At 38.6% G+C, this 124,026-nt stretch overlaps 17 protein-coding genes and 2 pseudogenes across 22 annotated transcripts; 10 read left to right on the top strand and 9 right to left on the bottom strand.

The window, feature by feature from the left end:
* Positions 1–846: 846 nt before the first annotated feature.
* On the bottom strand, positions 847–3,279 carry LOC121805486 (ribonuclease 3-like protein 3). Its single transcript, XM_042205358.1, has 5 exons — positions 3,023–3,279; positions 2,395–2,792; positions 1,667–1,813; positions 1,424–1,595; positions 847–1,289 (listed from the first exon to the last, which is right to left on the bottom strand). The coding sequence occupies exons 1-5, from the start codon at positions 3,075–3,077 to the stop codon at positions 1,105–1,107; spliced, it is 957 nt and encodes a 318-aa protein (XP_042061292.1). The 5' UTR covers positions 3,078–3,279; the 3' UTR covers positions 847–1,104.
* Positions 3,280–6,699: 3,420 nt separating this feature from the next.
* Positions 6,700–11,137, bottom strand: LOC121805198. The gene is made up of 18 exons (XM_042204988.1): positions 10,852–11,137; positions 10,534–10,651; positions 10,238–10,425; positions 10,028–10,135; positions 9,807–9,871; positions 9,539–9,644; positions 9,378–9,461; positions 8,929–9,075; positions 8,729–8,857; positions 8,574–8,641; positions 8,424–8,457; positions 8,094–8,178; positions 7,860–7,927; positions 7,676–7,789; positions 7,555–7,590; positions 7,376–7,462; positions 7,212–7,303; positions 6,700–6,908 (listed from the first exon to the last, which is right to left on the bottom strand). The coding sequence occupies exons 1-18, from the start codon at positions 10,963–10,965 to the stop codon at positions 6,812–6,814; spliced, it is 1,740 nt and encodes a 579-aa protein (XP_042060922.1). The 5' UTR covers positions 10,966–11,137; the 3' UTR covers positions 6,700–6,811.
* Positions 11,138–13,726: 2,589 nt separating this feature from the next.
* Positions 13,727–16,917, bottom strand: LOC121803342 (chromatin remodeling protein EBS-like). The gene is made up of 5 exons (XM_042203022.1): positions 16,674–16,917; positions 15,547–15,889; positions 15,388–15,456; positions 14,480–14,618; positions 13,727–14,089 (listed from the first exon to the last, which is right to left on the bottom strand). The coding sequence occupies exons 1-5, from the start codon at positions 16,744–16,746 to the stop codon at positions 14,063–14,065; spliced, it is 651 nt and encodes a 216-aa protein (XP_042058956.1). The 5' UTR covers positions 16,747–16,917; the 3' UTR covers positions 13,727–14,062.
* Positions 16,918–18,288: 1,371 nt separating this feature from the next.
* Positions 18,289–19,298, top strand: LOC121803708 (uncharacterized protein At4g08330, chloroplastic-like). Its single transcript, XM_042203337.1, has 2 exons — positions 18,289–18,380; positions 18,920–19,298. Exons 1-2 carry the CDS (start codon positions 18,289–18,291, stop codon positions 19,296–19,298), a joined length of 471 nt encoding a protein of 156 aa, XP_042059271.1.
* Positions 19,299–19,571: 273 nt separating this feature from the next.
* LOC121805187 (plant UBX domain-containing protein 4-like) lies at positions 19,572–22,124 on the bottom strand. The gene is made up of 4 exons (XM_042204977.1): positions 21,576–22,124; positions 20,953–21,247; positions 20,194–20,289; positions 19,572–20,086 (listed from the first exon to the last, which is right to left on the bottom strand). Exons 1-4 carry the CDS (start codon positions 22,082–22,084, stop codon positions 19,703–19,705), a joined length of 1,284 nt encoding a protein of 427 aa, XP_042060911.1. The 5' UTR covers positions 22,085–22,124; the 3' UTR covers positions 19,572–19,702.
* Positions 22,125–24,691: 2,567 nt separating this feature from the next.
* Positions 24,692–28,512, bottom strand: LOC121803709. The gene is made up of 3 exons (XM_042203338.1): positions 28,498–28,512; positions 25,907–27,767; positions 24,692–25,115 (listed from the first exon to the last, which is right to left on the bottom strand). Exons 1-2 carry the CDS (start codon positions 28,510–28,512, stop codon positions 25,950–25,952), a joined length of 1,833 nt encoding a protein of 610 aa, XP_042059272.1. The 3' UTR covers positions 24,692–25,115; positions 25,907–25,949.
* Positions 28,513–34,292: 5,780 nt separating this feature from the next.
* On the bottom strand, positions 34,293–39,214 carry LOC121804476 (nucleobase-ascorbate transporter 1-like). Of its 2 annotated transcripts, none has more exons than XM_042204032.1 (14): positions 38,853–39,206; positions 37,619–37,716; positions 36,676–36,852; positions 36,494–36,594; positions 36,325–36,400; positions 36,180–36,239; positions 35,908–36,095; positions 35,729–35,825; positions 35,530–35,616; positions 35,371–35,429; positions 35,192–35,283; positions 35,028–35,105; positions 34,790–34,950; positions 34,293–34,715 (listed from the first exon to the last, which is right to left on the bottom strand). In XM_042204032.1, the coding sequence occupies exons 1-14, from the start codon at positions 38,926–38,928 to the stop codon at positions 34,503–34,505; spliced, it is 1,563 nt and encodes a 520-aa protein (XP_042059966.1). In that variant the 5' UTR covers positions 38,929–39,206; the 3' UTR covers positions 34,293–34,502. The 2 variants fall into 2 exon arrangements, 1 of the variants encoding a protein (XP_042059966.1); XR_006051159.1 differs by having other exon boundaries at positions 34,574–34,715; positions 35,032–35,105; positions 38,853–39,214.
* A 921-nt stretch (positions 39,215–40,135) lies between these two features.
* Positions 40,136–41,519, top strand: LOC121804478. The gene is made up of 5 exons (XM_042204033.1): positions 40,136–40,339; positions 40,432–40,675; positions 40,744–40,817; positions 41,113–41,221; positions 41,417–41,519. Exons 1-5 carry the CDS (start codon positions 40,329–40,331, stop codon positions 41,468–41,470), a joined length of 492 nt encoding a protein of 163 aa, XP_042059967.1. The 5' UTR covers positions 40,136–40,328; the 3' UTR covers positions 41,471–41,519.
* A 92-nt stretch (positions 41,520–41,611) lies between these two features.
* LOC121804475 (E3 ubiquitin-protein ligase COP1-like) lies at positions 41,612–50,513 on the bottom strand. 3 transcript variants are annotated; one of them, XM_042204029.1, is made up of 13 exons: positions 50,093–50,513; positions 46,693–46,770; positions 45,937–46,092; positions 45,298–45,663; positions 44,678–44,835; positions 44,515–44,580; positions 43,910–43,988; positions 43,659–43,814; positions 43,459–43,557; positions 43,181–43,285; positions 42,715–42,894; positions 42,526–42,636; positions 41,612–42,408 (listed from the first exon to the last, which is right to left on the bottom strand). In XM_042204029.1, the coding sequence occupies exons 1-13, from the start codon at positions 50,342–50,344 to the stop codon at positions 42,238–42,240; spliced, it is 1,977 nt and encodes a 658-aa protein (XP_042059963.1). In that variant the 5' UTR covers positions 50,345–50,513; the 3' UTR covers positions 41,612–42,237. The 3 variants fall into 3 exon arrangements, with proteins under 3 accessions (XP_042059963.1, XP_042059965.1, XP_042059964.1); XM_042204031.1 differs by having other exon boundaries at positions 45,298–45,742; positions 46,693–46,807; positions 50,093–50,228; XM_042204030.1 differs by having other exon boundaries at positions 45,298–45,742; positions 45,937–46,096; positions 46,693–46,807; positions 50,093–50,228.
* An 8,454-nt stretch (positions 50,514–58,967) lies between these two features.
* Positions 58,968–62,190, top strand: LOC121805117 (zinc finger CCCH domain-containing protein 66-like). Its single transcript, XM_042204907.1, has 7 exons — positions 58,968–59,345; positions 59,618–59,790; positions 59,908–59,967; positions 60,734–60,844; positions 60,931–61,218; positions 61,299–61,526; positions 61,605–62,190. The coding sequence occupies exons 1-7, from the start codon at positions 59,291–59,293 to the stop codon at positions 61,956–61,958; spliced, it is 1,269 nt and encodes a 422-aa protein (XP_042060841.1). The 5' UTR covers positions 58,968–59,290; the 3' UTR covers positions 61,959–62,190.
* Positions 62,191–70,321: 8,131 nt separating this feature from the next.
* LOC121805520 (protein disulfide isomerase-like 2-3) lies at positions 70,322–74,527 on the top strand. Its single transcript, XM_042205407.1, has 9 exons — positions 70,322–70,479; positions 70,821–70,979; positions 71,522–71,635; positions 72,048–72,205; positions 72,858–72,957; positions 73,325–73,501; positions 73,622–73,767; positions 73,856–74,002; positions 74,086–74,527. Exons 1-9 carry the CDS (start codon positions 70,357–70,359, stop codon positions 74,258–74,260), a joined length of 1,299 nt encoding a protein of 432 aa, XP_042061341.1. The 5' UTR covers positions 70,322–70,356; the 3' UTR covers positions 74,261–74,527.
* Positions 74,528–74,584: 57 nt separating this feature from the next.
* On the bottom strand, positions 74,585–76,112 carry LOC121805521 (GDSL esterase/lipase At2g04570-like). The gene is made up of 3 exons (XM_042205408.1): positions 75,733–76,112; positions 75,138–75,630; positions 74,585–74,956 (listed from the first exon to the last, which is right to left on the bottom strand). Exons 1-3 carry the CDS (start codon positions 76,093–76,095, stop codon positions 74,766–74,768), a joined length of 1,047 nt encoding a protein of 348 aa, XP_042061342.1. The 5' UTR covers positions 76,096–76,112; the 3' UTR covers positions 74,585–74,765.
* A 2,820-nt stretch (positions 76,113–78,932) lies between these two features.
* Positions 78,933–80,282, bottom strand: LOC121803429 (cytochrome P450 71AP13-like). The gene has a single exon (XM_042203095.1). It carries the CDS (start codon positions 80,201–80,203, stop codon positions 79,430–79,432), a length of 774 nt encoding a protein of 257 aa, XP_042059029.1. The 5' UTR covers positions 80,204–80,282; the 3' UTR covers positions 78,933–79,429.
* A 1,127-nt stretch (positions 80,283–81,409) lies between these two features.
* Positions 81,410–84,260, top strand: LOC121802297. 2 transcript variants are annotated; one of them, XM_042201935.1, is made up of 3 exons: positions 81,410–81,922; positions 83,062–83,715; positions 83,904–84,260. In XM_042201935.1, exons 2-3 carry the CDS (start codon positions 83,387–83,389, stop codon positions 84,052–84,054), a joined length of 480 nt encoding a protein of 159 aa, XP_042057869.1. In that variant the 5' UTR covers positions 81,410–81,922; positions 83,062–83,386; the 3' UTR covers positions 84,055–84,260. The 2 variants fall into 2 exon arrangements, with proteins under 2 accessions (XP_042057869.1, XP_042057868.1); XM_042201934.1 differs by lacking the exon at positions 81,410–81,922 and having other exon boundaries at positions 82,622–83,715.
* Positions 84,261–85,265: 1,005 nt separating this feature from the next.
* On the top strand, positions 85,266–95,954 carry LOC121803710 (annotated as a pseudogene).
* Positions 95,955–104,351: 8,397 nt separating this feature from the next.
* LOC121803711 lies at positions 104,352–104,820 on the top strand (annotated as a pseudogene).
* A 1,252-nt stretch (positions 104,821–106,072) lies between these two features.
* Positions 106,073–107,062, top strand: LOC121803713 (glycine-rich cell wall structural protein 1-like). Its single transcript, XM_042203339.1, has one exon. It carries the CDS (start codon positions 106,073–106,075, stop codon positions 107,060–107,062), a length of 990 nt encoding a protein of 329 aa, XP_042059273.1.
* Positions 107,063–109,585: 2,523 nt separating this feature from the next.
* On the top strand, positions 109,586–113,614 carry LOC121802915 (septum-promoting GTP-binding protein 1-like). The gene is made up of 6 exons (XM_042202606.1): positions 109,586–110,142; positions 112,182–112,302; positions 112,522–112,618; positions 112,778–112,817; positions 112,999–113,082; positions 113,185–113,614. Exons 1-6 carry the CDS (start codon positions 109,807–109,809, stop codon positions 113,347–113,349), a joined length of 843 nt encoding a protein of 280 aa, XP_042058540.1. The 5' UTR covers positions 109,586–109,806; the 3' UTR covers positions 113,350–113,614.
* Positions 113,615–116,420: 2,806 nt separating this feature from the next.
* LOC121803457 (vascular-related unknown protein 1-like) lies at positions 116,421–117,747 on the top strand. 2 transcript variants are annotated; one of them, XM_042203120.1, is made up of 3 exons: positions 116,421–116,710; positions 117,190–117,252; positions 117,379–117,747. In XM_042203120.1, exons 1-3 carry the CDS (start codon positions 116,468–116,470, stop codon positions 117,538–117,540), a joined length of 468 nt encoding a protein of 155 aa, XP_042059054.1. In that variant the 5' UTR covers positions 116,421–116,467; the 3' UTR covers positions 117,541–117,747. The 2 variants fall into 2 exon arrangements, with proteins under 2 accessions (XP_042059054.1, XP_042059055.1); XM_042203121.1 differs by having other exon boundaries at positions 117,190–117,259; positions 117,379–117,530.
* Positions 117,748–124,026: the final 6,279 nt, after the last annotated feature.

Raw genomic sequence — 124,026 nt, forward strand, 5'->3', positions numbered from 1 at the left:
GTAAACCGATTTTATCATTAAATCATAAGATATTCATTGGACAAATTTACAAAACAACAAATAAGTCATCAATAATGATATCAAATACAACTTAGAACTATATCCCAATCATCCTAACTAAAGAGGTTGAATATATACCAATTATCCGAGGACCGAAAGGGGAGACGCCTACTAGTTCTTCGGATGGAGTGCGATTTGGTGGATATCCATGTCCTTGAGCATGACGGATCGGCCACATGAATCGCACGGTGCAGTTCTTGATCCACAAATACTCTCATGTTCTGATAATCCTCTAATACGGTCTCGGGCATCAGCAGCTGACCTCCCAGCTTGAACCATGTCTCCACAAAACCGGCATGTAATGAGGCGCAATCGGCAATTCGAGGACTGGTGTTGCACACTCACATCAGTCGAGTGGGAAAAGGAAATATCTGCTACGTATATAGATTGTATCCAAAGCAGGGTTGGACAACTGTATCCTCCACCCTTTAAATTAAAGCAAAATAAACAACTTAAAGATGACTACAAAATTGTGGTGCCATGATTTTTTTCAAGATCCAACTGATCGTTGCCTTCGGATTTCTTGGAAGGGAAAAAATCGTGAATCATGGCAGTCGTCGATAAATAGTATGGCCATGCCATTATTGAAACATTTTACAAGCCATGTAAAACTAAAATCAGGTGCAAGTTGGTGAACCAAACGAAGGCATTAAATATACAGCTTCAACAAACGACAAAGCACAGTTCCATTGGTACAACACTTTCCTTCCAACCAACAGATCGGGACTTCAAGTCAGTAAGTGTGTGTGTGTGTGTGTGAGTTGTAACTCTAACACACTATACAGCTTCAACAAAAAGATAACTAAGCCATATACTAGCATTTTACATAAACATAGATAGTACAACGATTTATCTCATAAACAAGTACATGATAACAACAAACATTTTAAGTCAATTTTGGTCATATAACTCCAAGATAGATAAGTTATATACCCTATCGACTGCTATTAGAAAACTGAGCATTATTCATCGACTTGAACTAGCTAGAAACAACCCTCCATGGGCCATGTCAAATGTTCTTTGTTCTGACGAGTGATGATGGATTCAATAAAACCTCCTCTGGGACCAGGTCACACAAAACCTGTGGTCGAGGGCTAAGCAAGACACGTGACAGGTGAGAGCAAGTCTGGTGCGCCAATAAATTGTGAAGCGTCTCAGAAACAACTCGATGAAGTCGTCCCCTTGGGCCGTGAAAATCCAAGAATGGAATCCATAGCTTAATACAAAAACTGATACGCATTGTTGAAAAACAAGTCATTAGCAGGCTTCATTTAAGTTTTTGGGCTCAGATTGAGTAAAACTTCTTTATAAGCAGCATTTGCTGCTCTGCTCAGCGCTACTTCCTTCTTTGCGTGGGACGTACCTGTCCCTCTAAGTTTACCGTCGACATAAACTTTGTAAGTTCCATCTCTCGACCATAGATCCACTAGTTTCACTTCAAGCTTGTGTTGTTGGCATATCTCGTAGAGCTTCTTCACGGGGTGTTTTTCAAGCATTCTCGGGGTTATTATGGGTTGTATTAGATCGCTGGCTACCTGCACGAAACCAAAACCGCCGTTACACAGTTTTACGAGCAGCTAAATGAGTTGGTTAAAAATCACCTTACCTCCCATGTAGTATCAATTGAATAACTGCTGTCAACGTAAACAGCTCCAATAGTTGATTCAACAACATCAGCAAGCACTTTCGGGGTATGAATCAAGCCATGTGAATGTAATGGATATTTAGGAAGAGCATTGATAAATGTCTGAATCTGCAAAAGATCTAAAATAATTGAGTTTGAAAATCTAAGAAAACAAATTTTAGAGCAACATGGTTGGCAAGAAAGAAGCCAGAAGAAAAAGTTAGCAGAAAATGACCTATCTTGAAATCCCGGTTTGTAATCACCAAATTCACAGTTTCCTCATCATTCCCAACAAATATACTACTACAGTTAAACTATGTTAGCAATGTAACAAGCTGAGATTGTTGATTGGAAATGAAATTTCCCCTGTCATTGCTCTAAGACTCAGTGATTCTAACTATGCATATAGTTAAACTATGTACATTTAAAGATGGTACATCAGTATGTATGTTCAAAGATGGTGCATCAGTTCTCCTCACACGGTATCAGAACAACTACGAAATCATTCCTTAGTCCACACCAACTAGTGTATCTCAGTATAACTCCAACTATGAACAACTTGATCCTGCCTGTGTAGAATCATGTCAGACTTACATAGATTCAGTAAAATGGCTAATCACTAACGTAAAAATTGCTCATTCAATCCACAAGACAGAATTAAAGCATATGATCAAGTCACTAATACTACAATCTGAAGCTAATCAACATACCCTTTTGGTGTAGATTTTAGCGCCAAAACGGATGTATCTGTGAAAGTTACGCTGGACAGCCACCCGTGCAAGCTTCTCCGTATCAACATTGGCAGCTCGAAGTGGGGACAACAACCCCGGTGCTAGATCCGGGTACTTGGAAAACTGTTCCTTTGTTATCAAAAAATTAAGCACCGAGTCACCAATATACTCGAGCCTTTCATATGAAACGCAACCCTGCTGGTAGGATTGATGTGTAAACGCTTCGTATAGTAAGCTACGGTTATTAAATCTATATCCTATTATTCTCTCAACTTCTTTAAGATTCTGTAGTGACTTATTTTCTGCTTCAACTTGAACCAGTGATAGATCTAATTTCCTGCCATTGATGCTCTTCAGATAATTACATAAAATATTTCCTGGCAGAGAAGAAGCAATCATGCTACATTTAGATACTAAAAACACTAATAGCATCAGCATCAGAAATTTCACAAAATTTACCATTAAAATAATTCAGAAATTTCAATTAGGTTTACGAACTAGAGTACATCACAAATCAGCAAATGATAACCCAGCAGTTATTTCGAATGAATTTAAAGAGAGTGGGGGAAATCCCCAAAAAGACACAGAGAGAAAGCAGGGAACATACCGTATATACGGAGGCGCTTGGCAGGAAGAAATAGAGATTCCCACAACGAAGTCATTTCAGCTTAAACGACCAATTCCTGCTGATACTCCGCCATTCTCAATCCCGATTTCGGCCAAATGCAGTCTCAATCCCACTGGAATTCAAAAGTTCGAAACTATATGCGGCCTTCAGCACCGCGCAATGCCGCCGATGGCGACAAGGTAGATGAACGGCAGCTCATGAGTAGTGTATCAGTATACGACACCGTTTGAGCAGTTCAGCGCTAATCGTTTCATTTACTCTATATTTTACAAAATTACTTATCTATATTACACCTCTGTTCCATAGCGGTAAAGCCGTTTCTTTTCGGCACGCAATTTTAAAAAAAATATGTTAAGTTAGTAAGGTAAATGAAGAATAAAGTAGAAAATGAAAAAGGTTAAGAGATGAAGAGAAAAGAGAGAGTAAAATAAGTAAAAGAAATGAGTTGATTTTTACTAAAAAATAAAATGACTCCACTGCTATGAAACGTACTAAAATGGTAAAATGACTCCACTACTATGGAACGAATGGAGTATTAGCAAAAATTTCATCAACTTTAATCAATATTAGTGGGTTGTGGCGACAATCCAACAACATAGAGTAACAAATAGAGATGAAATATGAGCAACGGCATGAATACCCTTAAGGATCACCTATAACTTCTCTTACTATATCTCCTACTACACACACAAACATGATAAAACATAGTAATAAGTTTTTCATGTTTGTGCGTAGTACGAGATTATGTTTTCCTCCACTGCCCCACTATAGGCGGACACTTCCAATAACCCCGAAATTTTAATAACCAAATTTAATTTTAATTTTAATTCAATTATAAGTACTAAAATTTACCGGACTATACGTAATTATAAAAAACCGGCTATAAGTGAAGAAATTAAAATTAATCGCACGAGGGATCGGGCCATCTGCCACTTCCGTTGTGCTTTCCGCGCTCGCGCCGCTTTCTCCTCCTCGACCTCGTACTGCACCTCTTGGATCAGATAATTCCACGCGTCGTTCCACAAATCGTTCATTTCAATTTACAAATTCCAGTGAGAGAAAATATATATGTGAAGAGGTGGAATGATGTGAAAATAATGAGAGATGGAGGAGTGGTATTTATAGGTGTAATTTTCGAAAAAAATAAATAAATAAAGCAAATGGGGCGGACGTCCATCGCCCGTCGCCCCACTATACGTCGCCTGCAATCACCCCGGACTCGCCCCGCCCCCTCCACCATCGCCCCGTCCTCGCCCCCTTGTCGCCGACCCCTCTACCGCCCCACCCTCGCCTCCTTTTTTCTGTCCGCCCCGGGGCGGACGTCCCCCCACTATAGACCGCCCCGTCGTCGCCCCCTTTTTCCGTCCGCCCCCTTTCCCCCTATAGTGGATGCTCTTAGTGTATGGATTTCTTTTTTCTTTTTCTTCAATGTAGATAGTGAGGTTGTGTATAGATATATGTTATACATTTCCTTTTCCTTGTATATATTTTGATGTTATAAAGAATATTTTAGCTACAGATCAAATATTCAAATTGAGCGAGAGCTTAATTGCAACAATTTTCAGATTCACGTAAAGATATATACTTCTTCCTTTAAAATAAATAGAATAAATGTATTGAAATGGAAGGTTTAGTTAACAAACTGTACTTATTTCCTCCTGCCATGAGAAAATGTCTGTTAATTTGGTAGACGTATTAGAATGAAAATTTGAATTAGTTTTCATAGACGAGTATGGAGTAGTATCTATTCTCTAACATTTGAATTATTTGTTGATATAAATTTTGCAGAATTTAATTAAGAATATGTATGTGTATTTGTGTCTTGGGATTTCCAGTTTCCTACCCTGGGGTAAAAATCCATCTTTTAAACAAATGCAAATACAGTATGACAATATTTCACATTTATACCTTTCAAAGAAGTTATTATAATTAATTATCAGTATTATATGAGGCAGGAATTCATTTATGCATTTATACTTTGTCCAATCATACATTTCGAAGACTCGAACAGATCGTGAATGTAATAATTAGCACATCTCATTGTATGGGACCCATATTTAAAATAGACATTATTTTATACAACCATCTACCAAATTCATAATTACTCTAGCACACATACAAGATCTATTTGATGTCACACTAGCTGCGAAAATGCTAAAGCATGTATGCATTTGCAAATATACTAGAAATTCACTCAATAGTCAACAATATCACTTTTTTAAAGCTTTTGCAAATAACCCATATACCATTGATCACACTATATGCTATTATTGGTCTACATAGTCTAATATAGACATCATTAGTCTAATTGTCTAAAGAGCCATCTTTAGAAAAATGATAGTACTTCCCTTTTCCAAGAAAAAAAGGTTTCTTTTTTAGTATTTTTCTTTCAATCATGACTTATTAGGGCATCATTAACCCCGTCCCGGATTCAGGCCTCAAGTCCCCTCCATGTCATCATTCCCCTAAATTTGAGTCCCGGCCCACAACTGCTCTAACACGACAAGCCCCAACCCGGGCCGCAACTAATAAATGACATTATTCACAACTCTAACTTATTTTACTCGTAAAATAGAATACGTTGAGCAATTATAACACGAGAAATTCATTTTTAATACAAAAATAATAAATTATAAACTAAAAATTATAAAAAATTAGAAAATTAAAAAAAGTGCAAAAAAAATTTTAAAAATTTTAAAAAATACACATAGGATCTCGCCCCTCTCCCTCTCCATCTTCTTCCTCTCCCCCTCCCTCTTCTTCCTCTTCCAGAAATCTGCAAATCCGTGAACAGTAGCAGTCCGGCCTGTTCAAACAGGAAGCTCCATCGCCTGCCAGGCCGGGCCGCGGGACCGTCACCGAGCCGCAAATGCGGCCCCGGGACAGGCCTGGGCCGTGACTCCACCTCCTCCAATGCTTGGGACGGGCCGGGACTCGCGATTTGCGGCCCTGCCCAGCGCGTTAACGATGCTCTTATTTGACTAATCGAATAATGGAGATTCAAATGTCACCCTTTTTCCCAGGTGTTCATCAACAATACGAATATATAGATAAGATCTAAGTAAATGAGCCTAATTGGCAAAAACTTAACTTGATCAATGATCATGTATGTTTATATACATGTAAATAAAAGAATAAAGTATACTTGATGAGATTAGAGAATATATGGAAGATTTGAAATGTAACGATTAGACTAATTTGCCTTTTTTTTTGGTTTACTGAATTGTATTGACATTTTGGACAAAAAAAATAATTACATGATTGACTAAAAACCATACTTTATCAACCACTTAATTTGTATTTGTATTATTTAAAAGAACTACATTGCATAGATATTTTCAAAGTTGATTATGGATTGGCCTCACCTCCCTTTGTAGTTCTATAAAATTAGAGATAATATAAAAAAAATACTACGTACCTCATTATAACAAAATCATACTAGTATTTTATTTTATAAATCTCCCACACTTCTCACTTACAAAAATTTACACTAACATATCCATCCATCCATCAAGATATTTTTTGGCTCAGTAATGCAAGTTTTTAAAAATTGTTTAGTTTTGTAGTAAAAGAAAAACGTGAAAAAAGTTAGATTCCATATTTATAATTAGTTTTTAATGGTATATGAATTTAATGATTTAGTGGAAACAGTAAGATGAGAATGCAATATAATTTCCAAATCGAAAAAACACCATTTCTTGACATTAGCTCCAAATTACACTATATATAATCTACTAAAAATATGCTTAAAATGTGATCATTTTTTTGTTAATTTTCATAATCTAGACCAGATCCATACTTCCAAGCCTCAAGCTTCTGATTCCATTCATATCCCATTCTTGCTGGAAATCTCTTCAACAATGGCCTGCAAAAAACCTCAAAATGAATTCTCAAAACATATACTACCAGAACGAAGAAACAACTTCAAGAAAATAGTTTGGGGGAGCTAAAATCGAAAATCTCTTGCAATAAACAACAAATATAAGGTTTTTTTAAAAAATATATAAATATACAACAACAAAAAATTTAAAATCTGGTTACGGGTGCTGAAGCCCCCTAAATCTGCCCCCGGCCTATACATGCCAGCACGTCTCGGCAGAAAGAGAGCAGACTCTAGCTACGTTTCATGGAAATCGGGAGGGTTAAAAAGCCACATGTTTTTCATTACCTAATCAAAGGGTCGACGTAACAAGAGAGGAATGTGTAGGATCCAAGCATCACAAAGTGTCCCAACCAGTCAAGAAGCACTGGTATTCCAACCTACATTGCAAGAATCATAAGCACTCTGTCAACCCAAATCTCTCTCTCTCTCTCAAGAAAAATGAGATATACCTGCTCAAAAATCGATGGCAAGATTTGAGGTCGAGATAGCATCACTAGGCCTAATGTCTTAACAAGAGGGCCAAATTGTATGACATCCTGCAAAATTGTGAAGTCCAATTTTAGTAGTAGTATTTTGGGCTCGAACCAGATTGTAGAGTATAACGAGACAGACATATATACTTACTGACCTGAAGAAACGGTCTAAGCACCGGATCTCCTAGCTTCTGGTGGAGAAACACGAAGATCAATAATGTGAGACGATGAAGAACACTATTTATCAAGAAACAAAAATCAGATTAGTGTTAGCACCTCCATGCTCGCGAAATTGGCATATAGAAGCTCGTTTATGAAAGTAGGCGAAACATTGGAGTGTCTTTTCGCGGACATGGCTCTTTGAAACAGCCACGACGAGCTCAAGTTTGGCTGCAGGAACAAAAGATTTTATCAACACGAGCCGTTTTAGGTTTTCTAGGGAGAGAAGAAGTTAACTAACCATGTATGGATTTAGCAACGATAAGCTCTTGGAATCAAGAAGATCATTGTTGATTGCTTCATGTATACCTTAAACCTCAATAAAAAAAAACACATAAAAACTAGTTGATAAACAGGCATCTTAAACTACATTTTTCTAAAATACGGTGAAAATGCTGATCATTTGTTTTATCCGAAGCTGTCTAAAACCATTGTGTACATAAGAAAAATGCCGATAAATTCAGTAGCGAACAACCTGCTGATAATCTTCCGAGGTGCCTTGTCAAGCTCCCGAAGCCTCCAAACGAAACGGGGGACTGTATGCCGCTTGCATCCCCGAACTGTAGAGATCACACTCAGTCGCAAGGATTAGTTGCACCAAAAATCAATTGCAAATTCGACAGGAGAATTAAAATGTAGGCGCCAAAACCAGAAGGTGGTGTAAAATTTGTGAGGTTTAAAAGTCATGTCGGATTAGGAATTATGTGAAAACACTAGTGATTTTTGCGGCAATGAACCCCGGGGGCAATCAACGAACAACAAGCATAATTTACTGACTTTTAAACAAAAATGGCGGGTAAAAGACCTGTAGAACGCGATCAAAAGCAGCTGGCAACGGGCTGTTGGTTCAGTAAAAAATAATTAGGCAGAAAACAGCAACAAAATTAGTCAGATTCACATAGTTGTGTACTAAGGCTTGTATTTTGATAGTTTATAATCAGCTGCAGACAGTTACCTGTCACGATAAGTAGGAAAAATGCCATATATCACCCTCAAGACCTCTAGATCATCAAGAGATACATTCTGCAAAGTTCAAACAAACGAATTAAGAGAGTCGAGCTATTAAGACATAAAAGTCAGGCATCTAATTGAGAATATGAGGAGCATTACTTGATACTTTGGCATCAGTTCCCAGTAATCTTCGAGCAGTTCTTCCAGTAGGGGAGATCCGGGTTCTGGGTTGAGGTAGGTGAACATATACGTGGTTCGATCAAGAGGCCCCGAGCCAGCAGGAAACGCCTAGAAACGACTAAATATTACACAAAACAGTCAGCTAGAAAAAAAATGTTCATGTAGGAAGCTCATTTCACCTCCCAGAAATACTGTGCTACTGACTTTCCAACATTCTTCGCTGAAGCACTGCTGAATATGACATCACTCGTGGTGTTCTCTTTGATACCACGGCAACAAGAGCCGACCACTAGGCAGACGCCATCCGGTTTCCTTCCTCGTCTAATCTGTAAAACTCAAATGCATCAGAATGAAGCTTTACACAATTTTATCAACAAATGAACTTATAGCTTTATGAATTTCATTTCGGATGAATGAATAATGTTATTATATACTCTGTATTGCGAGAATGTGAGAACACTTCACTGAATTTTTAATGTATCTGCACCGTGAGAACACTAAAATAACTTTTAGGATTATCACAGTTCAGATACTCTATACGTTCAGTTGAGTTATTTTACACGTTCGGTGCAACTGGTTCTCATATTCTCATTTGAACCTTCCCCTATGTATATATAGTATGCTCAACTTGTCTAACAACAGGAGAAAAATTTCCCATTGCATCGATAATGAGACGTGAAGATAAAATCCTTCCATCCGATAGTTGTAACACCTGTGAAAAAACAGAGAAATTAGTCAGATTTTTTTCAATTTCAAGGCTTCAAATTGTAGGTATATGTATATGCTCACAGCTGCATCCTCGTAGATTGATATGTTAGATACACTGCAACCCTCCAATACGACACCACCAAGGAATTCAAACCGTTTTCTTGCGATTTCTATGAGCTTGGAAGGCCTACAAATTATATGAAAAAATATAAACTATACAAATATACGGCTTAATAGAACTGGACGGTTTCAATACATAAGGACTTCTATGTTCTTTGCATAAGAGATGCCTATGTTCACTTATGTATAAAGAGTTAAACGCAGTTAATGTAACTCATACTAAACTTACGAAATACCAAGATTGAGAATGTCATCAACCCAAATCTCGCCTTTCCCTTCGAATCCACACCTGTTCTGCCAAAGTCATAGAAACGATAGGCATCAATCACGTCATATTAAAACAAGAAACCTCTTCCCAGCGAGATGAATCCAACTTTATTCTTAGATTTCTCATGCTCATTCTAAGGAAAGTCATAGATACAAACTAACAAATGAGATGAAGCAACATACGGGATTGAAACTAGCTGCAACAACACAATCAATGTCGTCTTCTGTTAGAACACCGACTTCAGCAAGTTCCAAAAGCTCTTTTCTGGATATATTCCATTCTTGCTCTCTCTGGCCATCACAAAAGGGAAATGGTCAAGAGTTAGCTACCATTTTTGAAGCTCGTTCGTCCCTCCAAAGATCCAACGACAAAGCCAGCAGAAACCACAATACCCCTTTGAGTACACCCTTCTCGACAATCCCAACACGAAGGCTTCTAGAGCTCAAAGCAGCAGCAATGAAAACCCCCAATGTACCACCACAAACTACCACATCAAACACATCACCACACTTCTCAGGCATCTCCGATTCTCGAAACAGACCAGGAACATTGGAAACTACTTGCTGAGGTTCTTGCACAACTGAAATTCAAATTTTGGGACATTTATCCTCTCTCTTCAATTTAAAACCCTAAACTGAAATCAAGGAAACACAGGAACTATAGAAGTTGAGATATAACTCAAGTAAACCTGATGAAGCAGAGCAAATGCTAGTCCACAAATTATCCAATCTTTTTAAAGCATTGTATGAATATGCACCACCAGCACCACCAACTTCCCCACTCATTGGCAATTTCTCCATTATCCTCTAAAATTAACAAAAATAAACCCAAATTCAGATTAGGGCACTCTTCAGAAACACAAAAAGAATCAAAATTAGCCTGGTTTAAGGTGTAAATGCAATTCCCAGAATCCCCAATTACTACTACAATTGGCTTTGTGTATTGAATAATGAGAAATGAGAAGGGAACAAATTTGAAGTACATAATAAAAAAAAGATGAAAATACTTGGGTTCTTGAAGGAATAGAAGCTTGGGCTAGTAGCTGAAATCTCCCAGGTTTTGGGAGCGGAGAAGGAGCTGAAAAAGGCCAGCCTCCATTTTTCACCTGCACCACCATCATTTTCCCAGTTTGAAATCTCGGTTTTCAGCTACAAAGATTCTAGTATCTTATTTGCAGCAAAGCCATTAATGGAAATTTGGAGCTTATCACATTTACTATAAGAAAACGTGCCCAAATCTCCCCTTCTCCTTGTGGAGTGATCTCGACCTCTGGTATAGTCTATGGTAGGAAATTGATGATGACGATATAGTTTATTTACATGCAGTAATGAATTCAATTTTATACTCTTAGACCATCCACAACGTTGTTCCTATACCGTTCCTTAAACCACTATTTGAGGGCCCCACTGTACTTTTTACTTCATTCCTTAACTAAGGTACTTTTTTACTCCATTCCTTAACTAAGGAACGGAACCTGCAACCCTCCGTTCCTTAACCGTTCCTTAAATTACTATTCATTCAATTTCATTTTTTTTATTTCCAACCCAATTCAATTTAAATAAACACACTTTAATAAAAAACAAACACACTTTATTAAAAAACACACAACATTAAAAAAAAAAATCAACTTAAACTTAAAAAAAATAAAAAAAGCACACAATTAAAATCCTAAAAAAATAAAAAAAACACAAAATAAAAAACACACAATTAAACCGGATATCCGTCGCCGCCACTGCCGTAATTCCCGTCGCCGGACATTTTGTGAAGGAGATTGAAATAGAAAATTGGAGAGGAATTGATGTTGATTTAGGAAGAGTAGATGTGTAGTTGTGTGTGAAATGTAATAAATTAGGTGTATTTATAGAATAAGAAAATAAAAATAAAAATAAAAAAAATTTAAAAAAAGTTTAAAAAACGGTAATATTACAGTTAAAAAAAAATTTAAAACAAAAATCAATTTTTTTAAAAAAATTAATTATTGCGTCATCTGCTGACGTGTCCCACTCGCGGGCCGGCGAGTGGGAAGCACGCACGAAGCGGGGAGCGCCACGTCGCCCCAGCGCGTGGCGGCACAAGCCGTGCCGCGTTACGTGCCGTCGGCACCCGGCACGGAATGGGAACGGAATGGTGCGCCGCAACGCGTTCCGCGGCGAAACCGTTCCGGCGGAAAGGCACGCGGAACGCCGGCGGCACGCGTTGCGGGTGCTCTTACAACGTGAAATCTACCTCCAAAATTCTTGAAATAGGCTCATGTGAAAACTGTATTCAAGATTGGTTTAGTAGCAAAAAAAATGGACTTGAGCTGAATACAAAAAACTTAAGTATACTATAAAGTAAATTATTTTTTGACCGAGATTATTTAACTGATTAAAAAGAAAAAATAGTAGGAGTATATTATTTTGTGTTTCACAGAATAAAAAAAATATAATCTCTGTTTTGTATATTTACAGTAAATTAGTCTGACTAAATAAATGGAGTATGTCATTGTAATCCTATATTCCTATAATTGAGGAGCCCATTTTTAGCATTTATGGTCAAGATTGAAGTGATCTGCATATGAGAGAAAACTAGAGGAATTTTCTGCAACTCGAAGCTCAAATAATAGATTTCTCACCTCTTTGTGGATAAACTGCATAATTTTTCTGTAAAATGAAGTTTTTTTTAGCGTTTATAGTTTCGTGTTAATAAAAACAATCTGGGAAATGATCTCTCGTATCAAAGTTGCTTTTGAATTACTCCTAAAATGTGATATCCAATCAACACATTAATTTGGTCTATGATATATGCACAATAGAATGGTTTCCAATGCAAGATTGCATAATTACATGAACTATATTCTATTTCCATACATGTATGATATTGGTGATAGTTCGTAGTGCATCCCTTGTTTAACCCCGGTGTATGCTTTGAAAGAACAAAATAACCTCAATCCTCGTGTTTTCGTGCAGTTTCTGCACGTCACTGAATTAGCGAGTGGTTATACGATCATCAAATATGGCTAGTAGTATCATCGCTCCAATGCTAACACCCTCGTCTTTTGCCAAAAAGCACAAAGGGTTGGCTCCTAGCCCGAGGCAATACCAGCCCGCACGAGCAATGAAGGTGGAGACTTCATTGGAGGAGCTCTACTACATGAAGGTGTCAGAGGAGCGCCTGACAAGGATCTGTGTCTCAAGATGGTCTGCATGGAAGACGGGCAAGTGCACGAGTAATGAAGGTGGAGACACCATTGGAGGAGCTCTACTACATGAAGGGGTCGAGGAGCGCAAGACATGGATCGGTGTCTTGAGATGGTCTGCATGGAGGAAGGGAAAGTGCCAGCTTGCATGGGACTGGCAGGTCGACCAGCTCTTTATATCGAGGAAGGAAAAGTGAGATTGGTGCCAGAAGGGAGCAAAAGCTACACAAGCTTCGTTGCGGGTGACCTCGTTCGTTACCCGAAGTGGTTCGAAGCTGACCTCCTCCATGTTGTGATTACCTTATCTGGTTCAAACAGTGATCAAGTTTAATGGTAATATTCCTGAAACTACCCCTTTCACAAACCCAGTCGCCTTCGCTTCCAATTTCCGTCTTTGACAATGGCCGCACATTCACGACTGCGAAGGAGATGTGGCAGGAAGTTGTAGGGACAACGATCACCTAAACCCTAAATCAGTTTCACAAGTTTCTTTCGTGTTAGGGGTATTAATTGATTCGAGTTGAAGCCCAAGTCTATAAGCATGAATAGAGCTCGAGCCTTACTAAAAAACAAAAAACACAAAATACTGAGTCAGAGCTTGAGCTTGTCAATGTTCAACCAGACAAGATAAAACAAGCAATCCACCCTTACATGCCCCTCTGCAGGAACACATGGAGATTGAAAATTAGAAACACTAGATACACATCAGAAAACACAACAAATTATACGTCACAATTCCAAAATATTTTACATTTTTTGGAAAACTAGGTTTAGCGACAGGTTTCAATCAACAATTTCAATGTTTTTAAGGGAAATTGGACACGCACATAACAACAATAATGAGTAGTAGTAGTAGTAGTACTAATTTACTAATCTGCACAATAAATAGATAATGAAAACTAGGTTAGCATAAATTAGGAAAAAGCCTCAGGCCTTGTCTTATACTTTTCCCTCTCTTTGCCCTGTACAATTCCACGGTACTACAACAAATAGCGCACTACTATGCAAGAAAACTCGTACATACTCATGCACTACTCATTCACCTCTTTCTTCGCTTCGCCTCCACCTAACAATTCATTATCATCAAGGGGTTAAACATACTTATTTGAACAAGTATTTTGTGTCACAAAATAGAAACAAAATCATCCCTCGTCCTCGCAGCTACTGCACAGAGGAAACGAAGTAAAAAGAGTTCCAAACTTTATCTTAATCCCACTAAGAGTGTGTGTGTGTGTGTGTGTGTGTGTGTGTGTGATGTGTGTATATCTAATACACGAGTATAGTGTGATTCACCTGAACACAAAAGTTTGATAAACACGATTTTTGTTTCTCCTATTACCATCTTCTCAAGAGAAGCCATCATTTTTAACAGCCATGGACCAAAATTTCTGGGTAGAGACATCTACTGCTACAGGTAAGAAGAAAAATGAACTCAAAGAGAAGAAAACGTCTTCACCTTTGTCTCAGCAGCTGGCAATACAGGAAATGAGTTCAAAGACCTTTTGGTATCATCGTCGGATGAACAATCCAAGCACATGAACTGATCCAGCTTCTTTGCCTCTTCAATAGTCATGCCCATACAAGAAGGATGAAACCTTCAATCAGAAAGAAGCATCAGAAACATATCCTCCAAAGGGATGTAAGGAAATGACGTCCACATGAAAATAATCTTCAGTCCAACACCACACAAGTTCTAAGTTGGCTGAAGAAAGAGAAAACATCAAATAGTATGAAAAACGTGTGTCATGAGAATCAGAAAGTACTCACCAATTTGGCTCTCTTTAGTCTACAATATACCTACTACTAACTAACCAGAATTAGCATTATTAAAAATAAAATCGCTCAAACCACACATCTGTAGTGATATCTCAGTAAATATTTCTGATTTTTTCTAGCATGAGATCTTTGCCTCTGATGGTAGAAAATATACCAAAATTTTCCAAACTGGACTGCCTTTCCCCGAGTACAGGCATGTTCCTCTCTGTTGTAAACTCAAAATATTTCTTGAATAGGGGAAAAGACATAACAATATACCCAGGGAAGAAGCCCATTAATGGTTTAGACACAGAGGATTCATGGACTAAGGAGGTCATCTGGATGATCTTTTATGGAAAAACACCCTTTTTTTTCGATTCTCTCTTTATAAATGTAAAATTAGTGAAATACAGCTAGTTGGACTAGTCAAAGTGGCAAACATGATGAACCTCGACTTGGCTGCATAAATGGATAGTTATGAATTTGCGAGGGAGGGGGAAGAGTTGAAAATTCCGAATTTGTGAAGAAGACAAATTATTCTCAGAGACCCTCATATACACAGACGAATATTATATTATAAGAAAAATAACTGTAGGATATATATCATACCAGTCTTTACATCCTTCACATTGCACCATGAGATCGTCTGGATTATAAGGCATCTCACACTTGCAATATCTTGAGAAACAAAGTCCACAAATAAATAAACAAATAAACAAATAGAATAAAAAATAACTGATCATCAAAGCTTTAATAGCTAAGACTCACACAGCAACACGGTCGGGAGTGAAGCTTCCAGTAGCAGCCTTATACTCAAATCTGCAAAAGTAATCGTCCGTTCCCACATTCTCTAGTTTGGTGTAGTTCTTAAACGTATGCACAATGCACTTTCCTTCAATGGTGTGAGCACTTTGTACATCATAGTGGTCCGACAAGAATAGCTCCTTGGAACTGTGGAACTGCCTCCGACCTCCAATTGATTCCTCGGGGCGGTAGTACCACCTCACCCGCACTTTCATGTTACTCCTGTGGTCAGCCTCAATCTTTTCGACTCGTGCCACATATGGTGGCCTGTCCGAATCAGGAGGTCTCATCAACACACAATCTCCAGCTGACAAACACCAGTTTATTTCAGTTCACATCAACTAAACTATACTAAATGAATGTATCAAGGCACAGCATATATAAGCCATCAAGTTCAAAATTTCAAAACTAGACTTAAAGTGGCCGAGGTGGATGAAAACACGCATATTTAAAACTAAAACAGTTCAAGCAGCACATATCCTAGGACAATAAAACAAGTTAGAAACAGCACCAAAACCTTGTTTCCGTTCGAATTGGGATCATTCAGCTGCCAGGTTACACGTGTACAAACAACGGGCTCCAAACCAAGTTAAAATGACAGCATTTAGGCATTTCAAACTTGCAAGTAACCAAGCAGAAATCGGATAAAGAAGCATAAAACGACAGCAAACAGCTGCCCGGTGACACGTGTACAAATCAACGGGCTTCAAAACAAGTTAAAAAACGACAGCACTTAGGCATTTGAAACTTGCAAATAACCAACCAGAAACCTGATAACGAAGCTTAAAACAGAGTTGTTTAACCAAAGCTAGTTAACGAAATCATAAACAAAATCCAAATTCTAATCAACCTCAAACAAACATTCCCTGGCTTCAGGAATAGAAAAAAAAAACCATTTATATTAACACAAAACATGAGCCACAAACATTAAAACAAACAGCCGCAAAAACACGGCTCAAACCCCCACATTTGATACCTCAACATACAAAAAGTACAAAATCATGTTAATTAACCACCAACACGACGATTTAAAACACAAGAGAAATAAAAACGAATCAAAAATAGAGCAAAGTGGATGGAAATGGGAATACGTCTAACAACTTTGTTGGTGCCTTTTATAGTGTAGGAATCAACGTCTTTTTTCCCCGGCTTCGTCTTCGCCATCGCGATCGAAGGAAGTGCAGTAGATACTGGGTCCAATTTTGAGCTGGGAAGTGAGAAACAGAAACCCTAATTGCAGGGTTGAAGAGAGAAATTCAGTGGGTCGGGTGAAATTTTGTCGGACGACAAGGGTTCAGTCCTGCCCGCGGGCAGCTTTGCCTAAACTGATCAATGGATCTTTCAATTTAACTCTACCACTTCAAATGATAAATGTTCTTTTTCTATATTAGGCTCATTTTACTAAAAAAATTTAATAAATCAATGACATGAGTATTTTTCTAAAAAATTTAACATATTATTGTTATTTATCAAGAGTAAATCTTCAAAATATACAGCATATTCAAGGTTAAATGTTCATAGTGCAATTATATAGATTTTTTTCACCTATTAAACTCTTTTTTCATACCAACATCAAAACTATTTTTGGTGGACGAAAGTAGTATTTGTATTTTGCTAAAACAAATATTGAAACTATAAAGCAAATAAACTTTAATTTAATTTTAGGCTATAATAACTCTTCTAACATTTTTTTGGTGTTGTACTTAAGATTATTTTTCGATTTATACTTAGACCTCACAGGTGATTATTTGAACATATTGATGTCTGATTTGCTAAAAATAATTTAAAAATAAATAACGGTCTATTCTTAAAAAATAAATCCCCAATTTCGTGGTGCAGCTACACCAGCGTAGGAAAGTGTTTTAAAAATCGGACCGGACTGGTCGGTTTGACCAGTTCGGCTGCGGATCGGTGCTGTATCCGGTCCGATTCAGTGATAAAAACCGTTGTCTAGTTAGACCGTTTTGAGCCGGAAAAACCGGCCGGTTGAACCATTTTAGGAGAATTTTTGGTTTGAAAATGGCTATTTCTCTTTCGTAGACCCTTGCCCTCACTGCTCTCTTGCACACAACAATCCAACTCGAAGTTTAGAACACATTTTCCTAATCTAATCTCCAGGGCTGAAGATGGCTGGAGATGTTTCTGAAAATGAGGAATTGTTTAGAAATAGGTTTAAGGAGGAAGATTGAGGAGAACTAGTGAATGCGGCGGAATTGTGTTAAGAATTAGAGCCTGACATTCAAGAACAGAGAAATGGAGGAGGAGGCGGCGGCGTTGTTTAGATTTTAGAATTAGGGTTAAGAGAGAAAGAGTGGAGTAGAGTCACTAGACTGCCAAATAAAATGAATCTCACGACTCCCTACATTATTAAATCTAAACATAAAATATTCTATAAAATAAATAAACCATTCAACTTCCACAAAATCACTTGACTACCTTATCATTTATTCCTAATTATTATGCATATTATATATATATATATATACCTATAATAAATATTAATATTTATTAATTTAAGTATACCGGTTCGACCAGTAATTCAATCGGTTGGACTAGTTAAACTGTGAACCAATAGCTTCACCGGTTCAGTCACCGGACCGGTTTTTAAAACATTGTTTTTGATGCTGTCCGCTCCCAGCTCGTTAATTACTTATTCTATTCTTCTCACACACTCACAATCACTGCACACACAAACACAACACAGTAATGAGCTTCGGCAGCGACGGCGGCGGCGATCTTGAGGCTGTTCCGCCACTGCAACTGTCATCATCTGATTCCTACTCTCATGTATCTTACAGGTTTTACTCTCTTTCCCACCCATCGTCTTCATCAATTCCTTTCCTTTTCATATTTTCTGCTCATTCACATAGTATATAAATGTATTCTGTAGTTTTACATGAAGGCCATGAATTAAAAGTTGTAAAGAGGAGTATGTTTTAGAGCTGTTTTAGCTACATGGACTAAAGATATTTGTGATATTTTGTCTTACTTTGATTTCAAAAACTAAAGTTGTAAACTTAGTTTGAATTAATACAAGTAAGAGGAGTATGTAATGAAATTCTCTATATAGATTATCAGATGAAGGGAAGCCATGCTATAATTTTCAATTGATATGTAGAAAGAGTTGACCAAAGTCATATATGACCAAAAACGTTGAGTTTGTGATGAAAATGAATTCAAATGGTCATATATGTATATGTTCTCGTTGAATATAGTACTATATAAAATTAATTTCTTGAAAGCAATTTTAATTAATATTGATGTTGATGATCCAGTTCTCATGCTCAATCCTAGTTCGTTAATTGTTAATTCCCTTTTTTTTTTGTTCTTGTGGCAGTTGTGGCTCGTGTGGGTACGAACTGAACCTCAGCTCTTGCAACCGCAACATACCAATGATCAATTCAGAGTACGGCAAGTCGATGAAACGAGGGGTCATATCCTTCTTCTCCGTTGATGAGAGCCGATTCACGCAGATAAACAAGCACCGATGGCTACCCTACTTCCCTTCGTGGAGGCTATTTCAACGACAAACCAAGCTGTTATGTAGGGGTTGCCGGAGCTACATTGGCACAGCGTGGAATGTGGAGGATGGCATTTCGACCTCTCCGTATCAACTGGTAAAGCAAGGCTCAATGACTTGGGATGGGATCTCTGCTCGTATGATGTACGAGATCAAGATACGTTCTCTGAGACCCGTGGCATTTACTCTTAAGTGATGAATTGGACTCAAAATTTGAAGAATTCCATGATCAAACAAGCTCAACTGTTCAATTGGTTGATTAAGTAAGTATCAAAAAGGTTTTGTAACCTCTGCTTTTCCCAATCAACAACCAAATACAGATGCAGATGTAGCTTCTATTTTATCCAATTCAGACTGTCTAAATATGTACTACTAGTAGTATATTATACTAACAAAGTTGTGTAGCAAACATTTTATGCATCACATGGGAAGTGTAGAAGATCCAAATATGCAAAGAAGAAGTCCCAAATAAAACTGAAACCAGTGGGAATATAGAGGGCTAATCAAGATGTAGAGTAATTGGTTTTCAACAAAATATAAGACTTCATTAGTTTCTTAAACCATAGTCATGGCAATATAATATACCCAAATAATTACCGGCTATAGTTTCTGGATCACGACTGAATTTGCAATTCCGGTTTCTTCTATAGTCTGGTCCAGATCAATGAGCTGTTTGGGAGGGAAGCCCATGGATTGCAGCTGATAAGTCCTTGGTCCATCAGGCCGCGATGCATCAATGAAGCCTCGGATATCTCTGATCGTGTGGTGGTTGTTGAAGCGTGAAACCATGCGTGTCCCATCTGCTAGCCTCAGCTGGATAGACGTGGAAGGCTGCGCCTGATCAACAACCAGACCGGGGGATGGTGTGGGAGCAGCAGTCAGCACAGTATGAATGCTGCTCGCTTCCATTGGCGCAGCTGTGTCACTGGTGCCACCTAGAGTTCTTCCAACTCCTTGGAAGGGAAGACTCTTTTTTGGTGGCTCCTGCATTTCAAAAGCATGAGCAACTCTAAGAAAACGAAAGTCTGCAATATTGAAGTAGTTGCAGGTAAAATGACACTGGTATTAGATCGTTAGAAGTGAGCATAAACCTTGTAGTCTTCCTCCCTCCTTGTAAGATTAGCATGAACAGCATTCCTCTTATCTGCCGGTGCAAGCTCCCTTGGGCACTCGGACTTTGCAACGCTCTGCATCACGATATATATTTACAAATACCACCATGGTTTCGTTAGGAAGCTAACAAAGAAAAGTGTCAATGAACTAGTGCTAAAACGACACAAGGAATCCTAAGCCTAACATATACGAGAATATAATACAACTGAATATTTCTGGTGATCAACTGATCATCAAAAGAAAGTAGAAACAATCTTCAAGCAGAGGCTGATGATAAATATGGCATCTTAATCAAGAAAAATGCCAAAGTTTTGACCTGGATTTTAAGGCATAATAGCTACTAGAAAAAAACAGAAATCAAGTTTCTTTTGAAGCTATAAACAGATTGTGAATCATATCAAGATTAATTAACTTGGAGCAATGCCACGATATGGTATCTCAATGAAGAAAATACGAATACCAAACTTTTGAGATGGATTTAAAAGCATATTAGCTACTAGAGAATTAAAAGAAATTAAGTTTCTTTGGAAGCTAGAAACAGAGTGTGACGTGACCACATCAAGATTAATCGATCTAGTTCGGAGCTAATAACAAAACACGATAAAACCACTCATCTCATCCAATGATCCATACAGCCTTGGCATTACTAGCCATCACAAGAAGGTTACGATGAGCATGACAACAGTTTCTACAAACAAATTTTTTGGATCAAATGAACAAAAAGTGCAACAATATACCTCTAAGAATGAGGCGTTTGCAGGGTCATCAAACCTTCTCAGAGGCCCATCATCAATTGTGAATCCATTTCTCCAAAAAGTGATGTTGTGAGTAACAACACTTTGAGGCAGGCTAGGCTCAGGGGTAGCAGACGAAACCTCCCCGGAGAGTAGTCTTCCCGTCCCAGCAAAGCTTCTTGAGCTCGAAGAAGGCAAGATATGTTCAGCTGCTGCTTCTACACCTCCTGACTGTCTTGCTTGATTGAATATGGCATCCACATCATTCGGCTTAGGTGGACCACGAACAAGCATTCCACTAATTGCAAACAATAGCATTAGCTAAATCGAACAGAGTAGTATTTTTTTTCTTCATTACATAACAAGCTTGGGTTTGATCGTAATCGAATTTATAGACACAATTTATTCACTACATAATGATCTAGTATTTGATCAGTAAAATTGTAAACTAGATAGCAAATAATCACATGGCTAGGGTATGATCATGATAGTAATAGAGCTTATCATGCATAACAAAATTTCTTTACTGCAAAATGAAACTGGTTGATCATTTAAATTGTAAACTACGACATGACAAATACCATATGAAAATTAAGCTAAACTCATCGCAAGGAGTAATATTTTACCTCTTTTCTCCGCCAGTGTAGTATTCCTGAGGATCAAAATCAGGATCACTATCAGACTCCTCATTTGTAGGATTCTTATTGAGATCAGCGAGAGTCCTAATTCGGCCGCCAGCGCCACCGCCTCCACGCCTCGCGCCTCCAGCAGCGGAACCACTAACTCCAGCGCCACTTTTAGCGGCGGAGCGGAGACTGTACGGTCGGGAAGCAGGCGGCGGAGATGGGGATCGCGACCGGGAAGGAGACGGTGACAGCGACTCCGAAGGTGAATAATGAGAATTCGACTGCGCAGCCGGGGAAGCCGGACCGGCTGCGTAAGGCTCGATGGGGTTGGCGTCGTCTAGGTAGGTGGAGACCGCGGCGTCCGTATCGAAATTGTGCGATTCGAGGAAAAATAGGGCTTCGGATTTGGAAGGGCAGGCGGTGATCTCGCAGAAGGTGTTGATTAGGGAAATATGAGGGTGGCCGTCGAGAGTTGCATCTCCGGCGAATTCCGGCGACTGATTCGCCATTGTTGGAGCGCTCTTTTTTTGCTTGATTCTTTTCTTGTTGAGGAATTTTTGGTTCGGATTTATATGGACTGTAACTGTCAGTAGCTGCGAGTTGGAATTTTAACTTTTTTAACTCCTGGGGTAAAATTGGAGAAAATACATTTAACCTAAATTTCGAAGTCAAATGTGACGTCATTTTACTTATAAGTGTGTGTATATTGTGTTTTTTGAGAATAGTCAAAAGAGAATTGCAATTATTTGTCCTTATATTTTCTTTTCAAAATAAAATTCTAGATAAATAGTACCCCCGCTGGTCACAAGTGGACTCCTAATCGCGAACGAATCAAATGACTAATTAGAACTCTTAATCACGGAGTATTTTAATTTCTAATTTCTTTTATTAAAAAATAGTACGGTATATTAAAGTTAAATTGGTTATGTCATTATATCAATATAATGATATACGAAAACTATTATGACATGTTTTAAAAAAAAATACTATATGAACATGATACAAAATTATCAAATTTCATAAAATAATTTTGTTGTGTAAGTAATGGTTATTAACTGAATACTAATCCAATAATTTTTATATTCTATCTTAATATATAGTGCTATGTACACATAAATTGTGCCCGAGTGTAGTCGACTTGCGTAGGGAGTAATCTTTCTTAAAGATTCTAATTGGCTAGATAATTAAATCAATCCAATGTCTAACTATTGTAATTGCTTCAAAGATTAAACAACGACAATAGGATTTGGTTCGATTTTATCCAAATCGTATTCACCCCTATGAATATCCCATAAGTTTTTTTGAGTATGTTATATATATGAAGTCAGAAACAATAATACAAGAGATGGTTGTTTAAAGAAGGCACAGTATCATGATTGTTACTTTGTATGACCAAAATTATTAGCGCAACCATAACTAGAATGATTGGCAAGACCAAAATTATTAGTCCAACCATAACTAGATCGAAAATATATTTGCTCCATTGATTAAAATAAATTGGGCCTGGCGTTGGAGTGCCCAGATATATACACAACTTACTTAGCAATATGAGTACTAAATAGTAAACCCCACAAGAATATGTACTCTTTCCTTTTTTAATCCGTCTCATAAGAAAATGTAATTTCTAATTTTAGAAAGTATTTTCTCTCTAAGGGCATCCGCAATGGGCGGACGATGGCACGCCCGATGGCGCGCATCGTCCGCGCCATCCATCGTCCGCACCCATTGCGGGTGCGCGCCATAGGGCGCGGACGATAGTCGCGCCCTATACTTCGGTCGCGGAGGATAGCGTGGACGATGGCCATCGTCCGCCCCATTGCGGCTGTCGCGGACGATGGCCATCGTCCGCGCCATCATCCGCCCCATTGTGGAGGTCGCGGATGATCAACCGCGAACGATGGCACGCGGTTTCATTTTTTTATAAATACTGTTTTTTTATAAATACCGCGGAAGATCCGATATTCGCGAACAACCAGCGACAGATCGCGTACTGGGAACGCATCGCGGACCTCTACAATTCGGTCAAGCCGCCGACCGCGTACAAGCGCAAGCGTGAGCAACTCCGCAAGCACTGGGATCAAGTCAAGAAGCAAGTGAACTTGTACGCGGCGGAGTTCGAGAAGTTCACTCGGTCACAGGGGAAGGCGACCGCGACCTCATCGTCGACCGCTGTAACCCAAGCTCCGGTCCCGGTAGAGCTCCCGACCCAGACGGCCACCGCGTTTGAGTCGTTAGCAACAGCGTCGATGGCAAGGACGATGTTGCAGACGCACAGGGCCCTCAAGAAGTGTACCGACCCCGACGAAGCCGAATATCTCCGGGCGTTACTCGATGAGCTGTGTCGGAAGTTGGGAATTGATCCGACTTAGTTTTTTTTTTTTTTAGTTCAATGATGTAACTTTTTTTTATTAAAACTTCGCTGTTTGTTATTTAGACCATTTTTTATTTATTCGTTACTTGTTATTTGAAAACAGTTAAATTAATTAAACAAAACAATAAAATGATGATGTGGCGCGCCTTAGGGCGCCCCACTGCAGGTGGGGAGGTAGGAGGATAAAACTGCTGACGTGGCGCGCCTTAGGGCGCCCCATTGCTAATGCTCTAATAAGGTTAGACTCATTCTCCACTAACAATACTTTAATAGTCAAATCCAAAATGCATATTCTTTGTGGACGGAGTGAGTATAATTTGACATTATTTCAACCAAATCTCCTCATCTAATGATTAGGTGTTGGTCTTAATTTAAATTGTAAATTAATTAGCAATTGATTACTACTCTAAACGGTAAACCCCAATTTTGTTTGTTACTATACATTATCCAAATTCTAATAAATAATAAATAATAATTGAAAAAAAAATAGTCAATTGTTCAACCACTTTATCGATAAAGAACTGGAGAATATCAAAAGAATATAATCTCAATAAAGATTCATATATTCCATCGATAACAGATTATAAGAAGAAATAAGAAAAATATCAAGTCTACTTTTCCCCTACATCACGCCGCTGCTTCCTCCCTCGTGATGAACCTATTTCCCTTTCTCCAAGTCTCAATAAAAGGGAAGAAAAAAATCCGGCTCAAATCTCGTATTTTAATTTAAAAATAATACCTAAAATTATTGCAAAATTGGAGTCATCACCAAAATAAAATATAACAAAAGATTAAAGTTACAGGCGTGAAGAAGAAATGTACAATAACAAACAGAGTAACAAAGGAATTACAGAGGTGAAAACCATTGAAAACAGGACACTCTGCTTCACTCAAATACACATACCAAATTAATAAAATGATAATTTAGAAAGTAAAAAGAAATTAAAACAAGGATACTCCCTAATAACCGCATCCATGCCAAAGTAAAAAAAATTAGAAACAACCCTTCTTCATTTTTTGTTTTTTTTGTCCAAATGTTCAATTTCTTCCATATATTACAGTATGTAACTACCATCAGTTAAGCTTTCAGACGTACTCCGATTACGTTTGTTGCCTACGGAGACTTTCTTCGTCTCCGACTGTTAGGTAAATCTTACTCCATCAGCAATCTGTAGAAATGATGAAACATAACCGAAACAGCAGTGATGAGAGTGTTGGGGAAAATGAGAGCTTATAATCATAGCATTTGTATATGATGAGGAAAATCAAATGTGTCACACTTTTAATGTAGTGTGTCTAGATATGAGAAACACCCACAGCCACGATCCGTCGACCACCACCACCACCACTACAACAACGTCTCAATCATGTTCGTCTTCTAGAAATCGAGCAAAATCACTACAAACAGTTGGGGATTGGGATGATCAAAGGGGCCCTCACTATGGCATTGATATCACATTTTTGGCTGGCCCCCAACTTACAAGTATCATGTGAACTTACTTGTTTTTTATCTCCTATGTATTCAATGGTTATGACCACCAACTACTTTCTTGCCTGTTTTAATGAAACAATCATCCAAGTTCTGTTCTAGGATGTAAATTAATGTAGCACAAGAAAAAAAAATTCTTGAAATGAAAATGTCCATGAAATGGATAATGTGGGAATCCTATATTACAGTTGTCAGAGTATTTTATCACAAGAATAAGCTCATGATCTAGTTTTTGCTTCAATCAATTCTTTCCCAATTCTTTATTCACGTCGGATCTCAATTCTTATATCATTCCAAATTTCCAATCTACCAAACTATCCCCAAATTTAGTACAAACAAACAATGAACACCTCTAAACCAATCAAATCAAATTCACAACTCAAACATAAACTACAGCAAGAACGTAACATAAAACAAAAAAACAAAAATTACTCAAACAAAAACAAAATTCATGAAGAATTATTAGTATACCTTTCAATGGCTTAAAATCGGTTAGATTTCTCGATCGATCCATTCAGTCCCGCCAAGCCCTAGTAAAGATACTGGTTAGCCTATTCGCAGAGAGCCTCTGCAGTGCCTTCTTTGCCCCGGGAACGTCCATCTCCGCGAGCCTCTGCACAAGCCCATGAGCCCCTGCAGCCACAAGCCTCCTCCGGCACCCCTGGCTCCCACCAGCCACAAGGGCCGCCACCACTGCGACAGGAAACTTCTTCGACACAACCTCATTTCTTGGATCCAACATCTGCACCAGCCTCATCAAGCTCGTCTCATCCCTCACGAACTCCTTCTTATTCGAATTCACCGTCAGCAACGAGAGCAGCGCCTTCGCCCCGACCTCTTGCATCCCGTCCGGCTTCACCGACTCCATCAATTTCACGAGTGATCCCATGCTTCCGGCGATTGCCCTCTTGTTGCCGTCGCTGATCGCCAAATTCGCGAGCAACGAGGCTGAGATGTGCTGCAGCATCACATTGCCTTGCTTCACGAGCTCCGCGATCTGTATGATGAACGCCGTCGAACCGGAGAGCATTCTGTAGCCGGAATCGGAGACGGAGAGGGAGTAAATCGAGCGTAAAACGTGCTCCATTGTTTCAGAGTTGGAGCAATCGCAGAACAATTGCAGTAATCGATGCAACCCTTTCTCCTCCAACAAAAGCCCTCGGAATTTCTCATCGGTAGAGGCGAGGATTGAAATGCAATTAGCAACTTTCCCCTGCGTCGATTGGCTACCGGAAATGAGCAATTGCATTAAAATAGGGATTGCGCCTTCTTCAGCTAAAGCAATTCGGATATCCTCAACGCCGGAAATGTTCCGAATTGCACCCGCGGCGTGTGATTGAGCTATAATCGAGCCGGATTTCAACAATTCAACGAGAATCGCGACACCGCCGTAGGCGGAAACCGCCCACGCGTTGTCAGGGTCGTCGGTGATGAATTCGACCGCCATAGCAGCGCTTTCCTTCATCGGCATTGTGCCGCATTCGATTATCCTCAGGAGAGGACCTAAAGCCCCTTCCTCGAACACGCACTTCCTCGGCAAATCGCCGGCGGAAACGATGAGGGAGACGGCGAGGACGGCGAGCTCTCGAATCGAGAAATGAGCGTTCAAATCGAGGAGAGAAATCAAGCAGGAGATGTTCCCCTCTTTAGCGACGACGGCGGCGGCGGACTTGTCGTCGTCGGAGAGGAGGTGAATGAGCGAATCGAGAGCCTTGAGTTTAAACTGGAGGCCGCCGATCTGGAGCCTGGTGAAGAGGTCTCTGACGAAGAAGGCGAGGTCGTCGTTGGGGGATGAGGGGTCGGGGCGGGAGAGGACGATGGCGGTGGACTGGTGGAGGACGCCGGAGCGGAGGAGGAGGTCGAGGTCGTTGGTGTGGCGGGAGAGCCAGGCAGCGGCCATGTCGAGGTCGGACTGCATGAGGAGCTTGCCGCCGGAGAAGGAGGGCAGGGAGCAGTGGTGGGAGAGGGTTTCGGTGCGGCGGAGGGTGGAGAGGAGGGAGGGGAGGAGGGTGAGGAGGAGGGGGTTGTCGGACCAGTGGGGGGAGTCGGAGATTTCGGAGAGGAGGGATTTGGCGGAGGCGAGTTTGGAGCGGATGATTTGCCAGCGGGAGGAGAAGGAGGAGACGGAGAGGGCGGCGGGGAGGAGGCGGTCGAGGAGGAGGGAGATGGAGAGGAGGGTTTCGGCGGCGGAGGAGGGCATCTGTGTTTTGCTTTTGTGGCGGAGGGAATTGTGAAAAGGAGATAATGGGATTGGGAAATGGTGAAGACTGGTAAAAAAAAGGAGGGAAGAAGAGGGGGAGTATTTCTCTGTCTGATGCCAAGCTGTCAAAATCTATTTGTGCAATTAGTTGGGCCCCACTTCTTGTAAACATAGTCTGTATATTTAACGAAAATTGTAATATGAATGTTTCTTACTAACTTTTTAAAGTACGAGTCACATTTAGTTGGATTCATATTTATTGCCAACGGCCCAACGTCATTCCTCAGAATCGATCAAGGTTTATACTACTCCCTCCGTCCCGTACTACTCGCACATTTCCTTTTGTGCACGGAGATTAAGGAATAAGTGATAGACAAAGTCAACAATTACGGCTGTAGGTATAAATTGTTACTAAAAATGGAAAGAGTGCAAATAACTTGGGACGCCCAGAAAGGAAATAAGTGCAAGTAGTGCGGGACGGAGGGAGTACTATATTACTGTATATGGAGTAGTATTTTTAAAATAATAAGTACTACTAATATTATCAGTTTTACAAATTTTTGATATACGGAGTAATAATTAAAGTTTAATTTATTCGCCTAAAGAATATGAGGTCTATAGATTTGGGAATATCAGATTCATCTTGAATTTCAACTATGTGGAGTACTTTTTATTTGGCATAAAATTATAATATTATTTGTCAAATACATTAACATCGTTGATATTATAAAACATACAGTATCAATAACTTTATGAAGTTAACTAATATTAATATATCAAGGAGATTTTTATTTCCGTTTGATACTAAAACTTCTTTTGAAAAATATTGTATAAGTTAGAAAATCGGTCGATTTTTGCATACCAAAAAGATATTCATGTTTACAAACGCCTTCAATAAGTCTTAGGAGCTTTTTTGTATAATGGAATGAAATGAGGAGGGAATTTCATTTCATTCTTTGCACAAAGAATGCAAAGGGAATGGAATTGTTATTCCTTGATTGATTCCGTTCATATGTTTGGTAACTACAAATTAATATAGAAATGGAATGGAATGAAATATGAATAATTAATATGTTGATTCTACCAAAAAAAGCACTACACACATTTCACATACTACACACAATTCACACATTACAAACACTACTCACATTTCACACATTTCAAGCATCCTATTTTTGAATTTGTGTAGTGTATAGTGTTTGAAATGTTATTAGTGCGTGTAGTGTGTGAAATGTGTAGTATGTGCGTGTGAAATTTTCAATTATTAAAAAATTTTAAATTTTAATTTTATTATAAAATTGTGATGATATTAAATTTAAATATAATATAAAATAATATTTATATAATTTTGTTAAAATTTAAAATAAGAAGAAAGGAAAATGGAATGGTCATTCCTTAGCTAAATGGATGGAATGGGTATTCTCATGTGGAATGGAATGGCCATTCCAAAAGGAATGGTGATTTCTAATAAAAATATTAACCAAGCAAAGGAATGAAATAGAGCTAGGAATGTCATTCCATTCCACCATACCAAGAAGGGCCTTAGTAGTTGGATTTTTGCATAATACGGAGCAAATGTTTTTATTTCCGTTTGATTGCTTTACATTCGGGCTTTGCCCACTTTCTTTAGACACTGAATCACATTAGTATTATTTATAATGTACTCCATTCGTCCCACAATAGGAGTCACTCTCATTGTGAGCACGAGTTTTAAGAAATGTAAAAAATAGTGAATTGGAAAGTTAATGGAATATGAGATGCAATTTTATATTTGTTTTATAATAAAATGTGAGTAAATTGAGTTAGTATAATATGTGATCTACTTATCAATTATTGTAAAAATGAGGTGTGACTCTTAATGTGGGACAGACCAAAATGATAAAGTGTGGCTCTTATCGTGGAACTGAGGGAGTAATTAAGAACTAAAAGAATTTTTTCCACTTTAATTTAATACTAGTACAATTCTATTTGAACATGCTATGACTGATCATAAAGTTCCTAATTACTTAATAAATTAAATTAGTAACATTACGATAAATATTTTATTAATTATATCACTCTCTAGCTAGTCTTATACAATCTCACTCCTAGAGTTGGATTATGCTATGTGATTTACTTTCGACCAATTATATATGAATATCATTATAAATTGTTAACATTTGCATGCACGAGACGAGACTGTATTTAAAATTATGGCTAATAATGTTCATGTGAATTGTGATATAGTACTATATAGACACACACGCATTATATATGAATATACTTCATTCATGTTCGTTGACTTGTAAATTACTCAACTTAATCAATAAGATTGAGAAACGCACTCTTTGGATGCCCTACATCGATAAAGAGAGTTATATCTAATTTGGTACACATCCAAATAAAGTCTTGCATCTAGATAAGTACTACAATAGGGAATTACCATATGTTCTTCTAATGTTTGTTTTCTTTTGACGTCATATTTAAAATCAATGCGTTTGAAAATAATGCCAGCTGACTCTAAGAGCATCCGCAATGGTGTGGATGGCCCGGCGGACTTCCCAAAAACACCTTCTGTCACGTTATAAGGACCTCCCACTGCACTGCTACATCATAAGGACATCTCACTGCACAATGGCGGACATCCTCAAGGACATCCCGACGAACATCCACAATAAAAAAAAATCACAAATTCACCAAATTAAACAATTTACGGAATTAAAATTTCGACACTAATACGGGAAAATGCAATGATTTTATTTAAATAGTAAAAAACATACATAATTATTTTTAAAAAACACATAGTTAAAAAAAATTACACCGCAAAGCTTCGACAAACGCGGCCCCCGTCTCACTCCTCGTTGTCCCCGGTGCCAGTCCCGGCATCACTCCCGGGCAGGGATGGCATCCCCAAATCGCTCCTCAAACTGTCGATGGTATCCTTCAACATCATCTTGTATAAGGGATCAGTCGATGCATGCCACTTGTCCATGGTGTCTAGCATGCTCTGCGTTTGCTGCATGCGGACGAGATGGGAGAACCCGAGATTGAGCTGGGAAGGAGCTTCCGATTGGACCTCATGGGACCCGCTGGCGCTTCCCCTAGCCATCCGCATCGTGGTCTTTTTCCCAACCGAGCGACGGCGGCGGGAAGACGATTGAGGGGTCGAGAACTCTGCCTCGGCGTCGGAGAGGTCGTGGGAACCGGCACTGCTGTTGTACTCACCGGAGGCGTTGATCTTCGTCCGCTTCGGCCAGCCAGCTTCAACACCTGCACTAAACTTAGCGGAAGTCTGCACCACAAGATAGACCTCCCAATATTTGAACTCGTCGAACTTCAAAGACCTGTCGGGGTACTGCTGCATGGACATATTCTTCACATCCTCGGCGGACATGCCGCTGGTTGCCGTGCGGAGGTTGTTTTGGTAGATGCCGGCAAATCGGCTGAGCTGCCTCCTCAGCCGCTCCCACTGTTTCCGGCATTGCTCTCCATCGTGAGGCTTCCCACCTGGCGGTTTGAATTGGAGGTAGCTTTGGCTAATGCGCCGCCACATTCTGTCGATATGCTGGTTAGCCCCGATGTAGGGATCCTCGACTACACCGACCCATGACTAAGCCAGCGCGACGCACTCCGGCACGCTCCAGATGGTCCTCTTTTCCTCGTCGGCCTCCTCCCCCCGACCCCTGCCCCACCCTCGTCCCCCGCACGCGAGGACGAGGTAGTGCCCTTGCCCTTCTTCTTCGACCTCCCTCCCGCCGTTTGCATCTCGGTGGGAGACTCCCTGGCCGGAGATAGCCCTAACTCTTCAAAAGAGAAAGTCTCAATGCCGGTGAACTGAGTCTCCAGAGGAGTACTCTGGGGGGAATCGCTAGACAATAAATTCATGTAGGGGCGATGGACATTGTCCCCAGGTGATTGGGAGGGGCCCAGCCTGCTACCCCCCGCAGCGACAGGCGTGCCCTGCATCATACCGGGCATCATTCCCCCCCACCCCCGATGTCATTCCGGGTATCATTCCCCCCATCATCCTTGGCGCCATCCCCGTCATCCCTCCACTCACCCCGGGCATTTAGGGCATCATCCCACCCATCCCTGCACACCAAGGGTACATATTGTAGTACCCGGGCATCATCCCCTCCATTTGGGGTTGGGGCATCATCGGCGCCATTCCAGGCATCATCCCGGACATCCCTGCAGTTCCGCCAGAGTTCCCCCCACCTCTAACGGGAAACGTCGGCGTTTGTGACTCGCTCATGGCGGGAGAATCACTATCGTGCTCCATTTATCTTCAAAACAAATGAAAGTAGAGAGAGAGACTCGTTAAAACAAGTGGTGCGAATGAAATGATGTTCAACAAGCCATATATATAGAGTTTTTTTTATTTAAAAAAAATCAAATTTCGGGACGTCCGTCGTGGCATTGCAATGGCGGACGTCGCCGGAAAATCGCGGATGTGAGGTGTCCGCAGCGGACGTCCGCATCCGTCCCTCCAACGCCTAATGGCGGACGTCCCGTGCGGACATCTGGCACGCCGGTCGGACGTCCGTCGGAAAATCCGTCATTGCGGATGGTCTAATTACGGTACTGAACTTGCTCCGGCATGTTACCAATATTTTTCGTAGTTCGCAATTTGAAACTAGTGATATCGCAAGGGTGAAATTGAAATTAAAAATGACAGATTATCACTATTGACAAATTAGGTCAAATATTGTGATAAAATATGACCTTGACATATTAGGGTCAAGTGCACTGTTTTAAAGTAGGGCCCGAAAGTCGATTCCGTCGTGAATCAGTGTTTAAGTCTGGTTTGATTCACTCATTCAAATCAATAAAAAAAATAGTCACTGAACTAAAAAATCAACCAGTTCGACTGCGAATTGCCGACCGATTTTCTAACTTTTACAATATTTTTCAAAAAATTATTTAGTTTGTATGTAATGAAATATGATCTCTTGGCTCAGACAAGGTATAAAACACATTAGACAATAATAATTATTTGAAATAGTATTAACTTGAAATATTTTTTTATAGTATAAAACATTTACCTTTTTTTATAGTACTACTAGACAATAATCCATGTTTAGTTATATATTTAACTAATTATTTAATATTTAATAGTATATAAATATTATATTATATTTATCATCGAATAAATTTTAATTATATTTATCTTCCATTAAATTTAATTATATTTTATCATTTACTTTGTTGTAATATATATTTCATAACATATGGAGTAGTATTTAATTCTATTTGATCATTTACTAAGTATTTTCCATTTATCCTAAATTTAATCGGAGTGTTTTTTTATTGGCAAGTGAATTAAAAAAGGTGATACTATTTTTTATTAAGTTAAATAAAATTAAAATAAAATATATGTGAAAATATAATAAAATAGAAAAAAAAGAATAAAATAAGATAGATTAAAAATAATAATTTTTTCAAAATAATAAAATAACTAATTTAACTTGGAACATCCTGTAAAGATATACAAATAACTTAATTTTAGAGGAAAGAATGATATTTTTTTAATTACACTTTATATTTCGACCATATCCATTAGTACCGTAAAACTTAAAATGCAGTAGAATAATACTTTCAATAGTATTGTAAAACCAATCCTACTATAGGTTTTTGAAGAAAAAAATACATATCTCTAGGTTCGCACTAAAACTATACCAAAGACATTTTTTAGATTTTGGTTTATTGCATTCAAGTCCAAATCAATTTATATTTGTCAAAATAAGGAAAGGGGAGGAAGAGAAATTAAAATACATAGACAGAAAAACTTACAGGAAGAAGTCATGGGCGTGAAAAAGAAGAAGATCTGAAATAATAACATAATTTAATTATATTATTTGTTAGTTATTAATTAGTGGATTGGCCCATATTAGTATAAATTAATATTATTCAACATAATTGGATAAAGATAATCTATTATTTAAATTAAACAAAGAGACGGTAACTCTGTTTTGTTTTGTTCCCAAATAGATAATTTAGTTTTGCTTTGATGATTAATACTCTCTTTTTTGTCCCACAATAAAAGTCATGTTTTGTCATTTTTATCCACCTCATAATAATAGTCATATTTTACCTTTATCATATATGTTAAGTATATCTCACATTCCTCTAACTTATTTTACTCACTTTTTATTATAAAATTAATAGTATACGGAGTACTATATAAGTGGGACCTACATTATAATAACTAATTCAACCCACGTTTATTTACATTTTTTAAAACCCATGTTGAAACCAAGTAGAACTTCTAATATGGGACGAATGAAGCACTATAAATATGTGGAAAACAATTGTTTTACGTATTAGTTAAGTTAATACTACACATACATAATTGATTAGTTAAATTAATACTAAATGTACATTGATATTAACATTATTCATAATACTACACGTACATAAATTTCAATATCAAGAATTGTTTATTTTAGTTTAAGATTTTAACAAAGTGTCATAGAGTTAGTGTGTAATTCAGACAATCGGAGTGCTATTTAGTTTTATCCTTGAGATGGTCTAATATTAGTATTCTGGCCGTCAAAATAGTGACAAATTGAATAAATCGACGGCCAAAGATAATTCGTGTTAGAAATGTTACAATTACAGGTCGGAAGAATGTGTTGAGATTAAACTACTACTTGTAATACATTATTACAAGTCAAATTAAATTAAATTAAATGTACTACTAATACAAGCTTAAATAAATGTAATAATACAAGCAGAATGCGCATCTAATTTCTTATTCATCGCTAGACTTTGATGCCCTTAGCAACCCTTTGGCCCCAAAAAAAATTGAATCATAGAGAAACAAGATTAGCCTTCACTAAGTGTCTCAATCTCAATCTAACCAATAATACTACAACTCTTCAACTACTATGTAGGAGGGAAGAATCTATTGAGATTAAACGGCAGCGTATAGAACTCTTCGTTGCGACTATCGCCTCGAAAGGTCCGGAACTTGGCCCACCACGGCATCCCCCGGTCCTTCTTAGACTTATCCACCTCGATCGTGTTGTCGAGGAAGACCGCGATGATCAGCCCCACCATGGGCGGGGACATGAACACCGTGTTCAAGAACGCGTTGAACTGAAAGAGATGGAAAATTCATGAACACCGTGTTCAATCTCGTATTTTATTTCATAAATAAAGGCCGGGCTTACCCATCCTGCATTTGTCTGGACTAGGCCACGACGATGCGGGGTCCAGTATCCGTCGAAGAATTGGGGTATGGAGATCCCAAGGAAGAGTGAGATGCCAGTTATAAAAAGACTCCTCATGGAATTCATATTAGTGAACTGCAGAAATGATAAGCCAACTGAACCTGCAAAATTTGGAGGGAAATATGGTTACAAACGAGGATGAAATTTGTTTTAACTATTTGGTGTCCAACTATTGTACCTACGAGGCCGAATACGACACAGTACAATGCAGCGTATATCGGAAACGGGATTGAAGCAAAAACAGCTCCGAATTTCCCTGCACCCTCATCATTTTCAAAATTTCAGTTGAAACGCAAACAAGGATATGTGCTTCGACTACATAGAGCTGAGAATGAGATTGACCTAAGATGGAAAAGAATATCATGAAACCAGCCGAGATCTGGACCACTCTCCTGCTTCCCACCCGAGTAAGCCCAAGCAGCCCGACGTTCTCCCTAGAAACGCGCCACCATGTTCAGAAATGTCAAAATTTTATTTTAGCAGTCAGCCTACTAAGCAAACAATTTGTAGTTGATACATACACGGATACAGTGGAGCCAGTCCCCGTGCCAAAGAGGCCGTCTAGTAGGACACCTATTCCCTGCACGTGAAAAGAGAAAAACGAGTCACATTACGCGATGAAAAATAGGAAAACGAACCACATCACGTAGTGATAATGCTAACAGAATCCGTGGCTCCACCTGCCAACCAATGCCCCGGCTGAGCACATATGCTGGAGGCGGAGTGGCTATAGCCAGACGAGACGCTGCCTTGTATGCTCCGGTCGACTGCAGCAATCAACCAATGAAGCCCTTGATCAGACACTTGAAAACAAACACACAAACAAACTCCATTGTAGCGTCATCAAGTTACTAAAGAGAGCGTTCGTGTTGCATGTACCTCAACCATTGAGACGAGCACAGCTGACATCATCGCGAAGCAGTGGCCAGCAGCAAACGTGGGCGGGCCCCACTGGAGAGGATAAGGGAACATGAACCTTGACATCAGAAAAAAAAACACATCAATTACCCTAAAATTTGTGACTTTTTTGTGTGAGGAGTGATGTAGGCAACACGAACCACGGTGCTGTAGATATGAGATTGGCTCTGTCCGTCCGACAGTTGATCTGAGTGGTGTTTGATCTGCCCCGGTAAGCACCACTAGCCGTCAGCACAATGGAGTATATCCAGATAATGGCGACAGAGATCAACACAGGGAACCGTTCGAAGATGGGGAAGTCCCTCATTGGTTTGATGTGCTTAAGATACTGCAGTTGGGGAAGGGAACAAACAGGGTGTTACTTGCAAGAATTTCATGATCAAGAATGCGCTTTCTTGCATGATTTACTCACTTGAGACAAGCCGATGACCAAAATAAGCATCGGCCAACCAATCTCTACACAGTTTCCTAGCTGCACAGCATCTGACAGATTAGTGAACATATAGTCAAAGAGTGTACGAGATCATTGCAAGAAACTAGCAAGTGTATGCACTTACGGAGGGGAATCCTCGTTGAAACAGCCCTAAACCAACTAATCCAACGACAGGTGCCATTCCAAGGGGGCTAAAGAAGCTGTCAAGAAACAGAAAATGATTCAAGAACATGTCAAAAATGGAAGTTCTGTTGGCCTAATTGGTGAAATCGAGAGTAGAAACAAAACTATACCGCGAAAAAAGGCCCCAAACTTGGCTGTAGCCTAGAATTATCTGTATACTAGCAGCAACAATTAGGGCTCCTTGGATAGCTCTCATAGAGTGCGTAAATCTCTGCAAAACAGAAAGAGAAAAAGGTGTAAGCTCCCCTCTTTTCATCTCTCACCATGTTTATTTAGATCAATGGGTACTCACCACGTGAGGATCCTGAATTCGTAGCAGCGATGAGTCATTGATGATGTATGCTATGGGAACAACATACGCGAATGAGCCCCCGACCACAGCAGGTAACCTGGTTCCGAAGAGTGTCTGAAAGAGCGTGTTGAGGCCAGCAACGAATAACAATGTCTGAATAACTTTCGCCTTATCTCCCTGCGTTGATCAGAAAACAAGAAAAAACTGAAAACTGAATTCATATATGTTCACATTATACATAGATGGATTGTCACAAGCCTTACAGAATGCTAGAATTCATGGTGTGTGTGAAATTACAGTGTTGAAACACACGAATTTCTTTTGATAAGCAAGTGGAATAAGTCCTTGCTAATGACAAGAAAGGGGGTTTCGAGGTGGACTCCTATGCTTCGACTTGGAAAGAATTGGTTTACCATAAAAGACAAATGTGATTGAAGAATATGCATGACGATCTGCAGCTTCAAAATTAGACAATGCAAATGACTGCTTGCATTTCTTATGATAAGCAAGCGAAATAAGTCCTCGTTGATGGCAAGAAGGGGGATTTGGAAGCGGATTCCTAAGGTTCGGCTTGAAATGAATTGGTTTACTATGAAAGGCAAAACATGAATAAAGAACAAAAAAATCTTGAAAAACACAGCAGATGTATGAATCAAGATTTGCAGCTTTATAATTAGGAAATGAGGATAAACAAGAAAACAAACTGAAGGTTCAGGTCGTATCCACATTATACATAGATAGATGCATCTCAAATGCCTTGAAAAAATGCTAGAATTGATGGTTTGTCTGAAATTTCAATGAGGAAAAACAAGTAGTACTACTTCATGATACTGTGTTTGAAGCAGCTGCTCAAATTTCTTGTGATATGCAAGCGAAATAAGTCCTATGGTTTGCAGCTTGATAATTAGACAATGCAGATAAACAAGAAAGAGCAGCGTCTTACATCGCTTCCTCCCATCATAGGAACAAGCATTGTCGGGATCATCACACTTGTACCAAGTACTAAGATGTAATTCTGAAATGCTAACAAAACGGTTTCAGCTGCAGATAGAAGAATAAACATCAGAGAATTAAGACACAAAATAGTAAGAAAAATCAAATTCTGCTGCTTTCATGCCCGCACATCATGTATCAACAGGATTTCCCCGTTGAACCCTTCGCCTCTTACCGGATAATGTGCTTTTTAACTTTAAAAGGAAAGTCTACGTCACTATAGTAGCAAAATTGGAATTAAGATCAAACATGGATGAAAATCATGGCCTTCATTATCCTATAATTACTGATAATTTTTAGTTTTTTTATGTTTGCACTGTTTTGAACATTAAATAGAGCATGTTATCACCTTACACAACACTGCTTCATCACTAAATGAGCATAAAAAAGCAGATTTTTCAGCTTCCAAATTTGTAAGAAAAATTCAATTCTCACCAAACCAAGTAGTACTACATTAAACAATAAAGACCACACAGAGATCATATATAAAAGGAAGGGGGAAAAGGCACAAAAATCCAGAAAATCTGATTCACTCTTCAAAATTTGAACTTTGATTACTTCAAGCACAATGCAATCATGATTCCAGCACAAACAATTAGTAATGAACATTTTTGTTACACAATTTTTTAATGAAAAAGAAAAAATTCCCATAAAATTTGAATTGTAGGGGGGACCATAACCATTGATTCATGACTCGCAACAAACCTATTTACAGTTCTGAAAACCAACCAAATAGTCATGTACCAAAAACTCATTAATCCCAACAACATAGCTTCCCACCTTAAATGTGGCTAAGCCCCACAAAAACTCCAATATTTCTACACATTTGTAATTATTAAGAGGAGCAGAGGATCTGGTGTGATATAAAAATCGTGTCTTGATTAAATTATGAGACACACTTATAACAAGAATTTCAAGAAATGTCATTTTATAGTCAGCCAAATAATGCACAGAAAAGGATTTATAATTACATTGATCTGAATATGTGACGTGATATAAAAATCGTTTCTTGATTGAAATTGAAAGCCCCCTACACCCCACCCCTCACTTCACAGATATGCGGAATATGCTAACTTTAAATACAAGAAAAAAAACATATAGAAAACAAATAGACATCAGTAACCACAATAAGTAAGTGTGTGTTGTGTGTGAAAAAAAGAGAGGAAAGGAGAGTGGAAACATACGCCATGGAGGATTGGAATCAATGCAGTATTCGAGGTCTTGGAGCTGCTCCATGGGAGGGTGTAGAATGTCACCCATTACTGCGTGTTTCTAAGCTTGAGAGAGAGAGAGAGAGAGAGAGAGAGAGAGAGAGAGAGAGTAAGGAATAAGGAAGGAGAAAAGTAAAGCGGCAGATACAAGAGATAGAAAAGTAGGAAAAAGCGCAGCCGGGAAGAATATATAAAAGGAGAGAACAAATATGCTGCCACTCACAAACAGTAGAAAAGTGGAGAATGGGAATATAACAAAGATTTTACACACACACACACACACTCGGAGGAGGCGAAGCTAAATAGTATCAATGTGTGTGTGTTTCGGTTTCCTCATATCATGGGACGAAAGGCTCTGCCTTTTGAATTTATGCCGAATCTGTGAATTTGTTTTGCATTTCACTCTTCTTTTATTTACCGTTGAGGCTGCTTCAATTCAAATTAATGAGGACAATAGTAGTAAATAGATTTGTTTTAGTATGTAATTTAGTTTTGGCTTTTCCGGATACTAACAATTATCACATCACTATTTATGACATTTTTTTATTAGGGATATTTGCGTCTAAATTCCTAAACTTGCTTAAATTCTGATTTTACATACCAACTTTAAAATCCGCCTATAAATTATTGAATTACTGATTTGTTCTGATTTTGCAACCAATTAAAATCTTGACACTAATATGCTTGATATAATTCACAATTCAACTAACGACATTATTTAATTTCGTATAATACGATGTTGTCATGCCGCGTAAAATGTGTCTTCGTTTTGGTTTTTTTCGACTTTGATTTTTTCGATATTGTGTCACACACCAGATACAAGTGACTGTGAAGACACACTCCAGCCTTCCATGTACCGTGATGTTCTGATTTTGTTCCGGTTTGATGATCGCGACCTTCCTTACAAATTAAGGTACATAATTATGTCTGATCTGCGGTTACTCACTCTACTTGAAGCTGGGCTTCCATCATGGGTTATTTTCCTTCAGTCTTATCCAGTATTCTTCCATCTCTATCGTCCCTGGATGTGTCCGTTGGCCAGGGCTTGCTACGTGCTTATATCGATCATCACGGTCCTCATTGGGTTTTACGATTTGTATAAAAACGTACCACTCACAGCATCTAGGTTGTTCGGGCCCCTGTTCGACTGGATAGAATCGTTGGAAATGATTTCAAGAATCAAGTATTTAGGGACCATGTTATTCCTTCATAATTTTCAAAAGGCGATTAAGTGGTTTCTTTCTGCAACTAGAACCATTCGTTCATTTTTTACAGTAGTTATAGAGCCAATGGCTGGACCATTTGCTGAGTTTCTGGAATTCTTACTTCCTCTTTGGAGTGTGTTCGGCTGTTTTCAGTCGTGTGGATGGTGACCGAGACTTGTTTCGCAATGGTAGGAGACCTAATAGAGATTTTAGTGCTGCCATTGTGGTTTATCTTGTCTCTTGTATGGAATATTGGTGAGTTTACATATTTCTCTTGTTTTTTTTTCTTTGGATTTCTAAGCTGTTTTGACTTAAATAATTTGTATGTATATTGTGTTTTATTGCAGCAATATCGGTTATATGTCCCATGGCATATTCTGGATACTGTTTGAGTTCCTTTATGCTCCAATTCGACTCGTCCTAGGATTCTGTAGCCTCGTGGCGTACTCATGCACACTTGTGTATGAAATGGTTGGAGATTTATTGCTGTTCGCTGGCAGCCTAGTTAGTTTTACCAGGGATGTCGAATCAACAGTGAGCTCGTATGAGGTTTCAATCTGGCGCTCTCTGTGGAACGACCTTTTCTCTCAGGTACTTTGGTTATATCATTCTACCCTTGTTTACATTTTCTTAGCTCATCTCCGGCCTTTATTTTTCAGATTTTCCGTGCTCTCCGAAGTATCCTCAACGGTCTTGTGGCTTTCTTCATGGCATGCAATAGACACCGGCTGAGGTATTTTCCGTACATTTTGGCCATGTTGTCATCTCAATAAGATACATTGCGCATAGTTAATGTGAAACTTAGTTTAAATGGGGAAAATGTTATGAAATACTCTGTAATGAGAATCACATGTTCTATAAATTCTTCAGTACATACACTCCTCCAAAAAGGAAAAAGAGGTTTATTCTAATGAGCATATATTAGTTGGTAATTTGACAATTTCTTTAAACATTTTAAGTTAATAAAAAAACACATGAAAGCACTGTTCTCATATTCAGATTGATGATCGCACGTGTTTTTCCTGCAGCACGTATAATCATATGAAGGAGTTATACCACAGATCGTCTCATAAACCCAGGAGAGCGAGTGCTCAAAAAGTCGATCAAGATACGCATACTTCTGCAACACGTTTATCTGTAAGTATATCTCCAGCATTTTGTAGCTGATCAGGTCCATATACCTACACAAAATATGGTGGTCGTGAAATTCTCATTTCTTACTTGAATTCACTATTGAGATTCGAGTTCGTTTATCAGTTTCATTCACATAGTAGCTTGGATGCAAGTTTGCCATAGTATGGATTCACTCAGTAATTCTTTAACTTGTTGCAGCCAAGAGTTGGGAAGAGTCCCATCACCAGTTCATGCCCCGGAATGGTTAGATGATGTTGACCCGTACCATATACAGCAACATTCAATGTGTAATATACTAATATCATCGTGTACATGTGAGAGCTTGTCCATAGTGATCGTTGCATCTACTGTATTTTAAGAATCTATGCTAACGTTGTAATTTAAAGATCTTAATTTACATGCTTTAATTTAATGTAAGGCTGTATGGCTGTCTGTATCTAAACAAAATTACAATGCCAAGAATTGGTTTTTAGTTTTTATTATAGTAATCTGCAACGAACAAATTCAAACAAAATCACACTGTTTCTGTTGCGATTTTATGGATACACGATGAATACGCAGTAATGCAACCCACTGCGAAATACTCCTTCCGTCCCGCTACAAGTGAGGCGCTCCAAATCGGACGTTGTTTTGCAAAAATGATAATAATTAATTAAAGTAGAGATAAAATAAAGTAAGATAATAATGTACATATTATTATTATATATATATCTCTCTTCTATATTATTATCTCTCTTACTTTATTTTTTCTTCACTTTAACTATCTAGTATCATCTTCATAAAACAACGGCAAAAAAGAAATGCCTCACTTATAGTGGGATAGAGGGAGTAATCAGAAGCCGAATCGTCTATTACATTATTGTGCAACATCTCTTGTTTCTATTTTCAAAATTCTTGTGGAAATCGACGGAGATATGGTGAAATAATTAAGAATTTCGATGTTGCACAATGTTGCAATAGAGAATCCGACTTGAAACAATCGTAGTCCAAACTCCGGAGTTACCGCTTGCTTCCATAGCTCAAGCAGTGAGGGCCAACACCTTGATTGTTCCTCTACTGTTGGCAGCTAATATGGTGGGACTTCCAACTTTCCAGCATACTGCGCTTATGAAGTAAGATCCTGCATCTTCCTCGACGTCCTCGACATCTGGGGATCCAAATTTATGCCATGTCACGGGTTTCGTGATAGCCTGAGTTTCATTCGTCTCGTGGTGAGATGAAAGAGGCGGGCTTAAAAAGATAAACCAGATGAAAAAGAAACAGCTTTAAATTCTAAAGCAGTTAAGGCCTACTGTATATCTACTGACCTTGTGATAGACAGAAACTTCATTTGTTTCGCTGCCACAAGCTAGGAAATCATTGTTGACAGTTAGGCCTACGAAATTCTTCTCGTTGGTGTGCCCTCTAAATGTACGGACCTGAAAATACAACTACATATATGTAACATGTCGCGTTTATTGGTTAGGCGAATGTTAACAAGCATTTGTGTCACTTACGAGCAGATTGTCCTTCACGTCCCATAGCCGGAGAGTGCTATCTGTTGAAGCAGAAGCAAGCTCGTTGCTGGAGAGGAATTTCACATATGAAACCGCCTTATTATGACCACTGAACACAGAGACTGGATGGCAGGGGTTTCTCAAGTCATAGTAGTGAATATGGTGATCAGCAGAGCCAACCTGTAGAATACATTGCACTTCAAATACACAAAGGTGAAGAACTGTAAATATCAACGAAATATCATGCTGAATGTTTAAGTCGATAATGCACACTCCTTGAGTCTGCTATGTGTACTGTTTTTTGTTCCTGAAAGGTATTTTGATAAAGTCGTTATTATATCCAGAAATCAGTAGTAGACTAGGATATACTTCATCTAGAAGAAGTAATGTGATTCTTCCAGTATTTCATACCGAATGCAACAAGTTCAAAAGAATACGTGAAATAGGGATAGCAGAGATTATGTACCGCAACATATTTGCTGGACTCGGGATTGTACTTCACACAGCATATATTAGTCTTCATATCGATGTTGAGAACGCTACCTTCTTGCTTTGTGCACCAAATTTTGACCTGAAAGTTAGATGGGTCGTCATTATGGAGCTTAGACATGTAGTCGAACAAAGGCAATTTCATTGATGAAAGACAAACTTCAATAAGCGCCTGTAGCTAAGAACCGAACATATACTGCAGGCCGAGTTTAATATATCGGGCTTGAAGGACTTGGGATGGACTAAAAGGTTCACCTTGCAGTCATCACTACCAGAAACAAGCATTGAAGGCTCTGTTGGGGAGAAATCAACACTCCATGCCCGTTTCTCGTGCTCCTCATATTCCATGATACTCTGCCCGAGTCCAAAAATAGAAGCAACCATTTTTAGTGTGTGCACACTAAAAGAAAGGAAGATAGGAAATAAGGAGACATTTGATGCAGTCTAGATCCTACTTGTTGAGTACCAGCATCCCAGACAGTTACTATGCCCTCATAATCACTACTAGCTATGTGATTTTTCGTGAACTTGTTCCAGCTCAAGCAGCTAAGCTTAGATCGAGTAGTCATCTCAACAACAGGGCAATGCACATCTGTAGGTTCGTTCACAACCTGTAAACATAATGTTGTCAGATGCAAGGCGTGAAAAAAAGAGTTTGGCTTTACAAAAGTTAGGAAAGGAAGTAGCTGAGGGAAAAGAAGCCTACTGATGAGAAATCAAAAACTTTTATCCGCCGTGAAACTCCAGCAGTAGCAAACAGCTCATCATCCCGATCAAACTCTATACTGCACAGGAAAAAATAAAAAATGTCTATGCTTAACATCAAAATACTAACAAAATATAACTGTGGGGGAAATATATAACATTATAAAATGCTTCCACATAGTATCATGATTGCATCAAACAAATAATTTCAGAAGAATTCTGTCGCTAAATATTTTGTGGGGACATGAGAGGAAAGCTAGTTACTTATCCAAAGTATATAATCTTAGAACATAATCTTATTGTTGATCATCTATCCTCATTATCACTCTTCACTTTATATGTGATAGTCATCTGGATATATGTTTCCAAAGTATTACTCTCACAATGAGTAAGCACCCATACCCTGTTTTCTCCCTCATCAATCTCTCTTTTTGAACGGATTTTAATCAAGTGGATGAATTGTAAGAACTTCAGGCCTTCCTTCCTATGTTCTCAATTTCTAATTCAGACTTCTAGCAATGTAGGTTGTGATAGTTCCCATTTTCAATTTTGACATTGTGAGATTACTAAATGAAATTGCAACTTATCCTCTGGACTTCCACTTACCTTGAAACGATATTGGGTGAGTGGAATAGGTCACCGTGTCTAAGTTCAGCAATTACTCGTAATCGACTGTTCCAAAACAAGGTTGCAAATGCTCATGAAAATATGTGATTAGACATGTGTAAATGCGAGTAAACCAGAGTGTAACTGATGCATATGAACCTACCTGAACCGAGTAAACGTACTTAGAACTGACTGGAAATCTGCTAAACCAGAACTATAACCTTCTCTTCTAATGATGGTGTTATCTTTATTTCCTTGCTTCTCTATTTGGTTGACCAATTGACGTCTCTTTTGTAAGTAAAATTCCTGAAGTTCGTTAAACTGCAGGATGACATAAATTTCAGTGAGAGTGTTTAAGAAATGGATTTGTTAATCTTTTTTGAAACTCAAGCAAAGTTTTTATGACACTTTTTTATCTTTTAAATGATGGAGTACTATATAGCTTTAGATGTAACATGCATGGCATTTCATATTTGGTATTACTCCAAAAACCATTGATTCTCAAAATCAAGTACTACTAAAAGTAAACCTTATTTATTCTTAATTACTTCTAAAATATGTGAAAATTTCCAAAACTGATTTCACCAAAAAAAAAAGAACTGCATTCCTGTTACTAGGATTTCAAGGTCAGATGTAATCAAATCATCAAACAAGGAGGACTATTTAAAAATAAGGAGAGGCTAAAACTTTTGCTAATCTAGTTTTTCCAAAAAAATCCAGGCACTGCAATTACGTGAAGATTTTTCCAAGATAAAAGCATGTCAAGCATGCCTGATCACTAACCTGTGCATGGACTCGCTTTTTCCGCATAACTGCCAAACCGGATTGGCTCTTATGTTGTGATGTTGGTTCGCTCGGAGCAGCTTCCTTGCTCTGGGTTCGAGGGATATTATTAACTTGAGCCTTCGCTTCGTCTTTAGTGTACTGGAAGTTCATAGAAGTAATTCCTCTTATGTTGTAAGAGTTGGACACAGGGCCTGACATGTTTCTATCCATTGGCCTAGAGGAAGTGCGGGATCTAATTCCAAGAGGATCACTAGAGAGAATCTTCAGTTTAACTGAACACCTTTCTCTTGCTTGGTACAGCTCTATCCTATGTCTTTCCACAGAATTTAAGTCTTCCTTGATGTATTGCAGATCACTTTGCACCTTACAAATATGAAGAATAAGAAGAAACATCATAGGTAATATGCCCTTGATGTATTGCAGATCACTTTCGCATTTGCACCTTACAAATCCAGATATGAAGAATAAGAAGAAACATCATCGGTAATATGCCCTTCTATGGTAAAGTAAGTTAATAACAGAGTAACACATAATGAATGGTCAAGTATAAATGACAAATAACTATTTTATAATCAAACATTCTGACATAAATGATGTAAATCGTTTCTCTCTCATTTAATGCTATACTAGACAAACCTCGCTGAGTTCATTAACTTTTTGCTTCCTTAAGCAGTGTAAGAAGTCCAGCAGAATCTGCATGTTTCTCTCTGCTTCTTCTTGTTCCAATTTTCTCTTTTTCTCTGTAACCAGAGACACTAGAGAGTCTAACTCCTTCACTGAAACTTGACAGCCCTGTCTACGAATAGAACATATCAATCCTCTGTAAGAAAAGCAGATAGAGAATATGCTTGGCAATTGGCATTGGCGGCTATACTCTGGTGCATGAGCGGAGTAAAATTACTAAAGTAGAATATATGGGAATCAGATTAATGATGAGATATTATACTAATTATAGTGAGGCAAGTGGTAACACAGCCAATATCACCATGTATGGTTTTAACATTAAAGCAGTCTCAGCAAGATAAGAAAAGTCCAAACCTAATATCAGGAGAATATTTACAGGAAAAGATCTTCACCACGATATGTGGTTGGTAAATTAGTAATTAAGGGTCACACCAATTTACAAATTGAAATAATTATATTATTAAAGAATCTGATAGTTTGCAACATTACGAGATAGGTTCAGGCAATTGATTATGAATCAGTGCAGGATCTAATATAGGTGCATAGAATCTACCTGCAAGAAATGACTGAGTCAAAAAAGGCTAAAGAGGGATTAATAGCATCCAGATATGTCAAAGAAAAAAAAGCACATTGATAAAGATTCATTTACTAAAAACCTATTGTCTCGTAACATCAAAATCACGTACGCAATACCTAAATCATAATTACCTGTTCCAGTGAATGACGAAATTGTTCTACAGGAGATGCTAATTTTGATAGTTGATGGGTAGATGCCTTCTTCAATAGCTACAAATGTGGTACATAGAAACCTTATCACAATAAGCTGCATTGTCAATTGAACTATTTCAAGATGCAAACTAGGTAGGAAACGAATCATAAAAATACAATAAAGTAACCAAGAAAAGCTGTAAAATCAAGGAGAAAAGGCAACAACACATACGACAGCTCCTATGGCCATTTACAGCACCCACATTAACCAAGTATGAACACAATCAGTTTTTATTCTTTTTCCAAACTGACATATCCAGCCTCTCCTGTCACTCCTGTGACTATCTCATGTCATCTCCAATAACAACCACCACCTCCTCTTTGTCCCTCCCAAAGCCACACATCTCCGCTACATTAGATATATACACTCCACAATATTATAGAAAATCTAGTGGATCAAAGGCACTTGTTAGTGTGCGATGGTAGTATCAATCGCTTCATCTTCAGCATCCCAACAACAATATAATTAAATCGAGTTGAACAGCTTGCCAAATGGTGCACGAAACTGTGCACGATATGTTTTTTATTTCCTTTTTTGTTGGCTATTTAGATGTTCAACATTGTGAGTCTCCTTTATCTTAAAGAGGGGTGCGAATTTATAAAAAGCCAATGCCTCTCCTATTTATTTCTTCTCCTAATATTATCTTCTTCCGAGCTAATCACTAAGAGCGTCCACTATAATTTGGACGCGGCTATAGCCGCGTTTGGGGCGGAAGCGGGGCGGCTTATAGTGGGAAGGGTGTCCGCCGCGGGGGTGGACGCGGCGGGTGGGGGGAGGGGCGGCGGACGCGCGATCGCTAACTCCGGGGCGAGGACGCGGCTGAGGGTGGCTGGAGAGAGAAGGAGTGGGGCTATAGCCGCGGCTGACGCGGCGGTTCGATTCGGGGGGCGGCGGTGAGAGGGGGCTGTCCGCCCCTATAGTGAGCATCCACAATGGGGCGCCCTAAGGGCATGAATAACCTCGTCCCCATTTCCGACCCCAAGTCCCCTCCACGTCATCATTCTTCTACAGTTGTGGCTCAGGCCCCAACTGCTCTAACACTGCAGGCCACAACCCGGGCCGCAACTAATAAATGACACTATTCACAACCTATTTTACACGTAAAATAAAAAACGCCGAAAATTTATAACACGAAAAATTTCATTTATAACGCGAGAATTTCATTTTTAATACAAATACAATAAATTATAACCTAAAAAATATAAAAAAATTAGAATATTAAAAAAATGCAAAAAAAAAAAATAAAAAATGCAAATCTGCCCACGTCGCCCCTCTCCCTCTCTTCCTCCTTCTTCTTCCTCCTCCTTCTTCCTCTCCCCCTCCCTCTTCTTCCTCTTCCAAAATGTAAAAATTCAGAAATTGCGGCCCGAACCCCCTCGCCCCGGAAGCTCCAACGCCGGCCAAGGCCGGGACGCGGGACCGTCCTCCTCCAACGCTTGGGACGGGTCGGGACTTGCGAGATGCGGTGCTCTAAGGCGCGCCCGATGGCGCGCCACGTCAGCAGTTTTATCCTCCTACCCTCCCACCTGCAATGAGGCGCCCTAAGGCGCGCCCTATATGTTTTAATATTGTTCAATTAATTAATTTAAAAACACAACGAGTAACCAAAAACCGGCGAATATTGCATTAATAATTACACAAAAGTTACACGATTCAAGTTGGCTAATCTACGCAATTCCCAACTTCCGGCGCAACTCATCGATCAACCCCCGGAGAATTTCGGCTTCGGCAGGGTCCGTACAATTCTTGAGGGCCTTGTGCGTCTGCAACAACGTCTTCGCCATTAAGGCTGCTGCCAACGACTCATACGCGGCGGCCGTCGCGCTTGGGGCCGGGATCGGCGATGGCGCGGCGGCGGTCGAGGATGATGTCGTCGCCGACTTCCCCTTGGCCTTCGCAGCCTTGACGTCTATGGGACGCAGGGAGGACATCGGTGTGCAGAACTCTCAATGTCCTCGTACGTCCAGTTGAGGTCCACCGGACGAGTTCCGCTTTCGCTGCTCGTGTAACCACCAGCTTCGGTGGTCTTCGGCCTCTTTGTCGCCTCGGTGTGCAGAATCCCGCCTTCGGTGGTCTTCGTGCTTGAATTCTCCGTACAGGGACTGGTACGACAACAGCGCTTTAGCGCGCACAAGCTCTCGCCGCTCCCCTGCGCCCTCGCGCACTTCTCGTACTCCGATGAGAACAGGTTGATTTGCCTCTTCACCTGGTCCCAGTGCTTGCGGAGCTGCTCTCGTTGGCACTTATACGCGCTCGGCGGCTTCGCCGCATTGTAGCGCTCGACAATGCGCTCCCAGTACGGCTGCTGCCTCTGGTTGTTCGTGAATATCGGGTCCTCCGATATATCCACCCAACACTTCGCTAATACGAGGGGTGTACTATTCACAAGTTCCCGGAGGTGGCAACTTGTACGCGCGTTGCCGGTTCCGCTTCTTTTTTGCGGGGCGGAAGCCGCGGCGGCGGCCGATGGGGTGGCGTCGGCGGCGGCGGCGGGAGGGGGCGACGGGTCGGTTTGGAGACGGCTCCATGTCATCCAAACCGTACGATTCCGTACTGAATTCGGGATCGTATTGTGTGTTGGCGTCGAACGGCCTATATTCGTCGGGTACTGTACCCAGCCAACGAAATATAGGCCGTTGGCTGGGTACAGTACCCGACGAATATAGGCCGTTCGACGCCAACATCGGACTGTTGGGACTTGCATCCATTTCGTCGAAATAATAAAAATGTGAGTTTCGAGAGTGAAATCGTGAAAATTAAACGTTACAAATGAATGTGGGGTAGGGGTATTTATACAAAAATTAAAAAACGCGTGGCATCGTCCACGACCATCGTCCGGCGATCCCGCAATGGGGCACCCGATGGCGCGGACGATAGCCCATCGTCCGCCGAGCCCACAATGGCGCGGACGATACATCGTGTGTGGGCGTAGGGCGCGGACGATGGCGGGCACCCACAATGGGGGCGGGCGATGGCGCCCGCGAACGATGGCACGCATCGGGCGTGCCATCGGGCGTCCCATTGTGGATGCTCTAAACACTAGCAACTTCAGTGTCACACTAAACAAACCACACGCCAGTAAACTTTTTCAAAAAAGAGAAGGAAAAAATAATCCAACAGAAGATAAAAAACCACATACAAATGGAAATCTATAATACATTACGAAAGTAAAATCTACACATCGGTAAATGCGACATAAAAAATCACACACAGGCAGCGAGGAAACCTTGTTGAGGATGAAACTGAGGGATCTATAACACATTACGAAATAAAATCCACATGAGGAAAATGTAAGATAAGAAATCACACAAACACGCACAGCAGAGGCAGCGAGGAAACCTTGTTGAGGAGAAAATTGGGGAAGAGCTGAGAGGGAGTGAGAAACTGAGCGCAGCAGGGGCAATCGCTCTTGTTGTGGAGATGAGTGACGATGCACATGTAGCAGAAGCTATGGCCGCACGAGGTTAGGAAGACGTCCTTCATAATCTGCATACAAATTGGGCACGACAACTCCTTATCCTCCGCCTCCGGAGCTGGATCTCGAGTGTGATCCGCCGCCGGCACAGTGAAAGTCGTCGAGCAATCCTCCATTCCTCGGGTGATCCTAGATCGAATAAATTGTGAAGAGAGAGGGGATTAGGAGATAGGAAGAGTGAATCGCGTCGATTTTGAGTGGGAGTGGTGGTGGGGACGAAGATATTTCAATTTTATAATCATATCCGCCGTGGAGATGGATAATTGGATAATTCTATGCACAGACAGTACTTATAAAATACACAGAAAAGAAGGTGATTTTCTTTTCATGGCGACCTTCATAAATTACACACAAAGGATGTGACTGGTCTATAGTTCTTGCTACCAGTACTCCCTCCGTCCCGGGCTACTCGCTCATTTCCTTTTCGGCTCGGAGATTAAGGAATGAGTGTATAGGAAAGTCAAAAATGACGGCTGTAGGTGAATTTTTTTACTAAAAATGGAAAGAGTGCAAGTAACTTGAGACGCCCAAAAAGGAAATAAGTGCGAGTAGTGCGGGACGGAGGGAGTACTATATTTCTTTTTTGAATTTATTGCTAGGATCCTGTTAAATTAACACCTACGGCTACTCCCTCCGTCCCACTTTAGGAGGTTCGGTTTGCTATTTATGGGTATTTCACTTTAAGAGTCTCCGTTTGAATATTTTATAATAAATGGTAATATGCCACACATTTCACTAACTTTTTGTCACTCACATTTTATTATAAAACAGAAAAATATATAAAAGTAGGTTTCACATTCCACTAACTTTTTTTCATTCACATTTTATTATAAAAGTAGAACTCACATTCCACTATCTTTTTCACCAACATTCCTTTATATTTCTTAAAACTTGTGCCGAACTAAAATGAGACTCCTAAAGTGGGACCAAAGGAGTATTACGAAGACATTTGTTTTTTTATGGGTAAATGAACTCGTGCCGAACTCAAATGAGACTCCTAAAGTGGGACGAATGGAGTATTACGAAGACATTTGTTTTTTCATGGGTAAATAAACCCGTGCGAACTCAAATGAGACGCCTAAAGTGGGACAAAGTGCGTATTACAAAGACATTTGTTTTTTTATGGGTAAATGAATTTTAAAATTTGAAAGGTCGCGCTACGGAGGACTCGAACCTGAAACCTTTGGTCTCAGACATTAACCTCTTTACTTCTTGGTCAACTCACACACGCAGAAACTTTGGTCTCAGGCAGTGGCGGACGCAGGATTTCAACTATGGAGGGTCCAATTTACTATTAACAGTAATAGAGTATTTTTCGATATTTATCCTCACCCAGTGGCGGATCCAGGATTAAAAACGGAGGAGGCGGAATAAAATAATAAAAATAATAAATAATAAAATATTAAATATTATACTTCAATATGTTTTTTTTAGCAAAATGAAAGTCTATTACAATTCAAGTAGCTCTAGCATCTGTTAACCGAGACAACTGATTTCTACGGGAATCCATATCTTGAAAACGTTTCAAGATTCTTTCATTAGAAACACTAGCAAAGATGGATCTTTCATTGTATACTACCAAACTGTCATTCAACCACTCATCTCCCATCCTATTCCGCAAGTCAGTCTTGACAAATTTCATTGCTGAAAATACTCTTTCAACAGATGCAGTCGCTAGATCAATACCAACTCAATCAGACGATAAACCAACGGAAAAACTTTATCTTTCTTGGTTTCAACAATCTTCTGAGATAGGCTAGCCAAATCTTCAATACCACTCAGTCGTGCATTTCAATTGTTTAAACAATTCAGTATGTTGAGTCGATGTGAAGTCCTTTGGGTAAAGAGTAGCAAGATGAACAAGCTTATGAACATTAAAAGCAGCGAAATCATTTTTTGGATCGAGGCATGCCATACAACTTAGCAAGTCTGTGGATGCCTCAGAGAAACGATTTTCCATCTCTTGTGTAAGTAAGTCGACGACCTAATTGACACACAAGAAAGATTATCAAGATGAATATAATTTAGTAAATGAATAAGATATTAAATTTCAAATTAACCTTGGGAGATAATGGTTATTTTTTTCGGTCAACGGGGCGACGTCGGAGACAACGGAGGGGCGGATATGGAAAATATATATCCGAGATAAGGGGAAATTAGTCGCATGGAGGGGGCGACCACCCCCTCCTGCCCCCTGGATCCGCCACTGCCCTCACCATAAGTAGTTGTATACGGGTAGCAGAAAGTTACGAGATATATAGATGAATAATGAGTACGAATAATAAAAGGTTGGTGACAATAACTCCCTCTGTTCCACTAAATATGAAACACTTGTTTTTCTGCACGAGATTTTGTATAGTGTTTTATTTTTTTAGTTAAGTAAAAAAATGATAAAGAGAGAAAAAATATAGAGATGATTGTATTTCAATTTTATGGAGAGTAATAAATAATGAGATTTTTTTGTTGCAAATTATGTGCGAAATAAAAAAATAAAGTGAGTGTAAGTTAAAACTAAAAGCTTGTGTATGTTTGATAAAATGAGAAGTATTCCCCACAATATTTTATATAAGTGACATTTTCTAAGTTAAATAAAAAAATGATAAATTAAGAGAGAGGGAAAAAATAGAGATGATGTTGTTTTTATTTTAATGAGAAGATAAATAAGAAGATTTTTATTGCAAGAAGTTAAATCTAAAACCTTGTGTATTGGTAAAGATGAGATGTATTAGTAAAAAATAAATTTCAGAGACTAAAACACCACTTTGGGCATGTGAAAACGAAAGGACAAACTAAGCATATATACGGTCTGAGGAGGTTTCGCCTGGACCTCTCCTAACAAAGTCCAAGAAGTCAGCCACTTGCGCTGATGGAGAATTATATTCATGAAACTATTAGTATATATATAGTACTCTCTCCGTCCCGGACTACTCGCACATTTCCTTTTCGGCACGGAGATTAAGGAATGAGTGTATAGCAAAGTCAATAATTGCGGCTGTATGTGATAATTTTTACAAAAAATGGAAAGAGTGCAAATAACTTGGGACGCCCAGAAAAGAAATAAGTGCAAGTAGTCCGGGATGGAGGGAGTAATAGTTACGAGTTGTAGGTCCGCCACTGGTCTCAGACATTAACCTCTCTATCGCTTGACCAACTCACACTCAAAAACTGTGAATTGATTGAGCGAGTCAAGACTCCCCTCTTCTAAACCTAGTGGAAAACTCGAGACCTCTGTCAAAGATGTCTAAGCTCATTGCTGCTAGTTGACATATGTATGTCTTCTTCTGTTGACTTCTGTAACGTATGTTGTTGTCATAGTTGTCAGTTATCAATTTTTAAGACAGTTATCAACTGATCGTATCCCTCTAAGGGGGTGTTCGGTTGGCAAAATTAAATCTCATGATTAAATATATATCATGTTTGGTTCATAAGATTGAACCATTCAACTTAATCCTAGATGGATAGTCTCATGATAATTAGTCATAGCCTCCCCCTTCAACTAAAATAATCTCACAACTTAATCCTATATGGATAGTCTCATGATATTAGTCATGACAACCGAACGCCACCTAATTGTATTGATTTATATTTTCTCTGTCCCATAAAAATAAGTCTTAGTATTTCGTTTTTCATTCGCCCATAGAAATAGTAAATATCTATTTATACAAATATTTGCTCATCCTCTCATACTTTATTATTATGGGTTTCATCATCAAATAATACTAGTATTTCACATTTTTTTCTTCTCTCTTACTTTATCAATTACACATTAAACTCGTGCCAACCTCAAATGAAATATCTACTCACTAAAGTAATAGAAGTTGGTGTATTGATATGTGTGTGAAGTAATAGAAGTTGGTGCATTGATGTGTGTGTGAATTTGTCTATTGATAGAGTAGTTAATGTGATTTTTTAAGCAAATTTGTATTTTTAATCATATTTAACTTATTCAGATATAAGTATATAAGACCCATGAATAATGCAAAGGAAGGAATGTTTATGTAAGGTTTTGTGTGTGGACTCTTAGTGATGATGTAAAAATATGTGGTGGTAAAATTACGATAGTGAATATTGTGGATGCATTGAGTTAATGACAAAATATAAAATGCAACAAGTTATTTTTTTTCATCACCGGTAAACAAACTAGTACTCTAAATTGTCTTATTTAGTTCACTCCATATAGTAAAATGACCTCGAATTTGCTAATTCTCCTAATACATTGTAGTACATTCTTTCTTTTACTTCTGTCAAAATTTACATTTTTGTACTCCATCACACACAATTGGTGGAGGATCCCCTGCTGTGGGAAAAACACAGCACCAAATGCTGTGGAATTAAACGACGTAGTTTTCCAATAAATCACATCAATTTCTGTAGCTTATAATCACAGCAACAATGTTGTAATCAATGCGATTTTATTACTATTATTAATCCCTTTCCTCTCGTTTCCTTTCCTTCCTCAGTTTCTTGTGCATATTATAGTACAATGTAGCATCTTCTTTTAAGCCTTTTCTACTGCTTAATATTGACTTTAGAATTTCTTCCACCATATTTACTTTCTTAGTTTCTTAAATAGAAACTCAATTTCTTGTGCATATTATACAATGTAACATCCCTTTTTAGCCTTTTTTACTGCTTAATATTGACTTTAGAATTTCTCCACCATATTTACTTTCTTATATAGAAACTAGTCTAGCAAATCTTATTAAAATTAATTTAATTAATTGGGATTAATTGTTATATATATTTATTTAAGTAATTAAATCTTATACTGTAGTGATGTAACATATTTCATGGAAACGTGTTTAATTAGGTGTGGGTAGATATGATATACCTTACCGAAACCACCATATCATATACCTTATCGAAAATTAAGTATAAGGAAAAAACATACCTATACCTTACCAAAAATTTTGGTATACCGAACTTTGGTATACCTTATTTTCGGTATAACGAATTTCAATACCGATATTGTACCTCATTTTCGGTATATACCGTACTTTGAGGTATCCCAAACTTTCAACATCAATGGAAATAGAATAATTGAATTTTAAAATATTATTTATATTTTATAATACATAAAATATAGTATTGAACATATTTTATTATTATTATTATTATATTTATGTTTCATAATGAATTTATAATATATAAAATATATTTTATATATAAATATGTTTAAATTTTACGGTATGTTGCGGTATACCGTGGCATATGAAAATTTATATCGTTACCTTACCAAAATATTTCGGTAATGTATTATATTGTATCGAAAATTACGGTATACCTAAAATTTGTATTATCGAAATTAGAATGCATTTTTTATTAAAAAAAATCTTGACACCTCATGTGACTTCAATTGTGTTTTTATTTATGCATTCATTTAATTATTGTATCACTATATAATTTTATATGTGATGTCAGCTATTAATTGGGTGTAATTATTTTTTAACTTCAATTTTTAAAATTATTTTGTGTTTATGAAAGTAAATTTGGTGGAATTAAGTTTTGAGTTGGCAGTGACAAGCAAATATGTACGGAGCAAGAAAGGGGAGGAAAAAAGATTAATAAAATACACTATCGAATTAACTAAGTTGCTGAGATAATTAGTGAAAAAAATTGATGTGATTTATGGGAATACTACGTCGTTTAATGCCACAGCATTTGGTGCTGTGTTTATTCCCACAGCAGGGGATCCTCCTCCCACAATTGGAGGTGCCGTTGACAGTTTTCCATCGAGCTCTGGAAAATCGAATTATTGGCCAATAAAGTTTTCACTTTCAACTGTCAACTTTCAACTTTCAACTCATGCCAAATTTCAAGCAATTAAATACAGCAGGTATATTTTAAAATGATAGGTGTGGATAGTTTATTTATATACAAGTAATCATTTTTTTTCTCATTTTCCATATAAATTAACCATCGTCATTTTATACCCGCATTGAATAAACTCATGTTTCTTATAAATTGCTATACAAGAGTCAGGAGCTGATCGAACTCGAGCTGTTTGGGAACTAGATGGCCATTCTATCTTTGTTACCACGTATTTCAAAAATAGAAATTTTTGTAACGAGATAGAAAAAATGATAAAAAAATTATTAATTGAGAATGTGACAAAATTTGAGTCTCTTTACGAATATACGTTATCAATACCAGTACCACTTAATTTCCATTATCTAGTAGTAAAGCAATTGTAACATATTTTTAGCATCATAGGTAATAGGTTATCCTAAAATCGTTCACCGTTCACCGTACCAAAATTATTAAGAATAAAAATTCATATGCTCCACTACATTACATTACATATGTGAATAAGGGAATAATCAATTACAAACTCATTATTTAATTACTAACTATAATTAATTTAAGATCATCGGATTTTAGAAATCTTGTTGTCTACAATTTATCATGCGTAATTTCGTTTTTTATTTTTTAATATTAAAAAGATAATAACAACTATCAAATTTAGGGTTTAGAAACACAATGTCAATGCAGTGTATGAAATACATCAATACAAAAACGTGGTTATGTCAATACAATTTCATATTGACATTGTACAAGCATTGTATTGACATATTATGTGTCGTGTATTGATATAAAGTTGTTAACGAAATTTATGAAAATTTTCAATTTTTTAAAAATTTTGACATTGGAACATATGCAAGTGAGATCTCGTTAGAATCCTTATGAAATTATCTTTAATTTGATATATGTTATGCGAAAAAATAATTTAAATCGAGAAAGTTATATGCATTTTAAAGTAGGATATTTTTCAAAAGTTAGTTACAACTAATTTGTTGTAAATTGACTTTAATACCTTTATTAACGTTTTTTTATCGTATTGATATTTCAGAGCTGATGATCTAGGCCATTGATTTGAATATTTAATAACTATTATTTAATTATAATTATTAATTAAGTATTAAATTAATACTATAACATCTAGATGTGAGAATATGTGTATTTTTTTCATTCCCAAGCCTATTTCCTTATTACATGCAGCGTGGTCGGAATCCTTTATTCAAAAGGAGAACAAATTCCAATATGTGGGCCCATCCGAGAAGATCCAAGAAACCGATTTGATCAACGGCTGACAGCTTCCTGCTTCTAGCCCACGCTGCTACTTTTGCCCCGGTCAACGGCGACGATTTTTCACAGTTAGATAAAATACAAATTTAGTAAATTCTATGTATCTTACGCCCAATTCCTATTTCCTAGAACCATGCCTGTAGTAATACTAGTATAAACTATGATGTTAAATGACAGAAAATTCCCCCACGTAGCATGCTAATTTCTTTGTCTACTAGTATCTGAAAATATAAAAAGACAAATATTTTGAGCTAATGCATTTAGCACGCCTGGAAACACCATAAATAAGTTACTCCTGAAATTAAAACTAGGGAGTATAAAAAAATGTCTTTACAATTTTATGAATTTATGTCCTAAGTCCTAACCGTGAAAAATGAGTATAAACACATGACGAAGGAAATACTATTAATTGCTTAGAGCATCAGTAATGGTGGACGTCCATGCGGAATTTCCACCGGCGTGTGGGAATTCTGTGGCGGACGTCCGCCATTGTGCGTCCCTTCCACGGATACGGAATTCTGCAAAGGAATTCGCAGTTTTGCGGCGTTCCGCGGAATTCCGTGTGGACGTCCGCCATTGCGTTGACGCCCGCGGAATTCCGCGCTGAATTCCCGTTTAATGCATTAAATGTTATTTTTCGGTTCCTATATATACATCCCGTTGAACTTCATTTCATTCGCATCACTTGAATTTTTTTTATTGTGGGAATTCCTTCGGGAATTCTGCGGGGAATTCCGCCACTGTGCAGTGGAAATTCCGTATGACGTGGCAGTGCAGTGAGAAGTCCGTATGAAGTGGCAGAAGGTGTTTTTGGGAATTCCACCGGGAATTCCGCACCACTGCTGATGCTCTTAAAAGGAAAATCTCTTTATTACCAAGTCATTGAAAGAGGCCTCTCTATCTCCATACATATTTTAACTAGATTTGTTGTATTTGACTTTTAGTACATTGATCCTTCTGTAGCTTTTGTTTAGTAATCGTAGTTCGGATTCGACAAATTCGTATAGATTTTTGCCAAATATTCACGTGTAGATCCTATGATGGACGTCCAATGGTCTACAAGTTTGATATGAATTGACTGAATTTATATCATGATTATAAATTTTAATGCTATAAGTTTGTACCATGCGTAAAAAAAATGCACTATTAATATGCATGATATGATATCATTTCATACCTTGTATATCAAACTTGAAGTGTGCATGTCTAAGTAAGATATGATTGTATGGAATCAAACCAAGAATACTAGGTCCACATATTTGGTAAGCCCCTGACATGAATTAAGTGATATAATACCAACATTACTAAGTTCATATCATTTATTAGATGTAGCAAAGTCTGGTATAAATTGATCAAATTCATACCAAGTTAATTAGGTTTAGAAATAGGCTCAACAACATTTTCCAACAAAACTGTAAAAATCGGATATATTTTTCATAGGGGGACTTTTGAAACCAAATTTTGTCCTCTATATTTGTTCGGTTAGAAGTGAATAAGTAGTTATATTCAAAGAGAGAAAAAAAGATAAATTAGGATATTTTTACACTGCCAGGGGCAAATATGTCTTATCGCCACATGCCACGACACGAGAACATTTTGTTCTTGTATACAAGAATTATTTGGTGAATTAAATTTAACACATTCGTACACGAGTGCAGGAAAATTTTCACAAGGATACGCAGTTCAGTTTTAGGGACTTTTTCGAAGATCTGAAGCCTCTGTGCTAGAGAGAGAGAGAGAAATCGAATAATTTTTAGGCGAGTGATGATCGAATCCGACTGATATTAGTTTTTTTTATTCTTCTCCTAATTTATTCGCCATTAAAAGTTGGCGTGATTTCTGAATTTTGATCATAATCACACGCATGTGCATTCAGTGGAGCTGCTAATTTATAATCAAAATCAAAATCAAAATCAAAATCGTAATTCCAAACCACAAATTCAGCACAGTGTCGGTAAAAAATTTTCGAGAAATCGATGCCGGGAAATCGGAAATTTTCGAGGAATGGCTCAACCTCCGACAGAGTTGAAGGTGCGAATTTTGATCAGAAAATTCTCTGCTGATTTTTTCGATTCAATCTTTGTTTTTGTTTCTATTTTCCGCTTTATTAATGTTGATTTTCGGTTGATCTCTCGTATTGTTTGATGATCGGTGTTTTTGATAATGGGGTTTGATTGAATCATTATTTTTTTCCTTCGACATCAGTTTTTTATTGTTAATAGAGCTTGAATTTTGAGTATCATCTTAGCTCTAAGCTCGCTTGTGTATTTTGGTTTTAATGCTTAACTAGTTATTTTCGGCAGAGGCAATGAGACGGCTTAAGGTAGAAGAGAGTGGTGAAAATGGGGGAGCTGGTGATGAGCTAGGATCCTACCCGGATCGACCGGGTGAACCCGATTGCATATACTATTTACGGACGGGGTCTTGTGGCTATGGGAGCGATTGCCGTTTTAATCATCCCTCTAGTGCAGGACAGGTACATACATATCCACATATAGAAATATCATGTTTTTTTGCCTTTCTTTGTTTTGCATTTGTTGTTTTGGCTGCTTTTCATTCTGATTAGGTTCTTTCTTGTTGTTCTTTGTTCTAGGTTTATGGTGTTAAAACGAGCAATGAACTTCCCGAAAGGGTTGGACAACCAGATTGTGGGGTAGTTCTTCTGTTGGATTCTATTACGTTTCAACCTATTTTGGTTATATTCTTGCTTTCAGTTTTATGTACTTTTATTGCATAGTGGATGGAAGCTTATATTTTTATAGAATGGATGTTCCTCGAATATCACTTATTGTTTTGCTTTAAGCAAACAAGCCATTAGTTCCTAGCTCGAATACACTTAGCAGCAACATTGATGTACGATATTGAGCTGTGAAGTAAATTCAGTTCAGATACATTTTTTGCCTTTACTTGTAGTAATTGGCTTGTTGTTTAGGCGAGTGTTAAATTTGCAGGGTATTCTTATTAGGTGTCGTTCGGTTGCCATGTCTAATTATCCTATGGTAATCCATTTAGGATTAAGTTGCGGGATTATTTTAGTTGGAGGGGTGGCTATGACTAATTATCACATGATTATCCATCTAGGATTAAGTTGTGAGATTCAATCTCATGAACCAAACACAATACATATTTAATCCCGAGATCAAATCTTGCAAACCGAACAACCCTTAATGTATTTCATTATTTAAGTTCATTAATGAACTCTGCTTTTTGGCATGTTTTGCATTTCCTGCACGAATCTTTAAGTAACTTGGTTTGTTGGCCACTTGTCGATCAAATGGTGTTGAAGTATTTCCTGATATGGGCTGATTAGGTTTCAATGACTTTTTAGTTTTCTGTTCATGCTTTGAATGAGGTTGCAATATGTGAAGAGAAATGTTTGATCGTTTGTACTGATTTTTATTGATTATGTCGTCTTTCAGCACTATCTAAAGACAGGCACCTGTAAGTATGGGTCAACCTGTAGATATCATCATCCGAAGGATCGACAAGCTGATTTCGTGTTGAATATGTTGGGCTTACCAATGCGTCAGGTGCTATATCTTCTATAATCCGGTTGTTCCATTTAGCCACGGGCATTAATTTTGATAGACCTCACTGAATTGGCTGTGATGTACAGGACGCAAAGCCCTGTCCTTTTTATATGCGTACAGGATTATGTAAATATGGATATGCTTGCAAGTTCCATCATCCCCAGCCTACATTAGCTGCTGCAAATGTCTTACCTGTAGCAGGACCCGTCTATGGTTCAGGCGGCTCTACAGGTGTTTCTTCACTTGGTGCATCATCTGAAAGTGTTTCAGCCGCATCCTTATCGAAGGCAACTTATTTTGCTAGCTCTCTCCAAGTTCCACATAGCTACATGCCCTTATTTATACCTCAGTCGCAAGGATGGAACACATATATGGTATGCCATTTTCGTTGAAAGCATTTTTGGTTAATTATTTTGGGATCATCTTATTATGCATTCCATTTTCCGATTGCTAGGGAAACGCCAGCCAGTTGTCTGTCACTAGTGTCCTAACTGGGCCAGTACCGAGCGGGCATCTATCTGTCTCGTTTCTCCCGGAAAGACCAGATCAACCTGAATGCCGGTATTTCATGGAACACGGTAATTGTAAATACGGATCAGAGTGCAAATATCACCATCCTAGAGAAAAGCTCACACAATTAGTTTCAACTTCTCTCGGTCCACTCGGTCTTCCTCTAAGAGCCGTAAGTTTGTCATTGTATATACGTTACTAGGTTTTGTTGGTTCGTAATTGTGATGGTTCAACATCTGTTTAAATGCAGGGCCAGCCCGTGTGTTCGTATTATAGCATGTATGGACTTTGCAAATATGGCCCTACCTGCCGATTTGACCACCCCATGGACGGGCACAACTACGCATACAGCCTCAGTGTCCCTCCTCCGGCCTTCGCTTACTTGTCTCCGACCCCATATCAGAGTACATCGTTGCCCGTAGCCGACATCTCCCCAACCAAATCATCCAGGTTGAGTGACTGGATCAAAAAGGAAGCAACTGCTAACAACAAGCATCATCAGAACTCAAACACCAAGAGCCCTGGGGAGTCACTCGACCAGTCTGATTCGCTCCCACACTCGTCGAAGGCCTCATCCGAGGTTCATCATGGCGAGTCTGACTGACGCTCTGTCGCCAGTAACCCCGCCATCACCCTCTCAGTAATGGTCTATTTTTGGCTGATCTTTTTTCTTGAACTCTCTCATACTGTTACTATGAAATTTTATTTTGAAAGACTCGGATGGTTCTATATTTTATGTCAGAAATCTTTGTTTTTTTTCTTAAATCTTTTTGGGAGGATCGTATTTCTTAAACTCTCCTATGGAGTATTACTATGAAATTTTTTTTGAAGACTTATGCAGATGTTTTTATATTTTTATAAATATTTCTCTCCTCTTAGAGCATCAGCAGTGGCGCGGAATTCCCAAAAACACCTACTGCCACGTCATAAGGATTTCTTACTGCATTGTCACGTCATAAGGACTTCCCACTGCAAAGTGGCGGACATCCTCAAGGACTTCCCGAAGGACTTCCCACAATTAAAAAACCACAAATTCACAAATTAAACAATTTTTTCGGAATTAAACAATTTACGGAATTAAAATTTCGACACAAATAGGGGAAAAAATCCATTAAATAAAAAAAAAACAAAAGTACATTTCACCAAATTAAAAAAATTATTTCAATAATTAAAAACTACATCAACGACGACCTCTCCGCTCCATAATTCTTCAATAATATCGTTCTGGAGCCGAACATAGGCTTGTCTTTGGCGCATGTCGGCAAATGCACGGACTCGATCGACATCGTCATGGGGTATCCCCATGCGTACATTGCTAGTGGTCACGCCGTGGCTTGGACCCGCAGCACCAGCATCATCATTGGTCCAATCAGTCAGTGCTGGACCTTCATCTTCGACAATCATGTTGTGCGTGATAATACATGTCGGCGATGCTGTCAACATACCACAGCCGTGTTGGACCCTTCACTGCCGCCCATCGAGCCTGGAGCACACCAAATGCCCGCTCCACATCTTTGCGCGCTGCCTCCTGGCGAGCCGCAAAATATATCTTCTTTTCATCCGCTGGGCATCTGATCGTCTTTACAAAGATTAGCCACATAGGGTATATCTCATCCGCCAAATAATAGCCCATATTGTGCTGGTTGCCGTTGGCGACGAAGTTGACGGCCGGACCAACGCCCATGCACTGCTCGTTGAAAAGGGGCGACGACTGGAGGACGTTGATATTGTTGTTAGACCCGGCTACTCCAAAATTGGCATGCCAAATCCACAGCCGGTAGTCAGCTACCGCTTCAAGGATCATCGTGGGATTCTTGGCCTTGAAACCAGTAGTGTACATCCCTTTCCAGGCAGCGGGGCAGTTCTTCCATTCCCAGTGCATACAATCTATGCTGCCTAACATCCCCGGAAACCCGTGCTGATTCCCGTGCATATCCAGCAGAGCCTGACAATCTTCGGGGGTAGGCCTTCGAAGATACCTATCCCCGAATATCTCCCTAACGCCCTGACAAAAATACTTCAGGCAATCGCGGGCAGTCGTCTCGCCGATGTGGAGGTACTCGTCGAACATGTCGGCCGGGCCTCCGTATGCCAGCTGCCTGATTGCGACAGTGCACTTCTGAATCGGCGTGTGGCCGGGTTTACCAGCCGCACCCTCCCGCAGCCTGAAATACCCGTATCGATGCTCCAAAGCGCCCACGATACACAGAAAGAGCGGACGATGCATCCTAAACCATCGCCGAAATAGGTTCTCCCCAAACCGTGGCTCCGGCGCAAAGTAATCCTCATACAACCGAGCGTGGGCAGCGAGGTGGTCCCGGGGTATTATAGTTCGACGATGGATGGGTCGAGGTACTGCCGGCGCCAAGGCCGCTTGTTCCTCCCTCTCCGCTGATTCCCGCACACGTGCATGAATCAGATGTAGCATGTGTTCATAATGCCCACCACTATCACTACCACTATCACTACCAGTCATTCCGGATATATAAAAGAAATGTAGAGAGAGAAAGTTGTTAAAACACGTGGTGCGAATGAAATGCAGTTCAACGAGCCGTATATATAGAAATTAAAAAAAATTAATGCAATAAACGGGAATTCCACGCGGACGTCCGTGGGAGTCAACGCAATGGCGGACGTCGCACGCCCGTCGCGACGGAATTCCGCGTAACTCCGCGGAACTGCGGTGTCCTTGGCGGAATTCCGTATCCGTGCATACCATGCACAATGGCGGACGTCCGCCGCAAAATTCTGGCACGTCGGTCGGAATTCCGCCGGGACGAACGTCATTGCTGATGCTCTTAATTTTTTGGGCGGGTGAGTTGAAAGCGAAAGGAAAGAGTTAATCAAATGGTTAATGCGCGCAAATTTCGTACTTACTATTCTTTTAATGATTAGTAATTTAATTTTCATTTTGTTGGTTCTGTTTAACCGAAAAATTGAAAAATTTATAATACTAGAAAAAGCAATTATATTCATTAAATACGTGCATATAGGATGAACACGTAGCGGAGAGTGTTATATTGCTAACTCAATACTTCATTACTAATAACAATTAAATAATAACCATTAGATATTCAAATCAGAGCATCCGCAGCGGTGGCAGTCGTCGCCACCGCCGTCCGTGCCAGCGGTAAGGAGAAGGGTCGCCGCCGCTGCGCTCGCGCCGCTGGCACGGCGCTGCTTGATGTATCGAGCACGTCCGTGCCAGCGGACGCACACGTGGCGGCACGGGATTGGGCAACGGCGTAGCCGTTGCATTCAAAATTTTTTTTTTTTAAAAAAAATCGGTATTTAATTATAAATAATGCTAAAAAATAAAAAAATATATTTTCCAAATCCCAAAAATATGGTCGTTTTTTTCCCGTTTTTTCTGAATTTTTTTGATTTTTTTTTATTTTTTTTTTCCCAAAATCATCTATAAATACACACATTCATCACTCATTTATCACATCAATTCATCTCTCATTCATCTCTCATTCATAATTCTTATACAAACTATCAACACATTCAACCTTCACTCAAAACATCAAATAGATTTCACTCATCTCATGGTGGAAGCGGAGCGCGAAGAACAAGAATACTACGAACAACATCGTGCCGCTTACGAAACATATGTCGCGGCGAATACCCCCGCTCATCCTCCTCAACGCACTAGATCAAATCGCCGCTACATCAATCGTGACCGGGAGGGAGCCCACGAAAGGCTCGTTGCCGACTACTTTGCCGACTAATTATGTAATGTTTAATTTTATTTATCATTTGTAATATTTATTGTGGTTTTTAAATGAATTTTAATATTATGGAAATGTTATTGTTTAATTGAATTTTAAATTAATTGTGCTCGTCCTTGCGGAAGAGCACAGTTGTGGGTGTTGTGCTCTTGCCAGAGAGCAAGCATGAATAGTACCGCCCGGGCCCACAACCGTGCCGCTGGCAAGAGCATGGTTGTGGATGCTCTCAAGGACCTGGATCATCAGTCCCTGAATGTCAATGCGATCAACAAAACACGTCAATAAGGGTATTAAGGTCAGTTTACCATAAATTAGTTGTAATTAACTTTTGAAAAATATCTCATAACTTTAAAACGCATATAACTTTCTCGATTTAAATTATTTTTTCGCACAACATATATCAAATTAAAGATAATTTCATAAGGATTCTAACGAGATCCCACTTGCATATATTCCTATATCAAAATTTGAAAAAAATAAAAAAATTTCATAAATTTCGTTAACAACTTTATATCAATACACAACACATAATATGTCAATACAATGATTGTACAATATCAATATGAAATTGTATTGACATTGTCATATCTTTGTGTTGATGTATTTCATATAATGTATTGACATCGTGTTTCTAAACCCTAAATTTGATAGTTGCTATTATCTTTTTAATATTAAAAAAAATGAAAAAACGAAATTACACATGGCAAATTGTAGACAACAAGATTTATAAAATCCTATGGTCTTAAATTAGTTGTAGTTAGCAATTAAATGATGAGTTAAAAATTGATCATTCCCCATGATGATGATCCATCCGACTTAGGCCTGTCAAATTGGGTACCCGCGGATACCCGATCCTGAAATTCCCAAAATCAAACACCCGATACCCGACCCGAATTTGATTTCGGGTACCCGGATATCCGACTCGGGTATCCAGTCCCGATTGTGAATTTGATTTTTTTTTTTAAATTAACTATAAACTTTTAGAATTTATTTAATATTATTTAATTCGAATTTAATACAAAGCTGAAGTAGTATTCAAGAGAAAATAACTACAAACTTTTAGAAATACAAAATTCTTGTAGTAGTTCAAATTTAAGAGAAAATAACTACAAACTTTTAGAAATACAAAATTCTTGAAGTAGTTCAAATTTCAAAAAAATAACTACAAACTTTGAAAAATACAAAATTCATAAGTTATTACTAACATCTTTCATCCATCCACAATAAGTCAACAACCATCAAAATTCATAAGTTCCAACATCCACCCCTTATAAACATCACAATTCAAAAATTCATAACAATCAAGATCTAACAATAACATCATCAAAAATTCAAAATTCAAAATATCACAAGTTAATGAAATTAAAATATAATTAAAAAATTAAATTACATATCTTATGCGCTAAATATTAAGTATTAATTAAAATGTAGTTAAGAAATTAAATTACATTTAATTATAATAAAACATAATTTATTAATTTTAGAAAACAAATCGGATAATTCGGGTATACCCGATCGGATATCGGGTAACCCGATACCCGATAATCCAAAATTCTCACTACCCGATCCCGATCCAATATTCGGGTATACCCGAATTTATTAATTCGGGTATACCCGATCCAATATTCGGGTATACCCGAATTTATTAATTCGGGTATACCCGAATTTTTTAATTAAAATATAATTAAAAAATTAAATTACATATCTTATGCGCTAAATATTAAGTATTAATTAAAATGTAGTTAAGAAATTAAATTACATTTAATTATAATAAAACATAATTTATTAATTTTAGAAAACAAATCGGATAATTCGGGTATACCCAATCGGATATCGGGTAACCCGATACCCGATAATCCAAAATTCTCACTACCCGATCCCGATCCAATATTCGAAAAATCAGGTTTCGGGTATTCAATTATCCGACTTTTTCGGGTTTGGATATCGGGTATCCAATACCCGACATCCATTTTGACGGCCTAATCCGACTCTTTTCAAAATTAATATCTTGCTTTTCTATTTTATGAAATTCGTATTTTTGTTGAGTTGACGTTCATTTTTCATTAATAAGACTCGAATTATTACATTATCAGTTTATCACAATTTGCAACACTTGCCACAACTTTCATATCCACAATAATTAATTTCACTTTATTTTATTTGAAGTTATATATATATAGAGGATTGCTCTGCTGAGCGCTCAAAATGAGCGCCAGCATGAGCAACCGTTTCTTTAATAATTTTTTTTTTCATTTTCTCTTTTGATTTTTAGTTTTAAATTAATTTAAATTCCTTTAACATTATCAAATAATTTTATATTTCTTCACATATCTGATTCTCCAGGATATTGAGTCATAAAGCCATACACACAATTTTTTTATCCCCTACAATTTCATCTGCTCAATTCACTTTTTCTATCAATAATTTCTCCAAATGAGATTCCATAACATTTTTTTTTCAAAATTGAATTCCACAACACATCTTACATTGTAATTTCTCACTTCTAATATATCCACAATCTCATATTTGCAGACAAATGTAAATCACACACAGAGAAATTGAAATTCCCCAACGTTTTTCTCTCCAAACACAAATCTATGTCTAATATCAAATTCAGATTTGGGGATAATGATTTAAAACTGGAGATTCAAAATTTGAGAACAAATCTGACAGCCATGCACATTCTAAGTTGTCTGTAGTTGGCAATTGAAAGTAGCATCACTGAAAGAAAATAAGAATTGAGCAAGATAATTTAGGCACAAAATTGGAAGAGGGAATTGCAGAAAGAGAAAAAAATTAGAGAATTGATTGTAGAAGAAAAAAAAAGCGAGGGGAGGCGTTGATAATTAAAGAGGGAATGCATAGAGAATTGTAGAAGAAAAAGAAGGGTAGCGTAGAGGAATCGAAGAGGAAAGCGAGAATTGACTAAATTATAAAATGAAAAAAATAGAAAAAAAAGAGTATTGAAGAGGGGCGCTCATGCTATCGCTCATTTTGAGCGCCCAATAGAGAGAGGTGATCTGCTGGGCAACAAAAATGAGCGCCTTATTTGGGCGACACACACGTGTCAGCAACAACAGTAATTATTTATTTATTTATTTATATTTATGCTTCGTCTTCTTATTTATGAACCCATATCCTAGAAAAATCAAGTCTATAGATCTATAACCTCTTTCACTTCTGTATACGTAGCTTCCCTTGTTTTTCTGTCACAAAAAAAAGGAAATTGATATATATCTTTTTCTAATTCTGAAAATCTTGTATCAGGTTCTTCGTCTCCCCTCTGCAACTTCAATTGCAAGCGTAAAATACACCAAAAGGAACAATTGAAATATGTTCAAAAGACAATCTAAAGATTTTAATTTTTATATATGAGTGCCGAAAGGCCAAAGGAATTAAACAAATGCATTGCAACTTTAGTGATCTAAAAAATGTAATTGTCGATCTTTCACAGCTATTCTATTGAAACTCCACAAAAAATTGCTTCATTACATTGATTCCTCACTTTCATAAATTGTAAAATTATCATTGAATTGCTCACAAAAATATATGCAATAAGGTATATTACATTGATCCACATATCTCCAATTCTGGATTAAATTTGGGCGATGCCCCAAAATACCCTCAACTCAAATTCCTCCTTATTCCTTCATCTAATCTACGATAATTACCATCACAATTCTTCCCCAAAAAAACTCGAATAACACAAACATTGTCAGTGTGGAGAAAGATGAATTGACACTCACTCATAATGAGCGAACCAGACAAGGTGCTTTATAGATCCCACCGAGCTAAAATTATTTTACAGAGTTGGGCGTCTATTTTCAATTGAGAAGATAATGTGTAGAGAGATAAAAAGCTTAATTTGGCAAGAGAAAGAAGGTATTAAAATATATTTAAAAAAGCTGACGTTTTTGACACGTGTATGTCGCGCAAATAAGGCGCTCATATTAGAGTGTCCACCATGGGGGAGCCGCGGCCCCCCATTGCAGAGAGCCGAGAGGCGGGGCGCAGGGCCGAGAGCCGAGGGTGAGCCGCGGCCGCGGCCTTCACGCGGCTCAGCCGTGTGAGCCGCGACCCTCCACTACAGCGGGCCGCGGAATTTTTTTTTTTTTTAATTTTCGAAAATTATTTTATAAAACACTACACTTCCATTCCATTTTTCCAACTCCATTTTACTTCCATTTTCCTCCAATCTTTCCTTCCAATTTCAATTCAACATTGGAACTACGGATTCCGACGATGAACAATTCCAACGAGCGGTAGATCTGGAGTTCCAAAACCTTGTTGAAGAGGTTTGGAACCGTAGAAGGAGCGCCGCAGAGTGATTTGGGTTTTGGGTTTCCGGGTTGTTGTTTTTAAACTAGGTCACTTTCGTTGTATAATTTTCCTACTTTAATATAATACAACGAAATTATTGTTACATTTTTTTTAGGTTGTGAATTTTTTTTGTTTACAATCCAAATTATTTTATTTTAATTAAATTTATAAATATCATAAATTTAAAGACTAATAAAATTTATTAGACATAAATTAAAAAATATTATTAAAAAAGCAAATAAATTAATTTTGTTTTTTGGAGAGGGCCACATTTCGTGGCCCTATTGTTTTTATTTATTTTACCATTGTAAAGGCCACAAGAGAGCCACAAATGGTGGTCGGGCCACATTTGGTGGCCTTCAAGGGCCACCATTGTGGACACTCTTAGTCGCCTAGGAGATCACTTCTATATTTATAGCTTTGTTGTAAATTAACCTTAATACTCTTATCAACGTTTTTTGTTAATCGTATTGACATTCTAGGGCTGATGATCTAGGCCCTTGATTTAAATATCCAATGACTATTATTTAATTGTAATTATCAATTAAGTATTGAGTTAGCAATATCACACTCCAGAGTCGTCGTATTAATATTTAATCTAAGATGTTATATACCGTAGTATTTTATACCGTGAGGCATTGGTAGTACTGCTACATATAAAAATTTATGGAAAGATAAGATTTACGAGATTATATCATCAAAATAAATTAAATAATTTTAAAAACATAATTTTTCATAGTTTGAAAGATTATTGAAATATACTATTTAAATAATTAAACTCAAAGTGTAGAAGACATTTAAATATTGAACGAAAACAAAATGAATATAATCAAGATGACGTGGATCGCCTCCATTGGCCGGAGCTACGTAGCACCAGAAGTAGCTGGTGATTTGTTCTCTGTAAATAAACGAAATATATGCGCCACTTCGAAAAAGGAAAAAGGTCCAAAAATGGAGAAATCACCGCTGATCGCACTACTACTCCTCTCATTGGTCGGAAATCTCGGCGTTTATGCTCTGTACGGACCTTCCTCCCCCGTTGTTCAGCTAAACCCTAACAATTTCAAGTCCAAGGTACGCGAATTTGCTTCCGTTTCTGAGATTCTCAGAGTTTTTAGGTGTAATGTTATTGAAGACTAATTTTAGCTTATTTTACTTGTTTGTTTTGGTGAAAGTGATTTGGTTAACATTGTCCCTGCTTCTTTAGCCTATATTTCATGGTGTGAGTGTGTGATTGGGTAGAGTTGATGAAGTTTTCAATTACACTGAGGAGGTGGATTTGCCTTGGTTTTGTAAATTCGTAGCCGACTAAGAGAAAAAATTGATAAAATTTGGCGTGACTGCTCCATCTCTTCATATTGAGTCTTAGTCGACGGCGTAGTATTTCTGAAGTTTTGTTTATTTATGTCGCACAGGTGCTCAATTCGAATGGTATAGTTTTGGTTGAGTTCTTCGCGCCATGGTGTGGTCATTGTAAAGCTCTGACACCTGCGTGGGAGAAGGCGGCTACTGTCTTGAAAGGTGTGGCAACTGTGGCGGCTTTAGATGCCGATGCTCACCAGTCACTAGCTCAGGTAACTTTTTGTTGAACAATTTGGTGGTATTCGTATGGAGTATCATTTATTTATATATAGAGCTTAATATCACGAATTATTTACCACTGTGCTGATGCTACTTCATTGCTTTCAACCTGATATACTATCGCATTAATGCTTTTTCTGCAAGATGTTGCATTCTTAGTTGCTGTTAATCTATTGATTGGTCACTTTATGGACTAGGAGCATCTAGAGATGCTTCTCTGGAAATATTGTGTGGTCTTTTGACATTGATGGAAAATATGCTGCAAGGATGGTCATTGGTTGTGCCATTAGGTCTATAGCTAACACAAGTTTAATCCACTCTTTGACTTTCTGTTTCTAACTTATTACTGTACATCTCTGGATATAGTAGATAATAAATCTTGATATCTGATCTTCAATCTTATTTAATATTCATTTATAAAAAATTCTATGAAAGCATTCACTACCTAGGATTCTGACGTGTGATTTAGTACTCCCATAAACAAGGCTTTCTTTGTCCATTATTTTGAAGAATCTCTGGTCCTTGTGTTATGTAGGAATATGGTATTAGAGGATTTCCTACCATTAAGGTCTTTGCACCAGGAAAACCCCCTGCAGATTATCAAGGAGCTAGAGATGTCAAGCCTATTGTCGAATTTACACTGCAACAGGTGAATTATGTTTCTTTTAAGCTTTAAATTTATTACTTGCAAGTTGCTTCTCATTTTCCATTTTCTATATTGTTATCTTATTTATGGTTGTGTGATTTCCTATCACCACCTTCTATCTTGACAGGCAATAAAGTTTTCGTTTGAAATGGATTTTAGGTCCTTACTGAAAAAGTTATAGTCATCTTTCTGCACTTAAAGTTGTTTATCATCCTTTTGATAAAAGATTGTTTTATGTATTAGTGCATACAACTTTGTGGGGTATTCATTTAGTCTATGTAAATATGTACCAAGTCTAGTTGCATAAGGTTCTTACTTCTTAGTCAGGCACTTTGCACTATATCTGCTTTGTCACCGAGTCATTATTGTTGAGCAGGGATAACTAGATTCTTTTTTCTCTTTTCATTTTCATAAGGTCAAAGCACTCCTGAAAGAACGCCTGGATGGAAAATCGGGAGGAGGATCAAGTCAGAAATCGGAACCAAGTGCATCTGTAGAACTGAACTCTCGCAATTTTGATGAATTGGTACTCAAAAGCAAGGAACTGTGGGTTGTGGAGTTCTTTGCTCCTTGGTGAGTTGTGTGCTTGTTATGTGGGTTAATCCTTGAGTTAAACCTGTGATTTTGGGTGAATTTTATCCCGCATTTCTATCTGATAGTATAATGATGTAGTGAATGAGTAGTTGTGTTGGAGAGACAGTTTTCTATTAGTATATTTTTGGCAGGGTGAGGGGTCATTGAGGTTAGGGCGAAACTGGGAGAAATATTCTTGAGGTCTGTGGAGTATTACCCACGGGACAGGTGGAGAAGAAGTGGAATCTGGGTTTGGCAAGCTTGAAGCAGATAAGGATATCTAAGGTAGTACTGGTTCACAATTAGAGCAGGCTTTGAGCTTATGTGATCTGGTAAATATAGTTTGGGTTGTAGTGCAAGTGCAACCATGGAAGTGTCTGTTGTCGAGGATGAAGAAGGGTGGTAGCAGGAGTGTAGATTTGCAAGTCTTGCAGCCAAAAGCTGAAGCGATGTGAATTGTTCCATTGATGTCAAATTTAGTTCGACTGGAAAAGGGATTTTGTGAACAGTAGGAAATTAAAGTTGGTGAACTATTAATTGGTTTGAAATCTTTGCACTTCTTCTGATATATGATATTGTGATTTTATGGTTAGCTATTATGAAATTTTGTTTTTTCATATAGTCAATAGTCATTCAATATGCTGTTGTGAAGGTGTGGTCACTGCAAGAAGCTTGCTCCTGAGTGGAAGAAGGCAGCTAACAGTCTCAAGGGTCAGGTGAAGTTGGGTCATGTTGACTGTGATGCTGATAAGGTAAGCCACATGCCATTAAGCACTGGTCACATTGGTTCTTACTATGTTTTATTCTAAAGAGTGATCATAAGTTCAGCGCTGTACTTCACAAAGCCTAATTTTAGCAATGTTCTTTATGAATCATGTCTCATGTCATTGTCATATGCGTTAGAGATCTGTATCACTTTTCAGACTATACTAGGAAGTGCTATTGTGCTAAAACTTGAGAAGTGTGAGCTGTGCAGAGTGACATTAATGTATATATGCGTACATATATATTCCTGTATTCAAAAGTAGTATTAGATAAATGTTGTAGCTCCATCCTTTCTTTCTTGCCATTGATACAAGATGAAGGTTTTTTCCATTTCTAACCAATCAGAGTTGCCAGTCTTTGATGAGCAGGTATAATGTGCAAGGTTTTCCCACTATCATGGTGTTTGGTGCTGACAAAGACAGCCCATTCCCATATGAAGGTGCAAGAACTGCATCAGCAATTGAATCTTTCGCTCTGGAGCAGCTGGAAGCTAATGCTGCCCCTCCCGAAGTGACTGAATTGACTAGCCCAGTATGATCCATCACCTCTTCTGGTTTCCCGTCTCCCCTGACCCATAATCTCACTTTCCTATGACAATTTAATCAAGTTGTATTACCTCTGAAACTGTAATGCTGTTGTATTTTCGTATAGGATGTCGTGGAAGAGAAGTGTGGCTCAGCTGCCATCTGCTTTGTAGCCTTCCTCCCCGACATATTGGACTCGAAGACAGAGGGTAGAAATAAGTACCTCGAGATTCTGCTATCGGTTGCAGAGAAGTTCAGAAAGAGCCCTTACAGGCAAGATAAAAGCTCCTTAAAAATCTCATATTCTCATTCTATACCCCTATCTTTGACATGATTGACTTGAGTTTCAAAAATGCTACAGTTTCCTCTGGGCCGCTGCTGGGAAGCAGGCGGATCTCGAGCAGCACGTTGGAGTCGGGGGCTACGGATATCCAGCACTGGTGGCACTCAACTTAAAGAAGAAAGCCTACGCCCCACTCAAGAGTGCGTTCGAGCATGACCAGATATCGTGAGCTCCTTTCTCTGTTTCTCTTTTCTTCTCTCATTTGATCCCTCACTGCAAACGAAGTAAAACCCCATTTGCTTTCTCAGAGAGTTTGTGATAGAAGCCGGACGTGGCGGGAAGGGCACTCTGCCATTGGCTGTTGACCCCGAGATCGTGAAGACCGAACCGTGGGACGGCAAAGACGGAGAGATAATCGAGGAAGACGAGTTCTCCCTCGAAGAACTCATGGGAGATGACACTGCCACCAAAGATGAGCTCTAGTTCTATTCTTTTTAGCTTTCGAGAGAAACAAGTTTCTGCTTAATTAAAAAACAGTTTTGATGTAACAGAGTAGTGTTATTTGTTGATGAATGAATGTTCAAAAGGGACTTCGTCATTTGCTGAAATTGGAATTAGTACTTTTTTAGCAGCGATTGCGATTATAGCTAAAATGAACAAACATTTAAGTGTAGACATCATTTTGTTGAACTAAAATATTCAGACTTGCAACATTAATTTGGTTTCGACAGTATCGCCTGTCTTTCCTTATTTTATTTATTTTGATGTGAGAATGTATTTAAATTCTTAATATTCAATTATAATTTATAAGTAATAAACTTTATCCATTATATGTGCATATATAAATTCATAATGTTTACACGCATCGCACTGTAGGTAAACTACAGAAGCGAGAAAAGTAGCAAAATTTGTAATTCTCTTCAGTCAGAGATAACTCACAGACACAAAGCTCGACAAACACATGAATGATTCTGTCTATGTTCATATGTCAAAGGAACTTGTACAAGGCAGTCTTGACAACATGATCCGCGATCATTTTATTCGTATGCTCAGACGGGTGGAACGCATCCCAGAATACGTATTTATTAGCATCAGTGCACGTGAGGAGACTGCGCTGGCAGGCATACCCCATCTCGAACATCCCCGTGGCACAACACGCCCTCTGTGATTCTTGAAACCCTGTACAAAAACCACAGGCATATAAGTAGGGCCAGACACAAAAATTTCCTGATCAAGGCTTCATTTTTTATTTTTCTTTGGGGGGGGGGGGAGGTATACGGACACATCGGACAGTGAACAAGCCCGATCGATCACGTGGTATAATCATAAAATGTGAGTAATTAATAATAAGAACTCTTACCGTAAGAGGATGGCTTTTGGATTATTTGTAGGAGAACGTAGTAGGGATTGGAGAAGACCAATTTGAGGCCAGGTATATCCTTATTTAACACTCTTGTTAAATTGTAGAGTTTATCGTTGAAGCTCCTGGCCACTATGTTATAAGTCTCCATGCATCCATTCCCATTTTGTAGGTTTTGGGCCCTCTCTAAGGGCATGCAGCCCATCGGGGGAAGGCCCCCGATGCTGATTTTGCGGGCCCCAAGGCCGTGTAGGTTAACTACGAAATTTCGGGCTAGTCCAATGAGAAAATGCTGATATGCATCGATCGAATATTGAGTCCGTCGCTGCGAATTAAAGGCGAAATAGTTTTCCAAAAAATCATTTGTTCCCATACTTATTATGTACAATGAATTAGAGAGAGTATATATGGCCTTCCCATCACCAAGATAGGATCTTAATCTCTTTTGGTAGTCTTTGTAGTATTGCAACTCCCTCCACGCAGGAATAACTCCCTGAAGATTCAATAAAATAAAAATACTAGTAAATGTGAATTTTAATCGGATGAGATATTTGAGGTAGCTACAAAAGTTATGATATAATTCGCTACCACTTACTAGTACATCAGAAGTTGCATTATCATATCCAGTGCCAGCAGAAGCAAACGTGACTCCCACAGCAAAATCAGAAATGTTATAAGCCGGATCCAAGTAGGCCGGCACCGCCGCTCGGAGCCCGAACGCCTCCGATATGAAGTCGGTGGCGATTCGCCCATTCGAAAACCTCCCGGTGGCCTTTCCACCCGAGAAGTCACGGCCGTAGGGGGGGAAATTGCTCTGGGCGATTGTCGGGATCTGGTTGTTGTTCCCGGCGTCTACCGACGAGTCACCAAAGACGACGATCGCCGGAACTTTGGCCGCGGCTGTGGCGGCGAGCAGGAGGAGGAGGTGCAGCCACAGGAGTGGTGATGAGACTTTCATGGTGATATGAATGAATATTGTCGTGATCAATTAATTTAGTTGTTATTATTGGTTGAGTGTATTTATAGTGAAATAAGTTATGAATAGTGAATGGAACAGTTAGAGCTACATTTGCGGATAATTTAATTTGTGGTTGCTTAATTAAATTGTGGTCATAGGTGGTCATGCATACATGCTAATCTCAAACCCTAGTTACTTGGACATGTATTGTACCTCGTTGAATAAAAATCAAGACGAAAACAAAAATCTCATATATATTAGTAATACCTGATTAATCACTAGTACACGTCATTAATGTAAGCGTTTAGGGTGGAGCTATGATTTAAAGAATAGGGGGCCAAATTAAATATTTATTGTGTTTATTAAGAAAAAATAACAATTATAATTAAAAATACAAAAAAAATATCCGTGTAGGAGAGACAAAAGAATAAAATAAAATAAAAGAGATTAAATGAGTTAGTAATTATTATCAAAAGATTAAATATATGATGTTGGTTAACCTTTTAGATCCGCATCCCCTATCCCTGGATGGGAGTAATAAATGTCTCATTTGCTCAGCTGTTTTACCGCTCACCATAAGAAATTTAATATCTCAATTTTTGTTATATCGCCTGTATTAGTTACTAGTACATTATTGTTGGAAAAAAAGAAAAACAAATGCACATTTTTAATGAATTGAATGCACGTTAAATATAAACGTACTGTTAAAGTTAATAGCATGGAACTTTTATAACACTAATTGTATTATATAAATAGGATTCTTTAATGCAAATTAACTACCCACCGAAAGTAAGATCTATTACTTTTAGACAAAGACTGATTTGTTTGACCTCAATTACCTCCTATTTTCATAATTAATTGCTACTTCATTTGCTAGCATTATTTTAACCTTTTATCGAAATTAATAAGTACCCTAAATTGGCGTATACTCTGAATTCTGAAAAATATATACAATAGAAATCACCCGTAAAGAATACACTCAATACACAAATAAATCCCATATAACAATCAAAATTACAGTCTCGTCTTGGAACCGAGTATAAAATAAACTTTAAAATACCAATACTAGAGTTTGCCTAATATTTTTCGGACAATAATCAAAATCTCAATTATTACTATACCAGTAATTGGTATCTAACAAACAACGATAAATTTATTTACTACTCCACTAGCTAAAGGCAGGGTTCAAATTCCAAAGTATTTCATATTCGACCATTCCAATTATTGGTGTTATTTAGCATTATTTCTTATGCATAATTGATGATTATTGCTTATTTGTTGTCTGATTGATCGATCCAAAACATTATTTATTTTGTAGTTTATGGACAAAATAATTGAAAAGTTCAATATTAATAAATTGAGACAATTTCCCTTACACGTACAGAACGTACTACTCCTTCCGCGAATAGGAGTCTCATTTCTTTCCGGCACGGGTTTAGGAAATATTAGAAAAAGTGGATGAGAAAAAGTTAGTGGAATATAAGTTCCACTTATATATATTAATTTTAAATGAAATGTGAGTAAAATAAATTAGTGGAATATGAGATCAATATATACCATTTATATTAAAAGTGAATCAGGATTTCTATTCACGGACGAATTGAAATGGAAAAAAAGACTCCTATATGCAGAAGAATAGTGAGTATAATATACTCCTAATATCGAAGCAAACTCTATCAAGCTTTAAGGAAACCGAATTTCAAGGTTCGGCACACTTTGCATTTAATATCGAAACAAACTATCATATCTTATGGAACTGAATTTATTTATAAGATGATTGCTAATATCCTATTTTCTTTAATTGAGACAGTGTTATGTAAAACATTTTAATGTCACTTTAAAATGATAACATTAAATCAGCAGGGAGTTCATAACTAAGAGATCGTTAGTTTATAAACTAAGTCATAATGATCTCATATATATATAAACACTACCCCAATTTGAAATTTGAATATGAATTAAGAGTGTCTTATGAATGTTACCTCATTTTATTGGGCCTTCTGCGATGGGCCACTGAGTCCAACTCTTACATTTTTACTATAGAAAAGAAATTTTAGAAAGATATCACACACTAGATTTTTTTCCACTTCTCGCATTCTAATCTTTAGAAAATCGAAACAAAAAATACATTATCATGTAAGGGAGAGAAAATTGAATGTAAACATTGGGATTCAACAAAGAAGAGAGCAAATAAACACCCATATCTTACAAGATAATAGAGACAAGCTTAAAACATAGTTAAATGTTTAAATGAGATGAGAATAAAGTAGATAAGTGAGAGAGTATAATTAAGTAAGATATAAAATTGAAAAGTAAGTAAAGTATGAAAAAAAATAAAGTAAGAAAAATTAAATGGGTTAATATTTTCAAAAAATAGAAATGAATCTATTATGATGGGATGTTACAATACGACTCTGTTATTCAACGCGGAATAGAGGGAATGATAAATAATAGTAACAGCAAAATTGCAAACATTACTCTCATGTTTACCAACAACTAACCGGCTAAACAACACTTCCAACATAGACAAAAAAGATTAACTTAAATATATAGCGAATCACTTTTTTATTATTAATAATTAGTTCGAATCTCACTATAGTTTGATTAATCTCTCCTTCACGCATTAATTAGTACATTACATTTCATCGAATGGTACGATTTGGATAACAATACATGATAAGGCTTCGCATCAAAATTGAACTCAACGACTGTAAAATGAACAAAGGGAAATAAGTTGATGTTATTGTCGTCATTATTGTACATCGTAATAACTAATAAACTAGAATACCACCATTTACCATGACAATCTGCTGCCCTTTTATTAATATTATTATTAGTAAAATAGAAGATCACACACACACACACACTAAAAAGCATAACTCTTAGGCACAAGTAGAAGGGCATTTTTCTTATGCACTGCGATTCCATTCGTTGGATTTATATCCAAGTCTTGTGCATGAATTCCTCTAGGCAATTCCCAATCAAAACTATACACTAAATTTGCAACCAAAAGCTGAGTTGTCAAATATCCCATAGACATGCCAGGGCACATTCTTCGGCCCGGCCCGAATGGAATGAGCCCGAAATCTTGCCCTTTCGGGTCAATACTGCTATTCAAGAATCTCTCCGGAATGAACTCATCTGGATTTTCCCATTACTCGGGATCTCTCCCTACATAAACCATTGTTTTGGGGCTGATTTCATAGCCATCAAGACGACATACGTCCATCGTTTCTCTTGGTATAAGCAGCGGGGGCCGGTGGGTATAACCTCAAACTCTCATTTATTACTGCTTTTAGATAGAACGAATCCATGACCTTACACACCGATGAGCTCACATAATCCTCCTCGATTCGCGGTGCTCATCGATGAGCTCTTGATAGAACGAATCCATGACCTTACACACCGCATCCGCACTATTCATTCTGCCACTCATCTTATCAACGAAACTCAAAGCAGGAAAGTAGTCAGACACAAAGAAAGAGGTGGTGAGGTTGTCGAATCCTTTCAGAATCTGATAGAATCTCTTCATCCCCGGCCCGCCCTCCTCGTATCTTTTACCAAAAGCTACCCTGCACACCATGCGGCTGCTGGCGGCCATCACCACCTCGCTCAGATTCAATGCTTGATTCCCAGAGGTTGATAAAATCTTGGTGATCTCCTCTTCGCGGATGGGGCAAAAAGATTGAATCCTTTGGTTGCTTACCAAATGAATGTGAGTTATCTTTTTCATCTCCCTCCAGTCTTCATTGTATGGTGTGAATACGAGGTCGGAGCTGTTGTAGGATAGTTTCTGCTGTCCTAGTAATTTTGGTCTGCTGCAGAATGCCAAATCTTGACTTTTCAATACTTGTTTGGCTAATTTGGCTGAGTAAATTACTAGGACAGGGATTGAGCCTAGTTTCATGTGAATAATGGGGCCGTATTTCTTGGAGAGTTGGTGGAGGTAGATGTGTGGGTCTGCCGCCATGCCGAGCTGATGGAGGTTTCCGATCAGCGGCAGAGGCGGCGGGCCCGGTGGTAGAGTGGTTTTTGCCCGAGTTAGGGTTTTGTGGAGGATGTAGAAAATCAAGATTATTGGTAGAGTTATGGATAGTACAAGTATCATTGTGATGAACGTAATTGTGAAGAGTGGCTTCTTATTTCAATATTTATAGTGCATTAATAAAAGAGGTAAATTTAATGTACTCAAAATTCAAATGGATTGATATTAGAGTTAACATGCAAGATCTCCAATTTGCTTGTTATAGATAATCAAAGGTATGCATATATTTTACATAATATTATAAAATATTTGGTGATTGCACTACAAGAGTATATTATTATAGTGTAAATTGACATATTTGTGTTACGTGCAAGACTTGATAGATCGTAATTTGTTACATCTGTTTCACGTGACAAATTTTTGGAGAATATTTTTGAGGTTTCATGTATGTGTGATTAACTTGTTTATTCATTTCTATTAATTTGTTTAATCGTTTCAATTAATTTTGCATTGGTTTTGGCCAATCATATGCTTGATTTTCTCTAATTAATTTTTTATTCTAATTTTTATTTATTTATTTTACTTTTCTTATCTATATGGAATATGCATTGAGATTCAACATAAAATTATGAGTGCGTTATATCACGTTAATCAATTTACAATTTCAATTTAGTTTGTCCAACTATTTGGAGTTAATTTTATAAATAATTACGTGTTTATATAAAATGATAACTACAGTTTAATTTGTTTTAAAGTAGATAGTAGTACTAGTACTGAACTTTATATTTTATATTATGTGTAGTTTAATTCAATTTGGTTGAGTAGTTTAAATCTCCACCGGTTGCGTTATTTTATTACTATATGTTGGTGAATTATGTTTCATACGATTGCTATGTGGTGCAAAAGTGCACATAAATGTAATCAGTGAGACTCATTTTTCATTACATATCACCTTAACCCATACATATTCATCAATCGGAAATTCCAAGCTAGAAAAATAAGCAAATTTTGGTTCTTCATCATAAACACATAGGATAAAATTCGCCCAACCCATCATCCATACTAAGCTATATATAGAAGAAAGTTTATCAGGGAAGAATATAACATCAAATTTTTCAGCTTTTCGAAATTAAGTGGATTTGGGCTTGAATTTGTTCTAAATTTTGAGAAAACTTTGGGCCGAGCTCATTAAGTTTGGAGTCACAACTTTATTTAATTTTAATTAGTGGACTAATCGAATTGGAATTTTAGCTTCTGACCGAACTTCTTATATGAGTGAATTTATAATTGATTTGACATCGTTTTTTCATCTTTATGTTATACCTTCATACGAGTGTATTCATCAATAGTTGATTAATCTCAAAAAAAATTAGAGCATGCTTTTCTCAAATGGAAATTCAACAAGATCAAGTCGATTAAAAGTCGTTTGTCAATTAAAATGTTTGCAAAACTAATCCAAAAAAGCGATTTCATCCTTTTTCTTTTTTCACCAAAAAAGGAGGGAAAATCACCGAATAAAATGAAAACACAGAGTAGTTTTGATGATCGAAAATGACCCAAATTCCTTATGAATTGATCCGACAAGTCCAGATCCGTACCCGGTCGGCGGCGGGGCTACCAGATTACGACCCGTCGGATCCTACCCTACCTCATCTGCCGTCTCTCTCGCCATCGGACCGCCGCTGCCGGAACTGCAAAGCGTTTCTTCTTAGAGAATCGGAGTCTATCATCTGCTTGTACTGCGGCATTGGTCTCCATTACGACGATGTTCCTGACCCCATCTGCTTCACCTCCACCGCTGGGCACCAGTGGCTACTCCGCTCGCTCCACTTCGATGGATCGGTATGGTTATTTCCGATGAATCCGATTGGTAATTTTTTTGTTTCTGTGCGAAACTTCTGCTTGAATGTCGCTGATTGATTATTGTTTGAGGGGAATTGAGTTATCTGCTTATAGAAATCGATTTAGGTTTTTAATTTGATAGCATATTCTTCTGTTGAAAGAGTAGGATTATGAGGATTTAGCTGAAGACAGTTGGATGAGTCTCGCTGATGTATTATTTTATGTGCATGTTCGGTTGGCGACACTAAATAATCATAGATATAGTATGACATAGGTTAGGATGAGCCTTATCTAGGATTGAACTAATATTGAATGTAATCGCGTATCAACCTTGCGGCGGCTTCCTCCCACTCACGATGGATGTAAATCCGGGATCGCCTTTGAGGTGCCGCATCTTCCTCCTCCCCCCTACGTCGATCTTCTTCTAGCGATTCTTCCATTATTCGAATCATTTGCTCAAATGGATCCGTGAATGGATTAAATTTGGGAGACGAATAATATTTTGAGATGAAGAATGTAGAGTGTTTGAGTGAGAATAGAGAGTTTTTTATGGTGGATTAATTTGTGGGAATGATTTGATATTTATATAAGTGATTGGGGCTTAAAAAAACTAAAAAAAAAAAATTAAAAATGGAAAAAACAGCTAGTATATTTTTGGGATTTTTTTTAATTTTTGATTTTTTCCTGAATTAAAAAAAACAAAAAAAAAATTCAATGGAAATAAACGACCCCACTCGCGGGCCGGCGAGTGGGTGTCACGGACGAACGGGAGCTCGCCACGTGGCCAACGCGCGTGGCGAGCTTCCTCTCCGCGGCGAGACAAGGGACGGGTTGGGGACGAGACGGGAGCCCGCATCGCTGCTCATCTCTCCGAGATGAGATAAAGCCCGCATCGAGACTCGATGCGGGTGCTCTCAGAGCTTGCCTAAAGATTTAATTATGCTGTCTGAATTCTTGAACTTTAAGATAGCGTGGCCAGCTGAAAACGTGAACGAAGATATATCTTCTTGAAAAGAAGAGGGGAAAAGAGCCTCGGTTTTGACAGGAGTAGCTCCCAATAGATTCTTCTTGAAATCTAAGAGTAATGGCGTCTCTGAGCCTTAAATTGACGGAGGCTGACAGTACAAAAGATGTTGCAGCAGCAGCTCTTGCCGATCAAGATTTGTTTCAAAATGTCCAATCATCCAAGCCGGCATTCAGCTCTTCTGAGCACATGAACAACAGAGCTCTTTCTGGATGGGAGGAGGCGGATTTTCAGTTGGCTGATTCTGAAAATCAGCTTGGTGGGCACTCGTCATCTGATCATGTTGTAGCTTCTTCAGAAGGTTCTAATATTAAATTTGAAGACCCTATGTCCTTTCAGAGCTCCTCGAGTTTAAATGTTGATCTTGGTGCTCAACTCGATTCTGTGTTTGGACCTGGAGAAAACCTGAATGATGGGAAAGGAAACGGCTATGCATTCGAATGATGCATGGAATTATCTGGGGTGCCCGATTTGACAATCAAAATGACCCTACTACACTAGGCTCCTCTGATACTGATATATTCAACTGTGACAATAAGTTTGAAGGTGACAAGAAGCCCTCAGGGGGAGATTTATTCAGCTTTGACAACAAGCCCTCAGAGAGAGATTTATTCAGCTTCGAGAATAATTTTGATGATGACAAGAAGTCCCCTGAGAGAGAGATATTCAGCTTTGATGGTGATTTTGGAGGAGAATTTAGCAGCTACTCCCAGCCTAATGCTCCTGCACAAGGCAATGCAATCATGCCCAAAGATCGTGCTTCAATCTGGTGCGTTTGTTAACTTTTTTATGCCATAATTCAGTTTTAGCAAGTTAAATAATTCAGATAGGTTTTGAGATGCTAAGTAATGGAGATATGGAGTTATTTTCACAGTGTTTTGTCCATAGCTTGTTTCGTGACCAGAGTAGAGATTTGCTATTACTCGTTGCATAAGTAGTATCGTTGTGATACTGTAGGTTCAGCAACGCGAGCTGCCCTTCCCTTGAATCCATACAAGCTGCAAGCAACGAAGATGAATCCTCGAAGGATGGTGTGAAGATGCTGATGTCCCAGATGCACGATCTTTCCTTCATGCTTGAAACCGGTCCTTCTATTCGCTCTGGCTAAGATGACCCGAAGCCTGTTCGAAAAGATTGATAAGCTGCAAGATTTGTGAACTTTTGAGCATGTTCTCTGCTGTACCGTTTATCTGGTATGGTTTTATGATTATGGGAAGGTTTTTATCATTGAGTCCCATGGTGCATACAAGGGATTATATGCAAGAAACACATTATTTCCTAATTAAATGTGATTAATCGGCAAATCCATTTAAATTTATGCTTTATGTAAGCTTGTCTGCATGCAAGAATTGTCGAAGGCCACGAGTGCCATTTTCATAGGTGCTTTGAAAGCTTGGATTAAATCAATCGCTCAACTATGAAAATCAAATCATATTTATCCAACGTACTTATTAATATTCCAATGTCTCTTATTTAATACTATATCAATCGCTACATGCTATATACCATTATGAAATCAAATCATATTCAGTCAAATCAAATATCAAATTAAATACTACTGAGGATTAATTAATTCAAAGTTTTAACAAACAATCTGCATTGTACTTGGCCACTTTATTAAGAAAAATAGGGAGAGAACCTCTGTTGCAATTTAAATTTCGAAATGCAGCTGAATATATGTTTGTATAGAAAATTTGGCTTTTAGTAATGCCTATGTAAAATAAAACCAATTTTACGATTTGGTCAATCTAATTGATTAGTCGGACCATAATCAAATTTAGTAGGAGTAGATTTCTAAAGTCGTGAAAATATAGAGATAACAATTAAGTTGTATATACAAAATATACATTTAACTAAAAATAAAATATAATGTAATTACCATTTAAACCCTAATAAAATTTCTCAACCTTTGTTTTATTCAAACAAATTAAAACTAGACCATAATAGAAAGGTCTGCAGTGGAAAACAAAAATTAGACCATGAAGGAGAGGACTGCAGTGGAAAACAATTTCGTTATTCATCAATACATATTTATTTGTACAATCTTTTAGCACAAACAGTTGAAACTGAACTCAAACTGAAGAGAAACCAAGATTTCTAAGCTTGGACTACGATATTATCAGCACACGTCATTGCATATCAAATCACACACCCAAATATATAGGCAGCAATCAAACGAAATTAAGAATCCGGACTAAATTCTAATTAATATTCTTAACTATATTATTTGTAGATTATTCTAGTATTTTGATATCAAACGATGTAAAACCCTAATATAAACCGTACAATAAAAAAGTAGTAGGAAAGTGCTTAAAATAGATGTGTACTGACTGAATATTCTTTAAAAACCCTCGCTTTTTACGGGCGAGTCAGTAGCAAAGACTCTATATATTGCCAAAATTATAAAAAGTGGACTCTCATTTGATACCAATAATTAATCATCCGCCACCACCGCCGCTGCCGCGACTTTCATCCTTGGACTCTACTAGATCACCGCTGCCTTCGACCAATGTCCAGTTCCCTTTTAACCTGCGCTGCGATCAAGCAGATGAGAATGTGAGTGATAAGGGGAAAGTCGTCATGGATGAAATGGACTTTTTCTCCGATAAGAAGAAAGATTGCCACGACGGTGGTGGTGGAGACGGAGGCGGAGGCGGCGCTTCTACACATTTATACACCACCGAACCTTCTTCAATCTCGGATTTCAGCGTCATTGTAAGTTTGCATATATGCATTTTATGTTTATAAAATTAGATAACACATTTCTTAGTCCTCATGAGATTTTATTAGTTGTAGTTGGAGAGAGAAAATGTGAATGTCGAAGACATTTCTTTTCAGCACGAAAATTAAAAAAATATATTTAATTAAATAAAAAAAGATACTTCCTCTGCATAAAATCCCATTACTAAAAATAAAAACCCCTTTATTTCTACTTTATTCTCTCCACCAACACACAAAATAAAGAAATGACTCTACTTGGAACGCCCAAAATAAAAAAATGACTTTTCTATTATGTCATCTTATTTGGAACAACTAAAAAGGAAAGTGTATATATATCTTAGGTGTGACTGAGTGGAGTAATAAGCTTACAAATTTATGATTGTTGATCATAGTTTTTTCATTTTATAGCTCATTATTACAATAGTTATATGTATTGAATAAATTGTGATGGATCAATGCTTTAATATATTGTTGTTGCATTATGAATGCTGTAGAAAGATTAGGATTACTATTGACGAGATTGCATTGTGATTATGTTTAATGCATTTAATCGAATGCTAGTCCTATTTTCTAAGTAAAAATATTTTTACAGACTGAACTCTTCCTTCTCACAGCGAACAACGGTGGCGATCAGCTCAATAAAGGCCGGACTTTTTCTAATTCCGATCTCAAAACTGAGGTGGGAGAATGTATAAGTAATGTGTGGGAGGACGGAAATATTTAAGAAGATAGTGTATAAAAGGGATTGAAGAGATATGATGATTTGGACAAATTTAGAATGCTTTTACTTCTTATTATGCAAAATTGTAATATATCTAAATTTTTCTATATAAATATCTAGAGAATTCTATATAATCTTGATAATTCAACTACTACAAAGTATCTGCATTTTGTACTACACAATTCTAGAGAATTCTACTATTTCCTTCTTAACCCATTTTACTATTTTGGAGTGTCTACAATTATATAACCCATTTGTTTTATTTTATTTTATTTTTTTATTTTTAGTCAAAATGGATTATTTAATTGTGGATGAAGTGAGTACTTTCATAACATCTACAATTAGATTTATTTATTTTTATTCCAGCACCAACACCGACAAAACACCAAACACTACACTAGTACATAGTGTGAGTATAATAATGTAAACACTAAAAAATATGTGTGTGAATGTTGCAGATAGGGATTCTCAAATCCGAGCTAAAAAGATTGAACTCAGAGAATGAGGATTTGAAGGAGACGCTAGCTCAAGCCACGAACAAATACAATGGCTTGCAAATGTGATGGGGTACGAACTAAACCCTAATGGCAAGCCCAATAACAGTGACGGCCCATCAGCCCAGAGCCCAAGAAAGAGTATCTGTTCGGCACCAAAGAGTTCGGCTCGACCAAAGAGTTCGGACTCAGCCTACAGCTCGGTAAAAGCCGACCAGTCAAGCTCTCCTCTCAGATCGGCAAGAGCTGATCGGTAAAGTCCAGCAGTTCGGTTTCAGCATTCGACCGAACTAGGAGTTAGTGGACTCATGAAAGGCCTCCACGACCTCCGCTATACCCACGATCTATTTAGTGGTACGAAGCAGTTATTGAGCAGTTATTGCTCACCCACGATCTTGTTAGTGGGGCTGCAAACCACGACCTTAGTTCAATGTATAAATAGAACTTAGATCAGATAGAAAAGGGTTAAGCTCTCTAGAGATAAAACACCATATAGCAAGTTTGTATTTGTAAGCTGTAGAAAACAGATCAAGCAATACAACTCTGCCCTCTTTTCTTCCCGTGGACGTAGATTTACTTCAGTAAATCGAACCACGTAAATTCTTTGTGTCGTGATCTGTATTTTCCTGCATTCACTAACATCAGAAATTCGCGGATTCATCACTGGCGCCGTCTGTGGGAAACAGAGAACCAAATTTGTGATAAAGCGAATTTTTGACCCTTTTTCCACCCCAAAAAAAAAAAAAAAATGCATACCAGATCACACACTACCCGTAATACCGTTCGTGAAAACCATGAGGAAGCTAGTCCAGCCCGCTGGTCCGGAAAACAGCCTCGGGAGACATCTACTTCCAGTTTTCACGATGAAGGAACAAGCCGCTCAAAAGGTCCACACACCGAGTCTTCCCAGCAGCCTGATTTGAATGAGGTTGTCAAGCTGTTCTTGGCTGAGAAGCAGGATGAGTTCTTAGCCTTCCTGCAAAAGAGCCAAGAGCCGAAGACGAAAACGGTGGATTCTCCTTCCTCATCCAGACATGAAAGTCGCTACCGCAGTAGTGCCGTGTCTTCCAGGAAGAAGAATCCTCAACCCCGACATGTTCCTGTTCCTCCTCGGTACCGGAATCACAGGAGAACTCCATCTCCTCCATACCGAAGAGGTGTCGGGTTCGCCATGTACGGAGCATTGAAGACTCCGTTCTCGGACGATATCACCCGAACTTCCTTGCCACAGAACTACCGAACTCCGTCAATGACTTATGACGGGTTGGTGGATCCTCATGACTTCCTGGGACGCTATCAGTATAATATGGCGAACCAGGGTCTCAATGAGGTCCATATGTGCAAGCTGTTCCCCGAGCTGCTCATCGGGAACGCCAGCAGGAGGTTTTTTCAGAAAGCGGAAGCCCGGATTACTTCGGCTCAGCTGCTTTCTATACGTCAAGGTCGCGACGAAAAGATCAGCGACTTCCTGACGAGATTCCACGAGGAATGCCTACAAGTAGATAATCTCAATGATCTACTTGTCATTTCGGCATTCCAAAATGGAATCCTGCCCGGAGCTCTCTACAGAAAGCTCGTGGAATGCAGTCCGCAAACAGCTCAAGAGATGTGGGACATTGCGGACAAGTTTTCTCGTGCCGATGAGGCAGACCGTCGAAAACGGTCTTTAGACAGCTCATCTAGAGAAGACAAAAAGAAGCCCGATCATAGCGATCAGAGGCTTCCTCGCCGAACACCTTCCCCACCAAAGGAGGGATAGCGGTCATCCGAGGTGATCGAAAAAGAGCAAGTGTGTTCGCAGATTGCGCTTAAAAGTGCCGAGCAATCAGTTCGGCACCATCAAGCATAGCAATCACAGCAGCCGGAGTCAGAGGCAGGCGAAATGACCGAAGTCCCACCGGAGCCGAACTCGATGGTGTACGGCACTGAAGCCGTGATTTCGGTTGAGATCGGCATACCCAGTCCCCGAACTCAATTTCTCCTCAGAAATGAATGGTGACGGACTGAGAGCCGAACTAGATCTTGCCGAAGAAAGAAGAGAATTGGCCTGCATAAAAGCAGCCAAGTACAAGCAGCAAGTAGCCCGGTATTTTAACCAAAGGGTGAAAAAGCTGCAATTTCAAGTGGGAGATCTCGTCTTGAGAAACAACGAAGTAAGCCGAGCAGAAAAGCTGGGCGAACTCGAACCCACATGGGAAGGTCCATATCGGGTGTCAGAAGTCCTCGGCAAAGGGTCTTACAAATTGACTCGCGTGTCAGGAGCACAAGTACCCCGAACATGGTACGTTTCCAACCTCAAAAAGTTCCATTTGTAAGAGACAGTCCGGTCAGTCAGTCAGTCTTGAGTCCTGTTCGGTCAATGTGCTTTCTTTGGTTTGCTTGGTCTTTGTTTGTCTCTGTGCGTTTTGTCTGTGTGTTTTGTCTGTCTCTGTGCGTGTCGTCTCTTACAAATGTTACTGAGGTATCTTGTTCTTCGAAGGCTGATCCCCTTCTTAGAACATATACAAGCCAACGATTGTGAGTCAAAGCTTCTAAAGAGGATACAAGACCACAATTCAGCTTAAACAAGCAGTTCGTCTGAAACGAACTGCAATAAGCCAACGATTGTTGAGTCAAAGCTTCTAAAGAGGATACAAGACCACAATTCAGCTTAACAAGCAGTCCGTCTGAAACGAACTGCAATAAGCCAACGATTGTTGAGTCAAAGCTTCTAAAGAGGATACAAGACCACAATTCAGCTTAACAAGCAGTCCGTCTGAAACGAACTGCAATAAGCCAACGATTGTTGAGTCAAAGCTTCTAAAGAGGATACAAGACCACAATTCAGCTTAACAAGCAGTCCGTCTGAAACGAACTGCAACAAGCCAACGACTGTGAGTCCAAGCTTCTCAGGAAGATACAAGACCACAATTCGGCTTAAGAAATAAGCACTTCGTCTGAAACGAACTGCAATAAGCCAACGATTGTGAGTCCAAGCTTCTCAGGAATATACAAGACCACAATTCGGCTTAAGAAATAAGCACTTCGTCTGAAACGAACTGCAATAAGGGAAAGTCCGATCCACGCGATAAACCTCGCCGAATTAGGACGACCAAGTTCGGTCAAAGAAGTTTACCTCATAAGACCGAGGACGACCATGTCTAGTCAAAGAGGTTTACTGCATAAGACCACTTCGGTTAACTGGGAAAGTCCGATCCACGCGATAAAACTCGCCGAATTAGGACAAGGGAAAGTTCGATCCCGGCGACAAAAATCGCCAAATTAGAACACAAGGACGAGTCCGGTCAAAGATGTTTATTTCATCAGACCAAAGACGAGTCCGGTCAAAGATGTTTATTTCATCAGACCAAGGACGAGTCCGGTCAAAGATGTTTATTTCATCAGACCAAAGACGAGTCCGGTCAAAGATGTTTATTTCATCAGACCAAAGACGAGTCCGGTCAAAGATGTTTATTTCATCAGACCCAAGACGAGTCCGGTCAAAGATGTTTATTTCATCAGACCAAAGACGAGTCCGGTCAAAGATGTTTATTTCATCAGACCAAAGACGAGTCCGGTCAAAGATGTTTATTTCATCAGACCAAAGACGAGTCCGGTCAAAGAAGTTTACTTCATAAGACCAAGGACCAAGTCCGGTCAAAGAAGTTTACTTCATAAGACCGAGGACAAGTACGATGAAATTTTTTCGCTAAGCTGTAAATACAGTGTTAGAAGCGAAAACAAAATTTCATTTTTCAAATCTTGTTCGGCATACAACTCCGCTACCCTACAAAATGGCGTTACGCTATTACAAAGGACTATTCTACTGTCCAGGGTTGCTGAAGTTAAGCCACCTATCTGCAAAATCCTCTGGAAGCCGAGTTCGGTTGTTCCGAGCAGATGAAGAATAAGCAGGTTGACGAGATGCTATCCTCGACCCAACGCCTCTTCCCCGAGCCCGAGAAGTCCTAACACCTCGGCGATGAAGAGTCTCTGCAATAAGCATCTGCTGATCTTGCTCGCTCATAGTCACAACTCCTCGGCGACTTTCAGTCCGTCCCTGTCTTGACGATTCCGGTTGCCCCTGAGCCCGTTCTCGTCTTGACGTTTCCGGCTGATCCGGAGTTCGTTGTTGACTTGGAGTAGGATTTTGAACAAGGGAACCAGAGGTTTGATCTGGAGTGCGAGCATCTGTTGGCACGATATGCCGAAGGAATCTTTCTATGGAGGGGCGCCGAGAAAGAACAATGTTGTACCGAGAAGCCCAACGCCGCAGTGATGTCACAACTTGTTGGCAAGCCGAGCTCTCCAGCGCATTGTTCCTCCGGAGTACATGATATTCCTCCCACAGTTCGTCAACTCGACTCTGAGCATCTGATATGGTCACTCCCCCGCGCACACGGATGTAATCCTCGTACGCAGTCCTCTCAGCAATGGTCGTATTCAGCTCGGCCTCCAGATCCTTCTTATCGGACTCTAAGTCCTTATTATCGGCATCCAGCTTCACTAAACGAGCCAGAAGCTCGTCATTCTTCGTCTGATCGGCTATAGCTCTTTTCTCAGCTTCGTCTAAAGCCGAAGAGTACAGCCGTTTCCAGTGAAGTATCTCCATCTCCTTGAGTACAAAGCAGCTATATTAGTTCGGCAGCTGTACCGAGCAGATAGTAAAATACAACAGGAATAAAGGCGAGTACGAAAAGCTATACGAAGACAAGTGTAGAGAATTTTTCATTCACAAGGAAAATTTTTTACACTAGGAGGGCTTCAAGGCCATTTCACAAGGAAGAAATTAGACTAAGAGAAGGGAGACGAAATCATACTCCGCCAGCTTCGTCTCCGGCTCCTTGGTCTGGTTCAGCTTCTTTCTCCTGAGCTACCTCAGCCTCGGCCTCGCATCCTGCCGGCCTCACCTCCGCCTCCTGATCGGCTTCCTTCTCCGGATGCCCGGCCCGCTCGACTTCGGCCTCCAGCTCCAGCGGCTCGGCCTCACCCTCTCCGTTGTAAGTCGAAGCGGGTGAAACGGGTCCCACGGAGGCAAAGATAGCCTCCAGGTTCTCGTCCCGATCAGCTCGACAACTCCGGACTCGGTCTGCAGAAAGCAGGACCGAGGATGAAGCGAGCTCCTCAAGGAGCGGCAGATTCTGAAGCCGAGCTGCTATCTCTCGGCTGTACAGAGGCAGCACGACGTCGGCCCCCTGCTCGCCCTTATCGGCAATTAGCCTTACCAGACTACCGACAAAGGCCGAGAACTGGCTGCTCAAAAAGAGTTTCTCCGTGTAAACACGGAGAGCCTCCCCTTGGGCAACCACGGCAGCAGCATCCCTCCGTTTCGTCTGCTCCCGCTGGATGACGAGCTGGTTTTTGGCAAACTGAGCTTCATCCTGGGCCGAAATCCTAGCAGCTCTGGCCTTCTCAAAGTTAGCCTCAGCCTGTTCGGCCCGATGACAAGCAGCCGCCAACTTCCTCTGCATCTCAGCATAGTCATTGGACGCTTTGGAGAGTTCGACGGCGACAAGCTTGGAGAGCATATCGTTCCTCTGAAAATGAATAAAGAAAAAAGTCAACAAAGGGGCCACAAAAAATACAGGAAAAAAGCAAGGCCAGAAAATCAAGAAGAGAATTCACCTCGGCGAAGTCCGTGGGCCATAAAAACGGCTCACAGATATGTTCCGAAGGAGGCGCCAAGACCACATCTTTCTCTGGCGCTCTCGGGGGCTTCTGGGCCTTCCCCTTCCCCTTTGCCGAAGTCGACTCCGGCTTCTTCGGATCCGAAGAGGTTTTTTGCCTTTTCGGAGTCCTCTCGGCATCAGACGCCGAGCTGGTGGTTTTCGGCCTCTCCGGCTCCTTGGACTCCGAAGATTTGCGGCTAGCTTTACTCAGCATGTACACTGCCAAAAAGCAAGAAAGCAAAGTCAGATCTTCTTCGTTAAAGCAGTAGAGCGTAAAGATAAAGAGAAATCCTCACCCTCGGCTTCTTCGTCCGAAGACGAGATGTCGAACACGACGTCGCCCTTGACGAGCTCAGACTCCGTGTATTGTTTCCTAACTATGGGAATCTTGTTGAGCTCGCCATCGAGCTCGTCCAACGGTTCAGGCCGAGGATGACGGATAACGGACTCCGGCCCTCTCCAGGGAAAACTAGGAGCCGCGGTCCTATCATAGTAGAAGAAGCGATTTTGCCACTTCGGCCACTTCGTTTTACAAAAGGCCCTAAAGGGCTGTAAAGGGATCAAGTAAAACCAAGACCCCTTCCTCTTAAATTGAAAGAATTTAAGGATCGCCTTCAAAGACAAATCCCTTCCTAACCTACGGAGTTCGGCAGCGAAGGCCGACAAGTGCCTCCAAGAGTTCGGAGTCACTTGGCCTAAAGGAAGCTGAAAAAAATCTAGTAAATCTATAAAGGCAGAAGGGAGGGGGAAACGAAGCCCGCATTCTAAGCAGGCCTCGTACACGGTGGCGTACCCCTCCGGCGGGGAGTCAGCCCTATGATCACCGTCAGGTACCACCGCCTTCCCCCCAGGAAAAAAGTATTTTTCGGGTAGGGATATCACAGTATCCTTACTCAAAATACTATGGAAATACTCTACGGTCTTCTCCCCGGACTCTTTCCGGCCAGAAGACCCCTTATCCCCTTTCCTACCGCTACCCGACTCCGAAGAAGAAGAAGACATTTTTCTTACTTTTTGAAGGTGAAGAAAGTCTGAAGAAGCTCTTGAAAGCGGAAGAAAATTTCTCGAGAAAGAGAGAGTACAGAAGACGCAACAGCAAAGGTGTTCAAATGAGGAAGAAAGAGCATATTTATCAGATTCGGGAAAGATTTCGAGATCGTTGCGCCGTTTCGAATCCCACCTTTTCAGGATTCAACGGCCGGATTTTACTGTCGCATTTAATGCAGGCACGCGCAAGGCACGTCCCCTGACGTCAGCCTCCCCCTTACCATTATCCAGAATGCCGAAGTGACTCACCTCGCCGAAGTGATTCACTTCGCTTTTCGGGGGGGGGTAGTGATGGGGTACGAACTAAACCCTAATGGCAAGCCCAATAACAGTGACGGCCCATCAGCCCAGAGCCCAAGAAAGAGTATCTGTTCGGCACCAAAGAGTTCGGCTCGACCAAAGAGTTCGGACTCAGCCTACAGCTCGGTAAAAGCCGACCAGTCAAGCTCTCCTCTCAGATCGGCAAGAGCTGATCGGTAAAGTCCAGCAGTTCGGTTTCAGCATTCGACCGAACTAGGAGTTAGTGGACTCATGAAAGGCCTCCACGACCTCCGCTATACCCACGATCTATTTAATGGTACGAAGCAGTTATTGAGCAGTTATTGCTCACCCACGATCTTGTTAGTGGGGCTGCAAACCACGACCTTAGTTCAATGTATAAATAGAACTTAGATCAGATAGAAAAGGGTTAAGCTCTCTAGAGATAAAACACCATATAGCAAGTTTGTATTTGTAAGCTGTAGAAAACAGATCAAGCAATACAACTCTGCCCTCTTTTCTTCCCGTGGACGTAGATTTACTTCAGTAAATCGAACCACGTAAATTCTTTGTGTCGTGATCTGTATTTTCCTGCATTCACTAACATCAGAAATTCGCGGATTCATCAAAATGCATATGCAAAAATTCATTCAAGAAAAACAGCAAAACATTCATGGAAATGGTTCATCGTCAATGCATCGACAATTTGTCGATACCAGGGCTAATGCCTGCGACATTTCTTCGCCTGAAGGCCCGGCTGACGACGGGAATCTAAGCCCTTAACACAAAATTCTCACTCATTCTGCTTCTTCCAACAGTGTCGATCAGGCCACTGAGGCCACCATTCGGAAAGCCCGGGTTTCTGTTAGGGCCCACTCTGAGGGCCCTATATATATATATATATATATATATATATATATATATATATATATATATATATATATATATATATATATATATATAGATGTATTCATTTCCTTTTTGTATCTTTTGTTCTTTGTTCTTTTTAATCTCAGCCCCACGATTTTGTCATCCGACGGTTAGATTGGTGTCACGTGTCATTTAATAATGCAGATTTTCAGTTGAATAATGCACACCGACTAATAATGCACCATTATTGTGTAATAATGCAGATTTTCAGTTGAATAATGCACACCGACTAATAATGCACCATTATAGTGTAATAATGCAGATCATCTGGACCGTTGATGAATGAGATCTAACGGCCCATATTAAGAAGAATAAATGATCTAAGGGATGAATAGGAGAATAGCGCTTAATTTGACTTTTTAAACGTGAAATGACAGATGAATGATGGATTTCAGTGGAGGAAATATGGTCAAAAGATAGCAAAGGGAAACCCGTGCCCTCGTGCATACTATCGTTGCACCATGGCAGTGGGTTGTCCAGTTAGGAAACAAGTTCGTTTCCCAAAACAACTTTTTGTTTGTTTGTTTTTCAAAATTTTGTTTTTTTTTATCATTTATTATTAATTATGTAGGTGCAAAGATGCGCGGAGGATAGAAGCATTCTCATAACGACATACGAGGGGCACCACAACCATCCGTTGCCGCCAACAGCTATGGCTATGGTGTCCACGACCTTATCGGCTGCAAGAATGCTCCTCTCCGGCTCAATGCCGAGTGAGGATGGCTTAATAAACTCGAGTTTCCTCCTCCCTTGCTCCACCAACATGGCCACTATCTCCACCTCCGCGCCCTTTCCCACGGTTACATTAGACCTAACGAAATCCCCGAATCCCTTGCAATTTCCCCGAGCTCCGATCCCCTTTCCTACACCACCGGCCCCGGCCTTGCTGCCACAGCTCTTAGGCCAGGCATTGTATAACCAATCCCAATTTTCCGGTCTACAAATGTCTCAAGAAATGGATCAAAACAATCAGCAATTGCAAAATTTACATGCATCAACTAATCAATTAGGGCAGACTAATAATGACACTTCTTCAAATTCAGTTCAGGCTAATGATCCTAATTTTACTGCAGCATTGGCTGCAGCCATCACCTCCATCATAGGCGGTTCGCCTACGTCTACTAACAACAATAGTAGCAACAACAATAACAACGATGCCAATAATGGATCCAACTTTTATATCAAATGATGACGATGATGATGAAGTAGTTTTTTTTATTTGAGGGTTCTACTTCATTTTTTGAATTTTGGTATTGAAATTCGTTATTTTTTCATGTTATTTTGATTATTTTTCCCCATCTCAATAATGTAATTGTGATTGATGTTCCCGAAGAGAACATGACATTCGTATATACTCCATGGAGAAAGGAATGATGAATAAAAGTTCCTGAACTTTTCTATTTTTTATGATTAAGTCCTTCAATTTATGATTATTTTTAGTTTTATATTGATTTTGTTAATGATTGTTAACTACGTTTGATTATTATTATTATTATTATTATTATTATTATTATTATTATTATTATTATCATATATAGTTGTTTTTAAAATTTTGATGCAGTTAATATCTTAAATTTACTTGTTTTTATAAAAATAAATAATTACTAATAATATAAAATATTTTGTAATTAACATTCAATTAATTTGTTGTTATATTGTTTATTAATTCACAATTGGGAGAACAAAACTTGTTTATGTTAAATTTATTTCACATGTGTTCACTGAGTACGAGGAAAAAAAATACTCCCTCCGTTTCACTATAGTTGAGTCATTTTTCCATTTCGAGAAGTTTCTTCATAGTTGAGTCATTTCCATATATAGTAACTTTTTTCTCTCTCTTACTTTACTCTCTCTTACTTTATTCTCTCTACTTTATTCACTTTATACTTTCTTCTCTCTACCTTTTCTTCTCTTTTACTTTTTAACTATTTATTTAACATACCCAACATCCCTTTCTTAGACTCCGTGCCCAAAAATTCCGCCTCAACTTTAGTAAAATGGAGGGAGTACAAGATAACTGGATTTTGAACCGACATCCTCTAGGATTTTACCAAAGCACATTTACTATGGTATATATGTTAAGATAAAATGACACTAGAGACTAAAATGACACTTTAATTAGGACTACCAAAGTTATTTCGGCGGCTAGAGCTCAACCAATCACTCAGCCTTCAATTCACTACATATAGGCCCATGTAGTTAAAAATAAAGTAAGTTAGAAACTCCTATAACATTTTCAGTCAAACCCAAAAATATATTAACGAGCTTCTTTATGAAAATTTTTAATACCCTAAATTTTTGATGGTGATGAATGCTGGTAGAGAATAAAGATCACGACACAATGAATTTACGTGGTTCGATTTACTGAGGTAAATCTACGTCCACGGGAAGAAAAGAGGGCAGAGTTGCATTGCTTGATCTGTTTTCTACAGCTTACAATACAGACTTGCTATTTTATATTTGATCTCTAGAGAGCGAGCGAGAGAGTCTAACCCTATCTATCTGATCTAGGTTCTATTTATACAAAGGACCAAGATCGTGGCATGCAGCACCATTTACTAGGTAGTGGATGTCGTAGAGATCGTGGCGATCTTGCATGGGTCCACTATCCTGCATGAGTTAATGACTGCTTGACACCACTAAATAGATCGTGGGTGTAGTGGAGGTGGAAATCCTGCATGAGTCCACTATCTCCTAGTTCGGTCGAATACTGAGACCGAACTGCTGAATTATTGCCGAGCAGCTTTTGCCGATCTGAGAGTAGAGCTTGATGCCGACCTGAGAGCAGAGTTTGATTGGTTGGCTTTTACCGAGCTGTAGGCTGGGGCCGAACTCTTTGGTTGTGCCGAACTGAACTTCTTTAGTCATGCCGGACTGATACTCTTTAGTCATGCCGAACTGATACTCTTTCTTGGGCTTTAGGCTGATGGGCTTTACTGCTGTTGGGCTTGTTTAGTACGTACTCCATCACTACCCCCCCCCGGAAAGCGAAGTGAATCACTTCGGCATTCTGGATAAAGGTACGGGGTAAGTTGATGTTTGTCCTCGGTCTTATGAAGTGAACTCTTCTTTGACCGGACTCGTCTTTGGTCTGATGAAATAAACATCTTTGACCGGACTCGTCTTTGGTCTGATGAAATAAACATCTTTGACCGGACTCGTCTTTGGTCTGATGAAATAAACATCTTTGACCGGACTCGTCTTGTGTCCTAATTCGGCGAGTTTTATCGCTCGGATCGGACTTTCCGTTGTCCTAATTTGGGGATCGGACTTTCCCTTGTCCTAATTCGGCGAGTTTTATCGCGTGGATCGGACTTTCCCTTGTCCTAATTCAGGCAAGTTTTATCGCGAGAATCGGACTTTCGTTGCAGTTCGTTTCAGACGAAGTGCTTGATTCTTAAGCTGAATTGCGGTCTTGTATCTTCTTTAGAAGCTTTGACTTCACAATCGTTGGCTTATTGCAGCTCGTTTCAGACGAACTGCTTGTTTAAGCTGAATTGTGGTCTTGTATCCTCTTTAGAAGCTTTGACTCACAATCGTTGGCTTATTGCAGCTCGTTTCAGACGAACTGCTTGTTTAAGCTGAATTGTGGTCTTGTATCCTCTTTAGAAGCTTTGACTCACAATCGTTGGCTTATTGCAGCTCGTTTCAGACGAACTGCTTGTTTAAGCTGAATTGTGGTCTTGTATCCTCTTTAGAAGCTTTGACTCACAATCGTTGGCTTATTGCAGCTCGTTTTAGACGAACTGCTTGTTTAAGCTGAATTGTGGTCTTGTATCCTCTTTAGAAGCTTTGACTCACAATCGTTGGCTTGTATATGTTCTAAGAAGGGGATCAGCCTTCGAAGAACAAGATACCTCAGTAACATTTGTAAGAGACGACACGCACAGAGACAGACAAAACGCACATAGACAAAACGCACATAGACAAAACGCACATAGACAAACAAAGACCAAGCAAACCAAAGAAAGCACATTGACCGAACAGGACTCAAGACTGACTGACCGGACTGTCTCTTACAAATGGAACTTCTTGAGGTTGGAAATGTGCCATGTTCGGGGTACCTGTTCTCCTGACATGTAAGCCAATTTGTAAGACCCTTTGCCGAGGACTTCTGACACCCGATACGGACCTTCCCATGTGGGTTCGAACTTGCCCAGCTTTTCTGCTCGGCTTACTTCGTTGTTTCTCAAGACGAGATCTCCCACTTGAAATTGCAGCTTCTTCACCCTTTGGTTGTAATACCGGGCTACTTGCTCCTTGTACTTGGCTGCTTTTATGCATGCCAATTCTCTTCTTTCTTCGGCAAGATCTAGCTCGGCTCTCAGTCCGTCGTCATTCATTTCTGCCGAGAAATTTAGAGTTCGGGGACTGGGTATGCCGATCTCCACCGGAATCACGGCTTCAGTGCCGTACACAAGACTGTACGGAGTTTCACCGTTGGAGGTTGTGGGTGTAGTTCGGTAGGACCATAGGACTTGAGGGAGATTTCCTACCCATTGTCCTTTGGCTTGTTCTAACCGAGCTTTTAACCCTTTCACCAGGATACGATTTGTTACCTCCGTTTGTCCGTTTGCTTGTGGATGAGAGACCGAAGTGAACCGCTGTTGAATATTCAGCTCTTGGCACCAATTCTTGAACGTCTTGTCGGTGAACTGAGTCCCGTTATCTGAGATGAGGATGTGGGGTATGCCAAATCGGCACACTATGTTCTTCCAGACGAAGTCCAATGCCTTTGAGCTCGTTATCGTAGCTAATGGTTCAGCCTCCACCCACTTCGTGAAGTAGTCCACGGCAACGATAAGGAATTTCATTTGCCGAGGAGCTTGAGGAAGTGGTCCCACTATGTCTATGCCCCATTGCATGAAAGGCCAAGGGCTTTGCATAGTGTATAGATCGGTCTGCGGCATCCTTGGGACATTTGCATGAATTTGGCACTTCGTACACTTCTTGACGAGCTGCACTGCCTCTTGTATCATGGTTGGCCAATAATATCCCCATCTCAGAACTTTTTTAGCTAAAGCTCTGGCTCCGATGTGGCTACCGCACGATCCTTCATGAACTTCTCTGAGGATGTAGTCCGTCTCTTCTGGTCCTACACACCGCAATAACGGCTGGAGGTAAGACTTTCTAAAGAGGACTCCTTCATGAAGTTCGTACCGAAGTGCTCGGCACGTGATCTTCCGAGCTTCTCTCTTATCCTCGGGCAATTGTCCTTGATCCAGATACTGCAAGATCGGCGTCATCCAGTTCGGCGAGCTGGATACTGAATGTACCTCGGCTTCATCAATGCTTCGATGCATTAATTCTTCCGCCTTTGAGCTCGGATCTGAGGCCAACTTACTTAAAGTATCTGCTCGGCTATTTTCCGCTCTGGGAATGCGGATTATCCGAAAATAGGAGAAACTTCGGCTGATGCTTTGCGCTTTGTCCAAATACTTCTTCATTCTCTCATCACGAGCTTCACTTGTACCCAACATGTGATTTACTATGACTTGTGAATCACAATGGACTTTGAGAGATTTGACGAGCAGACTTTGCGCTAACTGGAGTCCGGCCAGGAGGGCTTCGTACTCGGCTTCATTATTAGTAGTGGGGAATAGGAACCGAAGTGAGTAGGTTACCTCGTGTCCGTCGGGAGCGATAAGTAAAATATCAGCTCCACTTCCCATCTTGTTTGAAGCTCCATCTACGAATCCGCTCCAGCAGTCCGGCGGCTCTACTTCGGATTCCAAGGGCTGTGCTAGTTCGGCATTGGCAGAATTCTTCTGTTCGGCAATAACAGGAATTGCTTGATCGAACTTGGCCTCTGCAAGAAAATCTGCCAAGGCTTGTCCCTTGATGGCTTTCCGAGGTAGGTACTCGATTGAGTGTTCTCCCAGCTCTATGGCCCATTTGGCGATTCTGCCTGATGCTTCTGGCTTGGTCAAAACTTGCCGAAGAGGCAGATCGGTTAAGACGCATACCTTGTGAGCATAGAAGTATGGCCGCAGTCTCCTTGCTGCATTTACTAACGCCAGAGCAATTTTTTCCAGAGGTTGATACCTTGTTTCTGGACCTCTTAATGCTCGGCTTGTAAAGTAGATGGGAAACTGCTTTAGGCCTTCTTCTCGTACAAGCACCGCGCTAATGGTTTGATCGGATGCCGCTAAGTATAAGAAAATCACTTCGGCATCTGTTGGAGCAGAGAGAATTGGAAGCTCGGCTAAATAACTTTTGAGCTCATCAAAAGCCTTTTTCTGCTCTATGACTTCAGAGACGATTTAGTCTTCCCGGCAGGGAGAGCGTCAATAGTTAGGATTACTCCATCATATTGCGGCTCGTTATCGTCTTCGGGATCCTGTTGCCTTTTCGGATCCTGAGGAGCGCAGTTCGCACCTCCCTGCTTTTTGTTCCTTTTCGGCTGCTTGCTTTGGTATTTTTTTAACGTCCCTGCTTTCACAAGGGCATCAATACCTGCAGCCAAATGTCGGCACTCCTCGGTATCGTGACCGTAGTCTTGATGGAAGGAGCAATATTGATCCTGAGGTCGGCGCGCGGCCGATTCCGTCATCCGCCTTGGCTTTTCGAACATATCGGAATGCAGTTCGAAAATTTCCGCTCTTGACTTGTTTAAGGGTACGAACTGAGCGGGCGGCTTCTCAGGATTGAGACGTGGCCCCAATCTGCCTTGTACCGGTGCCCTTTGAATTCTTTCAAAAGGAGTTCGGCGAGGAAACCTCTGATCGCTATGATCGGGCTTCTTTTCGTCTCCTCTAGATGAGCTGTCTAAAGACCGTTTTCGACGGTCTGCCTCATCGGCACGGGAGAACTGGTCCGCAATGTCCCACATCTCTTGAGCTGTTTGCGGACTGCATTCCACGAGCTTTCTGTAGAGAGCTCCGGGCAGGATTCCATTTTGGAATGCCGAAATGACAAGTAGATCGTTGAGATCATCTACTTGTAGGCATTCCTTGTGGAATCTCGTCATGAAGTCGCTGATCTTTTCGTCGCGACCTTGACGTATAGAAAGCAGCTGAGCCGAAGTGATCCGGGCTTCCGCTTTCTGAAAGAACCTCCTGTGGAAAGCATCCATTAGATCTCGGTAAGATCTAATGCTGCCTTGGGGGAGGCTATCGAACCACCTTCTTGCGTTCCCGATAAGCAGCTCGGGAAACAGCTTGCACATGTGGACCTCATTGAGACCCTGGTTCGCCATATTATACTGATAGCGTCCCAAGAAGTCATGAGGATCCACTAGCCCGTCATAAGTCATTGACGGTGTCCGGTAGTTCCGCGGCAAAGGAGTTCGGGTGATATCGTCCGAGAACGGAGTCTTTAATGCTCCGTACATGGCGAACCCGACATCTCTTCGGTATGGAGGAGAGGGAGTTCTCCTGTGGTTCCGGTACCGAGGAGGAACAGGAACATGTCGGGGTTGAGGATTCTTTCTCCTGGAAGACACGTCACTACTGCGGTAGTGACTTTCATGTCTGGATGAGGAGGGAGAATCCGCCGTTGTTTTCTCCGGCTGTTGGCTCTTCTGCAGGAAGGTTAAGAACTCCTCCTGCTTCTCGGCCAAGAACAGCTTGACAGCTTCATTTAAATCGGGCTGCTGGGAAGACTCGGTGCGATCTCTCCCGGAGTGGCTTGTTCCTTCTTCGTGAGAACCGGAGGTAGATGTCTCCCGAGGCCGTTTTTCAGACCTGCGAGCTGGACTAGCTTCCTCACGGTTATCACGAACGGTATTACGGGTAGTGTGTGATCTGGTATGCATTTTTTTGGGGTGGAAAAAGGGTCAAAAATTCGCTTTATCACAAATTTGGTTCTCTGTTTCCCACAGACGGCGCCAGTGATGAATCCGCGAATTTTTGATGGTGATGAATGCTGGTAGAGAATAAAGATCACGACACAATGAATTTACGTGGTTCGATTTACTGAGGTAAATCTACGTCCACGGGAAGAAAAGAGGGCAGAGTTGCATTGCTTGATCTGTTTTCTACAGCTTACAATACAGACTTGCTATTTTATATTTGATCTCTAGAGAGCGAGCGAGAGAGTCTAACCCTATCTATCTGATCTAGGTTCTATTTATACAAAGGACCAAGATCGTGGCATGCAGCACCATTTACTAGGTAGTGGATGTCGTGGAGATCGTGGCGATCTTGCATGGGTCCACTATCCTGCATGAGTTAATGACTGCTTGACACCACTAAATAGATCGTGGGTGTAGTGGAGGTGGAAATCCTGCATGAGTCCACTATCTCCTAGTTCGGTCGAATACTGAGACCGAACTGCTGAATTATTGCCGAGCAGCTTTTGCCGATCTGAGAGTAGAGCTTGATGCCGACCTGAGAGCAGAGTTTGATTGGTTGGCTTTTACCGAGCTGTAGGCTGGGGCCGAACTCTTTGGTTGTGCCGAACTGAACTTCTTTAGTCATGCCGGACTGATACTCTTTAGTCATGCCGAACTGATACTCTTTCTTGGGCTTTAGGCTGATGGGCTTTACTGCTGTTGGGCTTGTTTAGTACGTACTCCATCACCTAGTATAATGCAAATCCTCTTTATGAGAATTAAAATCCTTTCTAGATGAACCTTTGTGGTTCAAGCTTATTTCCTATTGCTAGTAGATTATTTGTTAGTATTAAACTATTAATTAAATCAGCATTAATTTTGATCTCTCTCAATCAAAGCACCTAATATTAATTAGGCTTTGAGATCACCTATTATTTGGATGAAAAAAGATGAACTAACCCTAGTTGGATTTCTAGGGCAGCTTTTCACGCTATAAAATGAGAATAATTTTGTACCACTACTACAATATACTACTTCTTATAGAATAAAGAACTATATAGACTTCCAATTTATAGAATATTAGCTAGCTAGATTCAATAGAAATAAAGCTAGATTATTATAATGCTAAATCAAATGAAATTATGTTTTAGAGATTATTATAATGCGATCTAGGGCGAGATTTGTTGGCTCGAAGACCATATCACATTATTCTTTTATTACATTAAGAGAGACTATGCATTAATTATAAACATCAAAATTATTTTTTGGCTCGTAATTAAAATATTTCACAAGCCAAAAACGTAAGCATCTATACTTGAAGCGAAAACAGGTTTGATTCTTCCGTGGCGGGCCTTTAAATTTATATTTATTGTATGTGTGAGTTGATCAAGCGATAGAGAGGTTAATGTCTGAGTTTCGACTCCTCCGTGACTTTTTAAATTTAAATTCATTTACCCATAAAAAAGGAGAAATTACATAGGTTCTGTATTTTGTTTGCAATCCCAATTAATACGTACTGAGACAATGCAGTAGATAAGTAAAGTACAAAAAAGGGTATTAACAAATTAACCCTATTAGATTCGCGACTTTCCACACTAGTATAATTGTTATGCTAGTTTTTGGCTCTTTTTCATCTATCGGTATTATAAATACATTCCAATTATGCAATCAAATTAAAAAAAAAAACAAACACAAATCAAACATATTTTCACTTCTTCTTCGAGTTCACAATTTCTAAAGTTATGACAATCAAAATCTCTATATTTCTTTTTCTTGCCTTTTTTTACTTTTTCAAAGGCAAAATTAAGGCCTATGAAAGAAACCCAAATGACGGTCTACTTCCAAGATTATTCGGGTGGGCCCAACGCAACTGTGATAGAGATAACGGGCCCATCAAACGGGCTACTTAGTTTCACAAAATTTGGAGCTATATTATGCACGGATGATCCAATAACCGAGGGGTTTGAGGAAAGCTCAACCCAAATTGCTAGGGCCCAAGGTATATACGTGATGTCAGCTCTAGATCCACGTTTTAATATTGAATATTTTTATCAATGAAGAATATAAAGGTAGCACGTTAGAAATACAAGGGACTAGTTCCCAGTTTGAGCGGGTAAGAGAAGTGGCAGTGGTGGGTGTTGGGAAATAAACACAGGCAATCACGAGTGGCACTGGGAAATTCCGACGGGCTCTCGGTTACGCAACTTTAGAGACACTTTCTTACGACTACGCGAGTGATTATGCCATCATCCAATGCAATGTTACCGTGCTACACTATTAGATACTACTAGTATTTAACCACCAAGGAAAATTTTCTTTCTAATGGTTCGTATTAAATTTTCTTGTCTTTTAAAATGAAAAAAATAGCTCAAATTCAATTGATTTTGTTGTACTTGAATTTTATTTATCAATTATCATTTGGTATACATGTGACTGCAGTAACATATCTTAAGCAATTAGTATTGTTTATTTATTACTACTATTTTACTGAATTTTTATATAGTTCGGGAAACAATACATATAGTAAATGAATGCATATGAGAAGACCGAGTCTAGTGCCTGAACAGATCAGATTCATAATTCATATATTTCTCCATCTAACCATATTTTAATCATTAAAATTACTTATGTGTCTCACTTTAACTTGTATGTCATTAATTAATTTTTCTAAAAATATAAAAAGCTGAGTTCAAAAATTTAGTAGAACGTGAGTCTTAGTTTTATATATTAATTTATTAATAAAGTAAGAAAGAAATAAGTTATTGAAATGTAGTAAGATCGAAAAAAATAAATTAAATAAAACATTTAATGAGGGTTGCCTAAAATGAAAAGGTTGGACATATAATGGGGGACTATGGAGATAGAGACTGAGCACTTAAGTTCTTCTACTTATAAGTTTCTCTTTTTTTTAATTAAAAATTATCCTTGTTCATTTATTCTAATTAAACGAAAATAAAAGTGTATATGAGCACTTAGATTTACAACAATGCCCAATTTTTAAAATACAAGGACTCGATGTTTACAAGCAAATGTTTACGAACTCATTAATTACTTATAAAAAGAAGATGAAGATAATCATAAAATTGAAATAAATAAATTGACAGCACAAGTAATTTAAATTGATTCCTAAGCATTAAATATTTTAGTTCTCTTCTTCACTATTCCAACCACGCAGCTTTTAAGAAATTAAAGATTTAAAGGATCTTTCCAGTCTATGCTGGGCTGTGTTTGTGTGTAGAAAATATTTAAGGTAGCAGACTTTGTTAATATTAGTTGACCCCAGTTTTAGCTTCATCACTTTGTTGTATAACGTTAAATAAGACAGAGCGAGAGAACTGAAATATAATGGAATTTAGCAGAGTCAAACCCTAGTAACTAAATTGACTTTTAAATATTAAATGCTCTTCTGCTCAAATGCGTCATGCTTATAGTGTGCATTAATGGAATGGGGGTGGATGTAGATTACTTCTTCCTATATATAGTCAGGATGCAGATTAAGTGAGATAACGACTAAACCTTGAAATTGACCATAAATGAGGTTTTCTCAAAAATGGGGGTGTGTCGTGCCTCTTGTTGTTATTTTGATGTTGAATATGAGTGTTGAGATTCTTTGTGATGAGAAAGTTGACGTGAAGGGTCGTCGTGGCCATCATGGAAAAGGACACAATGACGGTGTAAGAGGAGGGGAAGGCTTTGGTGGTGCTGGTTCAGGGAGTGGTGTAGGATTTGGAGGTGGAGGCGGCTTTGGTGGAGGTGGAGGCGGAGGTGGTGGGAGTGGTTTTGGCTCAGGTGGAGGATATGGAGCTGGAGGTGGGTTCGGTGGGAGTGGAAGTGGAAGTGGAGGTTTAGGAGGAGGCGGAGGAGGTGGAAAAGGTGGTGGAGGTAGTATTGGAGGTGGTTTTGGCTCTGGTGGAGGGTTTGGAGCAGGAGGTGGTGCTGGTGACAGTACAGGCGAAGGTCATGGAGGAGGAGGAAAAGGTGGTGGAGGCAGTGTTGGGGGTGGTCCCGGCTGGGGTGGAGGGATTGGAGCAGGAGGTGGTGCTGGTGGCAGTACAAGAGGTGGAGGAAAAGGTGGTGAAGGCGGTGTTGGGGGTGGTTTCGGTTCAGGTGGAGGGATTGGAGTAGGAGGTGGTGGTGGTGGAGGAGGAAAAGGCAAGGGAGGCAGTATTGGGGGTGGTTGTAGCTCGGGTACAGGTGGAAGTCGTAGAAGAGGTGGAGGGATTGGGGAAAGAGGTGGTTCTGGCAGCAGTATAGGTGGACGTCATGGAGGAGGCAGTGTTGGGGGTGGTTCTGGCTCGGGTGGAGGGATAGGAGGTGGTGTTGGTGAGAGTATAGGCGGAGGTTTTGGAGGAGGGGGAAAAGGTGGTGGAGGTAGCGTTTGGGGTGATTCCGGAGCAAGTGGAGGCTATACTGGGGCTGGTTTCGGCTCGGGTGGAGGGTTTGGAGCAGGAGGTGGAGGTTTAGGGGGCGGATTTGGCTATGGCACTGGATTTGGTGCCGGTGGTGCAATTGTGGAGGATTAGGCGGTGGAGAATTTTGAAATGGCATTGGAGTTGGTATTATCCTAAAATATTTAGCTACATTACATTAGTTGGCTTCAAATGTTTCTGGTAACGAAAATTTATGAGTTGAGACGTTTTCAACACATATTACTGGAATACTCTGATTATTTATTTAAAACAAATTATGCAAATTATCACGTACTGTCATGATTCATACACCTAGTTTAATCTTCGTAACTGAACTCCAATCCTCCCAGTCCCACACCCACAGTAGCATCCACATTCTCATTTCCACAATTCCGATTTTGAACACTACCTTCCTATTCGGGCTATTCCTAATCACATCAAGAAACCAAATTCTTGAAAGCTCAATAGCATGTACGCCTAAAATGACAAGCAAAGATTCCGACGAACAGTAGTTGTGCAAAGATGATAGCATAAGCGAACACAATGTTGGCAATCACAACAAGTGTATTGTTTGTAAGAAGAGATACAGAGTGAGGAACAAGAAATGACTAATAAGTAGTAGTATTTCTTTAACTTGTTTCTCTTGGTTCTGGTTGGGTGGAATGGATAAAAGGCAAGTCTTAAATGTTTCATTCATAAATTCAATAAAATCTTTGGACTAGTGGAGATGCCGGATGCGGATAACTTGAACTTCTACTCGATGAATAAAGCAGTCGGAAACTATATAGTATTTTACTATTATTTCATGTTTAAATAGTAGGCGTGATATGAAATAAAATTGATATACAAAATTTACTACTACTAGACAATATAAGAGCTTCTGCTAGTATCTCATATACAGAAACTGTAAATTACTACTACTAGTGAATGAAATATCTCACAAAATTAAAGAACCTCTCTTTTGGTGCGATTAAAAAAACTGTAAATTAAATAATAGCGAATCTCAGGTGCGATTCTCATTTCCAAAGTGAGATTATTGCTAACTTAACTATCAACTGCAAAAAAAACTTGTTACAAACACTACATAACCAAGTTTCTTAATTTCTTTTTCCTAAATTAAAAGGGTCTAGAATAATAGGCACCATTTTTTTGTACTCTCTCTATTAGTTTATTGTACTTTGTTATGTACATTATTAATGTACGGATGCCTAGATATGAAAAACAAAAAAATAATTTAAAATTTGATTGAAAAATGTAAAATAAGTGATTAGTATATTAGAATTTGATTAAAATACATCACTTGTTCTAAAATATTCCAAATCCACAAATGTCACTAATGTCGCATAATGTTTTTTTAAGTACCGACAGAATCAACTCTCGCGTCACTAAATACACATTGCTCAAAAATATGACTTTTGCTTTTTGCAAGCTTCATATACAAATAGAAGGTGACGATAACAAATTTTCTTGTCTTCAAAGTTGTAATAAACATACATAAATTTTAGTAGTAATCCATAATGCCTCATAATTTTATATGGAATTGGGCCAGTTTATTTGGAATGGTTTTGTTAATGGTGTGTTTGAATTGGTAGATATGAATATTTAAAGGGTATTTACTAGTCCAATCTAGTGTTTGAATTGCCATATAATTATTTTCTGAGTGGCCCTTTTATAGGGCAAGAGCCTGTTGTATTAGGACAAGAAAATGGTGTATTACTATCAACAAAAATTCAGTAATAATAATAAAATATCAATCCTAAATTAACTGAAATTACTATTAGTATAGTATATCATTTTATGAGAATAAAAAGGAGATGTCATGGAAGATTTATGATAAATTCACACGTGATTTTTGATTTCATTTAAAAATAATTATGCAAATATTGAATAAAAATTTAATATTTTCCTAAATATGCAGATATTTAATTTGAAAAGTTTTTTTTCTGAAATTATTGCAGAAGAGTAATAATTCACTTTAACTTATTTAATACTACTAATGAACAAATTTCAAATGTAAAATACGTGAAAACTTCAATTACATATATACAATTTATTTTTAGATAAATCAGTACGTCATAAATTAATATTCATGAATGTGAACGCAATAGTGGAATAAATCAATTTGACTATTGTTTAGTCCACATTTTACGCCGGATGTTCATCGTATAACTACAAACCGACATGCTCAAAATTGTTCTCCTCCCACGTATGTTTATTCCTTTTTTTTTTCACTAATAAATTATGATATGATATCTTATTTCCAAATTCCAACTACTTGATTTGCCATGTCTTTATACTCGAGCATGTAAGTTGACTCGACCCATCTACCTATTTCACAATTTGCTATAACTAAAAACTGCAAATACAATGTTACACAAAATAAACAAGTGTATATTTTTCCTTTTTGCTTTTCCCTGAGAAAAACTAAAATACAAACTACATTTATCACCATGATTAATAGAACAACCTTTGATAGCAAATGCACAACCATATTCCAAAAGAAATTCAACAGTATACCGATTCAACAGCTAAGATCACGTGGGTTAATAACAACACTTCACCCATATTTAGGATTTTAAACTCCAAACTCTCACTTTCTAAATACATGTATACAAAAAATTCAATTCCAAAAGTAAAATAAAATACTCAAACACCCTAAAAATCTGTCAACTAGATGAGACGCCCACCACTTGAAAATATACTATGCATCAAAACTACACCAAACGGATAACCTCTCTCTTAAAAAAACACGCACATCTCCCGCAACGAAGGGAGAGAAAATTCCCCAATCTAGAGAGAGAAAGAGAAAATTGAGAGGAGAGAGAGGAACGGTGCGACAGAAATTGAGATCGCTAACAATGAAGCAGCAGCAATGGCAGCAGCTGTGCAGAAAAAAGACTCAATTCAACATTAAGAAGAAATTCCTTTGGAGAATCTCTATCCTGCGCCGTTACGTTCTATCGGTTTGGAGCCAATTCCTCGCTTGCTGGAGCGGAAAAATCTCCGGGAACTACAGGTCTCTGCCGCCCAATTCCTCCGACACCACCACCACCGTCTCCTCCTCCTCCTCGCCGCCGCCCTCTACCGCCGGCCTGATCTCGTTACGGCTTAGCTATGGAAAGGATTCGTCGGATTTGGTTTCATTGAAGATTAGCCTCTTTGGCGATTCAAACATCGGGAAAACGAGTTTTCTGGTTAGTTTAATTTTTTTTTTCTTTCTAATTTGTCTATTTTAAAACGTGTTTAATGTTATCATATGTATAATATTTATTATAAATTAATTGAGGTGTTGTTGGTTTGGATTTGAAACGTGGGAAGTTTTGATTTAGTGTTCGATTAATTGGATATATACATCTGTTTAAGGTTAGAAAATTCATGTGTTTTATTTTAACTATAATTTGAGTAGTAAATTATTCTCGTGTTAATTTTATTGAAAATTAACATGCAAGTAATTAAATACTATATTGAGTAAAAGTATATAAAAAATGATCTACTAACATGATTTTTGGACTTCATTTAAAATTTTAACTGTTGTCTAGGCATAGATAACATATCTTTCGAGGGAACCAGATCCTCTACAGTGCACATAAATCACAGCACCATGCTGTGCCACCCAAACGACGCCGCATTATGTGTTTTCATAGTTATTTTTCTTCTTTTGATTTTTTAATGTTTTGGTTTTATGAATGATTTTATTACTACTATATTCTGGCGATTCTTCATAACTAGAATTAATTATAAATGGTAGCAAATTGAATGCTTTACAAAAGTACTACACTACAATTTAAATTTTCTTCTTCTTTATTTTCAATTTTCTCACAATATAAATAAGTAAACATATTTATTATTGTTAGTCTTTTCATAACTAAAGTTTAATGTACTCCCTCCGTCCCAACTAAGTTGAGACGTATTTTTTTGGGACGTTCCAACAAAGTTGAGTCATTTCCTTTTTTACAAAAAAACATTCAATCACTCTTACTGTAGTTCATTATCTACTTTACTCTTTTTATGTCTCCTACTTTTTTCTCTTTCCTATTTTATTTTACTTTTATTTAATCTATTCAATACAATTTCTTAATCTTCGTGTCTAAAAGTTTTGTACCAACTTAATTGGGACGGAAGGAGTAATATTTTATTTTTATATTTACATAAGTTAATAAATGGGAGAGGACGGAAAGAGTACAATTGACCTGGTCCTACCTGAAATTAATTAATCAAAGAAATAGGGTAGAGGATAAAATCAGAGAAAGAGAAGTGGGTGGTTTTAATAATAATCGAACTTGCAACTCTCTCTCTAAAATTTTGCTGCGTTTCATGTGAAATTGGCTGCGTTTAACCACAGCACCTACTATTTTTATATTGAACAAATACTATCGTTTTCTAACTTCAAATTTACACTCGTCATAAAAGTTGTACAGTATAAATCTTAAAAGAAGTATCCATATGGTATGTGATTTAATTGATTTGTAGTAACAATCTAATATTGGACCCAATTACAAAATTCGGGCATTTGTAACAATAATGAAATACCCGATAATATATTTATTAACTTATTTATTACGTGCATAATTATATAGGAAGGTTTGATCCGTTGCTAACTTTTTAAAGTTGCTAAATCCTCAATGCATTGTATTAAAATGTCAACACAAATTTGTGTTGATATTTTTAATACACTACATTGACGAGTTAGCAAGTTAGCAATTAAGAAAAGTTAGCATTATAACACACCCCATTATATAGAAATATCTATTTTCAATTTGAGGATATATTGTAGTAGTACTCCCTCCGTTCCCTCATAGTTGATGCAGAACTTTTCGTTAAGAGAGTGATGTTTAGTATATTAAGTAGATAGATAAAAAAGTAGAGACTATAGTATAGAAAGTAAATAAAGTAGAGAAAAATAAAGTAAGAAAGAGTAAAGTACCAGAAATTGTTACTACCAACTACTATGAGAAAACTTTTTAAAATGGAAAAATGATTTAGCTAGGAGGGAACGAAGGGATTACTAAGTTTGAAATGATTAATTTCTGTGGATATATCTGATAAAAAGGACTATACTTAAGAGATGGAATAAGTAATGGAGTAATATATTCATTTATAAATTTATTAGGTCAAATGAGATAATGAGAGTGAGTAATGTGTACTCCGCGCTGGTAATCACATGCTAAAAGGTTAAAATTTTAATATTTATCCTTATTTTACTAGTATATGCTAAGTGTGTATTTGGGTCAAGACAAAATATGCAGGTATAAAGAAAAGAGACGAAGAAAATGCAGGGATGGGAATAAATCGTGTCGACAAAATATTGGATGTGAAAGGGGCAAGGATCTGTTATAGCATATGGGACGTGGGAGGTAAATTGATTAATTAATTCTCCATCACTTTCTTTTATTTCATATTGGATAAAGAAATATCACTACTAGTTTTGATAAGATGATGGATTATTGGCAGCTTAAATCACAATTGGGAAATTTTGGGGAATATGGTGTTTGTTGTTTTGAGATTCTCAAACTGGCAGAAACCGTATCAAATTTTGCTTATTTTCTTAACACATTCATTTTTGTTATGTGTAGGTGACGAATCTTCAGGAGATCAAATTCCCATAGCTTCTAAAGATTCAGTGGCTATGCTATTTATGTTTGATCTTACTAGTAGACGTACATTAAAAAGGTACGATTGCGATCATATCATGTCACTTAAAATCAAAGCTAAAAAACAGTAAAATTCAAGTGTAAAGGTTTAGCTAGCATAGTAGTATTTTATTATGTATTTCTGATTCATTTCAAACCTAGACGAATATTTATTTATAATGCTGGTGGTTGATTGCAGTGTGATCAGATGGTATCAAGAAGCCAGTAAATATAACCAGGTAAAATTCAAATGCATTTCCAAAATTATTTTGTATACGAGTAGTAAGTACTAGCATTAACCCTTCAATTTATATTTTTCCATGTTTTCTTGCATTGCTTTTTGTCTACCTTCTCCCATTCTGTTCTTAAATTTTCAATACTTTTATGTAACATCCTGAAATATATTGTCTTGTAACGCAGACTGCAGTTCCAGTATTTATAGGGACCAAATTTGATGAATTTATGCAACTTCCTATAGCTTTGCAATGGACAATTGCAAGCCAGGTAAAATTATGAATTTTTATTAAAGTATAAATTTCTTAAACTATCAATTTTGATAGGACAATACAATACCTTACTACTGTTTTTTTCTTGATGAAATGATAGGCAAGAGGGTATGCAAAGGCTCTCAATGCACCACTATTTTTTTCCAGTGCAAAATACAACATAAATGTGAATAAAGTTTTCAAGTTCATCACATCCAAGCTCTTCAACTTGAACTGGAAATTGGAGCGAAATCTCACCATTGGAGAACCCATTATTGATTTCTAGTTTTCATCTTTCTTTTACCGGAATTTTCTGTAGAAAAGTTCCGTAGAAAATATTAGTCGAGTGAAAAGTGAATGCAGTCAACCAGTTGCCGGATTTGCATAGTGCTACGAGGATATGATATGCTACATATGTTAAGCGTATTGTAGAGAAGATAAATGTGTATCCGGTGATCTCGAGTTGTTTAAATAGTGTCCAAAAGAAAAGGAGATGAATGTATATGTGCTTCCAGAAAGAAAAACAACGAAGCACGACGTCCCGATTCTTTGAATAAAATCTTTGATGTCTCTTTCTCTGTGTTCAAAATAGTAGAAATTCACAAAATATTAATAAAATTATTGGGTGTACTGTATGGGTGCCACCGGCGGATTGGGGGGGAGGAGGGGGCGACCGCCCCTTCCCGGCCGTTCGGAGAGCCTAAATATCCCTTATAATCGATCTGGAAATAGCAAAATCGCCCCCTCCGTGAATAAAAAAATATGAGTTTTTAATGAATGTTGTATTACAGTTAGTAGCCTAGTGGTTATGTTCTTGGACTTTTAACCAAGAGGTCCATGGATGTAGCCTCAATAAGATCATTTTCTATTCTTTTGACCTTTCTTTCTTTATTTTATCAATTCATATGACTTCTTATTATCAAATTAAACCATTGAAATATTTTATGAATCTCTATTTTTATTAGTTTACACATATTATTTTGTTATACTATTAATTTTTTAGTTAAATATTTTTTTAATACTATATTTTACTATTTATTATTAAAAAAATACTTATTTTATGTAATTTTTATTGCATCTTATTAGTATATCAAAATAAACATTTGAAATATTTATGGAGTTTATATATTTGCTATTTAATGTAGTATTATTTCTTTATTTTTAATTAAATATATTATTTAATTTTATTCTTAAAAATTATATTAATTTTGAATATTTAATTTCTCCCCCTCCGTATTCGAGTTCTGGATCCGCCACTGATAGGTGATGACTATGTTGTTTTCACTAAGTGTGTTGTCTGCACACATTAATATGAATCGTGACTATATTAACACTCATCCAATCCAATTTAACTAAAATTTTCATTAAACACCCCATTTTTTCTATTATTAATCCAACATTTCTTTTCATTTACATTTAAGTATCTATATAATAATTTTTTGTTATTTAAAATATATGATTGAAAACCGTTTAAAATATTTTTTAATTCCTAATCAGATTAAAAATAAATAATATTAAGCATTATAAACCGTTACTTTATTAAATAAACACACAGCTGAAAATAAAGATGTGAGAAAAGAGAATGTGAATTGTGAGGAGAGGAGAGATTCACTTTGTTTGTAGAATTGTATAGCAAAATCATGTTATATTTAGATAGAGGATAAGAACTTGAGTAGTTATAATTTAATTTTTTATAAAAAATTATCTAAAATGAAATTTTATTTTGAAATTTAAACTAGTTAATGAAATTGTCGAGCAACAGAAAATAAATGATAATCTAGTTAATGAAATTGTATCATTTGATACAATGTCAGCAAAGTCACATTCCGATCGTCAACCTTCCAAGTGGGCCTATAATGGGCCATAAAAAAGTATTGGACTTAATTTTGCAAATAATCTTTACTATGATTTCCATAATGATTTATGATCAATTGCCATAAATAAAAAAATGGAATAGTATGAATGAAATCATTGTTAAATGAGTTAAGTATTTTTATTCATTAAAAATGAGTTAAAAACGCAGCCCATGGATATGAACTAAACCGTGGGATTGCATGATGTTTATGTTACAAAAATGTACAGAATTCTAACTTGTAATTAATAGACCGTAACATCTTTAATTGAAAATAAATTTGAAGATATCAAAATTATCTCTGAGAAAAGCGTGCATCTTGCCTTTTTCCTTATGTAGTGGTCCTACTAAGTTAAAGAGCAGAAAGAGAAAACAAAAATTAAATTGGATTTTCTAATTACTCATCGATCTCGCAGTCAAAAAGATTGATTTTGTTTGCGTGGCTCATTTTGCTTGCTTGACTAATTAATCAGTCACACTATTCCACTACAAAACTTTCACTTTCTTTCTTTTTCGATTATTATTATTCTACTACCACTCAAAAAAGGATATATTTTTCAGTTCAATTGTAAACATAATTTTATAGGTTAAATCTCTTAATTCTTGTCCCACATCGACTTGGTGATGATCCTAGCTCCTCTATATAAGTATGGATAACCCTTTCCCTTATAAGGCCTTTTAAGGGGTGAGTGACCCATTTCTAATATGATATCAGAGCGGGTCCAGGTCGATGATCCACGTGATGGAAGTCCGATGAGTCATTCCGATAACCCTCCCCCTTATAAGCCCTTTTAAGGGATGAGCGACTCATTTCTAATATTATATACACCACAAAACATAAGAAAGAATAAAATTAATAATAAAATTATACTGACTTTGAGAAGTTTCAGCGCTCTCCAAACAAAAAATAATAGCCAAATAATGGAAATCCTACAAAGAAAACTAGTATCACCTAATAATTCAAGTTGAGGTCAAAACAACCTGATCTAAAAAAATGTATTGATTTTTTAGTTTGGATTATAAATTTCAATTAGAATTTTGACCCCCATTATAACTTTTTAGTTTAAATTCTACAAAATCATAATTATAACATGTAAATATATTCATTGTTTGTAGATTTATCATAGGTTTTGATACATAATTGTAGAAGTAATGCCATCTTAAGTAGTCCAAAAATTTCAATATAAGACTATCAATAAACTACTGTATTTGTATTATTTTTAATTGAGATTAAAAGGTGATTATAAAATAAAAAATAGCCATTATAAAGTAAAATCAAACACTTTACTCAACCAACTCACTTACTATCACTTTTCTGAAAATAATTAATTGAGAATAGAAAATCCCCACTTTTCCAACCGATCTTAACTACCTCAACTCCAAAGGGTCCCACACCAGGATTCCATTTTGTGGGCACCATTACATTCACACCCCTTTCCTTTATTACTATATAAATCAAAATCCTTCTTCAACAATCATCCTCACCTCTCTCTCTCTCTCTTTCTAAACACCTGAAGTTTCTTTCCAAAAACACAAGTTCACATCTTCAGCCATGTCGATCAACTCGTCGATCGAGGAGAGCGGGTGGACCAAGTATTTGGAAGACTTTTCTTGCAACAACGACAGCTTCATAAGCAGCTCTTCTATGGTCTCCGATGCAGCGTGGAATGGCTCAGACACCATTAAAAGGTTGAATTTGAAGAAGTTGAATCGAAGCACAAATCGAAGGAAATATACGTATGAATACGATGATGATTTGGAAGATACAGCTAGCTCTCCTGTTCATAGCCCTAAGGTTTTTTTTATCATCTTTCCTTTCCTTTTTTTTCTATTTTTTTTATATTTAATTTGTTGTCTTGGGATTATTTTTAAGGTTGTTCGTGTCTGAATTTCGAATAGATTTTTTTACATATAAATAATTAATAGTAATATATTGATTTTAGAAAATTGGTAGAGTTTGCTTTTCAAGAGTAAAAGGAAAGGAAATTGTTTGCATATATATATGAGTTATGTATTGTATAGCCCATTTTGTGAATTGTATGTGAGTGGAATAGAGGTTGTTTGTTGTCTGAATAACGAGATAGCTAGAATTTTCTTTTCATGAATAATTAGTTTGTTGATTTCAGAAAATTGTCAGTTTTTGTTTTCAAATGAAAAAAAGGAGAAGAAACAGAATATTTATGGTTTGTTTATAAACTTTAGTGCTAATTGCAGAATATTTGCTCTTTCTTTTGAAGAAAGAGAAAATAATTATTTCAATATTTTGTTGAATAGGTAAGCAGGATGAAGCAGGCGGAGGTCAACCAGACAAAGATGGATGCTACTTGCGATTATGTGGTAACAAGTCGTAATTATTTATTTAATTAATCACTTATTTTTCAATATAACTATAACTAATTGATTGCAATTATTCCATATGATCTTGCCCTCTTAACTAATTTTTATTTAATTTGACACTTTTAGGGCCAACAGTCGAGTTCGAAGAATTTCTTGAAACACGATAGAGAAGAGAGAAATACAAATAATAGAATTATCGACAACAAAACCAGTGATCAATATATGGAGCTGAGGAAGAGAGGGTTATGTTTGGTGCCAATGTCAGCTTTGATTAACTATATTGGTTAATTAAATATGAGAAAAAAGTATAGTTTATCTCCATCTTTTCACACACTTCATTGTGAAAAATAGAAAGATTATAGTGTGTAATAATAATAAAAGAAAGTTGGTAGATTGAGTATTGTATATAATTTTCGTTGCCATTCCCTTTCTTCCACATGGTTATATATGTGGCAAGATTTTAAATAGGGTTTGTATAAAGTATATTTTTCTTAATTGGTGAGTATATGTTAATTTGAGTATGTTATTGTCATCTATATATAGTTGAGTTTTAGGAGTGTGATTAGTTGTTTTAGTTCAGATGTAGTATATAATTGACAAAAGTGGCTGCAATTTTACTAAACAATTTTTAATTACAATTGTTCGATATTCGACTTAGAATTCATAAACAGAATTAGTCTTCTTGAGTAAAAGGATAGACTTGTGTCTAATTATAGAACCTTTTTGCTTGAAATAACTTAAAATTTATTCGAAATTTTCATACGGTCTTTTAGCTTTTGCCATCTCAAAATTTCCATTTTTTTCAGCCAAAGCTACACGATTTTTCTAGTGGTAACTAGTATGTGATGAAAAAGTTCGAGTAAACTTAATTAATGCTGTTTAATTAATTGCTTGATGTCCGAATATTATCGTTCACGTTAACTTAATTAAATTGCATAATCATATGTGGTGGAGGATTTCGACCTGATTTGATGATAATGTGACGTCTTAACAAGAAATGAGCTATCAAGATATTAAAGTCACGATAAACCAAAACTAACAAGAATATTTCTTTCTTTTTTCTAAAAATGCATAAGTTATCTTTGTCACTAGGATTAATATATGTAGGTGTTTATCAGTGTTATTAACAAGTGTGCCTCACTACACAACAAACAAGTAACTTTATTCTTTACTAATGTAAAAAGTTCTTCATTTCCGAACTTAATTAATTAATTATAGCTTGTTTAGGCAAATATATATCATGAAGAATTTTTAACTGCTTGTTCCCACTACTGTTTTCCTTCATAAAACTAATAAAAAACCAAGTTTTGGGGGTAAACATAAATACATAATTACCTATTTTAGCGTTTACACTATGTAAAATAAAATAACTCAAGGAATTTGCATATGATCAATCATTTCAGCAAGATAGAAATCAAAGAAGATTTCAAAAATAAATTAGCGTAAGCAGGCATGCTTTGTGACCTGATACACGCCTGCTCATAAAATAATTTTCACTGTAGAAACTGAAAAATCAACCCAAAAATATAGTACTCCATTAGAAAATTTTATTTCATGCATATCATGTTCGAAAAAATTAATCACAGACATATTTAGTATGTTATCATTCATAAAAATATTAGTAATTCCATTCTACAAATGAATTAAATCCCTATTACTAACTGGTTAACCACTATTTGGATTCGACTAATACAAAACAGGAAAGTAATTAAAATATAATTTCAGACGGCTATTAGCATGTGCACACTTGATCAAGGGAGATGAATTTGTAATTATTTAGGATTAAGAACATTCGTTGGATTTAGCTTTTCTCAGATTCTTCTTTTGACACTTCATTTAATTTTCTCTTCTCCCCCCCCCCCCCCTATATATATATAATAGAATTAATTACAAATAATAATTGTAACAAATTAATAGTTGTGACTAACGAGATGACGTACAACGATGACTATCGGCAGCCATATTAGTAATTAATTTCAAAATAATGTTCAGGTGTTTTATTTATTTGTTTATCTGTTCTAGTGCATGAACCAATTAATTATTTTTTGGTTCGACTTGTGATTAATTGTCACCTTGATAGATGAGAACTATGTAGTGTGACGCGATATGTAATTTTATAATAAAAATGAATTTTAATATCACATCATTATCCTTGCTTGTTAGTTATCCTGATTCAGATACCTCTAATTTAGCATATTAGTACAATATCATATCTCAATATGATACTTTAATTAACCACTTGCTGAAAAGAAAAGAAAAAAAAAGAAGAAGAGAAAATAATATGCATCTGGAATGCATATTACTTGCTTGCATATGGTGCATAAAAAAAGATAATCCGTTTTTCAAAAAAAATATTTATTTATTACTACAATTTAATTTATATATCTGAAAAAAGCATATGACTATAGGGGGCAATGCTTTGCTTTGATGATACTATTAATTAAGCTTAAAACACAAAAGTCAGCTTTGCCTAACTAATTCTTTTTTTTTTCCTTCATGTATAATTGGGGGTTTGGGGGTTGTGACAGGAATAGGATTAGGTCGCCAATAAAACTCCAATAAAAGGTGAAATAAATAGATGGGTTTATTTTGAAGAAATGCACGCCTTCGGCACTTAATCAATAAGTTGATTTTGACGGCGACTATGATCAGATTATTGACTAGCTTTCATCATTTTAGATTTTTAGTGGAACATGCATGGTTTGCTTAATTACCTATGATGAATCCGCGAATTTTGATGTTAGTAAATGCAGGAAAATACAGATACGACACAGAGAATTTACGTGGTTCGATTTACTGAAGTAAATCTACGTCCACGGGAAGAAGGGAGGGCAAGATTGTATTGCTTGATCTGGAATTACAGCTTACAACACAGACTTGCTATATGGTATTTTATCTCTAGAGAGCTTAACCCTTTTCTAACAGATCTAAGTTCTATTTATACATTGAACTAAGATCGTGGCTTACATCATCACTCTAGGTCGTGGATGTCGTGTAGGTCATGGCCTAAGATCGTGGCCTGAGTTGACGCCACGTGGTAGTGGGTGTGTTGGAAGTTGTGGAAATCCTGCATGGGTCCACTAACTCCTTGTTCGGTCGAATACTGAGACCGAACTGCTTTGGTTGCCGATCTGAGAGTAGAGCTTGATGCCGACCTGAGAGCAGAGCTTGATTGGTTGGCTTTTACCGAGCTGTAGGCTGAGGCCGAACTCTTTGGTAATGCCGAACTCATCCGAACTCTTTGGTCATGCCGAACTCATACTCTTCCTTGGGCTTCGGGCTGATGGGCCGTCATTGCTGTTGGGCTTGTTTAGTCCGTACCCCATCACTACCCCCCCCGAAAGACGAAGTGAATCACTTCGGCGAAGCGAGTCACTTCGGCATTCTGGATAAAGGTACGGGGGAGGCTGACGTCAGGGGACGTGCCTTGCATGTGACTGCATTAAATGCGACAGTAAAATCCGGCCGTTGAATCCTGAAAAGGTGGGATTCGAAACGGTGCGACGATTTTGAAATCTTCGCCGAATCTGATAAATACCTCCTTTCTTCGTCATTGAAGCACTTTTGCGACTGCTTCTTCTGCACTCTCTCTTTTTTGCGAAAATTCTCTCTCCGCTTTCAAGAACTTCTTCAGACTTTCTTCACCTTCAAAAAGTAAGAAAAATGTCTTCTTCTTCTTCGGAGTCGGGTAGCGGTAGGAAAGGGGATAAGGGGTCTTCTAGCCGGAAGGAATCCGGGGAGAAGACCGTAGAGTACTTTCACAGCGTCTTGAGTAAGGACACCGTGATATTTCTACACGAAAAATATCTTCTTCCCGGGGGGAAGGCGGTGGTTCCCGACGATGATCATAGGGCTAACGACCCGCCGGAGGGTTATGCCACCGTTTACGAAGCCTGCTTAGAATGCGGGCTTCGTTTCCCTCTTCCCCCACCTTTTGTAGAGCTTCTTGATTTTTTTCAACTCCCTTTAGGTCAGGTGACTCCGAACTCTTGGAGGCACTTATCGGCTTTTGCTGCCGAACTGCGTAGGCTAGATAAGGATCTGTCTCTGAGGGCAATCCTTAATTTTTTCCAGTTTAAAAGGAAGGGATCTTGGTTTTACTTGATCCCCTTACAGCCTTTTAGGGCCTTCTGCAAAACCAAGTGGCCGAAATGGCAAAACCGTTTCTTTTTTTATAATAGGACTTCGGCTCCGGGTTTTCCTTGGAGAAGGCCGAAGTCCGTGATTCCCCATCCTCGGTTAGAACCGTTGGCCGAGCTCGAGGGCGAGCTCAATAAGATTCCTATGATTAGGAAACAGTATTCGGAAACTGAGCTCGTCAAGGGCGACCTTGTGTTCAATATCTCGTCTTCGGACGAAGAGGCCGAGGGTGAGGATTTCTCTTTTATGCTTTACTGCTTTAGCGGCGAAAACTAACCTTGCTTTCTTGCTTTTTGGCAGTGTACATGCTGAATAAGGCTATCCGAAAGTCCTCCGAGCTTGAGGAGCCGGAGAAAGAGAAGGCTACCAGCTCGGCGCCTGATGCCGAGAAGAATCCGAAGAGGCAAAAGACCTCTTCGGATCCAAAGAAGCCGGAGTCCACTTCGGCAAGTAGGAAGGGGAAGACCCAGAAGCCCCCGAGAGCGCCAGAGAAAGACGTGGTCTTGGCGCCTCCTTCGGAGCATATCTGTGAGCCATTTTTATGGCCCACGGACTTCGCCGAGGTGAATTGTCTTCTTGATTCTTTGGCTTTGCTTCTGTCCTGTATTTTTGGTGCCCTCTGTTGACTTTTTTCCTTATCCATTTTCAGAGGAACGATATGCTCTCCAAGCTCGTCGCCGTCGAACTCTCCAAAGCGTCCAACGACTATGCTGAGATGCAGAGGAAATTGGCGGCTGCTTGTCACCGGGCCGAGCAGGCTGAGGCAAACTTTGAGAAAGCCAGAGCTGCTAGGATTTCGGCCCAGGATGAAACTCAGTTTGCCAAAAACCAGCTCGTCATCCAGCGAGAGCAGACGAAACGGAGGGATGCTGCCGCCGTGGTTGCCCAAGGAGAGGGTCTCCGTGCTTTCGTGGAGAAACTCTTTCTGAGCCACCAATTCTCGGCCTTTGTCGGTGATCTGGTAAGGCTAATTACCGATAAGGGCGAGCAGGGGCCTGAAGTCGTCCTGCCGCTGTACGGCCGGGAGATAGCAGCTCGGCTTCAGAATCTGCCGCTCCTTGAGGAGCTCGCTTCATCCTCGGTCCTGCTTTCTGCAGACCGAGTCCGGAGTTGTCGAGCTGATCGGGACGAGAACCTGGAGGCTATCTTTGCCTCCGTGGGACCCGTTTCACCTGCTTCGACTTACAACGGAGAGGGTGAGGCCGAGCCGCTGGAGCGGGAGGCCGAAGTCGAGCGGGCCGGGCATCCGGAGAAGGAAGCCGATCAGGAGGCGCAGCAGATCGGCTACGGTGGCGCCGAGCAGGCTGGGGAGAGCAAGGAGGCAGAGGCTGAAGCTGAAGCAGATAAGGAGAAGGAAGCTGAACCTCACCGAGAAGGTGGAGACGAAGCTAGCGAAGTATGATTTCGTCTCCCTTCTCTTAGTTTAGTTTCTTCCTTTATGTAAAATGGCCTTGAAGCCCTCCTTGTATAGAAAAAATTTTTTCTTATGAATGAAAAAATTCTTCTTTCTGCTCTTGTGTCTTCGTATAGCCTTTCGTACTCTCTTACTCCTGTTGTGGTTTACTACCTGCCCGGTAAGCTGAAATGCCGAACTGACGTAGCTGCTTTGTATTCTTAACTCTCAAGGAGCTGGAGGTACTTCACTGGAAGCGGCTGTACTCTTCGGCTTTAGACGAAGCTGAGAAAAGAGCTATAGCTGACCAGATGAAGAATGACGAACTCTTGGCTCGTTCAATGAAGCTGGAGGCCGATAATAAGGACTTAGAGTCCGAAAAGAAGGATCTGGAGGCCGAGCTGAACACTGCCGTCGCCGAGAGGACTGCGTATGAGGATTTCATCTGCAGGCGTGGGGGAATGACCATCTCTGAAGTTCAGGAACGAGTTGACGAACTGTGGGAGGAATATCACGTACTCCGGAGGAACAATGCGCTGGAGAGCTCGGCTTGCCAACAAGTTGTGAAATCATTGCGGCGCTGGGCTTCTCGGTATGACATCGTTCTTTCCCGGCGTCCTCCAATCGAGAGATTCCTTAGGCATTTCCCGCCAACAGATGCTAGTACTCCAGCTCAAACCTCTGATTCACTTGCTCAAAACCCTACTCCAAGTCAGCAACGAACTCAGGGACAACCAGAGACGTCAAGTCGAGGACGGACTGAAGTTCGCAGAGGAGCTGTGGTTATGAGTGAGCAAGACCGGCAAATGCTTCGTGAAGAGACTCTTCGCCGCCGAGGTGCTAGGGCTTCCCGGGCTCAGAGAAGAGGTGGCAGGTCGATTAGAGCATCTCGTCGACCTGCTTATTCTGCAGCTGCCTGGAACGCCCGAACTCAGCTTCACGAGGATTTTGTGAATAGATGGCTCAACTTTAGCAACCCTGGACAGTAGAATAGTCCTTTGTAATAGCGTAACGCCATCTTGTAGGGTAGCGGAGTTGTGTGCCGAACAAGATTTGAAAATGAAATTTTGTTTTCGCTTCTAACACTCTGTATTTACAGCTTAGCGAAAAAATTTCATCGTACTTGTCCTCGGTCTTATGAAGTAAACTTCTTTGACCGAACTTGGTCCTTGGTCTTATGAAATAAACTTCTTTGACCGGACTTGTCTTTGGTCTGATGAAATAAACAACTTTGACCGGAC

Source organism: Salvia splendens, chromosome 5 (assembly GCF_004379255.2).
Source record: "Salvia splendens isolate huo1 chromosome 5, SspV2, whole genome shotgun sequence".
Taxonomy (NCBI): Eukaryota; Viridiplantae; Streptophyta; class Magnoliopsida; order Lamiales; family Lamiaceae; genus Salvia; species Salvia splendens.

What these genes read in the sequence shown, in the direction of transcription:
- LOC121805117 (XM_042204907.1), top strand. Translation starts at nt 59,291, where the DNA reads ATGCCGGGAAATCGGAAATTTTCGAGGAATGGCTCAACCTCCGACAGA. An exon ending in ATCCCTCTAGTGCAGGACAG is followed by an intron (nt 59,791 to 59,907) that starts GTACATACATAT and finishes TCTTTGTTCTAG; the next exon opens with GTTTATGGTGTTAAAACGAG. An exon ending in TTGGACAACCAGATTGTGGG is followed by an intron (nt 59,968 to 60,733) that starts GTAGTTCTTCTG and finishes GTCGTCTTTCAG; the next exon opens with CACTATCTAAAGACAGGCAC.
- LOC121803429 (XM_042203095.1), bottom strand. Translation starts at nt 80,203, where the DNA reads ATGATACTTGTACTATCCATAACTCTACCAATAATCTTGATTTTCTAC.
- LOC121805520 (XM_042205407.1), top strand. Translation starts at nt 70,357, where the DNA reads ATGGAGAAATCACCGCTGATCGCACTACTACTCCTCTCATTGGTCGGA. An exon ending in TCGAATTTACACTGCAACAG is followed by an intron (nt 71,636 to 72,047) that starts GTGAATTATGTT and finishes CATTTTCATAAG; the next exon opens with GTCAAAGCACTCCTGAAAGA. An exon ending in TTCAGAAAGAGCCCTTACAG is followed by an intron (nt 73,768 to 73,855) that starts GCAAGATAAAAG and finishes AAAATGCTACAG; the next exon opens with TTTCCTCTGGGCCGCTGCTG.
- LOC121804476 (XM_042204032.1), bottom strand. Translation starts at nt 38,928, where the DNA reads ATGGGTGACATTCTACACCCTCCCATGGAGCAGCTCCAAGACCTCGAA. An exon ending in CTATGATGGGAGGAAGCGAT is followed by an intron (nt 36,853 to 37,618) that starts GTAAGACGCTGC and finishes TGATCAACGCAG; the next exon opens with GGAGATAAGGCGAAAGTTAT. An exon ending in GAATTCAGGATCCTCACGTG is followed by an intron (nt 36,595 to 36,675) that starts GTGAGTACCCAT and finishes TCTGTTTTGCAG; the next exon opens with AGATTTACGCACTCTATGAG.
- LOC121805486 (XM_042205358.1), bottom strand. Translation starts at nt 3,077, where the DNA reads ATGACTTCGTTGTGGGAATCTCTATTTCTTCCTGCCAAGCGCCTCCGT. An exon ending in CAAGCGCCTCCGTATATACG is followed by an intron (nt 2,793 to 3,022) that starts GTATGTTCCCTG and finishes CTTCTCTGCCAG; the next exon opens with GAAATATTTTATGTAATTAT. An exon ending in CTAAAATCTACACCAAAAGG is followed by an intron (nt 1,814 to 2,394) that starts GTATGTTGATTA and finishes GATCTTTTGCAG; the next exon opens with ATTCAGACATTTATCAATGC.
- LOC121804478 (XM_042204033.1), top strand. An exon ending in GGAACGACCTTTTCTCTCAG is followed by an intron (nt 40,676 to 40,743) that starts GTACTTTGGTTA and finishes TTTATTTTTCAG; the next exon opens with ATTTTCCGTGCTCTCCGAAG. An exon ending in TGCAATAGACACCGGCTGAG is followed by an intron (nt 40,818 to 41,112) that starts GTATTTTCCGTA and finishes TTTTTCCTGCAG; the next exon opens with CACGTATAATCATATGAAGG.
- LOC121803342 (XM_042203022.1), bottom strand. Translation starts at nt 16,746, where the DNA reads ATGGCGAAGACGAAGCCGGGGAAAAAAGACGTTGATTCCTACACTATA. An exon ending in TGTGAAGGATGTAAAGACTG is followed by an intron (nt 14,619 to 15,387) that starts GTATGATATATA and finishes TTCTGATTGAAG; the next exon opens with GTTTCATCCTTCTTGTATGG. An exon ending in TGCCAGCTGCTGAGACAAAG is followed by an intron (nt 14,090 to 14,479) that starts GTGAAGACGTTT and finishes ATGAATTGTTAG; the next exon opens with GTGGAGGCGAAGCGAAGAAA.
- LOC121805521 (XM_042205408.1), bottom strand. Translation starts at nt 76,095, where the DNA reads ATGAAAGTCTCATCACCACTCCTGTGGCTGCACCTCCTCCTCCTGCTC. An exon ending in ATGCAACTTCTGATGTACTA is followed by an intron (nt 75,631 to 75,732) that starts GTAAGTGGTAGC and finishes TTGAATCTTCAG; the next exon opens with GGAGTTATTCCTGCGTGGAG. An exon ending in CCAAAAGCCATCCTCTTACG is followed by an intron (nt 74,957 to 75,137) that starts GTAAGAGTTCTT and finishes GTTTTTGTACAG; the next exon opens with GGTTTCAAGAATCACAGAGG.
- LOC121802297 (XM_042201935.1), top strand. Translation starts at nt 83,387, where the DNA reads ATGATGCATGGAATTATCTGGGGTGCCCGATTTGACAATCAAAATGAC. An exon ending in AAAGATCGTGCTTCAATCTG is followed by an intron (nt 83,716 to 83,903) that starts GTGCGTTTGTTA and finishes GTGATACTGTAG; the next exon opens with GTTCAGCAACGCGAGCTGCC.
- LOC121804475 (XM_042204029.1), bottom strand. Translation starts at nt 50,344, where the DNA reads ATGGAGGATTGCTCGACGACTTTCACTGTGCCGGCGGCGGATCACACT. An exon ending in AGTACGTTTACTCGGTTCAG is followed by an intron (nt 44,581 to 44,677) that starts GTAGGTTCATAT and finishes GTTTTGGAACAG; the next exon opens with TCGATTACGAGTAATTGCTG. An exon ending in ACGTGAAGGACAATCTGCTC is followed by an intron (nt 42,637 to 42,714) that starts GTAAGTGACACA and finishes TTGTATTTTCAG; the next exon opens with GTCCGTACATTTAGAGGGCA.
- LOC121805187 (XM_042204977.1), bottom strand. Translation starts at nt 22,084, where the DNA reads ATGGCGAATCAGTCGCCGGAATTCGCCGGAGATGCAACTCTCGACGGC. An exon ending in TACACTGGCGGAGAAAAGAG is followed by an intron (nt 21,248 to 21,575) that starts GTAAAATATTAC and finishes GTTTGCAATTAG; the next exon opens with TGGAATGCTTGTTCGTGGTC. An exon ending in GGAGGGAGGAAGACTACAAG is followed by an intron (nt 20,087 to 20,193) that starts GTTTATGCTCAC and finishes TTTGAAATGCAG; the next exon opens with GAGCCACCAAAAAAGAGTCT.
- LOC121803708 (XM_042203337.1), top strand. Translation starts at nt 18,289, where the DNA reads ATGAGCTTCGGCAGCGACGGCGGCGGCGATCTTGAGGCTGTTCCGCCA. An exon ending in TACTCTCATGTATCTTACAG is followed by an intron (nt 18,381 to 18,919) that starts GTTTTACTCTCT and finishes TTCTTGTGGCAG; the next exon opens with TTGTGGCTCGTGTGGGTACG.
- LOC121803713 (XM_042203339.1), top strand. Translation starts at nt 106,073, where the DNA reads ATGAGGTTTTCTCAAAAATGGGGGTGTGTCGTGCCTCTTGTTGTTATT.
- LOC121805198 (XM_042204988.1), bottom strand. Translation starts at nt 10,965, where the DNA reads ATGATGGTGGTGCAGGTGAAAAATGGAGGCTGGCCTTTTTCAGCTCCT. An exon ending in CATTTGCTCTGCTTCATCAG is followed by an intron (nt 10,426 to 10,533) that starts GTTTACTTGAGT and finishes TTTGAATTTCAG; the next exon opens with TTGTGCAAGAACCTCAGCAA. An exon ending in CCAATTTCGCGAGCATGGAG is followed by an intron (nt 7,591 to 7,675) that starts GTGCTAACACTA and finishes TTTCTCCACCAG; the next exon opens with AAGCTAGGAGATCCGGTGCT.
- LOC121803457 (XM_042203120.1), top strand. Translation starts at nt 116,468, where the DNA reads ATGTCGATCAACTCGTCGATCGAGGAGAGCGGGTGGACCAAGTATTTG. An exon ending in CTCCTGTTCATAGCCCTAAG is followed by an intron (nt 116,711 to 117,189) that starts GTTTTTTTTATC and finishes TTTGTTGAATAG; the next exon opens with GTAAGCAGGATGAAGCAGGC. An exon ending in ATGCTACTTGCGATTATGTG is followed by an intron (nt 117,253 to 117,378) that starts GTAACAAGTCGT and finishes TGACACTTTTAG; the next exon opens with GGCCAACAGTCGAGTTCGAA.
- LOC121802915 (XM_042202606.1), top strand. Translation starts at nt 109,807, where the DNA reads ATGAAGCAGCAGCAATGGCAGCAGCTGTGCAGAAAAAAGACTCAATTC. An exon ending in AGTAGACGTACATTAAAAAG is followed by an intron (nt 112,619 to 112,777) that starts GTACGATTGCGA and finishes GGTTGATTGCAG; the next exon opens with TGTGATCAGATGGTATCAAG. An exon ending in AATGGACAATTGCAAGCCAG is followed by an intron (nt 113,083 to 113,184) that starts GTAAAATTATGA and finishes ATGAAATGATAG; the next exon opens with GCAAGAGGGTATGCAAAGGC.